At 51.4% G+C, this 139,379-nt stretch overlaps 6 protein-coding genes across 13 annotated transcripts; 1 reads left to right on the top strand and 5 right to left on the bottom strand.

Annotated features, from left to right (window-relative positions):
• Positions 1–24,109: 24,109 nt before the first annotated feature.
• Positions 24,110–52,919, bottom strand: AP1M1 (adaptor related protein complex 1 subunit mu 1). Of its 3 annotated transcripts, XM_041763278.1 has the most exons (13): positions 52,757–52,919; positions 47,102–47,258; positions 45,060–45,127; positions 43,268–43,398; positions 42,479–42,626; positions 40,617–40,652; positions 33,121–33,247; positions 31,927–32,069; positions 31,393–31,464; positions 30,831–30,989; positions 25,786–25,911; positions 25,120–25,195; positions 24,110–24,996 (listed from the first exon to the last, which is right to left on the bottom strand). In XM_041763278.1, the coding sequence occupies exons 1-13, from the start codon at positions 52,796–52,798 to the stop codon at positions 24,974–24,976; spliced, it is 1,308 nt and encodes a 435-aa protein (XP_041619212.1). In that variant the 5' UTR covers positions 52,799–52,919; the 3' UTR covers positions 24,110–24,973. The 3 variants fall into 3 exon arrangements, with proteins under 3 accessions (XP_041619212.1, XP_041619213.1, XP_041619214.1); XM_041763279.1 differs by lacking the exon at positions 40,617–40,652 and having other exon boundaries at positions 52,757–52,917; XM_041763280.1 differs by lacking the exons at positions 45,060–45,127; positions 47,102–47,258.
• A 2,117-nt stretch (positions 52,920–55,036) lies between these two features.
• FAM32A (family with sequence similarity 32 member A) lies at positions 55,037–60,594 on the bottom strand. The gene is made up of 4 exons (XM_041764441.1): positions 60,478–60,594; positions 60,217–60,358; positions 56,561–56,614; positions 55,037–56,257 (listed from the first exon to the last, which is right to left on the bottom strand). Exons 1-4 carry the CDS (start codon positions 60,549–60,551, stop codon positions 56,189–56,191), a joined length of 339 nt encoding a protein of 112 aa, XP_041620375.1. The 5' UTR covers positions 60,552–60,594; the 3' UTR covers positions 55,037–56,188.
• A 14,291-nt stretch (positions 60,595–74,885) lies between these two features.
• Positions 74,886–80,355, top strand: CIB3 (calcium and integrin binding family member 3). 2 transcript variants are annotated; one of them, XM_041764547.1, is made up of 6 exons: positions 74,886–74,936; positions 75,153–75,187; positions 76,854–76,965; positions 77,928–78,075; positions 78,934–79,129; positions 80,334–80,355. In XM_041764547.1, the coding sequence occupies exons 1-6, from the start codon at positions 74,886–74,888 to the stop codon at positions 80,353–80,355; spliced, it is 564 nt and encodes a 187-aa protein (XP_041620481.1). The 2 variants fall into 2 exon arrangements, with proteins under 2 accessions (XP_041620481.1, XP_041620482.1); XM_041764548.1 differs by lacking the exons at positions 75,153–75,187; positions 76,854–76,965.
• A 1,193-nt stretch (positions 80,356–81,548) lies between these two features.
• Positions 81,549–91,703, bottom strand: HSH2D (hematopoietic SH2 domain containing). 2 transcript variants are annotated; one of them, XM_041763579.1, is made up of 6 exons: positions 91,678–91,703; positions 88,758–88,903; positions 86,998–87,087; positions 85,809–85,974; positions 85,215–85,352; positions 81,549–82,871 (listed from the first exon to the last, which is right to left on the bottom strand). In XM_041763579.1, the coding sequence occupies exons 2-6, from the start codon at positions 88,880–88,882 to the stop codon at positions 82,305–82,307; spliced, it is 1,086 nt and encodes a 361-aa protein (XP_041619513.1). In that variant the 5' UTR covers positions 88,883–88,903; positions 91,678–91,703; the 3' UTR covers positions 81,549–82,304. The 2 variants fall into 2 exon arrangements, with proteins under 2 accessions (XP_041619513.1, XP_041619514.1); XM_041763580.1 differs by lacking the exon at positions 86,998–87,087.
• Positions 91,704–95,458: 3,755 nt separating this feature from the next.
• On the bottom strand, positions 95,459–113,768 carry RAB8A (RAB8A, member RAS oncogene family). Its single transcript, XM_041763988.1, has 8 exons — positions 113,595–113,768; positions 109,066–109,126; positions 107,159–107,219; positions 103,497–103,574; positions 101,923–102,012; positions 101,257–101,322; positions 99,886–99,936; positions 95,459–96,931 (listed from the first exon to the last, which is right to left on the bottom strand). Exons 1-8 carry the CDS (start codon positions 113,716–113,718, stop codon positions 96,839–96,841), a joined length of 624 nt encoding a protein of 207 aa, XP_041619922.1. The 5' UTR covers positions 113,719–113,768; the 3' UTR covers positions 95,459–96,838.
• A 2,894-nt stretch (positions 113,769–116,662) lies between these two features.
• Positions 116,663–138,317, bottom strand: TPM4 (tropomyosin 4). 4 transcript variants are annotated; one of them, XM_041762741.1, is made up of 9 exons: positions 138,121–138,306; positions 132,319–132,444; positions 127,854–127,987; positions 125,522–125,639; positions 124,961–125,031; positions 123,949–124,024; positions 122,299–122,361; positions 122,144–122,213; positions 116,663–118,111 (listed from the first exon to the last, which is right to left on the bottom strand). In XM_041762741.1, the coding sequence occupies exons 1-9, from the start codon at positions 138,232–138,234 to the stop codon at positions 118,029–118,031; spliced, it is 855 nt and encodes a 284-aa protein (XP_041618675.1). In that variant the 5' UTR covers positions 138,235–138,306; the 3' UTR covers positions 116,663–118,028. The 4 variants fall into 4 exon arrangements, with proteins under 4 accessions (XP_041618675.1, XP_041618677.1, XP_041618676.1 ...); XM_041762742.1 differs by lacking the exon at positions 116,663–118,111 and adding an exon at positions 120,875–121,134 and having other exon boundaries at positions 138,121–138,317; XM_041762743.1 differs by lacking the exons at positions 132,319–132,444; positions 138,121–138,306 and adding an exon at positions 131,753–132,031.
• Between the last annotated feature and the right edge of the window lie 1,062 nt (positions 138,318–139,379).

Below are 139,379 nucleotides of genomic sequence, written 5' to 3'. Positions count from 1 at the left end.
TCCAAAGGCCAGGGCAGCTGGTGGGGGCAGGGAAGAATGGAGGCTCCACCTGAGAAGGCACCCCCTGATCCTGGGAGCTGTGTGGGGTGAGGGTCCCAGCCTGTAACCATGTAGATAGTGAACTCCCACATGCGGGCATGCAAGGAGGCTCTGTTTGGGTTCCTGAGGAGGTTTGACTAGGCCTCCGGTCTGTTGGCACAGTCAACCACCAGCCTGAAACATCCCTTCCGGGTCTTGGATTAATTTTTCTGGAGAGTTGTCTGGCCACGTCTGCCCATTCTCCCAGGGTTCCACCCCATCCCTCTCTGTCTTCAAGTGTGGGGAGTTGAATTTTCATGCTGGGCAAGTTTTTTGCCTCTCTGAGCCTCAGTTTCCCTGTCTGCAAAACAGGGGCTTCCACTTCACACTCACTAGGGTGGCTGTCGTCATGGCGTGGTGAGGCAGCCTTCTGAGAAGATACCCAAGGTCGAGGGCAACCTGGCCGGAGCAGGGAAGAATGGGGGCTCCACTTGAGAAAACATCCCCTGAGCTTGGGAGCTGTCTGTGGCAGTCCATCCGCACGTCGGAATGGTACTGACTCCGACAGGGTCGAAGCCAGACCCAGCCACAGTGGGGATGAACCTCGAGAACGTGGCGCCGAGTGAGAGAAGCCAGGCGCAAAAGGCCACCTGTTGTCAGATCCCGTTTATATGAAATGTCCCGAACAGACCAATCCATCAAGTCGGGACGTGGCTGCTGCCAAGGGGCTCGGGAGGCAGTCGGAGAGAGACTGCTCTTGGGGACGGGGCTTCCTTTCTGGGGGACTGAGATGTCTAGAATTTGATAAAGGCGATGGTGATTCCTTTTTCTGTATCACGAAGGTCTTATCCGCTGTTACTTGCACCTTTCTAGGTCTCCCATCTGTCTCCCTGCTGGTAGGATCCTGTGTGTGCTGCTCACTGCTGTACACCTGCCACCCCCACAGCTGGCACCCCACAGCTGCTAGTAGAGAGCTGTGAGCAGATGTGTAAAGTCCAGCGGAGGTGGTGGGAGTGGCGGGACCTGATTTGGGTTGGGAGAGGGCAGTGGGAGGCCCCAAGGGTTCTGTCCTGGGAAAGTCGGGGCAGCTGTGCTCCAGGCGGGGTCGGGCCCTGTGGCGACTGCAAGGTGAGGGGCTGGCCGGAATCTTGGATTCTGAGAGTTTGTTTTTCTGCTCCTCTACGGATCTGGGTGTTGCTGTGCCTTCTTGTCCGGCCTACTCTTCAAATTAGTTCTTTTGGAACCACTAGCCCTCCAACCGGTCACCCAGGCAGCCCAGGGAGTCCTGGATGTGCTCCTTTCAAGTATCCCCATCGATATCAACACTGTCATGGTCCCTTGGCCAAATCGAAAGAACCCACGCCTGTGCGTTTATGTTGCTATTAACGACATGCCAGATTTTATTTGAATATCACCAGCATTTTCGTCAGACTCTTCTTCAATTTTCAGGAACCCACACCGCATTTTGTGGTTCAGCTGTTTTCAAAATGTGGATTTTACATATCAGAGACCCAACTGTGATTGCTGGGCAGTGCTTGCTTGGGTTCTGTGTGGTGCCCATGGGCCTCGGTAAGGCCACCCCGGAGCAGAAGATTCCAAAGGCCAGGGCAGCTGGTGGGGGCAGGGAAGAATGGAGGCTCCACCTGAGAAGGCACCCCCTGATCCTGGGAGCTGTGTGGGGTGAGGGTCCCAGCCTGTAACCATGTAGATAGTGAACTCCCACATGCGGGCATGCAAGGAGGCTCTGTTTGGGTTCCTGAGGAGGTTTGACTAGGCCTCCGGTCTGTTGGCACAGTCAACCACCAGCCTGAAACATCCCTTCCGGGTCTTGGATTAATTTTTCTGGAGAGTTGTCTGGCCACGTCTGCCCATTCTCCCAGGGTTCCACCCCATCCCTCTCTGTCTTCAAGTGTGGGGAGTTGAATTTTCATGCTGGGCAAGTTTTTTGCCTCTCTGAGCCTCAGTTTCCCTGTCTGCAAAACAGGGGCTTCCACTTCACACTCACTAGGGTGGTTGTCGTCACAAAGGGAAATGAGCACGTGTTGGCAAAGCTCCCAAGCTGGAGGCCTCCCACCTGGCAGGGGAGAATGTAGAATGATCCCACACTGCGGAATGGAACATACTCGTCCCTCAAAGGTCGACTACGGAGTTATCATAACCAAAGACCTCCACCCGTGGGTGTAGACCCAAGGGGTGACAACAGGCATCCACTTGAAAACCTGCACACGCACACTCATAGCAGCCCTGTTGACAATTGCCCCAAAGTGGAAATAACCGGATGTCCCCCAAAGGATGAACGGATAAACACTGTGCGTCCATCTACACGACATAAAGCTACTCAGCTCCTACAGGATCGAAGTCCTGAACCCGCGACAGAGGGGAGCAACCTCGAGAATGTGCCCAGTGGGAGAAGCCAGGTACAGAAAGCCACCTGTTGTCAGATCCCGTTTATATGAACTGTCCCGATCAGACCAATCCATAGAGTTGGGAGGTCTCTCCCAGGGTGCGGGGCAGGCAGACAGTGAGAGACTGATCATGGGGACGGGGCTTCCTTTTGGGGGACAGAGATGTTCTAGAATTTGATAAAGGTGATGGTGATTCCTTTTTCTGTATCACGAAGGTCTAACCACTGTTATTTGCACCTTTCTAGGTCTCCCGTCTGTCTCCCTGCTGGTAGGATCCTGTGTGCGCTGCTCACTGCTGTACACCTGCCACCCCCACAGCTGGCACCCCACAGCTGCTAGTAGACAGCTGTGAGCAGATGTGTAAAGTCCAGCGGAGGTATCGGGAGTGGCGGGACCTGATTTGGGTTCGGAGAGGGCAGTGGGAGGCCTCAAGGGTTCTGTCTTGGGAAAGTCGGGGCAGCTGTGCTCCAGGTGGGGTCCGGGCCGGTGGCAACTGCAAGGTGAGGGGGTGGCTGGAATCTAGGACTCTGAGAGTTTGTATTTCTGCTCTCTAGATGGGATTCTGGGTGTCGCTGTACCTTCTGGTCCGGCCTACTCTTCAAATTTATTATTTTGGAACCACTAGGACTCCCGACCGAGCACCCAGGCAGCCCCGGGATCCCTGGATGTGCTCCTTTCAAGTGTCCCCATCGATATCAACACTGTCATGGTCCCTTGGGCAATTGAAGGAACCCACGCCTGTGCGTTTACATTGCTATTAACGACATGCCAGATTTTATTTGAATATCACCAGCATTTTCGTCAGACTCTTCTTCAATTTTCAGGAACCCACACCGCATTTTGTGGTTCAGCTGTTTTCAAAATGTGGATTTTACGTATCAGAGGCCCAACTGTGATTGCTGGGCACTGCTTGCTTGGGTTCTGCGTGGTGTCCATGGGCCTCGGTAAGGCCACCCCCGAGCAGAAGATACCAAAGGTGGGGGCAGCTGGCAGGGGCAGGGAAGAATCGGGGCCCACCTCTGAAAGCACCGCCTGAACTTGGGAGCTGTCTGGGACAAGGGTCCCAGCATGCAGCCCTGTAGATAGTGAGCACCCCACATGGGGGCATGCAAGGAGGCTCTGTTTGGGTTCCTGAGGAGGTTTGACTGGGCCTCCGGTCTGTTGGGAGGGTCAACCTCCAGCCTGAAACATCCCATTCGGGGCTTGGATTCATTTTTCAGAAGAGTTGTCTGACTATGTCTGCCCATTCTCCCAGGGTTCCACCCCCATCCCTCTCTGTCTTCAAGTTGGAGAGTGGAATTTTCATGCTGGGCAAGTTTGTTTCCTCTCTGAGCCTCAGTTTCCCTGTCTGCAAAACAGGGGCTTCCACTTCACACTCACTAGGGTGGTTGTTGTCACAAAGGGAAATGAGCACGTGTTGGCAAGGTTCCCAAGCTGGAGGCCTCCCACCTCACAGGGGAGAAAGTAGAATGATCCCACACTGGGGGGAAGAACATACTGGTTCCTCAAAAGTCGTCTGTGGAGTTTTCATAACCGAGGACTTGCACCCGTGGGTGTAGACCCAAGGGGTGACAACAGGAATCCACATGAAAACCTGCACACACACGCTCATAGCAACCCCATTGACAATTGCCCCAAAGTGGAAATAACCGGATGTCCCCCAAAGGATGAACGGATAAGCACAGTGTGGTCCGTCCGCACGTCGGAATGGTACTGACTCCGACAGGGTCGAAGCCAGACCCAGCCACAGTGGGGATGAACCTCGAGAACGTGGCGCCGAGTGAGAGAAGCCAGGCGCAAAAGGCCACCTGTTGTCAGATCCCGTTTATATGAAATGTCTCTATCAGACCAATCCATCAAGTCGGGAGGTGGCTGCTGCCAAGGAGCTTGGGAGGCAGTCGGGGAGAGACTGCTCATGGGGACGGAGCGTCCTTTGAGGGGTGGGAGATGTTGTAGAATTTGATAAAGGCGATGGTGATTCCTTTTTCTGTATCACGAAGGTCTTATCCACTGTTATTTGCACCTTTCTAGGTCTCCCATCTGTCTCCCTGCTGGTAGGATCCTGTGTGTGCTGCTCACTGCTGTACACCTGCCACCCCCACAGCTGGCACCCCACAGCTTCTAGTAGACAGCTGTGAGCAGATGTGTAAAGTCCAGCGGAGGTGGTGGGAGTGGTGGGACCTGATTTGGGTTGGGAGAGGGCAGTGGGAGGCCCCAAGGGTTCTGTCCTGGGAAAGTCGGGGCAGCTGTGCTCCAGGCGGGGTCGGGCCCTGTGGTGACTGCAAGGTGAGGGGCTGGCCGGAATCTCGGATTCTGAGAGTTTGTTTTTCTGCTCCTCTACAGATCTGGGTGTTGCTGTGCCTTCTTGTCCGGCCTACTCTTCAAATTAGTTCTTTTGGAACCACTAGCCCTCCAACCGGTCACCCAGGCAGCCCAGGGAGTCCTGGATGTGCTCCTTTCAAGTGTCCCCATCGATATCAACACTGTCATGGTCCCTTGGGCAATTGAAGGAACCCACGCCTGTGCGTTTACGTTGCTATTAACGACATGCCAGATTTTATTTGAATATCACCAGCATTTTCGTCAGACTCTTCTTCAATTTTCAGGAACCCACACTGCATTTTGTGGTTCAGCTGTTTTCAAAATGTGGATTTTACATATCAGAGACCCAACTGTGATTGCTGGGCAGTGCTTGCTTGGGTTCGTGTGGTGTCCATGGGCCTCGGTGATGCCTCCTCCGAGAAGAAGATACCAAAGGTCGGGGGCAGCTGGCGGGGGCAGGGAAGAATCGGGGCCCACATCTGAAAGCACCGCCTGAACTTGGGAGCTGTCTGGGACAAGGGTCCCAGCATGCAGCCCTGTAGATAGTGAGCACCCCACATGGGGGCATGCAAGGAGGCTCTGTTTGGGTTCCTGAGGAGGTTTGACTGGGCCTCCGGTCTGTTGGGAGGGTCAACCTCAGCCTGAAACATCCCATTCGGGGCTTGGATTCATTTCTCAGGAGAATTGTCTGGCCACGTCTGCCTATTCTCCCAGGGTTCCACCACCATCCCTCTCTGTCTTCAAGTGTGGGGAGTTGAATTTTCATGCTGGGCAAGTTTTTTGCCTCTCTGAGCCTCAGTTTCCCTGTCTGCAAAACAAGAGCTTCCACTTCACACTCACTAGGGTGGTTGTCGTCACAAAGGTAAATGAGCAGGAGTTGGCAAGGTTCCCAAGCTGGAGGCCTCCCACCTCCCAGGGGAGAATGTAGAATGATCCTACACTGTGGAATGGGACATACTGGTCCCTCAAAGTCAAGTACGGAGTTTTCATAACTGAGGACTTCCACCCGTGGGTGTAGACCCAAGGGGTGACAACAGGAATCCACATGAAAAGCTCCACAGGCATGCTCATTGCAGCCCCGTTGACAATTGCCCCAAAGTGGAAATAACCGGATGTCCCCCAAAGGACGAACAGATAAGCACAGTGTGGTCCATCCGCACGACGGAAGTGTACTGAGCTCTGACAACGATCGAAGCCCTGACCCCCGACACAGTGTGGAGGATCCTCGAGATCGTCGGGCTGAGCGAGAGAAGCCAGGCGCAAAAGGCCACCTGTTGTCAGATCCCGTTTATATGAAATGTCTCTATCAGACCAATCCATAGGAGCCACAGGAGGTGGCAGCCAAGGGGCTCAGGAGGCAGACGGGGAGAGACTGGGGAGGGGGACGGGCTTTCCTTTCAGTGGGATGGAGATGTTCTAGATCTTGATAATGGTGGCGATGGTGCAACATCGTGAATGTGCTAAAAACTGCAGATTTGTGCACCTGAAATGGTTGACATGATTAATTTTTTGTTATATTATTTTATATCAATTCTTAAAAATCAAATCAAATTAAGAACATGAAATAAAATAATAAAGTAAAATAAAATAAAAATCAGAGCTGGCTCTAGGATCACCCCTAAAGGGGGTGCGGGGATGTGTGTCACACATGCTCTCCCCTCCCTCTCCCTCTTGCCCAGCCACCAGGGCAGATTTGGAGACGTGGACCCTCAGAGCAGATCAAAGCAGGTCAGAGCAGGGTGGGCTCTGGAAGCCAGCCCGGTGGAGGCCGCCTGCTGTCCTTTGGCCCTCCCACCTACCACACCCAGGTGGCTGTCACCCCAGGCTAAGGTGGTAAAGGGGGAAGTGGGGCCTTTCGAGGTCGCTGGGCCCCTGGATTTGCATTGGCCACTTTTACATAAAAATCTTTCCAAGCTGTGCCCAGTGGGCCCTGAAGCCGGCTGTGGGGTCAGGCAGTGCGTGGAGGTCAGCCTCACTGGAGGTTTCTGCAACACCCAACATGCTTGTTCCTGTTTTGGGGGAATGTTATCACCACTGGCTTCTTAGAAAGAGCCTGAGGTGGGGGAGCCTGCCAGCCCCCAGCAAGTCCTTGCAGCTGCCTCTACCCTTTGTTTTCTCTGGGGGTGCAGGGAGTGGTAGTGGACAGGGGCTCAACCCCGGGGTCAGTAGGGATTCGAGGTGGCCTCAAGGGGGAATGACAGTGACCATTTTTGGAGCACTTCCTGTGTGCTGTGGGTGATCTCCTGGGAGCTCCCCCATAAGATCATCACCCCAGACCCCTCCTTTAGCTGAGAACACTGGGACACAGAAGTCTGATGGCAGAACTGTGGGGGCCAGGCAGGGTTCTGGGCTGCTGTGTGGTGCTGGGTCAGGCTGATAAAGCCCCCCCACCCCATCGAGATAAGATGGGGAACTGACCTGTCACCATTTATTCAGCCAACAAATATTTACTGAGCACCTCCCGGTGCCAGGGTCCAGGCTGGGAGCCGGAAATTGGATGGGGAACAAGCCAAGGAGGTTTCACCCTCCTGACGACCCATGGCCGATGGCCAGGGGACGGATGAAGCCAAATGAGCAAGGTGAGTGCAGAGAGCGCAGAGGGGTGATGGGGTGACAGGGTGACAGGGTAGCGGGGTAACGGGATGGTGGGGTGACAGGATGGCTGGGTGATGGGGTGACAGGGTAGTGGGGTTACAGGGTGATGGGGTGGCCGGGTGATGGGGTGATGGGGTGGCGGGATGATGGGATGGGATGGCAGTAAGGGACCAGACTAGGGAGGCAGGGGTGGAGAGGCTTGATGGGGGATGGGCCCCGGCTCTGCACCAGGAGGGTGTCCCCTGACACTCATCTCCTCTGTCACTCTCTCTTCTCTGCTTTGGTTTTACTCCCATAGGCCTGAATTTGCATTATTAGGACATTTCTCTTTTTAAAAACTCCTGCCTTCTACTCCCCCCCGCCGCCCCGCCGTGCAGAATCTCTCTCGGTGCAGGTTGAGGGGTGCCACCACCATCACCACCACTGTGGGAAAAGGGTTTCCTCCTCAGCTGCAGGCTTCTCAGAAGAACCACCCTGAGCTCCCGGGCTCTGAGATGCCCCCAGGGCTGGCCGGACGCCCTCCGGCCCACCGGACTTGCTGCCTGTCCAGAGCCCCCTGCAGCGGGGCTGGAAATGACCTCCCTTCGCCCTCCCAGATGCCCATTTTGCAGAGGAGGAGGCTGAGGCCAGCGAGCTCAGCCTGAGACTCAAACTCAGGGTGCCTGGCTGCTCACTGGGCACGTCCCACCCTTCAGTGGCTGGAGGGTGCTGGACTGGACAGAAAGAGGCCCTGGGAGAGCCAGGCCAGGCTCTCCCTGACATGTAGCCAAGCAGCCTGGCCTCGCTGGGCCTCAGTTTCCCTGAGGGGCTGAGCACCCCTCACTTGTTCCTGTTTGTGGCTTCAGGGGCCTTTACATGTGTCTACCCCACATCGTCAGCCTCCGCATATACCTCTTGCTGGCATTGCAGTGGTCACGGGGTAGCGTCCCAGGCTGGCTGTGGCTTGTGAGGCTCCGCGTGGCCAGTCCCCACCCTCCACCTGGGCCACATGGGCCTCTGATGGATCCCTAAGCACACCAGGCTCCCTCAGGACCCCAGGCCTTTGCACCTGCTGTGCCTGTCGCCTGGAATGCTCTTCCTGCTTCCATCCATGTCCTCAAACAATCTACTTAATGCCTGCTCACCCGCCAGTTTCGGCCCAATGTCAAACTGCCTCTTCTCCTTCCTTTCTTTTTAAGCGTTTTATTCAACAATAATGTAGAGACACCAAAGTGCCTAAACCCTACATATGCAGCTTAATAAATTTTCACAAAGTTAACACACCCATGTAACCAGCACCTGGACCAAGAAATGGAACATTCTCAGCCTCACCCTCTCCTGATAAACCTTTTGAATTGATGATTAATGATTACATGAGGGGCCCTCTGCCTGTGACATAGCTGCTCAATAAACTGCTGGGCTCATGAGTTGCATTAATAGATTATAGACTCCAGAATGAGGAGGTGATTTCCTTCCTCATTCTGGGCTGGTCAGAGTAGGTAGGCAGCTGCCCCTGCTGGTTTGAAATGGGGTAGACATATGGCAGAGGGTTTGGGGAAGACCACCAACCCCCGTGGGGTGTGTGTGTTGTGTGTGTATGTGCTTCTGAGTGGTGTCCTGGGGGAAGGCACTGGAGCCTTTAGGGTGTTCAACTAGACAAGGACAGACCCAGGTTCCTGTCACCTGCTCCAGGTGGCTCAATCGCAGAGCAGGGTGGGGTGGGAGTCCACTCAGAGAGAGCCACCAACTCTCATCAGCCAGTCTGTGAGCTATAAAGCAGGCCGGTTCGAATGGCAGTGAGCAACCTGTCAGGAGAGAGATGCCAGCCCAGTGCCCCCTGGCAGCAAACCAAGCAGGAAGGTGGACAGGGAGGTACTTCGGGGACAGGTAGCCACACTGAGAACTTTCTTGGAGGAGTGGGGAGATGGGAGCCCCGAACTGGACAGCGACCTGCCCGGGTCACCTGGCCAAAACCAGCTCTCCAGGCACAGGCCTGCCCTGGAGCTCCGGCTTTGGGTGGAGTTCAGGTCAGGTTATATCTGGCATGGCCGTTCCCTCTCGCCGGCTGCAGCTGCCCGGGGTGGGGACGGCTGGGCATGCTCCGCCACTCGCACTGGCTGGTGGCCCGCAGGTGCTGGGCCGGCCATTTACATAACCACGCTTGGTCTCCCCCGCCTGGTTTGCCGTCCCACCCCCTCACCTCTCACCAGGAAAAGGCTGAGGGTCTGAGAGCAGGAGCCGACTCTGAGCCCCACTGAGCTCTTTGAGTATTTTATTTCACTTCTGCGTTTCACTTTTACTGTCCTGGGCAAAATGTGCATGTTAGCCAGCACCCCGAGGGGTAGCAACAGGGCCTGGGACGGCTCTGTCCTGGGCGGCCCAGGCGTGGGGGTGAGCAGCAGGTGGACCCGGGTTTGAATCCCAAGGCTGCCCCTGGCTGGCCTGTGACCCCTGGAGCTACCCTCTGTGTGGGGCCCGGGGTGCAGGAGGAGACCCAGGGCCAGGGCTCTGACGCAGCCTTGCTTTCGCTCTGCTGTGTGGCCTCAGGCAAATCCCTTCCCCTCTCTGGGCCTCAATTCTCTGTAAAAATGAGGATGTCTGCAGCCACATCCTCATAATGTTGTCTCTCTGATCCAGCGCTTGTGCACGGTCTGGCTGGGTGCAGGGCCAGGGGCTTTTCTGGGCTGGGGCGGGGGGGGAGGGTGAGAAGAGGCGGGTGCCACATCAGGCACGTCCGTGTGTCCTGGGACAGGACCAGGGGAAGGCTGTGAAGAGGGGTATGGGAGGCACAGAGAGGTGAAAACACTTGCTCCGGGTCGCTCAGGAGGCAAGCGGCTGCACCAGGACCGAGCAGGGGGCTCCTCGATCCAGAGCTGGGGCCCCCAGTGTGCGGCGGCATTCGGCTAGCACCTGCCCCTGCAGCTCTGGGACCCTGGGCGCCTGTTCCCAGCAGCCACACGGGTGGCAGGGGCTGCCGAGGAACGTGAAAGCTCAGGCTTCCCCCGGGGAACAGCTAGGAGCTGAGTCGGGGTTTATATAGTGGCTCCCAAAATATCTGGCCACCGATAGGCTGAGGCAGGCGAGGGTGCGGCTGACCAATGCCGTGGCTTCCTGTCCTGCCAAGATGTTTCCTGCCGATAGCTGGGCTCGGTGGCCTTATCTCTGACCCCTGGGCCACTGGGAGGACAGGTCCCCCCCATATACACACACACACAGGACAGGCTGTTCTGGCCCAAGCAGGAGCTGCAGGGACCCAGGACGAGGTCAGGGTGAGCAGCCCCCAGCAGGTGGTGGGTTATTCAGCTAACACACAAGTGTTGGGAAGGAGCACTGTTCTCGGAGTCCAACTGCTCCAGAGTTGAGTCGTGAATCTGGGGTTAAACGGCTGTGTGAGCCTGGGAAGTTGGGCCCCTCTCAAAATCACTATCGTCCACTAAGGAAGGATTCGTGGTGCCTCCAGTTTCTTGCAACACTCCCCACCCCAGGCCCCCAGTCCTCAAGGAGCCATGTCTCTGGAGGACAGAACTCGACACAGACACTCCCTAGCCTTGCAGCATCAAGGCTCGCCTGGAGGGACCCAGGTGTCCGTTCCTCTGGGAGGACATCCTGGAGGAGTCACAGCTGGGGTTTAATGGATGGAAGGACCTCCCCAGGCAGAAGTCGTGGAAGGGACAGCCACGCTGAGGGAACAGTGTGAGCGGTGCTTAGTAATCAAAGCGCCACGCTCCCCAGTTCACAGAGCAGGAAACTCAGATTCCCAGAGGAAATGATGCTGTGCTTCTGAAACCCGACTCTTCCCCCTGCACCCTCTGCCCGAGACCTGAGCTCCTGGGGAGGTGGGCAGGGGGACATGTCCCCTCTCAGTCGAGACCCCGGGACCTTGGGAATTTTTTAGATTTCAAAATCGGTTTTATTGTAGCGTGAAGTGGCCTACATGAATAACCCAGCTTGCTTAATCTGGTGCAATTGTGACACACGTCCTTGCCCTTCTGTGGCGGCTAATGCACCGCACCTATGCTGCTTTATAAACCGATTTGCTGAAATTAGGTGTTGCTCTTTTCATTCATACTCTGACTCGCCTCTGTCACATCAGCACCGCTGTGGTGGCTGGAGAGGTCCTCAAGGTCCTGGTGGCTGGGGCTGGGGGTCGGACCGGAGCCACGGGGAGGGGAGGGGCTGGGGTCAAAGTGAGTCCCCAGGTACTGGCTGCAGTCAGAAAGGGTCTCTCTGGCCCTGCCTCTGTCTTGCCCTGTGGCTTCAGGAAGGCTGTCCACACCCTCGCTGCCTTCAGAGAGGCCAAGGCCCCCCCAAGGTGCTGGCACCCCAGAGCCCCCATTTGCTCACCCCATCTTTCCCTCACTGGTTCAGGTCTGGGGCTTTCGTGCACAACACAGGAAGGGCCATTGGGGAAAGAGATGAGGGAACCTTTGGTTTGAGTCTCCTCCAATAATTTTTCAAGAGATGTAGAACAAAATGTAGAACTTTGTTCAATAAATCAGCACTGCCTCCGTGGAGCCTGAGCTACTTCCTGGTTGGGGGACATAAAAATGTGTGTCAAAGGGACTCATACAAATGCATGTACATGAATATTCACAGCAGCACGATTCACAGCAGCTGAAAAGTGGAAAAAGCCCAAGTGTCCATTGACGGGTAAATGGATAAACAAAACGTGGTCCCTCGGTATGGTGGGATAGTACTTAGCCATGAAAAGGGACAAAGCCCTGACACCTGCTACAACGTGGATGAATCCCAAAAATATCGTGCTGAGAGAAGCCAGCCACAGAAGGCCACCGAGAGCATCATCTCACGTGCATGAAGTGTCCAGAACAGGCGAATCCATGGTGAAAGAGGATTGGGGTTGTCCGAGGCTGGGGGAGGCGGAGGGGGAAGCGACTGCTGACAAGGAAGGCTTCCTTTCAGGATGATGGAAATGTTCTAGAATTAAATGTTGGTGGTAGTTGCACAATTTTGTGAATGCACAAGATGCCACTGAATTGTCCACTTCAAAATGGTTCATTTCATGCTGTATGGATTTCACCTGAATTAAAATTTCAAAAAGATTCAAAAAATGTGTGGCAGTTTCTTCAAGGGTGGTTTCTGGGTGGTTTTTAAAATTTTAGATGGTGGGGCACCTGGGTGGCTCAGCGGTTGAGCGTCTGCCTTTGATTTAGGTCGTGATCCTGGGGTCCTGGGATCGAGTCCCACGTCGGGCTCCCTGCATGGAGCCTGCTTCTCCCTCTGCCTGTGTCTCTGCCTCTCTCTATGTGTCTCTCATGAATAAATAAAATCTTTAAAAAAATTTTTGTTTTAAATGGTGAACCTTTGCACTCTCTGTTTTCTGACTCATTTTGGCTCCGGGTAGGATGGGCTCCCCCGTCACACGCAGTCAGTGCTTGATAGGAAGACCAATTGCTGGAGCTGGGCGGGGTCCCAGCCCCACTGTAATAATGGCCATGTGGACACCGAGGCCTAGGAGCCTTAGCTCTTCCAGCCCGCTGGGGCCCTTCCTGCAGCGTCCCCCAAGTCCCCTCATAGAAGCGTCCCTGAGGAGCAAGGGCCGCTGTCAGCCCATTTCCCAAATGATGGACTGAGGCTCACATGCCCAGGTCACGCTCAGGCCCTCCTGGGCCCCGCCCTTCCCGAGCAGTGGTGTGTGTGTGTGTGGGGGCTGCAGTGTGATCACAGGCCTCCACCCGCACCCCCTCACGTGGCTGGGCTCCTGCCGCCCGGGGCCTTCTGGGATGCAGTGCCAGGTGCAACCTGTTTCTCTTGGAAGGGAGCAGAGCCAGGAGTGGGATGGGAAATGCTCTCAGCGGCTGAGCGCAGGCCGCACAGGAACTGCTAAGGGGCTGGGAGTGTTCTAGGCTGTGGTGGGAAGAGGGAGCGGCCAGGCTGCGGGGCTCAGGAGCTGGGACAGGCCAGCCCCTGCTGGGTGGCGCAGGCCATGTCCTTTCTGCGCTCTGACCTCAGATCTCTTCTGTGAAGCGGGCCGTCCAGCGGTCAGTGCCTCTCAGAGATCTGAGGGATGGATGAGGCAACTGAGGGGCTCAGCAGAGGGGAACCCCCACTCTTCTTAAATAAAGATTTTATTTATTACTCATGAGAGACACAAAGAGACACAGAGACATAGGCAGAAGGAGAAGCAGGCTCCCCATGGGGAGCCTGATGCGGGACTTGATCCCAGGAACCGGGATCATGCCCTGAGCTGAAGGCCGACGCTCAACCACTGAGCCACCCAGGGGCCCTGAGAACCCCCACTTTTCAGACATAGTAGGGACGGGGAGGGCTGTTTGGGTCCTAGATGGGATGACTGAGAAACCCTGGTTTTAAAGCAAATAAGTCAACACTACAGCGGTTCCTCAAAACTTAAAAATAGAATTGCCGCAGATGAATGCGTGAACAAGATGTGGTGCCTACGTGCAGTGGGATATTACGCAGCTTTAAAAGGGACGGCACATTCTGATAATGGGCTACCTCGTGGACAAATCTGGAGGACATTGTGCTGCATGAAATAATGTCACAAAGGGACGAATGAATAGTGTAGGATCCCACTTACTGGAGGTCTCTGGAGTCGTCAGATTCACAGAGATGGTTGATGGTGGGCGCTGGGGGCTGGAGGAGGGGGTGGGGAGTTGGTGTGTAGTGGGCACAGAGTTTCAGTTTGGGAAGACGAGCACGTTCTAGAGATGGGTGGTGGTGGACACATGACAATGCATGTGTTTCACGCCACTGGATTACGTGCTTAAAGATGATGAATCGTACATTGTCTATTTTGCCACAACTGGAAAAGAAAACCCAAAAACCAAAAACCAACAAAAAAAGCAACCAGACTGATGATCCTTCCTGCTGGAGCTGCTGTGGCTCAGACTGCACTAGGGGAAGTTGCTGGGGTATCCCTCCCTTTGACTAGAGGATTCCTCAGCCCCCTGACAAGCTCCAGCTCAACGTACAAAACCCAGTACTAATGCCTGCTCCTCCAGGCAGCCCTCTCTGACCTCCTGGGTAAATTCCAGCTCTGCCACTGGGCCCCCCCAGCCCTTCATCTGGCTCATGCCTGACCCCCTGGAGCTGGAGTGTCTATCTCTGCCCAGGACTGAGACGGAGCTGGGGTGAGAGGTAGGGGAGTGGGGAGCCCTGCTCTGAGGGTAGGAGAGTAGGGCAGCAGCAAGGGCAGGGACACTTAGGGAACCAAGACCCCTCTGCTAGACTCCCCTGCCCACACCTGCCGTGTGGCCTTGGGGCGATCCCTGTGTGCAGAACAGAGCAGGATGTGCGTCGTGTGGTCAGGACCGGGCAGGGGCTGAGGGGCAGAGAGGGACATTCCATGGGCCCGAGACACTTGAGCCTGGCCTGGCCCCGCGTGGGGACTTAGGGGCCCTGCGGGGGGAAACAGGACGGGCAGAAAAGACTGTCCTTTCAAAGGCCAGATTTGAAAGGGAGCGTGTGTGTCTGTGCGTTGCATGTGTGTCTCTGTGACGTGTCTTGTTGTGTGTTTATGTGTTGCAGGCGTGTGTTGTGTGTGTACGTCTTTCTGGGTGTGTGTGGGGTGGGTGTGTGTGCACGTCTGTACGCGTCCATTGTGTAGCTGTGTTTCGTGCTGTGTTGTATGTGCATCTCTGTGCATGTTGCACATGTGTGTCCACGTGCCTATGTGGCAATTTTGAGGAACTGAATCCCCTGGTCGGATGTGTTTGTTGCCTGGAGGGTGTGGGAAGCTCCTCCACGCTGCCCTCAGCCCCGTGGTGGGGAGCCTTCTCGGCTCTCTGGCCACACCCCAAATCTGACTTCTTTCCCTCACTCTCAGTCTCCCGTCCCTAACCTCCCTCCTTCCTGAGCTCTCCTCTCTCCTGTCAGCTGCCAGGGGAAGCTGTGCACACCTAAAACCCTCTGTGGCCCCAGCCCCTGGCCCCAAGTGTCTGCCTCTGTCCCAAGCCTTGGGCTTCACCGTGAGTTGGTGCTCAGGCTGGGCCTTCCGTGCCCCCATCCAGCCCTCACATGCCAGGAGCATGGAGCTATCTGTCACCCCCACCCCTGCCAGGGCAGGGGTCTTGTCTGGTCTAGTTGCCACCCTGCATTGAGAAGAAGACCCAGTACACAGCAGGTGCTCAATAAACACTTGAAAGAATGAAGGCAAGGGAGGGGCTGGGGAGGGCAGAGGAGCCAGGCCGGGTGAGGACTCGCCTGTGGGTCTGGGCCTGGCCAGGGGACAAGTGCCGGCCAGTAGGGGAAGTGCGGTGAGCCGGGCACCTCATGGTCTAAGGAGCGTCCCTTTGGTGGCCTGGACAAAGGGGCAAATGCCAGTTGTGGGGGTGGGACCTGTCAGGAGCTGGGCTCATCCAGTGCCGTGGCTCAGGCTAGGTGAGGTGCGAGGGGAGGTGAGATTCAGGAGGTGGAAAGAGTGGGAATGTCGCTGATTGATATGCAGGGGTGGGGGGAGTGAGCCTCAGTTTCCCCTTTGTGCCTTGGAATAGCCAAGCCAGTGTTCACCGAAGCAGGAGAGGCGCCTCAGAGTGAGGAGGAGGGGGATCCAGGGGTCAGGAAAGACACCAGTTCCTCTCGGGACTGGCCCACCCTGGGCTCTTTCCTGGGGGGCCCGAGGACCTGAGGACATGTCCTCGCTTCAAGGTCAAATTGAGAAAGGATCCGTCTGAGGGATGGAGCGGTGGGGGGAAGGCGCGGGAGGAGGTGGTGGCCCAGAAGCCAAGGGCAGAGGGGCGGCTCAACGAGGGGCGTGGGGTCAGCACCCCACCGATTCACCCCACTGGGGCCGGACCGAGGGCAGGCGCTCGGGCTCGGTGTGCTTGGAACGGGCAGGAGCCCCAGACCCCCCGCAGGGCTGCCATGAGAAGGCCTGGGTGCCGGTGAGGCCGTGGGGCAAGCGGAGTGCTCACTCCCTGCGTGCTCGGAGGCAAAACGGTACAATCACCCTGGAAGACTGTCCGGCAGCGTCCGCCCAAGGCGAGCCTCGGTCTCCCCTCCCGCACCCCGGGCGTCCTACCCCTGGGCGTTTACCCACAGAGAGGAACGGGTGCAGCAGCGCAAGACGAGCTCGGGCACTTGGCCTTCGCTCTGCACGCGGCCCGGCGCCCGTCAGCAGAAGCTCTACGGGCCCACCGTGGCAGAGTGCGCAGCAGGGAAGGGGGCCAAGGACACGCATGGATCTTTTTAAAAAAGATTTATTTATTTATGAGGAGGGGGGTGGGGAGGGCAGAGAGAGAGGGAGGGAGAACCCCAAGCGGACTCCAAGCTGAGCGCAGAGCAGGGCGCGGGGCTCGATCTCGCAACCCCGACATCACGACCTGAGCCGAAACCAGGAGTCCCCGTTGCTTAACCTGCTTAACTGACTGAGCCCCCCCAGGCGCCCCAGGGCGTGGATGAATCTTAAAAGGTGCAGAGCCCAGCGAATGCAGCCAGACCCAGAACTGGACACCCTACGGGATTCTGTTTGTCTGAATTCGAGAACGGTGGAGACGTGGAGACGAAGCAATGCTGTGAGCTCATAGCACCGTGGCTCCCTCTGGGAGGCCTTGGCAGGGAGCCTGCCGGGCAGGGCGGGGTGCGGGCTGGATGGAGGGGTGTTCTGTGTTGAGGTAAACATGCATCAGGCTTCATGCAAGATCTGAGCACCGGGCACACTTCACTGCCTGTTACGTCTCAATCCAAAAGTGAATATACAGAGTCACTTAAACAAAGAAAAAATTGGGTAGACTTTAAATATGCAAACCATCAGTAGCATTAGAAGTGTGCAGGTCGGGGCACCTGGGCGGCTCAGTCGGTTGGCATCTGACTCTTGGTTTCAGCTCAGGTCATGATCCCAGGGTCCTGGGATCGAGTCCCGTGTCTGCTTGTCCCTCTCCTCTGCTTGTGCTCACGTGCTGTTTCGCTCTCTCTCTCTCAAATAAATAAATTAAATCATTTTTAAAAGGTGTGGATGTGAAGCAGTGTGTCGTCGCTGCTCTGAGATTTGGCGGGGTGGGGGTGGGGTCACCGTGAGGAGGGGCCGTGGCCAGTCAGGGCGGAGCAGGGGCTGATGGGAGAGGCAGGTGGGCGCAGAGGAGAGTGCTCATCCACAAGAACTTGCCAGAAATTTCCAGGCACGGTATTCCCAGTCTGGCCAGGCGCCATGACCTTTTAACATTATAAAAAACAGTGAAATCTCTCAAAAATTAAGCCCGAATTACCACATGATCAGCAAATCTGCTCCCAAGTATATACCCCAAAGAACCGAAGGCAAGGATGCAGACATATTTTAGACCATGTTCATGGCAGTGCTTGTCACAGGCACCAGAAGGTGGAAACGACGCAGGTGTCCCTCAGGGGATGAGCAGTCTAACAAATGTGACCGATCCACACAGCGGCCTATTACTCATCCACGAAAAGGAGTAAAGCATCGACGCACCCTACAAGTGGATGAGCCTCGGGAACATTTTGCTGAGCAAAAGAAGTGAGTCACAAAGGGCCAGATATCGTGTGATTCCATTTACATGAAGGGTCCAGAGGAGGCAAAGGCGCGGAGGCCGAAAGCAGATTGGTGGTTGCCAGGGGCGGGGAGGGACTGCTCATAGGGACAGCTTTCCTCTTGGGGTGTCAGAATGTTCTGGAATGAAAGAGAGGTGGTGGTTGCGTAATACTGTGAATGCCCTAAATGCCACAGGATTGCTCACTTTAAGATGGTTAACTCTATGTCATGTGAACTTCACCTCGCTTGAAAAACGATGACAAATTGGCACCACCGTGGTCTTTGCGCCATCTGAAAGGACCGTGGCCCCCAGAGAGGGCGACCGAGGGCTCCCACCTGGTTGACAACAACCTAGAACCTCCTTCTTCAAGAGACTCTTCTAACAAAGTGGCCTGTAGAAGGCCCAACACCGACATGGAAAGAGTCCCAGAGGGTAAAGAGTCTGCTCAAGGTCACACAGCAAGGGAAGCTGGGCTGGGGGGGGCGGGGGTCAGGTCTGGACTGGGGACCCTGGGAAAGCCTGGGTGAGGGATGGACCCAGTTCCCAGTTTGTTGAATGAGGAGCTGGAAGGAGGTGGGTGAGGGGCCCCTGGGCCCCCTTCCGCACCCAGAGGGCAGCTGGGGCAGGTGGGGCGGACAGCACCGGACCCAGGGGACAGCTCTGGCCTGTCTTTGGGCCTGTGTACAGGGGGCTGGGCGGGGACTGCTGTGAGCAGAGGTTCCCTGAGTTTGGGAGGGTCAGCCTGACCCCTGGCTGGCCCTGACTTGGTCCCTCTAGTCAGGACAGAGTGGCCGTGGGGATCACAGGTCAGGGCTCCCAGGCTCCCCGACCCCCACCTGCAGCTTTCCTAGCTTCTTCCAGCACGTCGGGCCATCTTGGCTCATTCAGAACCCATAAGCTTTCTGTGACCTTTCGGAGCCTCCCTTTGCACTTGTCCTAGTCAGCAGGGCTAGCAGGGGTGTGGGGCACCCCGTGTTCAGAGAGGGCCTGCCCCGCCCACCTCTCCCAGGGGCCCAGCCCTGGGTCCCCCGCGCTGATTTCTGACCTGCACGCGCCCCCTTGTGGCGACGACTGCCAGAACCTGTGGGCGTGTCCTCAGACCCTGTCCCAGCGCAGGATGGTGGGGGAGCCTGGGGACACAGCAGGGACAAACCAGAAGGGGGACCCTGCCCTTGGGGGCCTTCTAAGGCAGAGGGGGAACACAGGACGATGTGGAACCAAGGACAGTTGCATGTAGGGACGAGCTGGAGTGGCAGGGGGAAGGCGACATTTGAGTTGAGCTGTTGGTGTCAAGAAGGCAGCCCAGAGGAGGCTGCACCAGGCCCCCGCTGGACCGGCAGGATGAGGGGTCTTCCTCTTGAGGGGTCTTCCCTGGGGAGCCATGGTAAGATTTTGAGCAGGGGAGAGACATGATCTGAATTGCGATCTTTATGAAGAGCCGTCTTAGGCCGTCACAAAAACACCGACGATAATTTAACAAATACCCATTTATGCACCACTGATCGGAAGAAAACCTGACAGATGAGGTCGAGGCACGTGGTCTCCGGCTGACCTTCTCCTGCCCCAGAGCGTAGCGCTGTCTGGAATTGGGAGTCAGTCTTTCCTTCATGTGTTTTATACTTTATTATGTACTATGTTGGCCAGAAACAATATGATTTATGTGATTTTTTAAAGGTTTTATTTATTCATGAGAGATACAGAAAGAGAAGCAGAGACCGAGGCAGAGGGAGAAGCAGGTTCCACGCAGGGAGCCCAACGTGGGACTCGATCCCGGGTCTCCAGGATCACGTCCTGGGCCAAAGGCAGGCGCTAAAACTGCTGAGCCACCCAGGGATCCCCTGAAACTTTACATAAATAATAAGACAACATTCTCTTGCGATTGGCTCATTTCATTAATAGTTTATATTTTTAAATATTCATATTTTTATTTTTTTAAGCTTTGAGGAACTGAGGTGTGACACACACAAAACATATAAAGTACACATGTGTTAGATGTACGTCTTGGTGTGTGTTACCTATGTGCACAATAGGGGGAGCAGCACCCAGCTCAAAATATTGGCTCTTTCCATCATTCCAGAAGGTTCCCTCCAGCCCGCAGCCTCCTGCCCCCAGGAGTAGATGCCTCTGTGCATGCCCTCGCTCTGTTCTGCGGTGGTGGGGAGCAGGCCTCTGAATTTCATTGCTGTGCCCTGTGGGGTTGAGTGGGGCCACTACCCTATGTATTTCCAGTTTGGAGCTACTGTGAGTCAGACTGCTGTGAACATGCACATCCATGTCTTTTTGGGGGAACTTGTATGCCCCCTCCTCTTGGGTAGATGCCCAGGGGTGGAATTGTGGGGTCGCAGGCTGGGCGGATGTTCAGCTTTGGTGGGAACAACTGAGCGTAGCTGTGGGGTGTGGCCGTCAGCACACACGCCCTGGCGGGTCACCGAGTGAGCAGAATATTCGCCTGGATGGACACACAGCAGCCCCCCCTCCGTGCCCCGCTGCGTTGGGCTGTGTCCTGCTGTTCGTCCTCATGGGGCCTTGGGGCAACCTTATTGAGCGTTTGTGCCTGTTCCAGGGGGTGTACAGGCACCTGTGATGGGACTCGGGCCAGGGTGGCGGGGCAGCAGTGACAGTGTTACTTTCACTAGCCCCTAAGTGAGATTCAGCATCTCCCAGCTGCACCCGTGACATCACGGGGCTTCGGGGGCCCCCGTTCCAGCCCTTTCTGCTTGCTGTGAGTGTTGCTGGAGAAAGCCACCGACCCGACTCTCCTTCCCTGCTTGTCCGCTACAGCCTCCGAGAGGGCTAGTTGCGGACGTGTGCTGGGAGACGGCATCGTTCGTAGTGGGGAGGCCTCCCCCCTCTTGCTGGGCCTGTTTCCATTAGGGATGTTTGCTGTGGCAACGTTTCTTTCTCAAACTTACGGATATGGTTTGGTTTGGTGGTGGGATGAGTTACATGGATTGAGTGGCCTCCGTGGAACCCATTCGTGTTCCTGGAATCGACCCCGCTGAGTCACAGCATATGATACTCTTCACCCGCTGCTCCATCCTGGTTGCTAATATTTTGTCTAGGAGTTTTGCTTTGTTGTATTCATAAGTTCCGCCCACGGTTTCTTTTCTACCATCCTTAACTGGTTTTGGGATTCAAGTGCCAGCTGCCTAAAAGAATGAATTGGGGGCTTTCCATCTTTTTTTGATTGTCAGGAACTGTGAAATGACATTAAACTCATCTGATTTTTGAGGCATTAAACATCATTAGAACATCATTCTGTAAGACGCACAGATCATATACAGTTCAACACAATTATGAGCAAACACCCGTGTCACCACCACCACTCAAGAACTAGCAGCTAGAACCCCGGATCCCCCTGTGCCTTCCTCTCTTCCCCCCCACCCCACCAGGTAGACCCATTCTACCTCCTCTTCTTTAGATTTGCCCCTCACGATGGAAGCTTCCTGAAAGAACCCAGTTTCCCTGAAGCCTGTCCTTGAACTTCATTCTAAAGCGACCACACTGTACGTGTTACTTTGTATCTTAATAACTATTGATGGAATAAGCCTTCATGCCCAAACTGGTCATTCTCAGCCTTTTTTTTTTTTTTTTGAGAGAGAGAATGGGAGTGGGGTGAGGAGCAGAGGAGAGAGAATCTCAATCAGACTCCCACTGACCATGGAGCCCATGTAAGGCTCGATCTCACGACCTTGAGATCATGATTTGAGCCTAAATCAAGAGTCCAATGCTTAACCGACTGTGCCACCCAGGTGCCCCATTTTATTCTTCTTCAAGATACTTATTTTCAGTTCTGACCTTCCATGTAAATTTTATTTTATTTTATTTCCATGTAAATTTTAGAGTTCGCTGGTCAGGTTCCACAAAAACCTACCTGGAATTTTGAATGGGAATGCCTTTGACCTATACAGTTTTGAAGTCTATTCATTTCCTATTGCTGCCAAAACAAATTATCATGAATGTTGATACAGATTTATCTGAAATGATCTCATGGGGCTGAAGCCAAGGTGTCGGCAGGGCTGTGATCCTGTTGGGGACTCAGGTGAGAATTCATCTCATCCTTTTTCCAGCCTCTGAAGGCTGCCCACATCCTTGGTCCAAGACCCCTTCCTCCACCTTCACAGCCAGCAACCACTGGCCGGGTCCCTTCCACACCACCGCTTTCTGCTTCTCTCTCCTCTGTCCTCTTCTTCTGCTGTTAAGGACTGCTGTGATGACGTTGGACCCACCAGATGGCTTGGGGTAACCTCCCCCTTATGTTCAGTTAATTAGCAACTCTAATTCCATCTGCAGAATTAATCTCCCTTGCCATGCAACTTAACATACTCACAGGTTCCGGGGATCTCAGACATCTTTGGCGGCGCGGGGGGGGGGGGGGGGACCTTTATTCTGCCTACCACAAGGAATATTGGCATCTTTGACACAGACATCCATTTATGACCAGGGTGTACCCCCTCTCTGAACACACTCAATATAAGTTCACCTAGAGGCCTTGTGTGATTTTTAAATTTAATCCCAGGTACTTCATTTTTGGGGGTACTACTGTCAACAGCTTGCAGTTGCCCTAAGGGTAGTTTATCCCTTAAGGATATCCCTTAAGGATAAGGGTTGGCTTAAGGCATTCCCATTTGTTGATCATGAATGTTTAGTTTTACCAAAGCCTCTATCACACCCATTGAACTGATGTTTTCCCCCTTACTCTTAAGGCCTCAGATTGAATGAACACATTTTCCAGCATTAAACCAACTTTGCGTACCTAAGATTTAACCTTAGACACAAGGTTATGTCCTCTGTAGGCAGCACCACTTCCCCTCCAATTGTGTTTAGGATATTCACATCTATGCTCATCAGTGAGCTTGGTCTATAATTTTCCTGTTTCATATTGTTTTGAGGAAATGCTGGTCTCATAAAGTCAGTCAGGAAATGTTTCCTATTTTTCTACTCTTCAAGAGAGTTTCTTTTGATTGTTGGGTAGAGCTCTCCCAATAAAGCCATCTGGGCCCGGAGCTCTAACTGGCTTAGGTTCTTTAGCAGCTGTAGGACTACTCAGATTTTTACTTTCTTTTTGCGTCAGCTTTTGTCTTCTAGGAACTTATCCGCGTTAGTTGACGCTTTCAAGTGTGCTGGTACAAAGTCGCTCCCAGCGTCCTTAGCCTCCATTGGGGTCTTCAGGTGGCTGGGACAAGACCAACCCCTCCCCCAGGTGGCTGGAACTTGGGGGCAGAGGCAGCCTGAATGTCCTGCCAGGTGGTAGCTGTCCTGCCCTAACCTCTTTCGTTTTTGAAAAGCTATAGTAATGTCTTTTGATCCCATTGAGTGCTACACGTGCCTCCTTTTCATTCTGATCCAACTTCCCAGCAGCTTTTGAATTCCATTCATGTTTTAAAAGAACAAACTTGTGGTTTTTTTTATTGAATGTTTGTTTTCTATTTCTTTCGTGTCTATTATTTCCTTCTTCCTAAGCTCTTAGCCTTCGTTGTTTCTTCTGACTTCTTGAGATGGATGCTTAGCCCATCATTCTTGGTCTTTCTCTTATGCTAAATATCACATATATACATGCTAATAGCAGGAGGGGTTGCAGATAACCTTGTCCCAGGTGTTGCTGGGAACAGAGGGTTACCTCCCCACTGTGGATGACCAACAGGGGCTCTGGAGGCTGCAGCTTGGCCTCCAGGGATGGCAGTGAGGATGGAAAAGGCTGTTGGAGCCAGAGTCTCCTGGAGGGAGACCATGCTGTGGATGTGGGTGTGGGCAGTGAGGGACCAGGCATCAAGGATGCCTCTAATGGCCCTCATCTGAGCCCTGGGCCCAGGCCATGTCTCTACTCAACGAGGGTGGGAGGCCAGGCTACTACTTGGGCTGATGCTCACCAGCCCTCCAAGGGGGAGCTGGGTGATATGGGAGAGGGACAGGGGAGCACAGCCCTTGAAGGTAAGAGGGGCTGAGCCAGGCAGGGCCAGTGGCACTGGGGGGGCAAGGAATGTGAGGCAGGTGGCTGCTGGGTAAGACAGGGTGCTTCCTGCCCATGCATCCACCATGATCCCCTCTGAGGACCAGGCAGCAGTTCTCAAGCTCTAGTGCACATGTGAAATCTGTTAACTGGTCTCCTGGGCCTCGATCCCAGAGACTGTCTTGGCAGGTCAGGGTGGATCTCTGGGTGTGCATTTCTAGCAAGGTCAAAGGGGACACTCATGCGGCCACTCTGAGGGCCATACCACTCTGAGGAAGACCATCGGGTCAGGGTGAGAGTTGATATGAGCCCTGTACCTGCCCCTGGTCACTCAGAAGGAGTCTGCTGTATGCTACACCAGAGGGAAGGCAGGCACCATGTTTAAGTAATGGAATTTAATGTAATTGTGACACAAACATAGACAGGGTGGCGGCGGGATGACCAAGCACAGATGTGGATGACCTGTGCCTCCAACCCTCTAAGGCCAGCAGTCATTGCTGGACACCACTCCCTGGTGGACAAACACTGATGTGGCTGAGGGACAGCATCACATGGCACAGCTGACCCTGGGAAGGCACCTCCGTAGAAGCCTCAGGGAGGAGGCCAGGAGCCTCTGAGGAGCAGGAGCTGCTGCCACAGATGCCATGGCTGGGGTTGGCCAGATGTGGGAGGAAACCCAGCACCAGCCTTGCTGAGGAGGGTGGTGCACCCTCAGTAAGTGCTGCCCAAGAGCTTCAGGATAAGGGGCAGGAGGCGCGGACGGTGAGCTGCACGTAAACAATAATGAACAGACGAGACAGAACCGGGGAACAATCATGAACCTACAACATTCAACAGAATGGCACCCAAACAGCAGCCCTGCTGGCTGGGCCGGAGGACGAGTGCAGCCCGCAGTCTGGTGAGTACTGCCCAGTCTCTGGGTGCCTGGGAGCTAGACAGCACAGGAGGCTGCATTTGATCTTGAGAGGGAAAGATTTTGTTCCCTTCCCCTCAAACTGACTGGGGGGGCAGAGACACAAGACTTCTCCAAGATGAGCCTCTTCTGGGAGAAGTGACCTCAGAGACGAGAGTGGCAACGGCAGAGCAGATGCGCCTGGAAAAGGAGGGATCCCCAGGAGGAGCCAGGAGGGTGGCCAGCGGCCAGGGGCACCCCTCCTCCACCTAGCAGGCTTGGCAGGTGCTTCCTCCCAGTCTTCCACCAGGAGCCCCAGCGCCAGGGCTGGGGGCGCTGGCCACAGAGCCCCTCACTGGGTCCGGAGCTGGTAATCTAGAATCAGGGAGGGAGGTGCTAGTTTTCTGCTCTGTACCCGAGGGAGAGGAGCCCCACCCTGCCCCCCCACCCCGGGCCCCCCATCCCCACCCCCAGGGCTGCTCCACATGCTGCACGCACCTCCGTTCTGAGTGATGTACCGGACCCATGGGAGGGCCTGGTAGCCACTTTTCTCGATGATCTTCAGGTAGCGCACCTAGGGCAGAGGCAGAGGGCCCTGAGCATGTCCTTGCTGCCTCCTCTCAGGCCCCATCATCACCACCCCTGGGGCTGTGACAAGGAGTGGGGAAGCACAGGCAGCATGGGGGGCTGGGAGGGGCATGTGTCCACCTGCAGCATGCTGATGCCATAGGGGGAGGGGTCACTGCTAGCAGACATGGAAAAGAGCCAGGATGTGCACTTCCAGGCAAGGCCCTCCAGCAGCTTCCTGGGGCAGAGGGCCCAGAGTTCACTTCCCCTCGCAGATTTGTAGCAGACCTGGGAAACCATGGCCCCTGGTGGCAAGTATATAGACAGGAGAGGCTCAGCCTCTAGTTTTGGGAGTCAAAGGGATCTCTGAGCTTGGAGCTGAAGTACAAGGTCAGGTCTGAGTAGGTAGGTGCGGGCCCAGGCTGGCCAGGGAGAGAGCCAGAGCCAGGGCAGCACTGCGGTGTCCCAGGACAAGCTGACTAGCCCCCCTGCCTGAGCTGGTTGCAAGGATGTCTGTCATCTGCAGCTCTCAGAGCCAGATGGACCCAGGGCTGCCCAAGTCTGCTCTGGGGCCCTGGCAACCCTGGCCACACGTACCTGGATGCCAGAGGTAGTGAAGTAGGGGATCTCAAACTTGACGCTGATTGGGGGCTTGCCCTCCTTGTCCTCTGCCTCCACGCTGGGCAGGCCGAAGTGGGCCCGCATCAGGTACTCCTTGCCCCCCTGGAGGAGCAGATAAGGTAGACATGGTCAGGCCAAGGCCCCGGCCCCTCTTGGCCAACAGCTGCGTCTGTCTAGAGAGTTCCAGGTTGCCCTGGCCACTGAGCCCCTCCCTGTAAGGCTGTGGTCACCCACAGTCTCAGCTCCTCCAACACACTTACACTTACCCCAGGCCTCACAGATTGCCCCACTAGCCATGCTGGGCAGATCTGAGGCATGCTGGGGAAAACTGGTAAACTCTAAGGATCAGGAGAGTTTCATAAGCTGTCAGGGAGAGGAGACTAGTTGCTTCAAGGAAGAGGGGGCACCCAGTGTACAGACTGTGCAGGTGCGGGCCACTGCAGGACACGTGGCTCCTCTGCCCAGGCCAGAGTCCGAGTGAACACCCCAGGTGCCCAGTGTTCAAGCGGCATGTGGAAGTAAGGGGAAAAGGTCAAAGGGAGGAGTGGTGAACAGGGAGAGGTATAACAAAAGTAAAAGACCATGGTTGGGGCTGACTGAGTTAGACTCGAGTCCTGCTCCCAGTGGCTAAGTAAGGGGGCAGCTCTGGCCCTGGAAGCTGAGCAAGGACTCTAGAGATGCAGCCTGAGGTAGGGCCAGGAATGACTGGAAGCCCTGGATAAGACTAAGGCATCTCGGTCTGGCTGTCCAAGTGCCTGGTGTGTCTCATGTACAGCAGCCGGGAGGAGAGAGCAGATTTCTCGCCATACCCAGGGTATAGTACTCATCAATCCCTGGGGCTCTGGCAAGAGTGGCTGCTGACCAGGGAGGGCTGCTTCCACCCTGAGCAGAGCCGACCTTGTGCTTCTTGGGTAGAGCAGGGCAAAGTCACGGCTCCCCAGTGCCACACTTGTGCTCCCCTCCCCAGGATGGAGCCAGCTGGTGGCCAGTCTCTGCTCACCACCACCAGGGCCAGTGCGAGAGCAGGGACTCTGCCCAAGTCAGTGACATGTGCTGAATAAAGACTCTGGGACAATGAGGGGAGAATAATGTGCAGACAAAGCAGGCAGCAAAGGAATAAAATCAGCTCCATCAGCCTGTGTATGAGACAATAACCAGATCCCAAATCTGAGCCTTATAAAGACAAAAGGGAAAATGAAAGCCAAAGAACATGCAGAGGGCCAGGCCCTCCCAGCGGAGCAGTGGAAGTCTGCTCCCCTACCCCGGTGTCCATCATACCGATGTCAATGGGTTTAATTCTCCCATGAACGAGAAAGACCACAGGCTGGTCCACAGACCAAAACACAGCTCTAGGCTGCAAAGGTGGAGAAAAGCTACCACAGTAGGAAGAACAGGTGAAGGCGTGCCAGCCAAGGGCAGACAAAACAGAGCAGGGCCTGCTGTCACAGAGAATTCAGGGCAAGAATGATAGGTGCAAGGGAGGGCAGGCCACGGTCCTAGAGGCTGCAGCCCTGTGATCTACAGGGAAGGTGTCACAGGCACGGGTATCTATGAGCACCAACTAACATGGCAGCAACTTCTGATAAGCAGATGCTACATGAGATGTAAAGGGAACCAGAGGAAGGCAGAGCTGACCGGGTGGAAGCTGCCGCAGCATCACAACAGACCTTGTAGGTTCCCTACTCTGATAACAGAAGCTTATCTTCTTCTCAAGTGCATCTAAGGCACTTACAAATGCTGGCCTTCTGTTAGCACACAACAAACACTTCAAGAAATCCCAGAAGTGGAAACAATAAGAATAACACTCTCTGGCCTCAGTGCTCCAAATTGGTAGTGAGGAGAAATGAAAATCAGAAGGCCTATCCCCTAGGAAATTTAAAAAGAACCATCAGGGCAGCCTGGGTGGCTCAGCGGTTTAGCGCTGCCTTCAGCCCAGGGCATGATCCTGGAGACCCGGGATCGAGTCCCACGTGGGGCTCCCTGCATGGAGCCTGCGTCTTCCTCTGCCTGTGTCTCTGCCTTTCTCTCTACCTTTCTCTGTGTGTCTTTCATGAATAAATAAATAAATAAAATCTTTTAAAAAATAAAAATAAAAAATAAATAAAAAGAACCATCAGGGCACCTGGGTGGCTCAGTCGGCTGAGTGTCCGACTTGTAATTTCAGCTCAGGTCATGATGCTGGGGTCCTGGGATCAAGCCCCGTGTTGGGCTCCGCACTCAGCAGGGGAGTCTGCTTGAGATTCCGTCTCCCTCTGCCCCTCCCCGCCATCCTCCTGCTTTCTTTCTCTCTCTCTCTCAAATAAATAAATCTTAAAAAATAACAACCAACTATCCGATTACAGAATTTCTAGATGAGTAAGCCAAATACGGTGTCAGAATCAATGAGTTATACAGCTAAAGCAGGGCTCAGAGGAACATCTATGGCTTAAATTCTTGGATCAGTATAAATTTTAAAACAAAATCATCAAATGAAAATATGTAATCTGAATAATTAGAACAAAGAAAGGATGAAGAAATTTAAAGACTCATAAAAGAAAAATATTACAACAAAATTAAAAAGTAAATCTGGGAGAAAATAAAAGACAAGCTGCTAGACAGCCTTATCCAGGGAAACAGAAGGCCCAAATACACACAAGAAGAAAGAACAAGAGAGAAAAAAAACATCGCAAATAGAAAGGAAAAAAAAGATCACTTTCTTCAACTTTGCAGATAACTGTGAAAACTTGGTTAAGATGGATAATTTCGTTTTTTTTAAAGATTTTATTTATTTATTCATGAGAGACAGAGAGAGTCAGAGACACAGGCAGAGGGAGAAGCAGGCTCCATGCAGGGAGCCCGATGTGGGACTCGATCCCGGGACTCCAGGATCACGCCCTGGGCCAAAGGCAGACGCCCAACCACTGAGCCACCCAGGCGTCCCCAAGATGGATAATTTTGAAGGGAAATATAATCTGCCCAAATAGTCTCCAAGAGAAATGGAAACTCTGAATGGCCTGATTTCCACAGAAAAGATGGAGAAAATAGTCGAGATCCAGAAGGTCACACAGCCAAATTCTATCAACCTTCTCAGGACCAAATGATGTCCAGGCCACTTAAACATAAAACACTGTGCCAGTGTTTTGGTGAGTGGGGTCTTCTCTTCCACTATGTCTTCCAGCAGGTAGCTGGTGTTTGTGTGGTAACTTCATGCCCTGGTCCCTCCCTAGGGGCTGCACCTGAGAACTCGGACACCGAGTAGTTACAAAGTAGGTCCAGCACTAATATCCAACAAACAGTGCACCCAAAAAATCAACCTCAGTTATGATCATCAAAGTGAAAATGTTATATACAATGTTATCCATAGAATCCAACGGTGCACTGCAAAGAAAATATACCTCGACCAGGTGGAGTTTACTAAGATGTAGGGATGGTCCAGCTCTACCTGCTGACAGGTATGAAGGGGCATTTGGATAAGCCTGTTACCCATTTGTGCCCAAACCACAGTAAAGTAGGGCTTCACTGAGTCCATAGCCCAAAGCAGCATCATACTTGGAGGGGACCTGGAGTCTCTGGGAGGGGGTAAGACCAGGAGGCCACTGTCCAAGGACACGTACAGGCCCTGGAGACAGCAGCCAAAGTCGGGAGGCTCAGAGCCAACAAATGCCCAAGAAGGGAAGAGGTGAAGGGAAAACTGTATCTGGCTGGAAATGATATGAAAGAATATCATATTCCTGTTTTTAACCCACAGGAACTGAAAGAAAAACTACCCTATATTGAGCCCCCATGGGATTTCACACCACTGGGGAGATGGACCTTTTAGTAAGTGATGTTCAAAAACTGGATAACCATTTGGAAAGTAAAACTGGACCAATACCTCCCCCCATTTACCAGATCTAGCTCTGAAAGGACCTAAAATCTAAGGTGAAAATGCCACTGTACGGGTTCTAGAAGCAATATGGGTAAATTCCTTTATATATAGGAATGGTGAAGCTTTCAAAGCATGACTTACAATTCGGAGGCAATAAAAAGGAAAAAACCAAGAAATCTAACTACATTAAATAATAATGAAACAAAGAAGCAATCAAAAAAGGTCACACAACAAAACTATCAGAAACAAAGCCAAAAGAAAAACATTAAACTGAGGGAAACCATTTGCAACTTATATATCAAAAAAAAAGTGCTCATCTTACCCATATATAAAGAGCTCTTGGAAACCAAGAAAATGACCAAACCTGACAGAAAAATGAGCAAGAGACAGCTGCTACAGTTTCTAGAGAAAGAAATGCAAATGGCTCTCAGATGTAAGAAAAGGTGCTCCAGGGCACCTGGGTGGCTCAGTCGATTAAGTGTCTGCCTTCAGCTCAGGTCATGATCCCAGGATCCTAGGATTGAGCCTCACATCGGGCTTCCTGCTCAGTGAAGAACTTACTTCTCCCTCTCCCTCTCCCCCTTCCCCCTACTTGTGGTCTTTGTCTCTTGCTCCCTATCTCAAATAAATAAATAAAATCTTTCTAGAAAAGGAAAAGGAGCTCCATCTTGTTTGTAATGAGAAAACAACAGGCCATAATCAGCGCGGGAGCACACATCCACCTTCGTCTCTCTCGGCACTACTGCTGCAAACCCAGACTCAGTGCTCAAAATCCTGAACACAAGCCAGGCAGCTGTGCCAGCATGAAGTGCTCCACATTCCTGGAATTGGTGCTGGATTTCCGAAAGCCACGCTGCTCAGGCCTCAAGGCAGTTTGGTCCCCTCGAGGGAAGTTGAGCTCTGAACCAGTGTCAGAGAGAGAGAGCAGGGGTGGCAAGTGCTGCCCTGATACTGGAGACTGGCCTGTTCACACACAAGCTGCCTCTGCCAGCTCCAGCTTGCCCTCCTCGCTCTGCTAGTTCCTCAGTGCTCCATCTACTGGCCGCCCAGAACGCCCAGGTGGGGATCCTGGCCCTAGGCCCGGTTTCAAGGCTGCCATGCTGTGATGGGCACAAGGAGCAGGTGGGGTGTGGGCAGAAGTCAAGGGGGGCATCCCACTGAGAAGGGCACTCACCGGGAAGGACTTGATGGACCACACAATCTCGCTGTTCTCAGGGACCCATTTGACACTCCCCACCGTCGTCTTGAACTTGGGAGAGTCGGCATCGTTGGGCACAGGGATGTGGATCTCCACGTTGTTGGCCGTCGACCGCCGCTTGAACTGGCTCTTGGCCTGGAGACGAGGCCGGTGCAGCCAAGGTTGTGGAAAGCACAGCCCCTACCCAGCCTGCTCCCACTAGGGCCCTACTCCCTTTGGCCTGGCCTAGGGGCCCCACCCAGCTGACCCCCGGTCCTCTAGGCACAGCTTACACCCTCTCACCACTCGAGATTCTCCCTATGTTCTCCAGTTCCCTTGGCCTTCAGGGCTCCCCATCCTTCCTTCTGGCTCACAGTGAGGCAGCACAGACATCAGCCACAGGCCTTATTTCCCAGGAGAAGGGGCACAGAGCCCCATGGTGCCCCTGTCCCAGTTAGGACCCTCTGCCAAAGGCCCTGAACAAGCAGGGCCATCCACCGGCCCCCTGCTCTTACTGCCATGGCCCCAGGCTGACACTGTGTACGGGATGCCCACGCACCTTGATCATGTACTCGATGCGGCTGTGGGAATGCTTTTCAATCACAGACTCGATCCATATCAAGGGCTTGACCTGTTGGGGAGAGAAGGTGGCACTCACACATGGTGATTTTACAGAGGCCCATCCCATAGAGGGGAAACAGGCTCAGGGCAAGGGACCATCCACTCATGTGTGAGCCCAGCATGCCACTGCCCAGGCCTACTGGAGGAGTGCATAGCTGGACTGGAATGGACAGAGTCTGAGGGGCCTCTGTGGAAATGCAGAGAACATCACTGGGGCTGCCCAGAATGGGGTCTGGCCCCTCAAAAGGCTCAGAGCCCCAAGTGATTGAACATGGGCTCTGTGGAGCCTGGGCAGTCCATGGGAGCTGTTACCTGCCCTGTCACCTGGTGGATGTGAGACTCATCCTGGAGGAGACTATCACTATCCACCCACTGGGGAGGAGATAGGAGCCTGTGTGGGGCCTCCACACACTGCCCCCTGCTGCCTGAGTGGAAGCCCACCCCAGGGGCGGGTGCCTGCGGGCGCACTCACGTGGGTGTTGAGACGGTAGGACATGAGTTCAAACTCGCCATCGGGAGGGATGAAGGAGATGGTGCGGTCATTCTCAAAGCGTGAGAGTCGCACACACTGGTGGAACTTCACATCTTCCAGCTCCACAGACTTGCTTTTGCCACCTGAGGGGAGGTGGTGTAAGGGTGGGACAGACCTTAGGCCCTCTGGCTCATTGTCAGCAACACTCCCATTGCCTGGGGCTCACCCTGACAGAGCAGAGCTGCCTCAAATCTGTGGGCCATGATGCCAAGGGGCCCGGGTTCCCAGACCACCTCTCCTGTCCCTCCTCAGCTGCTTGGAAGCTTTGCTGCATCCTGAGCACAGGATGAGCAGGGCTGGGCGGCCTGGTTCACTCTGAGTCCTCAGCAGCTAACCCAGGATCTAGCCAGGGTTGCTGCTCTGGGCATGTTTGGTGAATGACTAATAGACTGGGGTGGGGAGGCAGGGCGATGGTTCAGGGCTCCCAATGTGCCCTGGCCCCATCATCATCCCTTGGGTTCTGGGTTCCCGTCTTAGTTTTCTATCTTGTAGAGGAGCTGTGCAGGGCGGGCTCAGCCAGGGAAAGGAGGTATCCTGATGGGCCAGTACTGGAGAGGCCCTCGGTCCTGCTGCTATGGACGTAGGTACGATGGTGCAGCCACTGCTCCTGAGGCTGGTGGGCCAGGAGTAGGCTGGGAGATGGGTGGTCCAGTTTGTAAACACAGAACCTCAATAAACTGGGTCAGTGGGGTCACTACGGTCCCCTCCCTACCACAGAGAGTGCTACATCCAGACCGGGTGGTGAGAGCTGCAACCACTGTGTGTGGCCTTCCAACAGTCCAGACCCAGCGCCCTGTGTGGGGGCAGGAGCCCTGCAGGAAGGGGAGAGAACAAGGCCTAACCTTGAGGCCACAGCTCCCTTCAAGGTGGTGTAGACGGGGCTGGTGGCGTAGCTGCATGAAAATCTAAGGCACTGGCCTATGGGGTGGTAAGGGGACTTGATTTTGGGAGCTTTGCTCTTCTGTATTTTCTACGTCCCGGTATCGATTTATTAGTTTCCATGGCTGTCTTACACACAACGTGAAGATGTTTCTAATGCAAGTGCTTGAGATACATGTGTTCCCTCATGCAGGTGAATATCCCCTCAGCTCCGTTTTGGCCACAGGAACGCAGTGGGGGTGGCAGGGTACTCACGGCCCGTGTTGTCGAAGAGGACCTTGTCATTGAGGCCCAGGCGCAGCTCGGGCATGCCTGACAGGAAAACCCGCATCTTGATGGAACCCACGATCTCGCTGCGCAGCACGTTGCCATTGGCACTGACCTGGGGGGTGGTGAGGCAGGCATGAGGGGAGGTCCCCATGTACCAGCTGCCCCATTCTCGATGCCCTTCTCACCATCCCCTGAGCTGGGCCAGCCTCACCTGCCTCCCATCCAGCTTCATGCTGGGGCCACAGAGACCAACACGTGGGCCCTGACTGCTTGGCCTCAGGCACAACTGGTGGCAACTCTAACCCGTGTTTGCTCACCCACCAGGCAGGCCTCTCAGAGCAGGCCATAAACTGCTTTTCTTAAAATCTCTGTTTTTCCATGTGGGGCCTGAGGAGGCCACCCAGCCTATATGCTGTACTTCCTAAAGCTGGAGCTTCTGGGGCCCTGACCCCTCCCCTGGGGGTGCCCTGAAGTCTGATACTATTGATCCAAAGTAACTGTATTTTAACAGGTACAGTCACGGTAGTAACTGACTGAGCCTTTCCTCTGTGCCAGGGGCTCTATGCACCTCAACAGGCTGCAGGGCAGGGCTAGGACCCTGGCGACCCTCTATCTCATGTGCAGACCTAGAAACATCTGAGCACGATGAGATAGGCAGAGCAGGCCAACAGCCAAGTCCTGAGACTGCTCTGAGGAAGCCAGGGTATGGAACACCTCTTCACATGCCCATTTTAGATACAAGGACACTGAGGCACAGAGCAGAGGCTGCACGGTGGCTGGCAGAGGCGCTGCGGCCACAGGTATGACCACCACCCCAACATCACCACGTCCATACCCATAGGCGAGAGCAAGGGCTGCAAACGCAGGGGCCTTGGGGCCACACAGGCCACTCCTCAGAGGTGCCAGTCACATTCACATAGTGGAGGGGGCCCAAGTTGCCTATTTCTGTAGAGAAGGAAAAGACTCTGACCAGTCTTTACCTCAAGTGTTTGGAAAGCACCTCATGCACATCCACTAGAGCCCTTCACCTCTGAGGGAGGCAGAGAACTGAGGCTCTAAGTAGATGACAGCCCCAGGAAAAGCACAACACAGGACAGAAGGCCCTGCACGGTCTGCCTTCATCACCCTTTTGCTCACTATACTCTGGCCACACTGGTCTCTCACTGGCCCCACCTGGCAGGCAGCTCCCTGACCCCACAGCACAGAGCGGCTGCTCTTCCTCCTCTGCCTCTTACCAGTTCTGTCTGCCTGTCTATCTCTGTAACCCCTCTGGTGGGGAGGCGGTGTTGGGCTGCTCACTGCTGGGTCTAGCATGAGGACAGCACCCGGGGCCAGGAGGTCCTCAGAGAGCACATGCAAACATGGGCCCTCGCTGGCTAGCCAGGCGGCTCTGGCACTCTGCCTGGCCTTACTCAGGGGGCCCTGCATGCTCCCATCTGTGACTGCTCCTAGATTTGGAGGGCTGTCTTCCCCTTGGGGAGTAGGGCCTCACAGCCCTCTATAACTGAGCACGTGAGGTTCTGGATGTTGGGAAGGCAGGCTCAGGAAGGCGAGCAGGGAAACCGTGCAGCCCACAAAGCTAATCTCAGCCCTAAAGTCAGCAACCAGGATGGTGGGCACAGAAGAGATATTTGTTGAGCTAAGTACACCCCGACGTCAAGATTACCAGAATCTGTGTGCCAATGTTGACTCAGCTGCCAGCTCTGCAACCAGACGTAGGAAGATGGTGTTCCAACACATCTGGGATGCCCACAGCTGCCATGTGCTGTCCCATGTGGGGAAGAACAGCGGTCCTTGGGGCATAGCCACATGCTGGGGTGCACTGTGGCTGGACACCCCTTGAACTCCTAGCACTTTCACAGATAGCTATTTATAAGCTGCTCTTTGGAATTTGCTTTTCTACCCCACGATACTCTAGAGCCAGAGGGACCACATTCTGGGCTCAATAAACAATTCAAACAAAGGTCTTCAGACAGGAGGGGCATGTGGTTACTGAGGCCACTGTCTTGTTCCACACCTTAGAAAGTAAGAAGGCAAACATGCTTATATTAAGTCCACTGGCAGAATCTTTTGGGGAAGTGCTCTCAACAATTCCAAGACTGGGCCCTCACCCCTCTAGGATTCCCACCCCTGTATGGGAGATGCCCCAAACACACACATGAGGATGAGGAGGCTCGCTCATTTCTGCACTGTCTGCAGCAGCTGGAAACAGCACACCCGAGTGGGCCCCACAAGCAAAGCACATGATAGGATTGGCCCAGTCATGGTAATCTCCCAGGTGAAAACAAAGCAGGCTGCAGGAGACATGGGGTCGGCCTGCCTCCTTTCCCTGCTGCGGACTACAAGGACAAACCTGGGCAGGGTGCAAAGGCAACCATGGGAGACTAAAAGGCAGAGCACGTGGATCTGGGAAGAGCCACTATAGGAGGAGTGCCCTCCCCACCTCCCCTGTCTCCCCCACTGTGGGAACGTGCAGAGGAAACCTGGAAATGGAAGTGAGCACTGGGGTGTATACTGAGCTTGCGGAAGCTTCTAGCTCTGGCTTCAGGGCCAGAAGGGGAACTCCTGCCTCTTTGAGTGAGTGCAGAAATCCCCTAAATCCCCTCTTCTGTCTGTTCTCTCACACCCAGGCCCCAGGCAATCTAGCTCCTGTTCCCAGAGGGTGGGACAAACCTGTGATGTTGTGGACTGGAGGCTACAGGCAAGCATGACAGAATGGGGATCTATAGCCCCCAGTTGGTCACATAACCAAAAGGGGGTGCCCCAGGCAGTTGGAAAGTGCCAGAAAAATAGCAGAGAATGAGGAGCTCAGGAAAACAAACCCATGCAATTGTTTATGTCTCCAGGGTTCTCTAGAACAGGGCTTGAGTAACTGTGCTCCTAATTAGTATGCCAAAGATTTTGAGAAACAAACTGCAGTCTTAGACTGACCACTGGGCGGTGCCTATTCTGGATAAGCTTAAATAGCAAACAGCAGGAAAGCTTCGAAAACTGAACTGATACTCATGGCCCATAGATTGGGGGTTGCAACTTGTGGCCCAAACCTAACTGGGATAACTGTCAGCTGAAACACAAATATTGACATTTTGGGGATAATCTAAATAAGACCCAACATCCTATAATATTCAAAAAGTCCAGGATCTAATCTATAACACTCAGCATAAGAACAATGACAATTTTAGCTCCCGTGAAAAATACAGTCAACAGGTGCCAACGCTGACAAATACCTTAAATAGCTAGGTAAAAATCACAAACTCCCTGGCAAAAAAAAAAATTAAAATAGAAAGTCTCAGCAGAGAAATAGACTACAGGAAAAAGAATCAAATGGAAATTTTAGAACTTAATAAATGCAATGACTAAAATACAAAACTTGCTGGATGGACTCAAGAGCAGAATTAGGACAAAACAGGAAAGGGTCAGTGAACCTGAAGACAGATCAAAAGGAATCATCTAATCTTAACAACAAAGAAAAAAGAAAAGATGGGATCAAATGAAAAGAGCCTCAGGGGCCCTGGAGACACTAACAAATGGTCTAACATTCATGTCCTGGAATCCAAAAACAAAGGAGTAAGAGTAAAATGATGCAAACCTATTTGAGGAAATACTGGCTGAAAACATCCCAATTTTGGTAGAAGACATAAACCTGCATATTTGAGAAGCCAAACAAATCCCAAACAGTAGAAACCCAGAGATATCCATACCCAGACACATCATAATCTATCCGCTGAAAATGAAAGACAAAGACAGAATCTGGAAGATATCCTGAGAAAAGCAATGTGTTACCTACAGGGGACATGGATTCGAGTGACTGTGGATTTCTCACCATGAAGCATGGAACCCTGAGGGAATGTGGCAGGACACTTCCAAGGTGCCAAAGGAGAGCTGTCAACCCAGAATTTGATATCCAGTCAAATATCCTTCAGAATGAAGGTGAAATGAAGACAGATGAAGGAAAACCAAGTAGATCTGTTCCAAAAGAAATGCTAAAAGCAGCTTTTTAGGTGGAAGGGACATGATCCCAGAAGGAAACCTGGAAAATCAGGAAATCAAGGGAGAGCGATGGAAGGGGTAAATGTTTGGGTTACATCAGAGACTGTTATTATTCTCCTTTTGATTGCTTTCAAGTATGTTTGAGAATTGAAAGCAAAAATCTTAATATGGTCTGATGCGGTTTCCAATGTATCTAGATGAATATATGGACAACTCTAGCATCAAGGGGTAGGAAAGTTTCTGGATTCCAACTGAAGTGGTAAAATATTAATTCTAAGTAGACAATGAAAAGGTAAGTATGCATTTTAATACAGCTACTAGAAAAACTATACAAAGAGGTATAGTAACAACCACAGTGAAGAAACAAAATGGAATGCCAAAAACATTCAAACAGACCATAAAAGGATAGGGGGAAAAAAACCCCAAAGGAATGAAAAATACAGGGAACAAAAAGAAAACAAATAATAAAACAGTAGACTTTAATCTAACAAATTAATAGTTATTATAAGTTTAAATGCTCTAAACTTATCAATTAAAAGACAGAGACTCCCAAAATGGATTTCAAAAAATGACCTAGTTTGAGCAGCAGGTAATATATGGAAGTGTTTAATCACTATACTGGACAGCTGAAACTAATACTATACTGTATGGTACCTAACTGGAATTTAAATAAAAATCTTTAAAAAATGACCCAGTTATATGCTGTCTACAAAATATATGATGCAGTCAAGTCAATAATAAAAAGATACAGTGCCTGGCTGGCTCGTCAGTAGACCATGTGACTCTGATCTGAGGGTTGTGAGTTTGAGCCCCATATTGGGGGCAGAGGTTACCAAAATATAAAATCTTTGAAAATAAAATAAAAGGATTAGAAAAAGAAGTAAAAGAACAGAAATACATATAATGTGTAAACACTGATCAAAAGAACTCTGGAGTGACAATATTAACAGCAAAATAGGTTTTGGAACAAAAAATTTACCAGGGATAAAGAAGGACATTATATAATGATAAAAGAAAGGGTTGGTTCACCAAAGAAACATAAGAACCCGAAATGTGCTTGTACCTATCAGCACAGTGCTGAAATTTGCTAAGCAAAGACATAATTTATAATTAATAGCTGAAGCTTCTAACACTGTCAGTAATAGGTAGAACCAGCAGACAGAAAATTAGCAAAAAAAAAAAGCTAGAAGAATTGAATATCACTACTCAAATAACAGGATTTAATTGGCATTTATAGAACACTTGCCCCAACAACAGCAAAATATACTTTTTTTTTCAAGTGCATATGGAACATTCACCAAGACAGATCATATTCTGGGTCACTAAAATAAACTTTAACAAACTTTAAAGAATTGACATTACAAAAAGTATATTCTTAGACAATAATGCAATTAGATTAAAAACCAGTGACAATAAGAAAACAGAAAAATCTGCAAACATTTAAAAATTAACATACTTTCGTTAAATAATGCATGTGTCAAAAGGAAGTCTCAAGGGAAATTTGAACATACGCTGAACAAAAATGAAAATTCAACATACCAATTATGGGATGCAGCTAAAGAATTACTTAGATGTTTATAGCATTAAATATTTACATTAGAAAAGAGGAAAACTTTCAAATCAGTATCTTCAGTTTCCAACTTAAATGAGAAAAAGAAGAGCAAAATAAACCCAAATCAGAGAGAAGGATACAATAGTGCTAAGATCAGAAATCAATGAAACTGAAAGACAACAGAGATAAATCAATGAAATAAAAAACCAATTTTTAGTAAAGATCAATAAAATAGGTGGCTCTCACAAGACTGACAAAGAAAAAAGACATAAATGACCAACATCAGGAATGAAAGAGAGGACAGAAGCACAGACCCTGCAGACATCAAGAAGATTCTGCAGACATTAAAGGGAATACTACAAAAAACACTATGCACATAAACTCAATGACTTTGATAAAACGGACCAGCTTCTTAAAAATAAACTACCAAAACTCAACCAAGATGAAACCAAAAACCTGAATCGTATAACCGTTAAGAGGATTGAAATTTGTAGTTAAAAATATGCTGAAAAAGGAATGTCTGGGTGTATCTGTTGGTTAAGCATCTGACTCTTGCTTTTGGCCTAGGTCATGATCTCAGGTTGTGAGATTGAGCCCCACACTGGGCGTGGAGCCTACTTAAGATTCTCTCTCCCTCTCCTTCTGCCCCTCCCCTCTCTTAAAAAAAAACCCTGAAAAAAGAAATTTCTAGACTCAGTTTCACTATCAAATAAATTAATTCTACCAAATAAAATTCTACCAAATAAAATTAAAAATATACAATTTACGATACCTTCAAAAAATGAAATACTTAGGTATAGCTCTAAAGAAAATGTATAGGTAGTAAAAACTACCAAATGTTGATGACAGAAATCAAAGATGACCTATCTAGAGAGAGAAAGACACATACAGCGTTTTTGGATTGTGAGACTTAATATACTAAAGATAACAGTTTTCTTCCATACTGATTAATACAGTTATTTAATAAAATAACAATTAAAATCCCAGTAGGATCTTTTTGTAGATAGAGACAAGTTGATTCTACAATTTTATACAAAGGAACTAAATAGCTACAACAATTTCAAAAAAGAAGAATGTTGGAAGAATCACATAATCTGATGGAGACGTAATAAAGTTACAGTTATCAAGACAGTGTGGTATTGGCAAATAAACAGATACACAGATCTGAGGCCAGATATAGACTTGCATGAATATGGTCGATTGCTTTTTGACAAAAATACAAGAGCATTTAATGGAGAATGGGATGGTTTTTTCAAAATATGATATTGGAACAACTGCAAAACACTGTTCTACATGCAAAAATAAATGCATATAAACCTCGTACCTTATGTAAAACTTAACTCAAAATGATCATGGATCTAAATGTAAAACTACAAAACTATCAGAAGAAATTCAGGAGAAAACCTGTATGACCTTAGATTTGGTGATGAGTTCTCAGACATGGCACCAAAGGCACACATCAAAAAATCGGTAACTGGACTTTCTCAAAGTTAAAAACTTTTGTCCTGTGAAAGATACTGCACCAAAAGAATGAAAAGACAAGTGACAGACTAGAAGAAGACATCTGCAAATCACATATCAGACGAGAGATTTATAATCCAGAATATATAAAGAACTTTCCAAATGCAACAATCAGAAAACAAACAACCCAATTTAAAAATACTCAAATGACATGAAAAGACACTTCTCCAAAGATGATATGTGGATGACAAAGGAAGCACATGAAGAGGTGTTTAACATCATTAGCCATTAGGGAAATTACAAATTAAAGCCATGATAAGCTAACACGACACACTGATTAGGATGGCGAAAATCAAAACACTGATCAAGGATGTGGAGCAACCAGAATGTTCATCCACTGCTGATGAAAAGGCAAAGATGGTGCAGTCACTCTGGAAAACGATTTGGCAGTTTCTTATAAAGTTAAACATACACTTACCATATGACCCAGCAATCCCACTCCTGGGTGTTTTCCCTAGAGAAATGAAAACTTCTGTCTACACACAAACCTGGATGTGAAACATTTATAGCAACTCTATTCACAACTGCCCAACACTGGAAAAAAACCCAACAGTCCTTCAATAGGTTGAATGGGTAAACAAGGTATGCTTCAGGATATAAAATAAATATAAGAAGAAACAAACTTTTGGTAAACGTAGTAACTTGGATCTATCTCAAAGGCATTATGCTAAGTGGAAGAAGCCAGGGACGCCTGGGTGGCTCAGTGGTTGAGCATCTGCCTTTGTCTCAGGGCGTGATCCTGGGATCCAGGATCAAGTCCCACATTGGGCTCCTTGCAGGGAGCCTGTTTCTCCCTTTGCCTGTGTCTCTGCCTCTCTCTCTTTCTGTCTCTCTCATGAACAAATAAATAAAATCTTTAAAAAAAAAAAAAAAAAGGGGGGGATCCCTGGGTGGCGCAGCGGTTTAGCGCCTGCCTTTGGCCCAGGGCGTGATCCTGGAGACCCGGGATCGAATCCCACGTCAGGCTCCCGGTGCATGGAGCCTGCTTCTCCCTCTGCCTCTCTCTCTCTCTGTGACTATCATAAATAAAAAAAAATTTAAAAAAAAAGAGTAAAGACTTTAAAAATAAATAAATAAATAAATAAAAATATCTTAAAAAAAAAAAAAACGGAAGAAGCCAGACTCAAAAGGCCACATACTGTATGATGCAATTCATAGGACAATCTCAAAAAGACAACATTCTAGAGTTGTCCTCCTTATCTGCAGGAAATATGCTCCAAGACCCCCAGGGGATGCCTGAAACTGCAGACAGTACCAAATCCTATATATACTATGTTTTTTTCCTATATAGATCTCTAATAAATTTTAATTTATAAAATTTAATTTATAAATCAGGCACGGTAAGAGATTCACAATGAATTAATTGTGACATGGGACAATTAGAACAATATACTATAATGGGACAATTAGAAAAATATACTATAATAAAAGATAAGTGGATGTGGTTTCTCTCTCAGAACACCTGATTGCACTGTTACCCACCGTTCTTGTGATGATGTCAGAGGACAAAGCACCTACATGACGACGTAAAGTGAGGTGAATGACGTAAGCCTTGTGATGTAGTGTGAGGCGGCTACGACCTTCTGACAATAGTCAGGAGGAGGACATTCTGACTGAGGACCATGGCTGACTGGGGAAGAGAAACTGTGCAGTGCCAGGGACTGGAGTGGTGGCTGCCAGCAGTGGGGGGAGAGGCGGAAGGGTCAGACTGCTGCGGGCGGCAGTAGGGAGGGCTTAGAGGGGATGTAGCTCCTGATTATGGTACTGGGGTACAAAAATCTGTACATGTGCAGAAATTAACAGAAAAGAAGGTCGATTTTATTAGTGAAAATTTAAAAAATAAAAGGAAAAAGCAAACATACACAGTCAAACAACAATAATCAAACAAGTTGCAGAACCACATCCTACGCTCTCGGCTTCATGGAAAGAACAGTGCATGTTTGTGAATTTACAGAATGAGGTCCAAAAGGATGCTAATAAATCTTAAATGAGGTGGTCTTTCTGAAAATGGAACACTCTGCTTTCTAACTCTCCACACTGCTTTAAAGAGTGACAGCCACGATGTGTCTGCACTGATTCTAAACAGGAACACAAGCTAGTGGAGAGAAAAGAGGCTCCCCAGCAGCCATGAGTGGCCTAAGCTGAACCCTGCTGATCTGCTGTCATAAAGAAAGTAAATGTCTCTCAGCGCCTTGCTAGTTTTAAAAGTCCCAGTGCTTTTATTTCAACCATGGAAAAGACAAAATTTTTCTGAAAGAAAAGGAAGGAAAGGAAGCCTACCAAGAGGTTGACAGACTCGATGACATCCAAGAACACCTCGTTCTTCCGGTACTTGATGCCCTCGGACCGCCAGGACACTGCATTGGTGACAGTGGCTGGGGGCCTCGGGGCCCCTGTCTCCAGCTTGTGGCCTTCCTGAGTGATGTACCTGTGGGACCGTGCCAAGAGTTAAGGAGTTCAGGCACTGACATTTTGAAAACATTCCCTCCCTAGAGCAGGTTCCAGAAAAGGCAGGCTCTGGTTTCACCTGAGCTGTTTAATACAAGAATATCTTACAATGTGTCCATAAAGCCCCCACAAACTTGAGTTACAATGAGCAGAGAGTGTTCATTTTTCACTTGAGGGATGGTGCAAGGAGGGGACCTGAATTTGCTCTTCTGCTCAATGTGCAGAGGGGACTGACCCTTGGGGGAGAAGCTGGTGACCCCAATCCCACTTGGGGAACCACAGGTGTGAGATGTGGGCCAGTTATGTGCCCTTCTGTGCCATGTGAAACAGGGAGCAGCACTCCAGACTCTGAAAAGAGTAAAGGGGAAGTGCTCGCAAGGGAAGTCCTTAATTCACCTGCCCCCAAGTGTGAAGCACACAACTGCAAAGAAGAATGCGCTTTTCTCTCATGTAGGACGGTGGAAACAAAGGTAGGTGACTCCCTAGGGACAAAGCATTTAGTGCACTGCCTAGCACCAGGGGGGACACTGAGCTGCCGAGAGCCTACAAACATCCCAAGGGATGGGTCGGGGTGGCAGCCTGTGCTGTCGCCAGGCCTGGGTCCTTGCCCTGCCCACTCACTCCTGCAGGATCTTGCTGTCGGTGGTCTGGGGGTAGCCGAAGTCCATGAGCTCGTCCAATAGCTCGTAGATGATGACAAAGTTGTCTCGGATGCTCTCCTCCTCCAGCTCCTTGAAGTACTCTGAAAACACCTGCGGTGCAGACGGCAGGAGCGGCAGATGGGTGAGCCGGGGTGGAGGATGGGGAGCGCCTGCACAAAGCCACCTGTCCTTTGTGCCCCAGATCCCACAGCCCTCTTGCCCACAAGCTGCATCTGCCCATGTGCCAGGCCTGGCGACATGCCACAGATTAGGCCCTGGGCTCAGGGATCACAGGCAGGACGACAGCACTGGCTGACTGAGAGGCAGGAAGCAGGCTGTAGGCGGTGCAGGCGTCCTCAGGGGGCCTGGGCAGAAGCCCTGTATCTCCACCTCTGAGGACCTCTCCTCTCCTCCCTGACAGCCCCTCTACCCCTGCCCCTGCTCTAGGGCCCCATCTGAGCTTCTCTTTAATCTCTGTTCTAACTGTCACCCTTTGCCTCTGAGTCACAAGTGACTCAGGTGAGGGCCAAGAGCCACTGGGGACAGAAGGAGCAGTTCTTCCAGACTCTTCCAACTCCCCTGAGCTGCGGACACATTTCCTCTGGTTCAACAGAAGATGAAGAGGGTCAGAGAAGGGAAGGGAGAGAAGTTTCATTGGCACGAACGCTGAAGGAAAATCACTGAGGCAAAAAGGAAATGCCAAACGCAGCAGAGAGGACCTTCCCTCCTCCCCTGCCCCCTTGTGGTCCAATGGTGCCCCTCTGCACTCCAGGACCAGCTGCTGGACCTCTACTCAAAGTCACTCCTATAATGGCCTGCTCTGGCACAAATGCCTACACCCTAGCCCACACTTAGGGCTCCCTGGGGGGATGCATGCCCTCCTGCCCCCATGTCCTCATCATCCAGACTGGCTCCCATTCCCCTGTATTTAGGGCAAGTGGCTCCTGACTAGCTGCACATGGCACCACCTGAGGGACAACAGCTCTCTTTGGCCCATGCCAGGCTTCCTGGGTCCCATCCTCCACTTTCTTCAACCCCACAGCCCCTGCTCCAGCTAGGCCCTTCCATTTCTCCTCTGGAAGCCTATGGCAACGTCCTCACTGGCCTCCCTGCCGCCCTCACGTTCCTCCTCCACTTCTCAGCCAGCCAGACAACCTCAACCCTAATCAGGTCTCGTCAGTCTCCTGCTTCAAGTCCCCCACCATCTCTCATCAGGCTGGAAACGAAATCTGAATTCCTCACTGGGCCCTGTGTGCCTCCGACCCCCTAGTCCAGCCCCGCCTACCTGGTTGACCTCAGCCCAGTATGCCGGGCACACTGGGCAGCCTGAGGTCCCCCAACCCCACCATACCACATGCACTCCTGCCCCAGGGCTTTTGCACCTGCTGCTCTCACCACTTCTCCATCTCGGAGCAGAATTTGGTCTGCCCTCCTGGCTAGCCTACCTCCCTAAGCTCTGACTCTCAGGTGGTCATGTTCCACCCTTCCACAGCCAGTTGCAGGGCACAGCTGTCCCTCTAGGGTCAGGGTGCATTGACCTGTCATGAGCTCCACCTCTTGCTCACTTTCCTCTCCTCACCAGCGTACAGGAACAACTAAGGCCATAAAATCCCACACACGGGGCAGGTGGAGCTCCCCTTTCCCATTTGCTGGGGCTCTAGCCCTAGAACTCCCTAGGGAGGCTGTAGCCCTCAGGTGGCCAGTGTGGGTGGAGGCCTGCAGCAGAGCCAGGCCTATGGACACCCCTCCAAGGCCCCTGTGGCTCAACTCACCTGTACCACCTTATAAAGGAAGGAGAACACCAGCGACACACATGCATTCTTCTTGGACGTGGCAACCACTGCATGGCGGCCACAGTTAAGGAGTGTTCAGAGGCATGAACAGGCCTAGCAGACCCCGAGGCGCTGCACAATCTTGGAAAGACCCCCACCTGCACCCCAGGCTCAGAGCCTCCCTCGCCCCAAGCCCCAGCCATTCACTTGGCCTTCAGCAGGTTACGGAGCTTATGGTCTGAGACAGGCCTGGGACACAGTAGTTAGCAGATGTGGTCTCAGCTCCAGGGGAGTCCTCAATGACAAAGAGGCAGCAGGGGGCTGGGGATGAGGGGCTGTCCCGAGGAGGGGGTATCTGGGCTGAGAGCCAAAGTCCGGGGTGCCAGTGGGGGTGCACCTCAGGTGGGGTGAACAGCCCAGGGTGGGGAGGCAGTGTGGCTCATTCTGGGAGCAGAAGGCAGGACCACAATTGGTCCTTCCCCCAAAGCCAATAAGCTTATGTGACTCTCCTAAGGTCTAGGGCTCCCAAGCTAGGCTCCAGTGGAGGCAGCCAGGGCCAACGCTGGCTCTCGCCCTTCCTGCAAGCCTTGGCTCCTAAAGCAAACCTTTTAAATAGAAGCTTCATTTTCTTGCTTATTTGATGGAGGCCCAACAATGGATTCACTGAGGTGATGTGTGTAAAGAGTGTGGCACAGACTCTCCCTCCCACACAGGGGAGGGTCCCTGACTCAGGGGGTCAGTATGTGCTGGACACTTCCTGTTCCTTTCCTTATAGGGCCTCAAGCCACCTGGGGAGTCTGGTTCCTCCACTGCAGGCCCGTGTGCTATGCCCTGGATGTGCCCGGTCATGACACGCCTTGTGGCCCTAGTGCTATGATATGAGAGCCAGGTGAAAGGGATGGCAGGGGCCAGTCCACCACACTTCCTGCAGAGAGTGGAGACTCAGAAAATGGATGCTGGGCTAGTTGAAGCAGTGCTGGCTTCCTCCCTCCAGCCTGGGACCACATGCCCGTCAGGCACTTTCTAAGGAGGGGTAGTGGGCACCTTCAGCTCTCATGACTGTGCCCTGCTGGAAACTATTACCCAACAGCGGAACTAGGGAGCAGGAAGGGGGTGCCATGCAGCAGCACCCCAAGGGATTGAGCCATTGCCATCTCCTCCCTGGCTGCCCAGGCATGAAACTGGGACCCAATTGGAAACTGGTCAGACGGCTCCTACTGAGCTCACACCACCACCACCTGCACACCTGGGCAGCCACCGCCCAGACCCAGGGTGGCTTCACAGCCAGCCAACTCCCAGGTTACAGGCTGCCAGCAGTACTCTGTAGAGCTGCCCCTCACAGGCCCTCTGGAGAGAGGGGAAGGAGAAACAGAGGCTGGACCTTAGGCGGCCAGACGAGGGTCGCAGGCCAGGACCTCCCTCACTGTAATGTGCACGCAAGGCTCGAGGGATGACCCCAGCTTCCTCGTCCCCTCCCCACATTAACTCCTGTGCCCTACAGTCTGGCTTCTGCTCAGCAGCCAGGAACCTTCAGAAAACGCAAATCTGATTTTATGTCACCCCATCTGCCTGAAACCCTCCAAAGGCTTCCTGTCAAAAGTGACGGCCTATGAGACCCCTTGGTATTGCTGACCACTTGGGCCTCATTCCCACCATACCCCACTTCCCTGCCCTTCTCCCTCCCCCGATGCTCTAGCCACCCCTACTGTGGCTTCCAGAATAAGCCTCACTTCCCCTTTGCAGAGCCTTTTCCCAGGCCTATGGCTCCTGGTGTCTGCCCACTGCTCTGGATAGTGGATACATGGTCTTCCTGCAGGTCTCCTCCAGGTGTCCCTTCTCAGAGAAGCCCTCCTGGATCCCCAGACTACCTGAGGTCCCCTGCCATACCCTCTCCTCTCCCAGCACCCATCACACTTGTTACTGTCTGTTCCCTGCTCATCTCCTCAGGCCGCGGGGAGCTCCAGGAGGGTGTGCCTGAACCAGCCCTGGGCCTGCACATGCCCAAACGGAAGGCCCCTGGGGGCTCCCCCGCAAAGGGATACGATACAGATTGTTGTGCTTGATCCACATGAAGCGGACGCCCCCGTGGGCCAGGATGGGCGACAGCATCCCTTCCTCCTCCTTCTCCATCAGGATAGGCATGAAGTGCTCCACCTCCGACATGTCCACGTCGCCGCGGTAATTCCGGCAGATGAGCACCTGGGCGGAGGTGGGGGAGGAACACTGCTTTCATTGCGAGTCCCCCAGCCAGGTGCCTGGGGTAGGGGGTGAGAGCGCCAGCCTCCCTCGTCACAGGAACCCTATTCACATCCCTGAACATCAGAGACTCCGGGCCTGATCTCTATCCCCCAGGGAATTCCTCAAGGACAGCAGTTCCCAAAGTGAACATCACAGGGGCCAACCGGGTGCTCTGCAGGAGAGGGGAATGCAGGGCAACGGTCCAGGACTGAGTCAAGAGGGAGATGCCAGGTGAAGACGACCTGTAGGCTCTCGCTGCAGCCTTCCCAGAGCCTTTCCCATGCTGATGCACCCTGCTCTTCTGCCTGAGGCAGGGTGCCCACTCACACTCAGGGAATGCTGCTGAGTGCTGGCGTCCACCAGAACTCCTTTGTGGCTTGAGGAGAAGCCCCTCATAGGGCTGCTGTTTCTTCTTTCTCGCTCTTTCATAACCCGTGGCTTAGGACACGCAGCATCTGGAACCTTTGTCCACTACTCCTGGGCCTTAACATGGGATAAGCACTTTGGTAAAGTCTGGCAGGCTCTCACACCGGTAAACCTAGCTTCAGACCCAGCTGCTCCTCTCTTAGGTATTTACCCGAGAGAAACGAAACCGTACGTCCTTGTGAAGACAAGTAGGCACATGTCCACTGCAGCTTTATTGTAAATAGATCCAGGCTGGAGAGAGGGCCAATGTCCTTCAACAGGTGAACGGGAACAAGAGCTGCGTCCATCTACAGCCCGGAGGCGCCTCAGCCATGAGAATGACTATTGACGCGGTGGCAGCACGGGGGTGCTCTCAGGTGAGGGGCCAGACAACAGACGGCGTATCCCGTCCCACGGGATCCCACTTACTTTAAACCCTCGCAGGCGGTGAGAGAAAACACGTAATGGCTGCCTGGGGACGGGCTGGACACGAGGGGCGTGAGGAAGCCCCAGGGGGTGATGGAGTTTCCCGGGTTTGCACGGTGACTGAACTCATCAAAGAAAGGTAGTCTGGTCCACCTGCGCTACCCCTCCGTGAGGGGACGAGGGGGGCCCCAGGCTGCGCCAGGCTCTGTCTGGAGCCGCTGCCTAGAGCCCCTGGGACGACGATGACAGGGCTGCAGGACAGCGCCGTGCTGACAGGGGCCCTGCTGAGCAGGCCGCGCTGGGCAGCACCGGCCTTAGAGCCCAGAGTTCCACGAAATACACCACCTCTGTTGTGTAAGCCAGGACAGAGAGAGAATCAGAGAGTCCAGACGAGAATCTCTTTCCTGGTTTCTCTTTCGTTGTCTGTGCCCTCTTCCTGCTGAGGTCCAGAAGGCCTCTTAGGGACCCAGCACCCAGTGGGTGTGAGCTCATGCGCACGTGGACCAGGCCCGGGCTGAGGGACTCCCGTGCACCCTCTCATACGCTCCTTGCCGGGGATATATACCACGAAGCGGAACGTGGTACACGTTCTCTCTCTTTGACAGAGATACACAGTGACGCCCAGAAACCTGGCACCACCTGCTTGAGGTCACACAGCCAGCAGAGGCGAGCCTGGATTCTAACCAGTTCTTACCCCCTACATGGTCCCTTCTGCTCACTAAATGTTGCTTTCCTGGGCTTCGCAAGGCCCATCTTCTTCCCCAGGTACACAATCCGGGGGGGGGGGGGGCAGCTGTTGGCAGGGAGCCCCAAGGTCCACAGAGTGCTCAAAGGAACGAATAATTTATTTTGCTCGCCTTCATCACCAGGGCTGCAGAGAGGCCCGCGCATCCAAAGAGCAGGCACTGTGCCCCTCTACCATACGCCATGCTGGGCCTGGGGACACAGGTGGCCCAACAGGGTGCCTGCACTGTGACACTTGCTTAGGAGGAACTGAGAGCCTCCCAAGGGTGTGACCTTCCAACTGAGGCCAGAGGGGGAGGAAAGATAGAGGCAGAGGGACCAGGGTGGCTGAAGCCACAGGGTAGTGAGAGGCACAGCCCATGGGGGGACCTGGGGGTACTGGTTAGGTAGAGTGAGGACAGCCTTAGAGCTTGGGCTGCAGGTCCCAGATGAGAAGACAAAGGCAGGGGACAGGACAGATTGAAGGAAGGCAGGCAATGCGGCGGTGACAAACCGCTGCCCCTTCGGTTGCTCTCGATCCCCACAGTTCCTTCTCCACAAAAAGCAAGAGGGGTCTCCTTCAACAGAAGGTTCTCCCTGCTGAAAGTGTTTGAAAACAAACTACAAGTTGAACCCCAGGACAAACTGGTTCTTCATGGCCCTGCCAACGTCTCTCCATTCATCTCACCCACCCCTCCCCCCTCCCACTGTTCCACCCCCAGGTCATTCCATTTCAGCCATCCTGGTCCCCTAGCCACTCTCTGAGCCATCCACACCTACTCCTGCCTCCAGGCCTTTGTACTTGCAGTTCCCTCTGCCCAGAATGCCTTGGCCTCCTCTAACTTCTCATGCCTCACCTCAGATGGCACCTCCTCCAAAAAGTCTTCCTTGCTTGCCCTGCCAGAGAGATCATACCCCAACTCCCACTTGTCCTTCACTGCCCACAACACTGCTTCACTATAATTTCTATCCTCTTTTATGGTCTGTCCCCCCTACCAGAGTCAAACACTCAAAGAACAGGGACCACTTCCAACTTGTTGAGGACTATGTCCCAGCACCCACAACAGAGCCTGACTCCAGGGGGTGCTCAGGGAATGTCTGTGGAGTGAACATGGTGGTGAGGAGAAAAAGGCCAGGATAAAACCCAGGTCTCCAATGAGGGCAGGCGCGTGGACAGTGGCGTCATTCACTGAGATGAGGAGAGCAGGCCTGGGGCGGCAGCGAGTTCATTTTGGGAAATGCCAGATTTGTGGCAGCTGTGGGACCTCCGAGATGTCCCAGAGAACAATGGATCTCCAGGTGAGTACTGTGGACTATGGTACAAACTTGAGTTCCCTGCACACTGACTTGAATCAAAACCCACCCAAGGAGAGGGACAGTGACGGTGGGACCCATAGGCCTAAGCCAGAGGAGCCAACATCCCAGGCGAGGGGCCAGGAGACAGTGACAGAAAGGGGCAAAACAAGAGAGAGCAGTGCCTCGGGAGGCCAATGGAAGCCCACTGAGGAGTGTGGCAGTGGTGTCAGAAGCTGCAGAGAAACAAGAAAGATGAGGGCAAAGTGTCGGTGGAGGGCTTTCTAGCAGCTAAACATGGCCACTGGTTTCCTTGGTGATCCGAGGCACTGGCTGGCTTGTGGTCATGAATTTCTTACTGTGCTACCACCTTACCTTTTATTAAATATAGTCTGCACAAAAGGTCCTTTCAAAACCTGAGGTCCATGGGGAATGGAGTAATAAATAGCATGATGGTTGCTGGGGATGAGAGGCAAGCCCATGGCTGCCCTGGGAGCTTCCCAAAAGGCAGGTCTGCTCATGCTCCTCCCAGGCTACAATCTCCTCCTTTCCAGGATCACACTGGTCCTCTCTGTTTCTCATACCCATGGGGACATTCTCAACCACCCATGGCCCTCCTGGTGTCACCCTCTAGGCTCCAGCATTACCCAGGTTTTCACCTGCCAGCCCCAGCAGGCTGCTCTGATCCCTCGGGCCAACTGCGATGCCTCCTGGCCCACCTAATACCTGGTCTGCTCCCAGCTCTGGCACCTCCCTCCTCCAGGAAGCCTTCTGTAACTGCTTTTCATCTGCAGCCAAAACTGAGGCTGGCAACTGTATTACCTGGAGCTGTGTCCATGCCCCTGCAATCTACCTAGATCTGATCATTTGGATCTATCAGCTTCCATGTGTCTCCCCTAACTAGACCTTGAGGCCCTCAATGGGGTTAACAAGGACTGTGGGCCACGCGAGGTGCTAGCCTGTCTCAAACGTCTGCTCAGAGTTTGTCCAATAACACCATAACCAGCCTGTGCGAGCAGTGAGGAAAACAAGGCTCAGAGAGGAGAAGGTACTTGCCTGAGGTCAGACAACTTAGCAGCAGAGATGGGTTTTGAACTCAGCCCTAACTGCACAGTCACAGTGAGGTAGATGTGGCCTACCCTAGCCAACCCCTAGCACTGGGCTTGGTGCATGCAAGGTGCTCATGAAATGTTTGCTCAAGGAATGAGATTTTGAGATAAGGCGGCCTTTGGGAACTCTGCGGACACGGTGGCCAGGGTGGAAGGAAGAACAGGAGCTACAGGCACTCTGGAATGCTGCACACACTCAGCTCCTGGGGTGCCCTGTGTCTTCCCTTGCCTGAGGGCTGGGAAAGGGAGCCCAGCACTGGGCCTCACTAGCTGTTGACTTTGGGTGGCATCCAGAGCAGGCGACCCACTCAAGGAACTCTCGGAAAGTGCTAGGGTGGAGTACCCTGGGAGTGGGGGCAGGAACTGGAGTGCCTGCCAGTTCACGTCTTCACTCCCCACTGCTTCTGAGCTAACTCCTGCCTGCCCCGCGAGGCCCAACGTCCACCTCTCTCCCAGGGATCTGTGCAGGACTTGTTAGCGTTGTTGCTACCGTTCCTGTGACTCCCAGACCAAGAGGCCAATACTCACTTGCCTTCTAGCCAGGACGGACTCGGGGAAAGGCAGCAGCCCACTTGGAAAGGCTCTGAGACCCCCTCCTTTAAGAAGTTTTCCCAGAGTCCCCTGGGAAAGGCACCTGGGTCCTAGTCGTGTGCAACTCTTCCTTCAGGTCTCCGCCAGATCTGTCACTGCCTCCCGGAAGCCCTCCCTGACCCCTGGTCCAGGCATAGTCTCCTATTACAACCTCACTGCTCTAATAGGGCAACTGACATTGATTTGTGCTTTCTGAGATCAGTGTCCCTTTCTCTCACCCGGCTGCCAGCTCCACGACGACTCCAATTTTGCTCACCAAAGGTAGCCCAAGACTAAGCACCCCGTGCAGCACTTAGTAGGTGCTCCCCAAATATCAGCTGACTCCTAGACCTGCCATTCTATGGCTGGGGTGACCTTGGGCAGGTTGCCTGCCTGTGCCTCAGCTTCTCCCTCTGTAAAATGGCCCTCCCACCACCCACTTCACTTAACCCTGTAACTCAGTGTCACACCAAACGTTAAGAAATTCTTGCCGGGACTGCCAAGATGAAATCGCCCGGTAAAGAGGGCGGGGCTGGCCCGAGGGCACGCTGTCCCCGACACGCCTCGCCACCTCCGGCCAAGGGTCGCACAGGCCCTGAGCGCCAGTCCTGGCTTCCCGGACGGCTGCGGCCCGCCCTTGCGGCCGCCTCGGCTTCCCGATGCCCCTACGAAGCGGGAGCACCCGGCACACAGCGGAGGGGGGAGGGGGGCCATGCAGCTGTGTTACCTGGCGACAGGGCGCGGCTCGCGGATCGAAGCCCCCGCCTTGTTACTTAGCAACAGGGTGGGGCCCTCAGGTGAGGCCGAGCAGCCTCTTTGCCTAAGACTAGGGTGGGTCCCATTGGCCAGTTACCTAGCAACAGGGTGGGTCCCCCCAGGGGGCGAGGCCCCACCGGTTGCCTGGCAACGGGAAGGGTGGGGAGCCACATGTACCTTGCCCTTTAGGTCCAGCACGTAGACGGCGCTGGCGGACATGACGGCTGCGGGAAGCCTCGGCAGCTGCCGAGGGCGGCGGCGACGGCGGGGACTGCCGGGCGTTGAGCAAGGCCGGGCGCGCCCCGCGACAGTTCGCCTCCACTTCCGGTCCGGGGAGCCGCGCGCGGACCGTTATGTCCGGTCGGGGAGGGGCCGCCGGAAAGGCGCAGGCGCGAGGCGGAGTGCGCGCAGGCGCAATACGCCCGATGTGACCTTATTTCCCGCTCCGGCGTCAAGCGTCCCGGAAGTAGGGCCCAGAGGGGCGGGGCCGAGCTTGGCCGAGCGGAGCCGGGCGGGGCCGACTGAAGCCGCGCACTCGCTGGCTGCCAGGCCCGCTGGAAACCCTGCCCCGCCTCCGGGGTCCCGGTGAGGTGACGCACCGGTTGTGGAACTCACCTTGGGCCCAGCCCCATGACACTCAGTCCGGTGGGGGAGTCTAGGAACAAATATAGTTACCAGTTGTGACAACGCTTTACGGGGGAGGGGGAAGGTGGCGGCCACTCGGAAAGAAGCCCACTGAATGGCAGTCGGGCCTTATCGACAGTCACTACCTGTTACCTGTCAGTGTCACCCCTCGTCAGTGCCTGTTGATTGCCTGCAATGACCTGAAAACCACGCCCCACCGAATCCCAGCGGAAAGCCCTTCTTTCTGTAGTGACTGCAGTGGGTGATGCCAACTGTGTCCCCTGCTGAAGCAGCGGAGTATCTCATTGCTTTTATGAATACTCGGGCTGTGAGAAATGCCTCCACGTTGTCCCAGGGAACCAGCACAATGCTCTGGGGACCCCAACCCTGCAGCACCAGTCCCATTTACTCAGGCTGCCTGCCTCTGACTTTTAACCTTCCCCTCCTACCTCCTTTGGGGTTTTGAAAGATGGCTTTGATTATATATACACTCTGCTTTGGATAGAGATGAAGTGCAAGAAAATCCAGAGGAGAAAACTGGAATATTTTAAGACTACTGGGCTCCACGAAAACATCTGGGAGAGTTTTGACAATGTCCTGTACTACACTCTCTTATGCCTAGCCTCATGGTTTGCCCAAATTATTTCAATGTTGTAGGAAAACGATGTCTTTTGAAAATTACAAAATTATACACCTCACTGAAAACTAAGGAAATGCCAAAAAGCCTAAGACAAAAAGAAAAACCACCCTGGAGAGGTGACCCCTCTCATTATGGAGCATTTCCTTTCAGGCTTGCTCTAGGCAATCTTTAGATGTTTAAAATCAGTATTGAGGGGGGCAGGGCTAGAAGTACAAATTGGACAAAAGTCTTTCGGAGGGAGGAAGACTCCCAAGCGCCAAAAGCGCCACCGCGGCAAACCCTGTTTACACAAAATGACTCGTATCCTCCTTTTTCCATGTGGGTGTGTGGGGAATTCAAATTACATCTGAATGTCATCCTTGGCGTTTACACTTAATGTGTAAGCCAGATTCGACCTCCGCAGCATCTCAGAAAAGACCAGACCTGCTGTGGTAGACCAGGGTTTCTCAAGCTTTGCTGCCTATTGGGGTCCTCTGAGGAGCTTTTAAAAAGCTCAGTGACTGAACCCCACCCCAGGCAGCATCAGTTCATTCTTAATGCTCCCAGGAGGGTCTAACATCCACAAGAGTCTGAGAAACACTGTGGTAGACTAAGTGATGGCCTCCATTCAACCACGTCTCCTGGTGTTCTTGCCCGTGGAGTTCTCTCCCTGACGGGGTTTGGCAATGTGACTTGTGTTGGCCAAGGGGATAGGCTACACAGAGATTCTGAAGGAGGACCTTCTGGCCCCAGGCAAGTCAACACACAAGTGAACTACTCCACATGGCCTAGAACCATCCAGCCTAGCAGTTAACCCACAGAAGAGAAATAATGCTGTTTTAAGTCATTCAGCTTTAGACTGGGTAGGCAGGGAGGTGGAAGATCTATCTTCCAGCATATGGACAATGGCTTTTCACAGCATCCCATCAAGCTCACAAACCCGGCTGCTGGCTCATGGATGGAAAAGGCCACCAAGTGTCTAGCCTTTCTGCTAGACAGTGGGGGAACCTGCCTAAAGAACCACCATTAATGAGAGTACATTACCTCTCGGATGGGCTGCAAGCCATAGGTGGAAAAACAGGTCACCTAATTCTTTCCAAGTTGAGGGTGAACAGTCACTTTGCAGTATGCACATTCTACATGTGCAATAATCCCCAAAAGCAGCATTTCTACTGGTAATCAAATAGCATATAATTAAGACACTCAGACTTCTATTTAATAATTATTTTTTGCTTTATTCTGTGCATACATGACAGCCCCAAACCCAACACTTGGTTTTTCTCTTTTGACTTTACTGCTCTGCCACTACCTAGGTCAACAGTCTTCCTCCCAGTAGTATATATGGTTTGATCCTCATCACGCGGGTATAACACAGGTCCTCAGAGATCAGGGCTCTCCAGCACCAGGACCTCCGTCATCCCCTTTGACTGTACTCTTGGTGCTGGGGCTCTGCCCAGGTCCTGTCACCCCTGAGGTGTCCTTAGGCCAGAAACACCAAGCAGGCTACATGTTCTCTGCCAACTCTGAATAAACGTGGGGACTGCTTAGAGCCTAGGGTGGAGGGTAGTGAGGCAGGCTGTCTGGGTCCATTACAAAGGGATGCTGTGCTTGACTAATGAAGTCTGCCACAGCGATACCCTCTAGACATGTCTGGAATGGGGACTCTAGGGAGAGAGACTGCGTGCCGGGCACAGGCTGCTCAGACAGGGACAAGGTATGTACTATATCCTTGCATTTGGCGATTCTTCTGCTTCCCAGGCTGCATTGTCTCACATACCAGGTGGCTGAGGAGGCATTCTGAAGGCCATGAAGGTTTAAGTGGCTTTCCTAGGCTCTGGAAGGAAGAGAATAAGCCCCAAGCTAAAGGGTGCTTGGGAGGACAGCTCACGCAGGCCCCGCAGGCCCCGTGGGGGGGTCTGTAAGCTCAGGCTGTGCTGGCATTAGCTCCTTATCCTCTGGAGTCCATGCTGGCATTAACTCCTTATCCTCTGGAGTCCGTTTCATCCCGGTAAAGACAGCTAGCTGGATGACTGTCAGAATGAGATGCAACTTGGGGGTAAAGACGCTTTTCTGTATGTGACACAGAAATAACCTTAATGTCTAAATAAACCTGTACAAAATTTCCAGTCCAAATTAAAAAAGTTTACCTTCTATGCTACCAACAAACTGAAATGGAGTAAAAGAACAGTCTTACTTTAATCAAGTTCCAGCAAGAGGGCACACTGCTTTGGAAAGCATCTGTCTCAGCAGAAAACACAAGGGTGTGTGTAAAAGAATGTTTCTAGAAAATACCAAAGGCACCAAACAGAACCTTAACTTTGCCTTCCAATTCCCCTCGATGCCACTGCATACCCTGGGTGGGGAGGCTACTTCGTCCAGCTGACTTTGGGAATGTCATAATGCTCCGTAAGGGTGTCCAAGTGTCTGTTGAAGTCCTGGAGAAGCCAAGAAAAACCGTATCAGCACTGCCTCAGACAGGGCACAAGGGTTGTGTGGTGTTGCCCACCCCCACTTTTCCACTATCCTGCCTCTCCTCAATGAGCCCCCTCCTCCCAAAGCCACCCACCTTTGAACCCTGGGCTCATCCTTAAATGATTCAGAGGGGAGGCGCTGCTTCTATTGAGTACCCCCATCCCCCTGACCCCAACACTCCAATGGCTCCCTCTGCCAGGCTCCTAGCCTCTGGGCCCAACTCGGACCCTACATAGCCTGGTCTTCTGCATGGGCATGTGACTTACCTCCACTCTCTGCTTGTGGGTTTTAGATGCTTTCTTTAGGATCCTTTCCATTTGCTGAAGACAGGAGAGAAATGGAGGTGAGTTCACACACTTGATCCAGCCCAGGCAATATGGGGTGGAAGATGGATGCCCCCACCAACTTAGCTCTCACACCTAGAACGGCTGGAGGTCTCAGGGTATATATCTTTCCCCTCCCTTAATTCTACTCAGACTGGTCTGACAGGGACACTCAACCACAACATATCCCACCAGGAATCCAGGTCGGCTGCCTTTCGGTCAGAGTGGCAAGAAATGTACTAGCGCTGACTTGAGTCGACTCTGCTGGGAGCTTTGTGTGTGCTTTCTACACCCCTGGGCAACTGACTGCATTCCCATTTTGCAGAAAATAAAGTTTCAGATGGGGTTTGAAGAAGGATGAAAAATGAGGAAGGTGAAGGGCTGAACAGATGGTAGGAGCTCAAGGGAGTAGGTGCTGGTGACACGTGACATGAGGGCTACAAGATCCAGATCACTTTGGTAAGTATGATTGTAGAGTATGTATCCTGCACCACCACGACCTGCCTTACTCCTCATGCCCAACACCTGATGGTAGCTAGTGAGAGTTAAGAGCATGGGACGCAGAGCCAGACAAACCTGGGGCTACACCTGGCTCTACATTTACTGACGAGGTGACTATGGCTGACTTTGGTGGTCCCCCCATGACCCATGCTGCCTGGTATGCGTGCCCTAGTGCAGTTCTCTTCCATAATGACTCCGGGCTGGCCCCGTGACTCAGCTTACTTAACAGAATGCAGTGCCTGTGCTGGGCTGAAGCCCTAAGACCCAGCAGCCTTTGGCTTCGTGTTCTTGGGAAGCCAGCCACCATGGAGGAAGTCTGATGACCATACCAGAAAAGAAAGGACCTGGAGGGTGAGATGACACATGGGGGGAGAGGCCACGGGAGGAACGACAAGGCATCTAGACATGTGATGGTGAAGCTATCTTATATGTTCCAGCCCAGTTGGTCGTCCAACCTGAGCTGCCACCTGACTGCAGAGATTCCAAGTGAGGGAAGCAAAAGAACTATCCAGCTGAGCCAAGTCAATCTACAGAAGCATGAGATGACCCTGTCAGCCACCACCTAGCTGTTCCTCCCTGTCCCTCATCTCATTTGCTGCCTCATCTTCCTCTGCGTCCAGCCGGCTCCCATCCCTGCCTCTCTTCCTGCTGCTGTGAGCCCGAGACCTGTGCCTCCTTACAAGAGGCCACACTGACTTGACTAGCTGCCACCAATGCCAGGCCCTCGGTAAGGCTCTGCCTTCCCTCTCCGCCTTCTATGCATCAAGTTCGCAGGGTGTCTTGGGTGCTGTTGCCACCCCTCCTTCACAGAGAGAAAATAAGGACCACTGTGCACAGTGGGTGATGCGGTTGGAGATGCCAAGCCTTAACCCTTCAGGCTGGGGCCCTGCCCCATGGACCCTTCTTCTAAGAGCTGTCCAGCCTTAGCACTCACTGTGCTCAAACATCCTTCCACAAGGGAATCCGAATTTCCCAATCCCGCCTACCTTTGCCCATACTTTCTGGCATCTCTCTCCTGGTTCAAACAAAACCCACAGCACTACTTCCAGTTCTCAATGCCAGCTACAGGTTCATTTGTCTATTCCTCTTGGTAGATCTCCCAGGAGTTCTTTTTTTTTTTTTTTAAGATTATTTATTTATTTATTCATGAGAGACAGAGAGAGGCAGAGGGAGAAGGAGAAGCAGGCTCCATGCAGACAGCCTGATATGGGACTCGATCTCAGGTCTCCAGGATCACACCCTGGGCCAAAGGCGGCACTAAACCACTAAGCCACCAGGGCTGCCCCCAAGACAGCCCTGCATCAGCCCTGCATCTTTCTGCATCTTGTCTCTACTTCTGCCTTTCCCCACCTTCCCTTGGATCCCCTCTAATCAGCCTCTCTTCCTCCTCATTCCAAATGCCAATTAAGAGCTCTTGGGGCTCATAAGACCTCTTGATAGCATGACACTGGTCATCACTTCCTCCTTAAAACACTTTCTCCACTCGGCTCCTAAGGACACACACTTGGTTTTTCTCCTTCCCATGAACCTTTGCAATTTCAGATCCTAGACCTCATCTCTGTCACTGCCTCCCCAGAGGATCTCATCCAGTCCCACAGCAATTCTGGGATATTTGCAAGAGAGGCCAGACCCCTCCTCCAAATTGCAGATTCAGGTATCAAGGTGTCCACAAGAATTCTCCATTTGAATTTCTAACAGCCATTCGAACATTCAAGTGTTCTCTAAAACCAAGGTCTTGATGCCCTGCTTTAGAAACCTGCTTTACCTGCTGTCCTTCCTATTGCAGTAAACAGCACCTTCATTTACCCGTCACTTGCCACCAAAAATCTTGGTCATTCCTCATTTCCTGGCCCACACCCAATCCATCAACAAATCCTGCTGTTCTTGCTGCAAAATCAATCCCAAACCTGGTATCTTTCATTGCTTCCACTGTTACTGTCCTATTCTGAGCTGCTGTTATGCTGCTACACCTGATGGTTACTCTCCCCCACTCCCTCTCTAGGAGTAACATCCCAGCCCAGCCAGGGACTATAACCTCAGGGAAGGAACTTAAGTGCATTCACTTGTTAGATCCTCACCACAAACCTGTTAGGTAAGGACTTCAGCCCCACTTTACAGTCAAAGAAAATGAGATGTGGGAGGTTAACCAACCTGCCCGTTACACCACCACCAAGAAACGGTAGAGACAGAATAGAACCCTCTGTCTTGTCAAAGCCAGTGAGTCTCACCTTTTTCTTTTCTTTTTAATGACTCAATTAAGCCTGAGAGTGATGAGTTAACCCTTCCTGATGTTACTGGACCAAATCACCCAGATGAGGGTTAGGGTTTTTCAGCCTGGACACCTGACATTTTGGGCCAGATCATTTTTGCTATGGGTGTGTGTGTGTGTGTGGGGGGGGTGCTGTCTTCATTACTGTAGGATGCTAAGCAGCATCCCTGGCCCTATCCCACTAGATACCAGTAGCACTACCCCCAACCAACACACCCTGAAGTTTTAATAAACAGCAATGTCTTCAAACACTGCCAAAAATCTTCTCGGGAGTAGATGTAAGGTACAAATACAACCTATATGAGCCTGCCAAAGTCATCATGGAAACAGACTTTGTGAAAACTTATAGCCGGAAGCATGACCATTTAGTATCAACAGCTAACATCAACTGAGCACTGATTTTATGCCAGACTGAGTGCCAAATGCTTTATCTGCATGACTTCATCTGAAGTTCCCATCCCTTTTAGGAGAAAGCACTCTCCGGACCCCTACAGATAGGTAAGTTGAGGCAGAAAGAAGATGAGTCATTAGCCCTGTGTCACCGGGCAAATGAGAAACTGCGCTGGAATCCAAAACCGGTCCCCGGGTCTGGCCTTTCAACGCCAGTTCTAGCTTTCTCCTCTGCCATCCACTCTGGCGGGGGCGCTTCCTGTCCTCGGAGCTCCGCCAACCGCGGACTCAGAGTTAAGGTCTCACTGACCGCTCACTACCGCTCCGAGAGGCCCGGGTCTGACGCCAAGTTCCGAGTCCACCGGCTCTGCCTCTCCATCCACCTCCGGAGACCCAGACCTGCTGCGCGGGGCATCCCCAGCTTCTCCACCCGCCTTACCCGCTTCTCCTGCATCTTCTCGAAGGCCGCCTGGGCCGGGGTTCGCTTGTCCAGGCCTCGCCGCTTCTCCTCCTCGTTCTTTTTGCTCGTTCCCATCGCTTCCAGGAGTTTCGCCTTGTCTTTGTCCTTCTTTTTCTTCTTCCTGGGATGGGAGAAGCGGGGAGAGGAGGTAAGGTGGATCAGGGGGGCAAGAGCTCGAGGACTCTAGATGAGGCTTAAGGGGGCAGAAGACAAGGTTTTGCAGTACTCTCGGGGACTCACCGCTTGGTCACACCGAGCTCTGCGACGCCTTTTAGTTTCAGGGGCCCCTTCTGAACCTGCTCGTAAGCCGCCATGATGCTTGCTTTTCCGTAGGTAAACGGCCACACTTCCGGTTTGAGTGCCCTATTTGCATCCGAATGCCCGCCTCACTTCGTCTTGATTGGTTGAGCTAGGGGTTGCGCCTGCGCTCTTGGCATCTGGCTCCACACTTTCCGGTTGTGGAGTCTGACTGGACCTCATCCTTTGCATCCGGTCTCCTGCCACACTTCCGGCTTTGACGTACACTTCCGGTTTCTCTGTGCTTGGGCCGCCTGGATCTGCAAAGCTGTTTTGGAAGTTCTACAATTTCTTTCTTTCTTCTTCTTCTTTTTTAAAGATGTATTTATTTATTTGAAAGAGGGAGTGCACTCTAGTAGCGAAAGGGGGAGAGGGAAAGGCAGAATCTCAAGGGCACTCCTCGCTTTGCGTGCAGCCCACTTTGGGCCTCCATCCCAGGACCTGAGCTGAAATCCGGAGTCCCATATGCAATGGAAATCCCCATTTCCTAAAACACAGTGTTCTCTTGCGTATTTTGTGTGCACTTGGATGTTCTGTTCTATTTTACTGCTGTATTTTGAGAGTTGGGTTTTTTGTTTGTTTCAGTTTTTTTTGTTGTTGTTTTTTTGTTTTTTTGTAATCTCTACACCCATTGTGGGGCTTGAACTCACAATCCCAAGATCAAGAGCGTGTTCTACTGACTGAGCCAACTAGGCCTGCTGGAGAGTTTAATAGATAACCTAATTTTGTAAACCTCATCAGTACTTACTAGGTTTTTTTTTTTTTTTTTTTCCAATTTTGATGAATGATAGTATTATTCTGTGAAATGGATGTCAATTGCGTTTGAAAGAAATTTTTTTTTTTCCGGGATTGTTTTTTTTATTTTTTATTTTTTATTTTTTATTTTTTATTTTTTTTATGATAGTCACAGAGAGACAGAGAGAGAGGCAGAGACATAGGCAGAGGGAGAAACAGGCTCCATGCACTGGGAGCCTGACGTGGGATTCGATCCCGGGTCTCCAGGATCGCGCCCTGGGCCAAAGGCAAGCGCCAAACCACTGCGCCACCCAGGGATCCCTGAAAGAAATTTTTAAAAATACATTCTATGGAGTATAATTTATAAGCAGTAAAATGCATTCGTTTTAATTGTATCCTTTGATGAATATCATCATGTTTACACACCCATGTATTCATCTCCACAATCAATATCTAGAACATTCCACCACCACAAAGTCCCTTGTTACTCTTCCCACTTAACCCCCTAAGCCCATCATTCTCCCCAGGCAACTCCAAATCTATTTTCTCTCACTATAGATTAGATTTGTCTCCTGTAAAATTTTCACATACATGGCTTTATAAATGTTCTTTTGAGCTAGAGTTCTTTTTTTAAAAAAAAAAGATGTTACCTATTTATTCATGAGAGATACAGAGACATAGGCAGAGGGAGAAGCAGGTTCCCTGCAGGGAGCCCAGTGTGGGACTCCATTGTATAAATATATTAGATTTTTAAAAAAATCCACTCACCTGTGGTTGGACACCTGAGTTGTTTCCAGTTTGGATCCCTAATGAATGGAGATGCTGTGAACATCAGTATATAAGTCTTTGAATAAACACAGGTTTCGTTCTCTTGGGCTTACTCCTGATGCCTGCATTACTTGAAGTAGAATAGTAGCAAGGTTTGGTTTTTCTCATTATAAAATGTTGAGTCTCAGTCACTCTATTTTGAAGGTTTGATAAGAGAAAATAGTTGCATAGGATGTACTGAAACAGAGGGAGAAGCTGACTGGAAGCCCACTGAGTGGGAAGCCCAACATGGGGCTCAATTCCAAGACCGACCGTGAGATCATGACCTGAGCCAAAGGCAGATGCTTAACCAACTGAGCCACCCAAATGCCCCAAAACATTTCTATTTTTTGTTTCCTTCTATCATTTTAAGCATTTTATTTCCTTTTTTTTTTTTAAGCATTATAGTTCTCAGTGTGGGTCATCTTCCTCAGGGTCTGGGTGAAAATGCTGTCAGGCCCTATAGCTTTTCTCTCATTTTTTATGTGATATATAGTACTATTGTCACTTTATGTAGTACATGGGTCTCAATTCAATATATGGAAGGTCTGGACCTTGATTTGGTAGGAATAGTCTCGACTTTTCCTTAGCTGGGATATACACATTAAAAAAAAAATGAGGCAACAGGCCTAAAATGCCTTATACTAATCCCCACGTTACCGAACAGAGACTTAACTTCATTACAGTTTTGGCTCTTCAGAAATGAAATCTTAAACCAGTCATCCAGGAATTCTCTGATCAGCACTGGGTAGGTTCTCTGCTGGACAGATCCCTGCTATCCCATAAAGGAAAGTAACCTTGCAATAAACAAAAGGGTAAAATACACAAAACATAAAATTTACCATTGTAACCACTTTAAAGTGTGCAACTCATTGGCAATAAATACATTCACAATGTTGTGCGTCTATTTATTTTTATCTAATTACAAAAGATATACAAACATTAATTTTTTCCATTTGTTTTTTTGTTTTTTTATAATAAATTTATTTTTTATTGGTGTTCAATTTGCCAACTTACAGAATAACACCCAGTGCTCATCCCGTCAAGTGCCCCCCTCAGTGCCCGTCACCCATTCACCCCCACCCCCCGCCCTCCTCCCCTTCCACCACCCCTAGTTCGTTTCCCAGAGTTAGGAGTCTTTATGTTCTGTCTCCCTTTCTGATATTTCCCACACATTTCTTCTCCCTTCCCTTATATTCCCTTTCACTATTATTTATATTCCCCAAATGAATGAGAACATATAATGTTTGTCCTTCTCCGATTGACTTACTTCACTCAGCATAATACCCTCCAGTTCCAACCACGTTGAAGCAAATGGTGGGTATTTGTCGTTTCTAATTGCTGAGTAATATTCCATTGTATACATAAACCACATCTTCTTTATCCATTCATCTTTCGATGGACACCGAGGCTCCTTCCACAGTTTGGCTATTGTGGACATTGCTGCTATAAACATCGGGATGCAGGTGTCCTGGCGCTTCATTGCATCTGTATCTTTGGGGTAAAACCCCAACAGTGCAATTTCTGGGTCATAAGGCAGGTGTCTATTTTTATTTTATTTTATTTTATTTTTTTTAGGTTTATTTTTTAACTCTTTGAGGAACCTCCACACAGTTTTCCAGAGTGGCTGCACCATTTCACATTCCCACCAACAGTGCAGGAGGGTTCCCTTTTCTCCGCATCCTCTCCAACATTTGTGGTTTCCTGCCTTGTTAATTTTCCCCATTCTCACTGGTGTGAGGTGGTATCTCATTGTGGTTTTGATTTCTATTTCCCTGATGGCAAGTGATGCAGAGCATTTTCTCATGTGCATGTTGGCCATGTCTATGTCTTCCTCTGTGAGATTTCTCTTCATGTCTTTTGCCCATTTCATTATTGGATTGTTTGTTTCTTTGGTGTTGAGTTTAATAAGCTCTTTATAGATCTTGGAAACTAGCCCTTTATCTGATATGTCATTTGCAAATATCTTCTCCCATTCTGTAGGTTGTCTTTTAGTTTTGTTGACTGTATCCTTTGCTGTGCAAAAGCTTCTTATCTTGATGAAGTCCCAATAGTTCATTTTTGCTTTTGTTTCTTTTGCCTTCGTGGATGTATCTTGCAAGAAGTTACTGTGGCCGAGTTCAAAAAGGATGTTGCCTGTGTTCTCCTCTAGGATTTTGATGGAATATTGTCTCACATTTAGATCTTTCATCCATTTTGAGTTTATCTTTGTGTATGGTGCAAGAGAGTGGTCTAGTTTCATTCTTCTGCATGTGGATGTCCAATTTTCCCAGCACCATTCATTGAAGAGACTGTCTTTCTTCCAGTGGATAGTCTTTCCTCCTTTATCGAATATTAGTTGACCATAAAGTTCAGGGTCCACTTCTGGGTTCTCTATTCTGTTCCATTGATCTATGTGTGTGTTTTTGTGCCAGCACCACACTGTCTTGATGACCACAGCTTTGTAGTACAGCCTGAAATCTGGCATGGTGATGCCCCCAGCTATGGTTTTCTTTTTTAAAATTCCCCTGGCTATTCGGGGTCTTTTCTGATGCCACACAAATCTTAAAATAATTTGTTCTAACTCTCTGAAGAAAGTCCATGGTATTTTGATAGGGATTGCATTAAACGTGTAAATTGCCCTGGGTAACATTGACATTTTTACAATATTAATTCTGCCAGTCCATGAGCATGGAATATTTTTCCATCTCTTTGTGTCTTCCTCAATTTCTTTCAGAAGTGTTCTCTAGTTTTTAGGGTATAGATGCTTTACCTCTTTGGTTAGGTTTATTCCTAGGTATCTTATGCTTTTGGGTGCAATTGTAAATGGGATTGACTCCTTAATTTCTCTTTCTTCAGTCTCATTGTTAGTGTATAGAAATGCCACTGATTTCTGGGCATTGATTTTGTATCCTGCCACGCTGCCAAATTGCTGTATGAGTTCTAGGAATCTTGGGGTGGAGGCTTTTGGGTTTTCTATGTAGAGTATTATGTCATTGGCGAAGAGGGAGAGTTTGACTTCTTCTTTGCCAACTTGAATGCCTTTAATGTCTTTTTGTTGTCTGATTGCTGAGGCGAGGACTTCCAGTACTATGTTGAATAGCAGTGGTGAGAGTGGACATCCCTGTCTTGTTCCTGATCTTAGGGGAAAGGCTCCCAGTGCTTCCCCATTGAGAATGATATTTGCTGTGGGCTCTTCGTAGATGGCTTTTAAGATGTTGAGGAATGTTCCCTCTATCCCAACACTCTGAAGGGTTTTGATCAGGAATGGATGCTGTATTTTGTCAAATGCTTTCTCTGCATCTAATGAGAGGATCATATGGTTCTTGGTTTTTCTCTTGTTGATATGATGAATCACATTGATTGTTTTATGGGTGTTGAACCAGCCTTGTGTCCCAGGGATAAATCCTACTTGGTCATGGTGAATAATTTTCTTAATGTACTGTTGGATCCTATTGGCTAGTATCTTGTTGAGAATTGCAAACATTAATTGCAGAATGTGTCATTGGAAAAGTACTGAGAAGCCCAAAGCAAACAGTAATCACTCCCACCCAGAAATAATATATTGTAGTTTTGATTTGGGATCTGATTCTCTATTTCTAATTGATTTCTATTACTATCTGTAATTTTAAAAATAAAATGAGATTTGGGACAACTGGATGGCTCAGTCCATTAGGCATCCGACTCCTAATTTCGGCTCTGGTTATGATCTCAAGGCATGGGATGGAGCCTTGAATTGGGCTCCCTGCTGAGCATGGTCTGCTTGGGATTCTCTCTCTCCCTCTCCCTCTGTCCCTCCTCTCTTGCTCTCAAATAAATAAATAAATAAATAAATAAATAAATAAATTTTAAGAATGGGATTTTATTCTATACTTGCTTTATTACTGAACTTCTCCCCATCCGAATATGCTTTTGTATGTTGAGTTAATGCTGAGAGAAACAGAAAAGAACCTCCAAATTTCCATAATCCATTGCTAACATTAAATATATGTATATACATACGCGCAGGCCTGTGTGAGAAAACCGCACAGTACAAAAAAAGTTAAAAGAAAACAAAAAAGTAGAAACTTCCCTTCTCACCTCTTTTCAGAATGATTAACAATTTCATTTGTGTATTTTTCAGCACGAAAGTGTGTATGCTAACATTTGTACATCTGCGCAATGTTCTTTTATTTCTGTCCTCAGTTTTCATTTAGCAAAATGTCTTTTTTTCAGATTTTTATTTATTTATTTGAGAGACAGATAGTGAGAGTGAGCATGAGTGGGGCTGGAGGGCCAGAGGGAGAGGGAGAAGCAGACTCCCCGCTGAGCAGGGAGCCTGACATGGGACTCAATCCCAAGACTCTGGGATCAGGACCCAAGCCAAGGGCAGACACTTAACTGACTGAGCCACCCAGAAGTTCCAGCAAAATGTCTTTTTTTTTTTTTTAAGATTTAAAAAATTTATTTTGGAGAGAGAGAAAGTGCACGCTCAAGTGGGGGGAGGGACAGAGGAGAGAGAGAACTCTCCAGCAGACTCCGCGCTAAACCGGGAGCTTGACGTGGGCTCTGTCATTATCAAAACGTCTTGAAGCTCTTCACAAGGCCCCGGTTGCCTCCACTCACCTTCCTCAAACGCTGGATGTCCTGTGGCTGAGTGAGGCACTCCCTAACCAAAGCCCATCTACATGCCCACAAATCTCAGGTCACTTCTGCAAGTGGCCTGAATCTGTAGTAGTGCAATTTCTGGGCTCAAGATTATATACATTTGTGCATTTTAATTTAGACTGCTAATGCCCAAATTGTGCCAAAGACTTGAAGGATTGTAGAAGCTCTAGAGAAGCAAGCATCTCCCTGACTCAGGCCAGAGGGCTGGGTGCCTGACATTTCCACTTCTGCCTGAAGGGGGCAGCAAGCGACTGCTCAATTCTCCAGCTCGCCGGCTCAACCCTTAGCGTCCAGAGAGAATGGGTTTCCTGGTGCTACCGGTCAGGGCAGGGTTGCTGATGGGGTGATCCTTGACAGAATCAGCTCCTCAGGGATGAATAGGACAGACTCAGCGGGGGAAAGCTCTTCTTCTCCAGCCCACCTAGCAGGTTTGAAGCTCCTCTCTGGCACTTCCAGGGCTGTGTGCCCTGCAAGAAGTAGCTTGACCTCTCTGACCTTCTCTTTCCACCTTTATAAAGTGCTGCTGCTGCTAACAACAGCTAATGCTTTATATGGACTTACATGGGTCATTTATTCGCACAGCCACCCTGTCACACGAACCATCCTGATTTTACAGGTAGGGAAACTGAGGCACAAACTGTAATCCGACCTATGCCAAGTGTTCCATCCTTGCTTATGTCACATGACCTGAGGCCATCCATTGTATCACTATTTTATAAACCTCTATGACAGCATTTTTCAACTTTTTTTTCATTATCATCTCTTAAAGAGAACAGCCCCTTAAGAGAACTTAATTAAATTTAAGGAGAAAGGTTAAATCTCAATTAATAAATTTGTGTCAAGAAGGATGAGCTTTGGAGGGCCACAAACCATTGAAATATCTAAGGTTTTTTCATCTTCTCCCCACCCACCCCTGAACCATTTTTCACCACCTTAGGAGCAATACTGCCCGCATTGATAATTTATGTTCTAAGGGAGGAATTGTGCCAAATTCCTGTGCTTTTGCTTACTTAAGTTTTTAACTTTATATCCACTTAAAGACTCTTGAGCTTTAAATAGACAGAGATTTTTATTGTATACTACTCTTTGGTATACATACAAAGAAAATACAATAACTCAGTAGGGTTTTCTAAACATCTTCATACACAGAGAATACACATACTCATAGAAATCACTTTCCAACTATAAGTGTTGATAACATCCCTCTCTGTGCCATAGAGGACCCTGATAAGGAGCATTTCTTTAAGACAATTTGCATTATTTCCAAAGAATAGAGTATGGAAAGGGAAAACAGTTACCAGAGGGTGGAAATACAGGGCAAACACTGCCTTACTCAAGAGTTCAAGGTCAACATTGTTGGTGACTTCAGGTAGCTATCAAGTAACCGCAGGTATGATGCGATGAGGACTTCTGAGGTCTTCCCCCCTCCCTCAAAAAACCCAAAACTCCATTTCAGTCATGAGAAAACACCAGACATATCAAGTTGAGGGACATTCTACAAAGTACCTAGCTGGCACTCTTCAGGACTATCAAGGTTATGGAAAAAAAAAAAAGAAGACCAAAAAATCAAAATCAAATAAAACAAAACAGACTTAAGATCAGGAGTCTAAGATCCTAAATGCAATGTGGGGTCCTGACAGAAAAAGGGACATTACTGCATGTATACACCTATGCTCATAGCAGCGTTGTTCGTAATACCCAAAAGGTGGAAAGACACCGAATGTCCATTGATGGATGAATGAATGAACAAAGTGTGATCTATCCATATAACGGAATATTAATCTTAAAAAGGAAAGAAATTCTGACACACGCTACAAAGTGGATGAATCGGAAAGATGCTGAGTGAAAGAAGCCAGACACAAAAGGACAAACAAATGCTGTATGATTCCAATTACATGTGGTTTCCAAATTCACAGAAACAGAAAGTAGGATGATGAGTTCCAGGAACTGGCGGGGAGGGGAGGATGGGGAGTTGCTTAATGGGGACAGAGTTCCAGTTCTACAAGATGAAAAGAGTTCTGGGGACAGATGGTGGTGACAGCTGCGCAACACTGTGAATGTATTTCATAGCACTGAGCTGTACACTTAAAAATGGCCAGAATGGTAAATATTATGGTAAAAATTTTACCACAATAGAAAATTTAAAAACAACAGGGAAATGATAGAGATCCCGTGTGCCCTTTTGCCAGTTTCCCTCAATTGTAACATCTTCCAAACTCTAGTGCAATGTCACAACTAGGATATTGGCATAGCTACAGGCAATACACAGATCAGTCAGTCCGTTATCTCCAAGATCCCTCTTGATGCACTTGATCCACACTCATCCCCCAACCCCATCCCCACACACTGGCAGCCAGCAAGCTGTTCTCATTCCTATAATTTAGTCATTTTAAGAACACTGTAAATGGAATCACACAGTTTGTAACATTTTAGCATTGGCTTTTCCCCCTTCCACTGAGCATAATACCCCAGAGATTCATCCAGGTTGTCAGATGTCAGAACCTTTTATTGCTGCGTAGTGTTGCGCGGTATGGATGGACCAGTTTGTTTAACCATTCATCTGTTGAAAGATAGATGGGTTGTTTCCTGTTTGGGGGCTATTATGAATAAAACATCCATTATAGGTTTTTGTGTGAGCATAAGTTTTCATTTCTCTGGGATTGCCCAAGAGCGCAAGTGCTGGGTCTTATGGTGGTTATGTTTTTGGGTTTTTTTATTGTATTTTATTGTAAGAGCACTCAACATGAGATATAACCTCTTCACAGATTTTTAAGTGTACAATGCATTATTGTTGGCTACGGACATAATGTCCAGTGGATCTCTAGAGCTTATTCATCTTGCTTGACGAATCTTGCTTCATGCCTGCTGACTAGGAAACCCTATTCCCACTTCCTCCCAGCCTCTGCAAACCACCATTCCACTTTCTCCTCATAGAAGTGGAATCCTACAGTATTTGTCTTTCTGTGACTGGTTTATTTCACTGAGCAAATGCGCCCAGAGGTCATTCACGTTGTGACATATTGCAGAATTTCTTTCTTTTTAAAGGTTCAGTAATATTCCTTGTGCATGTAAGCCATATTTTCTTCATCCTTTCATCCATCCATGGACATTCAGGTCGTTTCCATAGCTTGGCGATTGTGAATAATGCTGCGATGAGCATAAGAGTGTTAATATCTCTTTTGAGATCCTGATTTCAATTCATTTGGATGTATACTGGACCCTATGGGAGATCTATTTTTAATTTTTCTAGGCACTTCCATGCTGGTTTCCATAGTGGGTGCACCATTTTGCCTTCCCACTCACAGTGCACAGGGTTGCCATTTCTCTACATCCTCACCAACACCTGATGGCTTTTGTTTTTTTAATAGCCATCCTGATAGTGATATCTCATTGTTGTTTTGATTTGTTTTCCCCTGATGATTATTAAAATTCTGTATTGTCATTATGATTCTGAGTTCTATGTCCTATATTACAAGGGGATATGGTTGCTTATTATTTATCATAGTAAAGTTGGAATTTATCCATACAAAGATAAAATTAATTTACTTATACCATGAAAAAATGATTTCTTGAAAATGCAAAAAGGAAAAAAAATCCCATTGTTGGAGTTAGGTGTTGGAAAGGCAGCTCCGGTGGCTGACCAACATGAGCAGCAGCTTACTAGTTGACATTATTGCTTGTTGAGCTCCAACACAGCACCAGCTGCCTTGCCCTCTTCCAATGGTGTCAAACTTACCCCAGCCTCAGGGCCTTTGCACTTGCTCTTCCCCCTGCCAGGACTCTCTTCCCACTCACTACTCCCTCACTTCCCTCCAGTCACTACTCAAATATCACTTCTTCAGGGGAACTTTCCCTTCCCAATCTATTTAACCCAACTTCTTCTCTCTATCCCTACCCTGTTTTATTTTTCTTCCTGGAACTTAGCACTTCTGATTAATGTATTTACCTGGTTGCTTGCCCACCGGAATGTGGGCTCATTGAGAGCAATGCTTTTGTATTATCAGGACGTAAGGCAGTGCCTGGCACACACTAGGTGCTCAATAACTAATCGTTGATGGGCACAGGTTGGGGGCACATAAGCAAATCACAGGGTGTCTGATGGGGTCAGGCATAGCAATCAGGACTTCAACCAGGAGGCACTAGGGGGTAAGATGTTTGCTAATTAGTTTTCTTAATTGTCTTCATTTTGCAAAAATGCATTTACATGCAAAAAACTCACCCTTTTTGGTGTTTAGTTCTATGAGTTTTGACAAATGAATACAGCTATGTAACCAACGCTACAATCAAATTATAAGACAGTTTCATCACCCCTAAGATTCCCTTGCTCCCCATCTGCAGCCCCTGGCAACCATTGATCTGTTTACTGTCCCTACAGTTTTGTCCTCTTGAGTATGTCATATAAATGGAATCATCCAGTAGGTAGTCTCTTGAGTCTGGCTTCTTTCAGTTAGCATGATGCATTTGGGGTTCAGTCCTTTTATGTATATCAGTAGTTCATTCTGTTTTATGGCTGAGTAGTAAGTAGTCTATTGTATGGATGGAACTCGGTTTGTTTAACCATTCCCCAGGTGAAGAACATTTGTGTTGTTTCCAGTTTTTAGTAATTATGCATAAAGCTGCAGTCATTCTTTATGGACAAATATTTTTAAAAACTGAGATATGGGGCCCCTGGGTAGCTCAGCAGTTAAGTGTCTGGATCAGGTCGTGATCCCGGGATCCCGGGATTGAGTCCTGCATCGGGCTCCCCACAGAGAGCCTGCTTCTTTCTCTGTCTGTGTCTCTGCCTCTCTCTCTGTGTCTCTCATGAACAAATAAAAAATCTTTAAAAAAATAAATAAATAAAACTGAGATATAATTCACAAATCAAGAAAGTCACCCTTTAGAATGCACAGCTCAGCGAGACTTATCACCTTCACAGAGTTTTGTAACCATCACCACTATCTAGTTCCAGAACATTTTTATCACCCCAGAAGGAAACCCCCATCCCCATGAGCAGTCACTCTCTGTCCCCATCCCCCGGCCCCTAGCAACTACTCATCTGCTCACTGTCTCTATGGATTTGTCTATTCTGTAAGTTTCATATACATGGAACCACACACTGCATGGCCTTTTGTGTCTGACTTCTTTCATTCTGCATGATGTTTTCAATTCTCATCCACATTGTGGCATGTATCAGGAGTTCATTCCTTTCTCTTTTTTTTTGAGATTTTATTTTATTTATTTATGAGAAACACACAGAGAGAGGCAGAGACATAGGCAGAGGGAGAAGGAGGCTGCCTGCAGAGAGCCCAATACGGGACTCGATCCCAGGACCCTGGGATCATGACCTGAGCCAAAAGCAAGAAGCTCAAACACTGAGCCACTCAGGTGCCCTGACTTCATTCCTCTTTATGACTGAATAATATTCCATTGTATGAATGGACCACAATCATTTGGGTAGTTTCTACTTTGGAGGCTATTATGAATAATGTTGCTATGAACATTCACATACAAGTCTTTATGTGGACATATATTTGCAGTTATGTTCAGCTTGGAGTGAAATTGCTGGTCATATGGTAACTCTATGCTTAATCTTAAAAAAAAAAAAAAAAAAAGATTTTGGGCACCTGAGTGGCTCAGTGGTTTAGCGCCGCCTTCAGCCCAGGGCCTGATCCTGGAGACCCGGGATCAAGTCCCACATTGGGCTCCCTGCATGAAGCCTGCTTCTCCCTCTGCCTGTGTCTCTGCCTCTGTCTCTCTCTCTCTGTGTATTCTCATGAATAAATAAATAAAATCTTTTAAATATATTTTATTTATTTAATTATGAGAGACACACAGAGAGAAGCAGAGACATAGGCAGGGGGAGAAGCAGGCTCCTCGCAGGAAGCCTGATGCAAGATTTGATCCCGGAACCCCAAGATTATGCTCTGAGCTGAAGGCAGACACTCAACAGCTGAGCCACCTAGGTGTCCCTATGTTTAACCTTTTAAAGAACTGCCAAACTGCTTTCCAAAGCAGCTGCACCATCTTAACATTCCCACAAGTGGTGTATGAGGGTTCCAGTATCTCCACATCCTGGCCAACACTTGCTATTGTCTGTCTTTTTGTTGTTGTTGTTGTTGTTGTTATAGGCATCCTGGTGGGTGTGAAGTAATATCTCATTGTAGTTTTGATTTGCATTTCCCTAATGACTAATGATGTTAAGCATCTTTTCAGATACTTATTTGCCATTTGTATATTTTCTTTGGAGACATGTCTACTCAAATCCCTTACCTGTTCTGTTTTGTTTTAATAGACTTTATTTTTAGAGCAATTTTAGTTCACAACAAAATGGAGCAGAAGGTACAGAGATTTCCCATGTGCTTTCTGTCCCCCCCCATACACACCCACAGCCTCCCCCATTACCAACATCCCCCACAAGACTAGTGCATTTGTTACATGGGATGAATTTACATTGATGCATCATATCATCTAAAGTTTACATTAAGGTTCACTATTGGTATTCTGTCTTCCATGGTTTTGGACAAATGTATAATGCATGTATCCACCATTACAGTATCATACAGAGTAGATTCACTGCCAAAGGGACATCTGGGTGGCTCAGTTGGTTAAGCATCTGACTCTTGATCTCACCTTAGGCCTTGATCTCAGGATCATGAGTTCAACCCTCGCATTGGGCTCCATGCTGGGTGTGGAGCTTATTTAAAAAAAAAAATCACTGCCATAAAAATCCTGTGTTCCATCTATTCATCCCCCCTCCCAAATCTTTGCCCATTTTTAAAAATTTGTGCGATTTGTCTTTTTATTGTAGTCTCATTAGAGTTCATTATATATTCTACAGATCAGTCCCTTATCAGATATATGATTTGCAAGTGTTTTCTTCATGCTGTGGGCATGTACATGTTTTTGTGTGCCCATAGATTTTTTCATTTTCCTTGGGTAACTACTCGGGAGTGGGATGGCTGAGTCATGTGGTAAGTATATGTTTAACTATAGAAAAGTTCTGATCCATTTTCCAGAGTGGCTAAACTATTTTGCATCACCATCAGCAATTAATGAAAGTTCTAGTTGCCCCACATCCTCTCCAACACTTGATATTGTCAGTTTTTTTTAAAGAAATCATCCTAAAGGGGTGTTTGAAGCTTGATCATAGTTACATTCTACAAGATGACTTCACAGACTGGGGCTGAGGAGGGTTGATGAGAATGGGAGGAACTGTGATTGTCCAGACCAGAAAGAGTGGGGATGAGGGAAGGGGAAGATCCAAGAGCAGTTTAGGGGGCTTGGAGTGTGGCACTGGAAAAGGCTGAGCAGGAGAACAAAGTGGAGAGACAGGAGAGATCCAGAACAAGACAAGCATAGAGCACTAGGTTAAAGGATTTTTGACCTTTAGGTGTTCTGCCCAAAAGGATTCTGGGTCTTAATAAAGTTGGCAGCTACTACATTGTACCTACCCATTGAGGATGCATGGTGAACATCAGTATGCTAAAGGCTCTGACAGGTCCTGCAATAAAGAATTCTGTTTGGTATTATTTAACTGATTGTTTCTCAAACTTATACCTTGGATCACTTTTCTTAAGCCATATCATCATCATCATCATCATCATCATCATCATCATCATCATCTCCAATGCACACCTGGGGACCTCATTTATCTCTTTCACCCAGTTATTAAGCTCCCAGTGCCTAAAACTGGCTCATACCCAATATAAAAAAAGTGGGGGTTTTTTGGTTGCATTAATGATCTTGTTTGGTCCTAGGGCAACTTGATGAGTTGGGTACTAATATAACTTCCATCTTACAAACGAGGCTTAGAGAGACCAGGTGACTTGTCTAAGGCACAAGGCTACTGGGTGGAGAACTGGTATTTGAGTTGCGATATGCTTGCAGTCTCTTCATCACCCTGCCTGGCTCTGGAAGGTGCCCCATGCCTCCAGCCTCACCCAGTCGTGGCAGACATGGTCGGCTGTTCTGTGACTTCCGACAGTCCTTCTTGTCCTGGTGGCCATGGACATACTCAGGCTGTTGCCCAGAGAGCTCAGCTGTAACTTGATCTCACCCAGGCTGGGGGTGACAGGGCAGGTGGGCAGGTGACAGCCAGGGCAGGGATATTTGCCCAGACGCTGATGTGCAGCAGCCTGGCAACCCGTGTGGCTCTGAGAAGACTGGGGGCTTGTTCCAGAGTCCCGGCAGTGGTCTTTCCCATGGGCAACAAGCAGACAGTCTTCACTCATGAGCAGCTGGAAGCATATCAGGTAGGGGTGATGGGCTAGGCCCTCAATAGGCTTAGCAGCCTTGGTTTCCCCGGCCTGCGAAGTGAGGACAGCATCATTTGTCCTGGCTGTGCAGTCAGCAAGGGTTTCTGGTGCAGCTCTGCATGCAGCATCAGGCAGAGATGGGCATGCAGGGAGAGGGAGAGGAAGGAAGCCCCTGAGGCAGGCTCTGGGCCAAGTCAACATCTCTCTCTGCAGGACTGCACCTTCTTCACGAGAAAGGAAATCATGAGGTCGGTCTGGGGAGAAAGAGAGGAAGACCTAGGACCAATTTCTATCCATTGCTGGAGGATGTTTGCAACTGGACAGGACTGAGTGCCTCATGGTGGTTAAAATGCAAAGGGAGGGGGATTGCAGGCATGGTCAGCGGATGGAGGCAGAGATGGGGACGATGAGAAGCCACATCCTGTCATATTGTCACAGTCTCTAGGTTGATTAGCTTGGGCTTTCTCCCATGGGTTGTGCGGAGCCATGGAGAATATGTGAGCGGGGTTGGAGAGTTGGGGGAAGACGTATCAGAGTGTTAGAAAGATCCCCTGAGCCCAGTGTGAAGAGGCTGGGACTGGAGGCTGGGAACCTGGGGGTAGAGTCTAGAGTCAGCTCTGGGCTGTGGGGGTGGCACCAAGGTAAGGGTGTGGGTAGGCAGCCTGATGCTTCTGCAGGTCGCTTGTGTGAGCGAGAGAGGCATAAATGAGTATCCCACATTACTGCTCAGCCCATGGGGCCATTGTCCAAAGGCCCCGACCGATGAACTTGGAGCTGTGAAACCCAAGCTGGCTGGGGTTCAGATACAGAGTGATAGGGGCCAAGGCCCCAATTATGTGGGCATGGGATATCCATTATTGATGGGCACACCTTTCACCAGTGAGCCCCATTGTCTGGGTGAGGACAGCTCGTAGGGTCATCCTGGCCATGACGATCAGATTACTTATGGGGAAACTGAGGTTTGGACAGGGGAGCTGGCCCCAGCTCTGCAAATGGGCAGAGCTCCAAGGAGCTTGAGGGCTGGTGCTTTGTCCATCCTGAGCTTCTTGTTTGGCAGCATAATAACGAAGCTCAGAGGGGAAGAAGGACATGCTCAAGGCCATACAGAAGCCCAAACCCAGGCTGTTCCATGAGGCAGCCTGGGCAGAGAACTGGGTGGTCAGGGTTTAAATTCCAGATACCCCATCCTTGAGTTCCTAGCCATCATATGACCCAAGGGCTCCTCATTTCCCTCAGAAACAACCCCTAGCAGCTTGGGGACCTCTGACTCACCAAGCATGGTCTCTACAAGGCTGTCTAGCCTCATGCCTCTGGTGAAAATAGAGCATCAGCAGGGAGGACATTGGAGTGGAGAGCTGGCCTCACAATCTAGGTAGTGGGGGTGGCACTTGGTGTTTTGCAAAATGCCTTGCATGCATTAAAAAAAAAAAAATCCTGAATATTGGCCTTTGTCTCTGCTCTCCCCATTTAGAGAACGCTCACATTCTGGGATGAGAGGAAAATGTGAGAATAGGTGGTCTTTAGAGGCAGAGTCTTGCCAACATTGTGATAATATCCAGGATTCATAGATTCACTCAGATTCTCTGAATGTTTGACGTGCAATGATCTTGCCTTAAGCACTCTCCCTTTTGCTGTCCCCACCTGCCTGGTCAGCTCCTATTTATTCTTCAAAGCCCAGTACCAGTGTCCTCACTTGAGTCTCCCCTAGCTCTGGGGTCCTTTATCCACTTTCACCCTGTCCCCAGGGGGTACATGTGTCTGTGTTCGGCTCTGTGTGCTTGAGGACTGGGCCTAGAGCTGATGACTCTCGGGCACCCATGATGGGTAGCGAGTAGCTGCAAGAATGAGAGAAAAGGGAAAAGCCCTCCCCACCCCATCTCCCAGCCCTTCCTGGTGTTTCCCTCCCCACACCAGGCTCTTCTATCGCTACCAGGACCTGGCTCCCCAGCTTGTCCCCCTCGACTATACCAGCTGTCCAGATGTGAAGGTGCCCTACGAGCTCATCAGCAGCATGCCCGAGCTGAAGGTGTGCGTGGGCCATGGGGTAGGGAGGGGGAAAAATAGAGATGCTCCCTGCTGCGTTCCTATGAAGCGGATACATTTTGCAGATGAAAGAAGTGAGTGAAGTTCAGAGAGGTTAAGACATTTGGTCATGGTCACACAGCTAGGATGTGACAGAGACAGGATTCAAACCTGGGGTTGTCCGAACGATGAGATGAGATAGTGCAGGTAAAGGACTTGGCACAGGGCCTATTGCTTGGCAAGTGCTCAGGGAATGGGAGTTCTGCTTTTCATGGCAGGAGCCACTAAAAAAGCAGGTTCTTTTCTGCTGGATGTTTGTCATGTAGTTTGTGTTGCCAAAAGGTGACTTGTGGGGTGAGTGACTGAGTAGAGATGATTTTATCACAAGGGACAGAAACCTCATTTGAGAGGGACGAAATATAATGGAACACAGGAGAAAAAACTCTAGGGGCAGAGCTAGTGCCAGGTACAGCTGGAACCAGGGTCTCTGAGGTCGTGCTCTGGAGTCTCCCTCCACCTCCCAGTTCCTTCCAGGAGGGGGCTTCAGTCTCAGGCAGCCTGTCTGCTTGAGGTAGTGAAGGGAAGCCCCAACAGCCCCAGATTCCTCTGGTCAACTCTGCAACCAGCAGAAAGCAGATCCCTCCACCTCCATCTTTCGGGAACCATCCCAGGGCAGCCTCTGGCCAAGTTGAGCTCCCCCTGCCTCCCCCAGAGCCAATCACGGTTGTCAATGGATAGTGACCTCTGATCGACCTCAACCAGTCAGGTGGCTGCATCCGGAACCAGAAGTGGGGTCAAGGCCACCAAGACCACAGGGGCAGAGGCAGGAGTTGCCTGAAGTCCTCTCCTGGGACCGCGGGAGGGAGGAAGTTTTCAGATGGGGGGTACTCGAAGGTTTCAGGAAGGTGGGTGCTGAGAGTGATCCCATATGGTGCCCTGAGTCCCCTCCCTGCTTCTTGTCCCCAGGACAACCCGTTCCGCCAGAGGATTGCCCAGGTGTTCTCTGAGGACGGGGATGGCCACATGACCTTGGACAACTTCCTGGACATGTTTTCCGTAATGAGCGAAATGGCTCCCCGCGACCTCAAAGCCTACTATGCTTTTAAAATCTATGGTGTGTGCAGACTTGGGGATAGGGGAGCATGGGGGCGAGGTGGGGGTGGGAACAAGACCAGGTATGGGGCTAGGAGCTGCCCTGCAGTTACAGATGTCTCCCCGGGGGGCTTTGAGGCCCCGCATGGACTTGTCCTGTGCCCCATCTTGCTACTTGCTGACCTCATCCCCTTACTCCTTTCCAGCCACACTGGCCTCTCTCTTCCTCCAGCTCCCCAAACTCTTCCTCCCTCTAGGACTTTGCATCTGCTGTTCCCTCTGTCTGGAACAGCTCTGCCTTGACTCCTGCTTACCTTGAAGTCTAGGTCAAAAGCAGCTTCCACCCTCAACCACTCTACACCCCACATCCTATTTCCTCTCCCAGCATGGAGCAGTGCTGCTTCATTCCTCTTCATACTGATTTCTCTCTGATGAAACCCAAGGGCAGCAAGAGTATCTATTTTTGTCCCCATCTGTCTTCCGTGCCTGGGAAAAAGTAGGTATTCAATATTGTGTGACTAACTGACGGAAAATTTCTCACAGCGCCTAGCGTTCAGTAGGTGCTCACTAAAAGCTTGTCAAATGAACAAAACTTTATCACGGTGCCTAGAACATCGTAGGCACTCACTAAATACTTGTAGATTAAAAACAGTCACATATGCCTGGCACCTAGTAGGTCCTCAATAAGTACTTATGGGGGGAATGAATGACCTCCCAGCAGGACTCTGCCCAATGCTAAAGCAAGATCCAGCTATTACCCCAGGGTCTTGGGCAACCTCCAGTGCCTCAGTTTCCTCCTCTGCAACAAGGGGACAAGAGGCCCGGCCTGTCTACCCCCAGCTGTGCCCCCACTCCACATCCCCTCTATCCCACTGCACAGACTTTAACAATGACGGCTACATCTGTGCATGGGACCTGGAGCAGACAGTGACCAAGCTGACACGAGGGGAGCTGAGCGCTGAGGAGGTGAGCCTGGTGTGCGAGAAGGTGCTAGATGAGGCCGATGGGGACCACGATGGGCGGCTCTCCCTGGAAGACTTCCAGAACATGATCCTGCGGGCACCCGACTTCCTCAGGTGTGACACTCCTCGCCACTTTGCACAATCCATTTCCATGTCTGAGAGGGGCTCCTACAGAACTAGTGTGCGGACTCCACTTGTGAAAGCTCCTCCATTCATTCATTTGTGACTATAGAGAACTTTCCCAGCTTCCCTGGCCTCAGTCCCTGCATCTTTAAAGTGGGGATAATTGGGGGCCTCATGAGCACCCCCTGTGGGTGGACACAGCTCTTTAGGCAAATGGAACATGGCTGGTCTTCAGCCCTCTCTTGCCTAAACATTTTGCAGTGAACAGAGTGGGCAACTGGGTTTGGCAGTCCTGGGAAGAATCAGAGCCCCCACCGGAGGGCTGATAGCAAGTTAATGGGGGTGGCCAGCCACCTACTTTTGTACCTTACGGGAGCTAAGAATGACTTTTACATTTTATAAATGGTGGGGGAAAGGTTAGAGACTAATAGTACTCCAGGACACATGAAATGGATATGAAATTCACATTTCCATGTCCATCAACAGTCTCACTGGGACACAGCCATGCCTGCTTATGTATGTACTGGCCACGGCTGCTTTTGAGCTACAAGGCACAACTGAGTCATTGCACAAAGCTGGAAATATCAACCATTTGGCTCTTTGCAGGAACAGCTGGCTGACCCCCGAGTTAGTACATGGGAAGACTTTAGGGCAGTGCCTGGCACACAGTAGGTGCTCAGTATCTGTGTGCTGGGGTTGCTGTCGTGGCTGTAATTATGGGTGGTGTCCTTATGTGCACGAAGGTGCCCCCATCCTCTACCTGGAGGAGCCCGCTGGTCTCTTAGCTGACAGAGACAGGAATAATGACAATTGAATGAGCCCTATCGCTGATAGCAGCTCTGTGCGACAGCACCCTGTGCCGTTGTCCCTTTCGCCCTCATTACAGCCCTATGTAGGAGGGACAGCTATTATCCTTCGTTTACAGAGGAGTAGACAAGCCCAGGGTGGGGTAGCCTCTCACTTAGAGTCCCACAGCAAGTCTGGGGCGGAGCCGGAAGGTCAGCTCCCATTCAAAGAGGTGTGCTTTCCACCCCTGTGGGAGTCAGGGGAGCCACCGCCTGGGGTTCTTAAGGGGACCCATCTCCCCTTAGTAGCTCCTTGCCTGTGTCAGGGACTCCCCTTGGGAGAGTTCAGGGGGAGGACGAGCAGGGCCAAGCTCCGCCTCATAACGGACTCTATTTCTCTTTGCGCACAGCACCTTCCACATCCGCATCTGAGAGCACCGTGGGCGAGAAGCCGGGTCAGAGGAGGACGGGGTGACCCCTCACTCCACTGTGGAATCCGGTCTCTGTGGGTTCTGGGAATAAACGCACGTCACTGAGTCACATCTGCTTGGAAGGCATGTTTTTCACCTTAAACCTGCCGGATGAGAGAGAGGATGCCTGGGATCTCACCTCTGCCCTCACTGTGTGACCCTGGGTGTGGCTGCGCCCTCTGTGAGCCATGATCTGCCCAATTATACAAGGAAGTGGCTGATTTCTAGATCTTTGTCCACCGTGAGGCCTGGAAGTGCCCCGGTAGCTGTTAGTTTAGGTGGGCAGAGACCAGATGTAGAGATCTGGCCTAAGAGATCTCACCCCAGGGCCTCCCAAGGCTGAGCCCTACCCCCAACCTCCTGAGTTCCCTCTCCCCCCAACAATCCTTGAGTTCCTCAAGGGGACCAAAGCTTTAACTCCTTACTCATTCATTAGAACTGTCAGAGGAGGCCTCTGAGGGGGTGACAGTAATGTCATTCACTGAGGCTGGCACCATACTTTACAGTTTACAAAGCACCCGTCTCTCTGCCATTGCATTGGCTGCCTATGGCATCCCAGCAGGGATGACTGAGAAGCAATCACCCTTCATTTAGAGCAAACAGAGTGATTTGCCCAAGGTCACACCTCAAGTCGTCTGCAAAGGCAGCCTTGGACGCTGGAACCTCTTTCCAGATCCCAGGCATCTACACCTTGCAGATGTGAGAAGCCCCACACCCACTCCACCTGTGGTCTTCCTGGGGCCCATCTATAGCCCAGGCAGTCCAGAGAGTGGTCATTCCTGCGATCGAGACTAGCCACCAGGCACCTTCCCGGACACTTGCACTGTGCATCATGTACAGAGCACCCACTCCCACCCTAACCTCCACTTACTAAGCACCTACTGTGCGCCAAAGCCTCAGCTTTATGTGCATCCTACTGCTTCATCCTGAGGAAGAGGGACTGCTCTTCTCCTCATTTTCCAAATGAGGAAACAGGCCCAGAGATGTCTAGTGCTCATCAGGGGTCTCACAGCCCTGTGACCTGGGATTTCCTCCAGGGCCCACTGCTAACAGCGACCCTGGGTCATCTCTCTCCTTTATTTAAAAAAAATTAAAAATATTTTTCATATATATTTTTAAATATTTTATGTATTTATTCATGAGAGACACAGAGACATAGGAAGAGGGAGAAGCAGGGAGTCCGATACGGTCCTCGATCCCAGGACCCTAGAATCAGGCCCTGAGCTGAAGGCAGATGCTCAACCACCGAGCCACCCAGGCATCCCATCTCTCCTTTAAAGAAAGGAGCTCATATGCCTCTCCTAAAGCTGACCGTGGTGTCAGGAATGTGTACTGTGTGCCAAGGTGTCACCTCCTCCACCTGCATGAGAACTACAGGTGTCACCTCCTCCTTCTGCATGAGAACTACAGGTGTCACCTCCTCCACCTGCATGAGAACTATAGGAGGAAGGTGTGAACAGCTCCGTTTACAGGCGAGGATGTACTTGGAGTTGAGCCAGGTGCAAAGGATGTGGGGAAAGGGCTCCAACGGACTGGGTTTCAAATCCTGACACTGACGCCCTGTGGCTGGGTGACCCTGGCCATGTCTCTCCTGCTCTCTGACCCTTAGCCTCTTCTTCAAGATATACAGGATGAGCCTACCTACTGGGCCTGCTCAGAGGCGTAACAGAAATGATGAACTTAGAGGCTTTGGCATGGGGTCTGGCACCCAGTAGGTGCCTCAGACCCTTGCTGTAACCGATTGTTATTATTATGCAAGTAACCAGGCCACCCCATTGGCAACTGCAGGACCAGACCCAAGTAATGTCTGTATTACATTTCTCAGGTTCCTGAGGACTGGCGGATAGACCAGGGGTCCAGTGTGAGCAGCCCCTGGCAGCGAGGGTCCCAGAGCCAGGGCAAACCTCCTCTCTAACAGTACCCAGGGGCAAAGGGCGGCGGTGGGCGGTACTCCTCAGGGAGCCAGTCCTTCTGGGGTTCTATCAAGTCCTTTGTCTCTGATTTGGACACTTTTGAGGACAGGGCCCTCACGACCACTTGGTGCCAACTCCTGGTACTCGGGGTCGCCTCGCTCCAGCTGGCCAATCTTGAGGCCCTCCTGGAGGGGTCACCTCTGTTTCTCAGATCCTGGGGCTCTGAGGGGCTTGCAATGGACGTGGCCACAAAGCAGTCTGTGTTGACATTATCTTCACAGTGTGTGTCACCTGGCCTGGCCGCCGAACTGTGTGTCACCACCGGGGGCCCAGAACTCCAGAGTGACGACAAGTTCATAGATGTCTGGTGGGATGTCAGCTGCTGCTGGACCCTCTTGCCCATCTGGGGCAGCATCTTGAGGTTCTTCCAGAGTTTCCGGCGGGTCTCCGCAAGAGGAGCTTTCGGTGGGGAGGGGGAAGTGGCTTCCTCCGTGGAAGCTCTGTCCATCTCTGCTGCTGGCTTCCTTCCCTTCGGCCAGTGGAGGAGGGCAGGCCTCGTTGAGGTCTGAAACCAAGAGTGGGTGAGACCTGGGACCATCTCGCTCCCCAAAACTCTGAATCTGCCTTGGAGGTTGGGACATGGGTTCCACTCAGACATCCAGGGGCTGAAGCCCCAAACCTGATCCCATGCCCTATCCTTCCTATCCCCACAAACAGCTCCACTACCTCCCCCAGGGATGGAAAACTCTTCATAAAGGACCAGAGAGCAAATATTTTCAGGTTTGTTGGTCATACGGTCTCTCAGTCCTCAGCCCAGCTGCTATAGGGCAAAAGCAGCCAGAGATAGTACACCAATGAGTGAGTGCACCTGCATTCCAACAAAACTTTATGGACGCGGAAATTTGACTTTCCTCTGATTTTCACGGGTCATGAAATATTACCGTTATTTTTATTTTTCTCAACCATTCAAAAACATAAAAGCCACGCTTAGCTCGTGGGCCATATGGAGACAGGTCAAATGTGGTGCTCAGGCCCTGATCTACTTGGTTGTTCAAGTGACATTAGTGGCAGATGCCGACAATGCCCCATCCATATCCCTTTGTCCTGGGCACCCAGGGCCCCCGGCTCCACTCCCAAATGCCAGCAGTGGAGACTACCTGGGGTCCTTCTTTGACCCTGTGGCAGATCAGAAGTGTCAGAGAATTAAAATCTCCCAGGAACAGCACTTGGCCAGGGACTAATGGAAGATAGAGGATCAGTATCCCAGCTCCTCACCCCTAAGCTGGGATAACTGAAGTGCATGCCCCATGCAGATCCCCAGCCTTCCAAGGGGTAGTGAGCCCTAGATAGCCACAGGGAACCTGCTCACTAACACACCCTTCATGGGGCTGCTTTCTCCCATCCCACTTCCCCGCTCCCTTAGTGGCACATCCTTGCCTCCCAAATGATGGAGGGCCCAGGGACTCAAACCATGACAAGGTCCTGCTTCCCCTCACCCTCCACCTCCAAGCCACCAGCAGGCTCCCTTCTAAAATGGCCCAAATATCCTCTTCTTGCTCCATCCCCAGAGATCCTTCTCTTGCCCCTCCCACTGGACAGTCCCTGCCTCCTTCCTGCCACCTCCACCACTGCTGCCAGACAGCCCCTTTTGCAGCTGGCAGCTATAGGCTCTCTGGTGGCAGCTCCTCCGCACACCTGGAATAGGACGCCAGCTCCTCATCCTGGCCCCAAGGCCCTGCATGATTTGGCTCCTGCTGATCCTGGCACCTCGGCTCCCAACAACCACCCTTTCACTCACCCCACTCCATCCACACACTGGCTTTTGTTCTTCAAATACACTGAGTCTCAGGACCTTTGCATGTGCTCTTTTCTGAGCCGGAAACACCCTCCCTGCATCTCTGTGTGTGACTGACTCTTCCTTACCCTACGTGTCCCAGTTCTATGCCACCTCCTCCAGGAGGTCTTCCCTGACTGTTCTCTTTACCCTTTATCCCACCTCCCCGCCCCCCTACTGATATTCATCCTATCACCCTGTTTCATGTCTACTATCATCAGAGCTTCCCTGCCATGTGGGAGGCATGGAGGACACTTAGCCTAGGGGCTCCTGAAGGTCCAGTCAGCCCTGAGAAGGTGGGATTTGTTACTTTATTCATTCATCTACTCTACAGATTCACTAGTTGCTCACTTTCTCTGTGCCTGGTCTTCTCTGAGGGGAGGAGAGGCAGATAGATGAACAAGATAGGATGAACAAGCCGGATAGATTCCCAGGCCTCCCAGAGCTCACAGTCTGATGGGGGAGGCAGCCAGGAAATGTGAAAACTCACACATTAGTTTTTAACTCAAAAAGACCTTTTAAAGTGTGAGGTGTTCTCTGCAGTAAATAAACAGGGTGATGTGATGGGGAATGCAGAGGGGACTACTTTCAGTCTGGAGTCTGGGGAGGGAGACTCTTGAAGAAAGAAGCCAGGCATAGGAAATCTGGAGGCAGAGCACACGCAGCACGTGCAAAGTCCCTGAGGTGGGTGGCACCAACATGCACAAAGGCCCTGAGGTGAGACCAGGACATGCAAATGTCCTGAGGTTAGCTTGATGTATCTGAACAGCAGAAGAGATAGCAGAGGGGCGGGAGCTGGACTGGTGATGAGCACAAAGAGTAGTGAGGTCACAGTCGGGATCTTAATGGCAGTGTCTTGAAAAATCACTAGGTTTCATGCTTGGAGCTATAGGACCCAATTTTCACTCTAAAAAGTCTCTGGCAGGGATCCCTGGGTGGCGCAGCGGTTTGGCGCCTGTCTTTGGCCCAGGGCGCGATCCTGGAGACCCGGGATTGAATCCCACGCTATCTGCTTTGCCACTTCTGCTCCTGCCCCTCCCCTGTGTTGGAAGTGCCAGCTTTTCTGTCACATACCTCCTCAGGTGCAGCAGCCCTGGGATCGGAGGAAGGACTCTGAAGTTCCCTGGGGCCATGTGCGGGGCTGGTGACTTCCTCAGTCAATGCATTGGAGTAAAGGAAGAGATCCTCATAATCCACATTCACTGGATCCTCCTGTGGGGCAGAGGAAACCTGCAGCTCAGCCCCAAGGAGGGGGGTGGGCTGGTCCCACGGTCCCAGACAAACTCTGGAAGGTGGTGCTCAGGAGCTGCATTGCCCACAAGCCTTGTATGGAAGCATGCCCCTCCCACAGGAGCTTCTGAGGGCTAGGACCCCCCCGCACCCCCTCCTCAGCCCCTGACATGAGTCTTATAAGGAGATACACTATTCCTAGAGATCAGCCAAGGTTATACCCCCACCACAAATGAACCCTTGTAAAAAAAATTAGCCTGGGGGGCTGGGGTGAGGCAGGGAACATGGACCCAGGAAGGGTGAGGCCATGGGCGGGGGAACACAGGGACCATGAGAGTGACAGATCACCAGAGGCTGAATGGGGTGTGTGGGAACAAAATGAGTCTGGGGCTTGGCCCCTGGCAGGGCGGCTATGGCTCACCACGGTCCCAACCTCACCTGCCCACAGGGCTGTGTCAGCAGGTCTCCATGTGGCCGCACGGGCTGCTGTTGGTGAAAAGTGACCAGGGCATCCAGCGAGGCATGGGTCATCTCCTCCCCAGGGATCCTGAAGCTCCCATCATCCAAGAGCTTCACCATGAAGTGGCGGCAGCAGTTTTGTGCTCTGTGGCGGCGACAGAGCTAAGGCTGGGAAATCCCATTCCTCCTCATCCCGTCCCCATCTCCCCACTGAGCTGGCAGCAACGAGGCTGCAGTCCGACTGTTCAGGTTCCCATCAGCATTCTGCACCTTTCAGCCATGAGACACTTGGTGGGTGACTGAACATATTCTGCCTCAGTTTCCCCATCTGTAATGTGGAGCTAATGAGGCTGACCTCAGGAGTTCTCATGAAAATGGAATAAGCTACTGCAGATGAAAGCTTAGCTCGGTGCCTGGCCAGGCTCAAATGATCAATAGAAGTGATGATAATGAAAATGGGAGCCGGTCCCAGGCTAAGTCTAGGTGCCTGGCACGTGGCAGGTCCTCAGTAAAAGCCCTGTTAATGAATGGATGCATTTATTAATGGTGCATTATGTGCTTACTTAATTTTCACAAGACTCTGAATTAATTTTAGCATTCCTGTATTAGAGGTGAGGATTTTGAGGGAGGCACAGGTAGGTTGAGTAGCTTGTCCAAGGTCACACAGTATATAAGTGGCAGAGCCAAGCCTTTGATTGTGTGACTCAAAGCCTAAGCTTTTCCCACTGTCGGTAACTCTGTAGTGGAGCCATTGGGTTTTTTATTCCTTTGGCCTAGAATCCTTTTGAAAAGTAGTTTGTATTGCTGAACTGGATCAGGTTTTGAGGCCTTAAGGAGCTGGACTGCCCTGAGTTTCCCTAACACGTCTCTTCCAGGTGGAGTCAGAGGGTTGCCAAATAGGTGGTTGAAGGGAGAGGGATGGTTAGGGGAGGGCAGTAGTCACTCCTGGGCTCCCAGCAGCCCCTGTTCTCAGACACACAGGCTGTTGCCACCAAGACCCCCATCTGCTGGTTACAGCTGGACCTGCAGCTGCTCACTTGAGCCAGATTTGGACAGAACTTTATACCAGTTGTTCTCTAAGAAGTTGTGGTATGAAGCGCCCCTTGCCCCCTCCAAGAAATCCCTGGAGCCCTCGTGCCCCTTCCCTGGCCCCTCACCCAGTCCTTACTTGTAGGACAGTGTGTAGCCCACGTGGCTGTGACTCACTCTAATGAGAAAGGATCCCAGTGGCTGTAACTCCAGCAAATTCTCGGCGTCCCTGGAAGGACACATACAGGAGGGAGATGGCTGCAGTTCAGCTGCCCACCATACTAGCCAGACTCCTGGTGCACCCGTCATCCCAGGCCTGAACAAACCTGAAACCCTTTGTGGTTGTTGTTTCAGACCTTGGGCTAATCAGGGACAGGTGTGTTCCCATCAGTGGCAGAAGGCCTCTGATGACCTTGACCCCAGGACAGTCTTCCTCCTATCCCCCACAGCCTTCACAGCGCCTGCCTGCTTCCCCAATGCCTGAAATATCCCCATTAAGGCATCTTTGAGTGGATCAGGGTGTCAGAGGTAACCAGGCAGGAGCTGTTTTCAGGCGCACTTGAGCTCAAACCACAGCTTCTCTGTTCATTAGCTGTGTGGCACCTGGCAAAGGTCAGGCCCTTTCTGACCTTCAGTTTCCTCAAGGGGAAAGAAAACCCTCACTCCCAGGGCTGATGCAAAAGCAGATCAAATGAATGGAACACGAGTGTGGGAACTGATACTGGGTAACTGCTCACCAGATGCTCACTATGATTATTACTATTATTCACTATCATTATTACTACTATTATCTGGGATTCACAGAGAGGAACGTGACCTTCTAGGAGACAAAATGGGGAGACCCCAGCTGTCTGCTCCAGAGGCCACTGACCACGTGTGGCACTGAGCACTTACAGTGTGGCCAATCCCAGTCAAGATGTGCTTTTGGCACAGGATACCAGATTCTGAAGACTTAGCACAAAATAAAGGAACATATACTATCTCATGAATGAGCTTTTAGTGCTCATGTTAAAGTGATAATATCTTGGATATAGAGGGTTGAATAAAAGATAGGTTTAAAATTAATTCTACCTAAGGGCACTTGGGTGGCTCAGTGGTTGAGCATCTGCCTTTGACTCAGGTCTTGATTCCAAGGCCCTGGGACCGAGACCCACATGGGGCTCCCCGCAGGGAGCCTGCTTCTCCTTCTGTTTATGTCTCTGCCTCTCTCTGTGTGTGTCTCTCATGAATAAATAAAATCTTAAAAAATATATAAATAAAATAAAATTAATTCTGCCTATTTCTTTTTACTTCTTTTAATCTAGCTGCTAAAAACTCCAACATTGCAACGTGTGGCTCACAGTATGTTCTTACTGGCGCACCCCAGGACTCGGAGACAATGGCCAATTCATCCTCCCTGTGGCTTTCACAATGTTCTCTTGATTTCTCTACATGCTAATGGTGGCCATAAATGTTCTTCACTTTGTTTATTTAGAACCAAGGGGGTGACTAATGAGGTGGGTTTGTTCATGTCCCCAGAACTCAGTCCAATGTAAAAAGTGCATGTTGGTCATATCCCTGACGGATTGAGAGCAGCTGTTTGGGACACTGTGTTAAGGAGGATTCGGAGGCTGCATCCTGCTATCAGTGGCCAATGCCTGGCCTTGGGGGAGGGGTCTCTGGCAGTGCTGGTCTGGTGGCCACTTGTATAGAGAAAGCCAAGGTCTGGAGATGGGAAGTAACTGGCCCTGGTCACACAATCAGTCCACAGAAAAGGCAGGACTCAAGCCCAAGACTTAAGAGTTCTTTTCACCAAGCCAAGCTGAGCCCAGAATTCTGCAGAAAATCTGCCCAGCGTGGGTGGGGGCAGACAAGGAAAGACGGTAAAGGGCAGGGTAGAAGATATGCGTGTGTCCTTACTCTCTCGAGATGGCACCGTGGAACCATGCAGGAACCCCTCCTTGGGCCAGCTGGCCCACCTGCGTCTGCACGAACCAGTCCAGCCGTGGGGGCAACGGCGGGGGCAGCTTTCTGGCCTCCGTCATGGCTTCCTGGGGGGCGGTTACCTGACAGTAAGAGGGAGAAGAGAGAGTCAAGCCTCATCCACTGCCTGTATTTTTTCTCTATTCTTACAGCTAGCTCATGGTGCCTCCTCCTTTGAGAAGTCCTCCAGGCTGGGCGGAGCAATGGGCTTGCAACTGCCTTGTGTTTCTTGAGCACCTACTATGCGTGGGCACTTGATGTACATTCATTCATTGGTTCCTTCCAAAAATCCTCCAAGAATTTGTCCTTGTCCTTTCTTATTATGCCATTACTAAAAGCGTTAGAAAGTTCCCTTTATAAATATATGCATTTAAGCTTAAAAGCAGGCTTTATTTAGGGGTGCCTGGGTGGCATAGTTGGTTAAGCACCTGACTCTTGGTTTCTGCTCAGGTCACGATTTCAGGGTCCTGAGATGGAGCTCTGCATTGGGTGCTGCGCTCAGCTTGGAGTCTACTTGAGACTTCTCTCCCTCCGCCTCTGCCCTTCCTGCTTGTGTCCTCTCTCAAATAAATAAATACTATTTTTTTTAAAAAAAGAACTGACTTTATTTAAATAAATATCAACATCCCAGGAGGGATGTGGACATGGCAAAATGGTAGTGAAGAAACACTAGAGAACAGTAGTCCCAAGTAACTCCCTTTGTTCCCAACATCGTCATGTCTGGTGGCCACTGAAGGCACACCTGTAATGTGTCAGGTACATCATTAATTCACATGAGTTTCGACAGTTTGAAGCTCAAGGTAACACTGGGCTTTGGGAGCCAATGACAAGGAGCTGAAGACAATTAACAGCACTGCTTTATAAAAGAGTATCAGATCAATGCAAAACCAGGTCATGCCCTGCTGGGTGGTCCACTCATGACCCTTCATGGTCACCCTTAATTCTGTCCCTAACCTAGCCCACCCCCTACGCTGGCCCTATCTAATGTTTCAATATTGCAGAAGGTTCATTGTTACTGGGTTGTTTCCAGAGGGTGGGGACATAGTAAGTAACCCGGTCAATATTGACTTTCTTCTGCCAGGAGACAGACAGATGCTGAGCACACCCTCCTGGGAGAGACCCAAAGGCATTCTGGGACAAGTAAAATTAAAGAGATAAATTAAGAAATATTTATAAAGTAGGGTGATAAAGCAATTAAGAGCCTGGAATCAGAGCCAGATAGCCTGGGTTCAAGCCCCAGCTCCCCCACTTAGCTGCTGTGGGACCTTGGGTAAGTCACTTAGTATCTCCGTGCCATTATTTTCATCTGTAGTTTGGGGATTTGATATTTACCTGGGAAAGTATGGTTGGTTGGTTCAGAACCAAACACTCCATGTATATAATAAGTATTCAAGATCCAGTAGTGTCCTAGCCTGGGGTAATGTATACAGGTTTGTTCTTTTTTCTCCCTGGGAGAACTCCTATTTATCCTTCAAGACCCAGCAAAAATATCCCCTTTTCCAGGCAGCTTTCCTGTCTATTTTCCTGGACAAAGCCTTGGCACCCTGCTTTGTCTCCCATCTTCTCCTCTGTTCCTGCCCACGTTTTTGCCTAGCCTTTCCTTGTGGAGCTCAAGTGTCTGTGTGTAGTGTGAGCCCTGACACTTGGCTTTTACAAACATTTCTTTCTGTAATGCAAGTGCCTGACTTAAGCTTTGAGTGCCAAGTCATCTGCTTTAACTCAATGAACTCTATCTCGAATAAACACATTGCCAGGCCTACGGCTAGATAAAGAGCCAGCATGCTCTCCCTGGACCCCCCTCCCCACTTCCTTACCAAGAGGCTCCTTTGTTTTAGGGATCCTGGTTGATTTAGATAACTGGCCATTTAGGTCACTACCCCCCACTTCTTTTTTTCTTTTTCTCTTAGCACGCTTTAAATTCGTGCTTTTATGTTTTATACCTACCAACAAGGAGGCCCCCCAAACCCTAGCCCCCCACCCTCAACCCCAGTAAAAGCAGAACCCTAGGGCCATGTGCACTGGCTTTGCCTCTATCAGCAACCCGTTGTGTGCCCCCCTGGCGTGCCTTGTACACATCAGGGCTGGTAAGTAAGATTTTGTTTTCTTCAAAGTTTCCAGATGGTCATTGCTGATGGGCAGCTTGCAGTCATAAGAACCACAAGGATCAGTCCTGCCTAACTTTGGTTTGGCAAGGGGAGGTGTTTGTGGGAAACTCTCGGGCCTAGGTGAGTGTCCCCAGGCATTTACTATTAATAAGCTGAGCACCTACTATGCGTGGGCACTTGATGTACGCTTGATGTACATTCATTCATCGGTTCCATGCACAAAGCACTGCATCTGGCTCTGACTCCCCCATCTGGCTCACAGAGACCAGGCCCAGGGCTAGGTCTCTAGGTCCCTTGCACTACCTGACACTGGGCAGGCACAGGGGTGTCTGCTGATGAATAACTATCCAGGGATGAATGAATTCACACTAACTTTCAACTGCCTGACTCTGACATCAGGGCCTCCCCATCTCCTCATCCCCCACATTCCAGCCCTAAGGCCACTCTTGCTCTGTCCCGAACTGACCAAGCTCCGTTTCCCTCCACACCTTCGCCCATGCTGTTCCCCTTGCTAGGAACACCCAGCCCCCAGCCCCAGCTCCATTTTTCAATGGTCAGCTCCCACTGAAAATTCCTCCTGATTTTCTGGTCTCTTACACTCTGTCCCTCCTCTGGCCTAGTCTAGCTCCCATGCTCTGTCTTCTAGAAATCTGGGCTGGAGCTGAGGCTCTTGGGGCCCCGGCCTCACCCAGCATGGGGCAGGCACAGAGGTGGGCCTGTGGCTGGCTGAGGGATTCGGGCCCGGCACATACCTGGGAGACTCTTGAGCAGCCGAGGCTCTCACTCTTGCTGGGCTCAGAGCCTGTGGGAGCCTTGGTTTCGATTCAGGGTCTGCACGTCAGCGGGGTGGGGCTGTTGCCCCTGGCCTGTTCCTGTTTCCTTAAGCAGGTGAGCCCCAGGGGCGGGACCAGGACAACCCTGGTTGCCCTCAGTCTGCAGTCCAAAAAAGCTGCTGAGTTGCAGGTGGAGGGACACCAATTGCTTCACCCACAACAAGCTGTTATTGAGCACCTACTGTGTGCCAGATCCTCAGGGGGCAGAGAGGGGACCCCAAGAGGTGTGAGCCCCACTCCCTTGGCATCTATGATCTGGCAAGCAATGAAGAAGAGTAAGAAATTATTAATGCTGCAAAGCAGACAGCCTGTCAGGAAGGAGTGGCATCTGTTGCAAGAATCCCCAATAGGGTCTTAACTGATCTGGAGGAAGAAGGACTTGAGTGGGGGCAGGTAGTTGTTAACTTGATTGTGGGGTGCGAAAAGGGAGGGCAACAGGTGGGGGATGAGCATGGGCAGAGGCCCTGAGGCAGGGTCAAGCCTGGACTCTCTTGGGCCTCATGATGCACATAGAGCCACGTTATGACTTCCTCTGTAACAAAACGAAACACAACAGAAAACCACCTTTAAAGAACGCCTGGGTGGCTCAGCAGTTGGGTGTCTGCCTTTGGCCCAGGGCATGATCCTGGGGTCCTGGGATCGAGCCCCATATCAGGCTCCCTGCGTGGAGCCTGCTTCTCCCTCTGCCTGTGTCTCTGCCTCTCTCTCTCTCTCTCTCTCTCTCTCATGAATAAATAAAATCTTAAAAAGAAAGAAAACCACATTTAAAATGATATTTTATGACTGTGATGGTTCCTAGACTGATATAGTCTGGGCTGGATTATTATATATTAATTATTATTGCATTCATTTTTAATTCTGATAAAAAACAAAACAAAACAAAACAAAAACATTCTAGGGAGCCCTACACACATTGTAGGCCCTGAGTGTAGGAACTTGTGTCTAACGGACCAGGCAGCCCGGATGTGTGTTAGCTACGCCTCCTTCCCCAGTACTGGACAAAACCACTTCCTTCTCCCCTTTTAGGCAGCAGTGGCCCAGATGGTCGTGGCTGAGCTGGGGGCCTCCCCTGGGGCCTATCACCTCATTGCAGGCTCCAGGTCAGTGACCTCACCGCCCCCTGCTCCGGGGGTGGGGAATGGCCTTGTCTGGAGTCTTCAGGTCAACAAGGCCCAAGCAGGAGACATGTGGAATGGGGCTTCCTACTCACCCCACTGTGAAGCCTTGGGTGGCTTGCTCAACCTCTCTGGGCCTCAGTTTCCTTAACTATGAAGTGGGCTTAACAGTCCTCCTTAATCACATGATGATGACAGGGGCGACAGCCATCAAGCATGCAGCGTGGGGTTCATGTTAAGAGTAAAACCAGGACTCTTCACTGTGACTTAATCTGATGCCTTTGTGCCTGGCTGGGGTGCAAGCTCAGGCTCCAGATTTCACAGGCTGGGCCACCTTGGGCCACTCATGTCACCCCCATGATCTCTGTAGCCCAGTAGGTCAGCTACCAGCCTCCATGATAAGGAGCGACACTGTTGGGGAGGGGCTTGTGCCTGCCTCAGAGACCCTCATCCCTTAGAAAGCCTGGCCTCATTAGCATGAAGTTCAGTTTCCAGAAACGTGGGGGTGTTTCAGGCCACTTCTGGCCCGCCCCCAAAGCCCCACCTCTCTGACCCACTTGGGAGATGTGGTCTTACACATATCACAACAGAATCATCCCCCACTCCGTGGTGACCACATTCCTCAAAAGTGTGAAGGGACAGGTGGCCCCCAGAGGAAGTCGCGGAAGAGGACTGGCAGGGGGGATATGGGGCTGTGACTCCATGGTCCCTCCTGCTTTGGTGTTAGGTCTGGACTTTTCACTGGAGACCTCAGTCAGTGAGCAGGACTTTCATGGCCCTGTGGGGGTGGCTCTCCCAGGAGGGACCACAGTGCCTTCTCAGCCCTGGGGACATGCAGGGGTGGGGCAGCCAGGCTCTGCCAATGCTGAGCTTTATGTGTTTTCAACCATTCTATGGTCCTACAATGCTTTCATTCTACTCACTAACTCATTGGCTCCACAAACATTGGCTGAAAGCCCCAACTGCGGGCATCGAGCACTGTGCTAGATGCTGGGGATGGAGCAGAAGACAAGACAGGCACTATCCCTGCCCTGCTGGAGCCCACAGCCCCATGCCCTTCGTTACCCCTCAAGTTTGCACGCAGCAAAGGCTTTCACAAGACAGAACAGCAAGGTAAAGGCTTGGAGTAGGAATAAACCTGGCACCCCTGAGGAATAGCCAGCCAACGCGTCCAAAGGGTGGAAATAACCCAATGTCCACCAGTGGATGAACAGATTTTTAAAAGTCTGTCCACACGATGGAATATTATTCAGCCATAAAAAAAGAATGCAGCCCTCACATGTGCTACAACACGATGGATCTAGAAAACCACACTGAGCCAAAGAGGCCAGATAACAAAAGGAAAACCACAGTGTATGATTTCATTTACATGAAATGTGCAGAACAGGCCAATCCAGAAACAGAAAGAAGACTAATGGTTGCCAGGGGCTGGGCAGGGCAGGTGGGATGGGGAGTGACTGCTCATGGGGATGGGGTGATGAAAATGTTCAAAACAGACTGTGGGGACAGCCACACAACTCTGTGAATATACCAAGGATCGCTTCATTGCACTTTGGTGGCTGGATTGTTTGGCATGTGAATTACATCTCAATAGAGAGGTTACAAAAAAAAGTCGAGGTGTCACCTCTCCCTCCCTACAGGGGGACAACAGCCGAGAAGCCACTTCCCTGCCACCACAGCGAAGTCCTAGCGACTCTCGGAGGCTGAGTTCAAGCACCCCAGCCTGACCTGGTTGGGGGCCATGGGTGCAAAGTTGGGACAGCACGGTGCAGATACTTCCAGCTCAGAGCTGTGAGCTATGTATGTGACTTGTGCCCTGTTAAGAGATAAGATGTGAAGAGAAGGGAGTTTTTCTCTTGGGGCACAAGACAAATAGCGATGCTAATAATAACGATGACAACTGTGATGTTGGTGGCAGCTCATCTCTGAGGGCTTAGTAGACATCAATCCCAGCCTGAGATGCGCCATCTCACTGGCTCGTGCCTGCTTTACAGATGAGGGGATCTAATGAGGCTCAGCCCAAAGCTGTGCTGGGGCTCAGATAGGGGTTCGGAACCCAGCACTTGACTTGGCAAACATGGGTGCCGCAGGGATCCAGATGAGAACCATGGGGACGAGATGGGGTCTAATGTTGACCAAGAAGGTTCAACAGGGAACGTGGCGTCCCAGGTGGTACTGTAGGTGTGGACACCTCTCTGTTTTCCTACAAAGTCGGGGTGGAGCTGGGGGTCGGGAAGCTTCTTCTCCTAAGTCACAGTATCATCTCAGAGCTTGGAGTAACTGACCACCTCTGCTTTGATCCTGTCTAGATCTGGGGTAGCAATGAACCTGGCACACCTCAGGTGCAGACAAGAGCCAAGCATGCAAAAGGTACCGGGTCTGGAGGCCCCACCAGGCGGGCCTGTGTTAAATTACAGGCCTCCTGAGGACCCTCAATCCAATACCCAGCCATATCCATGTAACTACAGGGGACATGGGACAAAAAAAAAAAAATCCCATTAACTTTAACCTAGTCCAATCTCTAATTTTACAGATGAAATTAAAACCAAGAAATACGCTATATATATATATTAAAAAAAAATCTGTTAACTTTAAAATGAGCTTTAATTTGTTTTCCTTAAGTGCATTTATCGATGTAAACAGAGCATGTTAAGAGATTTCAGGGGAGAGCAGACTATTGCTGGTATGTTGGTTTTAATTGACAAAAGAAAAAACTACAACGCCAATGGCTTGGACTGACAGTAGCTTTGGGCGGGGTACGAGGGGCTGGTAGGAAAAGAGAAAGAAAGGCTCCCAGGTGACCCCCCTCTGACCTGGTTACCTGGTCCCAGTTGTACAGTCTCTACAGGAGGGCAGAGCTATCACAATAGAACCGGGCGACGGCAGTTAGAAACCAACTCAGACTGCTCCGTGGTCAGTCTGGTGCCCCTGTGCCCCAGCCTGTGCCAGGCGCTGCCCCACGCCTCCAGCCTATCCAGCCAGAGGTGTGCGTGAGTTCCCAATCACCTGGGTCTACCGCTGGAAATCAGAGACGGAATCACTTCATGACACTACAGATCTGAAAAAATAAAAATCTCAGCTAGAAAGGATGTCCGATTTGGAGACAGCGGGAGGGAAGAGGAGCGGTGGGGGGTCGGGGGTACTGCTCAAGGGCCAAGAGGCAGGTGCCCTAAGCACAGGCGGACCATGCGTGGTGGCATGTTTGGGGTCACCTGTGGCACATGTGGCATCCCCTCGGTGCTCAGGCGGGACTACCATGAGGCCCACTGACCACGCCCGAGGCCTTGCTGGACTACAGACCAGCACCTGGCTGTGAACAGGAAGGTGCTTCTTTCCTCAGGATTTCCGTAATTTGTGCTTCCCTTTGGTTTGGTTTGACAGTTGAGAAGGAGAGAGAAGGGGGGCGGGGAAAGAACGGTTTTTGTCACTTGTCCAAAACTGACAGAAGAGGAGAAAGTGGGCGTCAGATGTACTAGGTGGACGCTTCGTGGACCCGGCGTGCATCGCCTCACTCAGAGTGTGGAGCCTGGCACTCCTGGCACCCTTGCTGGCCTCTGGGGGCCTGGCTTCTGTGGTGGGGATGTGGACGGGCTTTTCGGCAGGGCTTCCGTTGTGTTGCAGGGTGATGAGGATTAAAGGCCTGGAGATGGAGGCCTGCCATGTTGGCTGATGCTGATAGCCATGCCTCACCTCCATCTTTCTCTCTGGTGACACGACGAGAGGGCCCGTTCAGCAGACATCGTGGGAAAGATACCAAATTCTTAACTTACTCCATCTCCAAAGTTGAAAAAGATCAGACAGTTACTAAAATAAACGATTTCTTAATTGTGTCTGGTGGCCATGGGCCCAGTGGCTGGCACGGCAGGGAGTATTGGAGGGGGAGGGCCCCGGCTGAGTGAGGAGGGCTCACTCAGGACAGGCACAGTCAGCTCAGCTGAGCGAGGCTCAGAGTAAGGCAGTGTTCCTCACAGAAGAACACATCGGAAAAAGCTGCTCCTCTTCTGCTGGTCTGGTGTGATTTTGACTCCCTGGTTGCTCCCTTGGGGACTGTTGCCTTCCTGAAATGGCAAAAGATTTTCTGAGGTCATGGCTGAGCATCAGCACAATGTCTCTTAACCAATCAGTCAACCCAACCAATGAACCAACCAACCATCCATCTGCCAGTCTATTTACCTATCCATTCTCCCCCGTCTGTCAAACCTCTGTGACCTTCTAACCAGCCAACCAGCCAATTGTCCCTTCCAACTGACAACCCACTTTTCACAAACCCACACATCTGCTACCTGCCTCCCCTTTTCAACCATCCCATACTTGCCTGCCCATAACCCCCTATTCATCCCTTCAACATCTTTCCCATAATTTGCTCATCCCACCCATCTCAGCCTCCTCTCCCTAATTCCTTTTCTCCATTCATCTACCCATCTGTGCTGAGCCCCTCCCAGTGAGGCAGCCCAGGGGCAGCAGAAAGACTGTTCCCTAGGATTGTGCTCAAGGTCACAATGCCACCCACACGTGGCTGGTCTTCACATCCCCGTACCAAGGCTCTAGCTTACTGCCTCCTGCCTTGTCCATCTTCTGCCCCACAGCTGGTGATGTGAGCCCTAAACTCTAATTTTGTCCACTCACTCCATAATGAAACCCACCCATACTCCCCCATTTTCAGTGGAATGCCCTAAATCTGTCAACTAGCATTTGAAGCCTCTCCCTGTGATCTGGCCCCTGCCTACATTGGGAACTCTTGATTCTATTTTCTCCCATTTCACCCTGGTTGCACGATCTGGTCCCCTTTTCTTTGACTAATTCCTACTCATCCTTTTGCTCTTAGGTAAAACCTGAATTTATTTAAGTAACCATCAAATGCTTATGCTGTGCTAGGTACTTTTGTGGGCACTGGGCATGTGGTGGTGCACAAAAGATCCTGCCTTTGGGAGCTCACACCGTATGGGGCAGATAGATCGCACAGGTAAACAAATAAGCAGTGATTCCCCATAGCAGCAAGTAATGAGAGACAAAATAGGCAAAGGGTGAGAAGTGTTTTTGCTGAAGTGAGGCCACGGAAAGTCCAGGGGTTGTGGTCAGAAGAATAACTGCCTCAGGATGTTCATGCCCTAGTCCCTAGAACCTGTGCGGATGGAAATCTGATGTGGCAGGAGGGGCTTTGCACATGTGATTGAGTTGAGATGGGGAGACTGGCCTGGATCATCCAGGCGGGCCCAATCTAACCATGCAATTCCTTAAAACAGCAGAGCAACTTTTCCAGCTGTGGTCAAGAAAGAGCAGGAAGAAGGAAGCAGGGTTGGAGAGATGCTGGGTGGCTGGCTCGGAGGATGGAGGAAGGGCTTGTAAGGTGAGGCATGTGGCAGCCTCTAGAAGCTGGACAAGGCAAGGAAGCAGGTTCTCCCCTAGGGCCCCCAGAGATGTGGGCACCTCTGCTGATACTGTGATCTTGGTCTGGTGAGACCCATTTCAGACTTGTGACTTCCAGAACTTTTATATGTGTGTACTGTTCAACCTGTTAAGACCATTGGGGGAATCTGTGGTGGCAGCCCCAGGACACTAATGCAGGAGGGGAGCACATCAGGTGGAGGGGAAAGTCCAAAGGAACATGGGGGGTGCGGTTCAAAGCCGGTGTGGCTGGAGCGGACGACAGGGAAGCAGCAGGGTGACAAGGTGGGGAGGGTGGCCTAGGCAGTGAGCAGGGCTGGGTGGAGGAGAGCGGGAGAACGCCAGGGATCTGGGAGTAGGGTGGACACTGGCAGAGCCTGGATTTCTAGGACACTCTCAAAAGAGAAGTCAGGGGTGGGCAGAGCCAGCCGCATCAGCGATGTAAGAGACAGGAACTTGCAACTAGTAGATGAGTAGGTTCTGGAGATCTGATGCACAGCATAGTGATTACAGCCGACAAAGTTGCTAAGAGACACGATCTTAATTGTTCTCAACACAAAGAAGGAATGATAGCTAAGGGAGGTAATAAAGGTGTTAGCTAACGCTACTGTAGTAATCAGATTTCAAAATACAAACGTATTAAAAACAACATACTGTACACCTCGAACATGCATAATGTTACATGCCAATTATATTTCAATTAAGAAGACAAGACCGAGATGAAGTGGTATGGTGCATGAATATAAACAAAGGTGCCGGGAAATGAGTAGGAATTTAACTGTCAGTAATGTATGATTCAGTTCAGAAAAAGAGGACTCGCAAGGACTGTGGCTGCACCTTAGGGCTTCAGGCTCTGCCGTGGACGATACAGTGCTTCTGGAGGCAATCTACAGGCTGATGCCAAAAGCACAGGCTGAGGAAAGCAGGGTGTCATCATGACTGCTTCACATAACTGTCAGTGGGCAAGTGTCAGAAGGACCATCCAGAATCACAATTTTACTGTCATACTGACGAGAAAAGAAATGATAGAAAAACGACATGCTGTTTCTGGTCAGTGTGTTTACGTGGGCTGCTCCCTGTTTTGGTTAAAAGGCTGCTACGAAATCGATTATATCCCTTATGACTCCATTTGCAGCACCTCAGAATGATGAAGGCGTGTATTAAATCAGAGGTGAACTATTTGAGTGGCGTTTTGTGTTATACAGACACTCCTGTATGACCAGACATAACCTGAGCAGCAAATAGATGGCTTTATGCTGTATCAGACGACAAGGGGAGGGAGAGGGCTGGACTAGCTTTGAGAGGGCGTTCTCTCCTCACGCATGCTGTCTCCCCGATGAGACAGAAAGGGCCGTGTGTTCCCTGCTAGCCCACTGGCTAAGCAGACAGCACCTGGCATAGGGCAGCTCCGAGCCATGGAGGAAGGATGGAGCAGACCAGTGCACCTGGGTGTGGACGGCCAAACGTCTCCTGCTAAAACACTTGCCCCTTTCCCAGAGATGCCCTACTGGGTCTGGCTGGGCCCAGATGAGTAGGATCGGGCTGGGGATGCATCACAGAGCTGAGGCCAAGTACAGCTGGCTCCATCAGGGACCCATGCAAGGATTCAAAGAGGACATACACTCACCAATTTTTTGTCCATTTTTGCTTTGATGTCTCTGGCAAGAGTGAAAAATGCCTGTGGAACAAGCATGTCATTAGTGCCCCTGGAGCAGGGAGCAGATAGGGGCTTGTTAGTTCCGGGCTGCCCCTGTGTAGGAGACATGGTGGGGCTGGGGGTAGAGGTGGCCAGCGTTAGGGTAGCTCCCTGGGTATGGGTGTCACCTGTCCAGCCCCATCTCCTGCCACTATGGGGTACTGCTGCCAACCTGGATAGCCACCTCCCCTGAACCAATGACCTGGGATGTGGGGACTCTGTCCTTAACTGGACAGAGAGGAAACTTTGGTTCAAAGCAGTCGGTGACTTGTCTGAAGGCAGTCAGTGTCTAACTGTCAGAGCTGGAAGGATCCAGTAGGAGGACCTAGCTCCCCATCCCTGACTCCTGGGCTCTGTCCACTTCAGCCCCTGCTTCTGATGGTCAGGAACGGAGCAGAAACAAAGACAAGCCGTTCTTAGCCAAACAAGCTTCATTTGGGGCCCCTGCTGGCAGGGAGGCCTAGAAGGGCCGGTACCAGGTGAAAAGTTATCTCCTCATGCTTGACGAAGGCTCGCCCAGGCCCCTCTTGGGGCCACGTGATGTGGAAAGTTCTGCTGTGGCAGGTGACTTGGGGGTGCTAGGGAAGCCCAAAGCAGGGGGGCATATGGGTCTAGGAGACAGGAGACACTTTCCTGGGGAGGGCCCACCTGGGCTGGCTCCCAAGGGTAAAGGGGGTACGAGAAAGGTGCTTCACAGGCAGCCTGGGATGGAGAGCGGTGGGCAAGGCCCAAGCAAGCTGTGGGTGGCACACACTGGCTGGGGCTGGTAAGGAAGGGCCTTCTCTGCCAGGCTTATTGGGTTGAGTTTGGGAGCAACATGGAAGATCCATTTTAGAAAGATTACTGGGGCAGTGGGATGGAGGCTTGCAGGTTAACTGCAAGGCTGGCATCCCCATGCCAAGGCTCAGCCAGGGTTCCTGACTCCATCTAGGCATGCGCCTGGGGCCTGTCTGTAAGGGTGGTGTGTCCAGAACAAACTTAGAGCCAGACCTGGGCACCAGTCAGCTGGGCCTGTCTGAGCCTCAGTTTCTCTACCTACAAAACTGTGCCTGCTCCCCAGCATTGCCCAAAAGCCACTGAGCTAATACTAATACCCTAGGTGGCCAGCCAGGGCCCGCACCTGCTGATGTTACAACATGGCAGCGAGCGATTCCCCTGGGGGGCCTGGCATGTGGCACTGCCCAGAAAGTGTCTCCTGGCCAGCTGGCTGATAAGGCAGCCCGGAGCCTGAGGCAGACCCTCCCCAGGGGGTACAGCCTGTCCCTCAGCCCAGAGGGTCTGTGCTGCAGGCCCAGGACTCACGTTCTCCACATTGATGTTGGCCTTCGCACTGGTCTCCATGAACTTGATTCCATAGTCCAGGGCCAGCTGTGAGGAAGGGAGACACACACATGCACACCGGCCACCAGGCACTCAACCCCAAGCCCAACAAATCACCCTGAGTGGGTAGAAATGAAATGTGTGTGTGGGGTGGGGGTGTCTCAAGCTGTGGATCTGACCTCCTGGGATGCTCCCACAAGTCCCCAATGGAGAGCAGGTAGTGGATGTCCCTGGCAGGAGGATGGAGGGGGCCTGGCTCAAACCACGGCTGTGTCATCTGCTCCCAGTGGTCTCAACACATTCCCACCAGACACTGTACAGGAGCAGGAAAAGGACACCCTGGAAGCCCCTGTGCTTGCAGTCTTTAGACTGAAGCCCAGCTGGGTGAGTGCTTTCCACTCTCCCTTCCTAAGGAAAGCACCAGAATGGTGCAACCAATGTACCCTGGTTTGCTTGGCAAAGTCCTGAGTCTCAGACCCCTGCAGTCTTGTACAAGCCAGGATGGCGGGTCACTGTATGCTCATAAAGACTGTGAAGGGGTCTCCCCCAAAGCCCACTTCACCAGCAGCAATCGGGAACCCTCCATGCAGAGAACCCTAAGGTCCCTTTGCCATGCGGCACCAGGTCCAAACCAGTTGCCACACTCACCTTTTCTCCCCGTTCCTTGGAAACTTGTCTTTTGTCGTTCACGTCACACTTGTTTCCGAGTATCATCTTTTCGACATCTGCAGAAGCATGCTGACAGGGAGAGGGGACGGGAGGTGAGGGACTACAGGCCAACATGCAGTTTGTCCTGAAATCAGTGTGGTGGGTGAAGACCGCTAGCATACCCTTGTACAGGTGACAAGCTGAGGCTCAGAGGGGCTGAGTGGCCTGTCCCACATCACACAGCCAACACAAGAGCAGGGTCTAGATTCTAATACTCTGAGCAACCACATGCCTTCTGGCTGCTGACGACAGCTTCTCTATTGGCTGTGTCACCCAGGCTCCAAGGTCATCCCTGGACTCCTGGCAGGGACTAGCCTATGGGAGGCAAGCAGGGCTGGGCTATTTAGCCCTGTTCACCTCCCTCCCTTTGTGGCTCTTCTGCCGGAGGACCCTCTGCCCCGCCAAGCTCGCTCTGTTTGGGCTCTAGAAGTGGGCCATGCTTGTCTGGGGTGCCCCCCTCTACCCCCCTACTGCAGCCAGTCCTGGGTGCTTCCCTATCCCCTGGCACTCCCACCACTGTCCCCGGAGCCTGAACAGGGCTCCTCCTCCAACCCTTTCCCCAGAGGAGGGGCCTGTGCTTCCTGAAGGACCGGAGTGTGAGAAAAGGACCTTCCTTGTGTAGCTTAGATCTGGTCTTAGTGAAATACCCTGTACTGCTCCCAGCCTAACTTCCTATTATCTGCAAGACTTCCTTCTTCCACAAAGATCCAACATGAGCGGTCCTGTCCTCAGCCAGGGCCCAGCCTCTTAACCAGCAAATACGGGGGTGTCAGGAGGTGGCCTGATGCCACTGCTCACAGATGCCAGCAGTGATGTGACCTTTGGCCACGGCTTTATGGATGGGTGAAGTCCTCTGGCTGCATCTCAGACCTGAAGCCCCACCTGATGAGTCATTAAGAGCCTCAAGTGCCATTGTCCAAGAAGGCTTTGCAGGTGACAGCAAGCTCTATGCAGAGGTGAAGGGCAAGGGCACTGGTTGTGGGATGGGAAGGTAGGGATAGCTGCCTTCTTTTCCCTCCTTGGTTCCAGGTCTTCTTTCCCAGCCAGGTGTAGCTGTAGAGCTGCTGCCCAAACATGGTTAGCTCAAACCAGCTCATGCCCTGCTCTGTTGAAACTCAGTACAATCTGAAATGCCATCCCACAATATCCACCAAATGTAAGGGTCATGCCTATTCTAGAACCTTCCCTTTCTAGAAAGCACCAAATGCTGATGGCGATCAAGAGCTCAGATATCCCCTCTTTCCTGAGACACTGCCCAAACCCAATAGCCTGCTGGAGAAATGGGCACTCAGGGCCACCCTATAAGGCCAGGCCCTTGTATGGACTCCAGGGTCAGCCGCCTGGGTTCCAGTCTCCATTCTGGTTATGTTCTTAGCTATAGGGCTCTTGGCAAGTGACTTCTAGTGGTCTCTGTGCCTCAGTGATCTCATCTGTGAACCAGGCAGCTCTGGGGTGGGGACTGAGGAGAGGGCATGTATGAAGCTCCTGGGCATGTGAGGAGCAGCAGGCCTTACCTCCTCAATGTTCCGAATCCAGTTCCGGATATTGTCAAAGGATTTCTCGTTGGTGATGTCATAGACCAGCATGATGCCCTAAGGGAGAGAGACATGCACGCCGGACAAGCTGTGAGCTGAGGGGGAGGCCCCCAGCAAGGTGGGATGGCCGGGACCAGCCCCAACAGAACACCCCTCCCACTACCTCCCTCCACTCCACCCCTGGGGCCCTTCCTTCTGCTGGACTGCAGCACCGGCTCCTCCCCCATCCCCCAGGCTCTAGTCCTGCCTACTTAGCCACTAAGGTCCTTCACCTTACAGACCAGATCCCACCATATTCATGCTTACAGATGAGCCCTATAGGCTCCTCAGTGCCAGCAGGATAAGACTGGCCCAAGCCCTGGCAGCCCTCAAGGTCCTGCCGACCTCCTAGCCTCATGTCCCACAGCTCCCTGCCCTGCATGCTGTGTTCCATGGCCCCAGCACCCACTGGGATCCCCCTTACACCCACCCTCTACTGTGCTCAGCCTCCTCCACACCCTCCCTCACCCCGCCATGCCGGAGTTTCGTCTGGGCACTCCAGCATGACCTCTCATCTGGCACCTACTATGGGCCAGGTACTGCAGTAGGGTCTCACTGAAGCTACATAGGTGCTGGTCAGATGGGTGCCAAGGTCCCCACTCTGCAGATGGAGACCCTGAAGTGGAGGGATGGCTAGGCCCACTTGTCCCATGGGAGAGCCAAGGGCACAAATGGGGGCTGAAACTTTGATGGCCTGATCTTGACACCTTTGTGCATTCTAGTGACTCCATTTAAGTGGGGGCCAGCTTGGAGCACGGGGCTGGGCAGCACTGAGGTCCCTGAGGTTCCACAGCTAATGCATGAACACCCAGGAGATAGTCCAGGGGTCTCGAGAAAGAGCGGCAGAATGAACCCACCTCCACCTGGGCCCGTGATCTTACCACCATCAAGAAGGGCCAACATCCTGTTCGATACAAGGGAAGCTGAGGCACACAGAAGTGGCCTTTAAGATTGAAGCCCGGACAAGACTAACTCTGAAGAAGTTGATCACACCAGCTTCAGTTAGGAACCTCTCTGGGTCCTCATCAGGACCAAGCAATGCTGAGGGCCACCTTTGAGGCGCATGGCCCCAGCTATCCTGCCCTAGCCTGGTTTACTGCATTCCCTCATGCCACCCCCTCCAAGGGCCCAGCCATGCACCCATGACCTCTGGTGCTGGCTAAGATGTGTCTGAGGTTGCCTGAGTCTGCAGAGTAAGAACACAGGCTGTGGGTGCCAGGAGAGCAGGGTGCGTGATGATCATGATGAGGAAGGATGTGTGACAAAACCTCAAAGACAGGGCAAGAGAACCACCAGCTCCCGGATCTCAGCCAGGAACCTGAGGAGACACATCGCAGCCTCACAGCTTGCCACAACCACGGCCATAGCCAGGACCCATCAAAATGCTATCTGAGGGTCCTTTACCAGGGCTCTCTTGGGGAGACTGAAGAGAGGCCACTTGCAGGATAACTCAAAGGAGCTTTCAGCAGCCACACTGTCTACCATGCCCTAGCCAAGGCCAGCTTGAGTAGGAGACCCTGGCATGCAGACTCCGTTAATCAAGCATCATGGAGGCCTCTGCCCAGTAGCTGCCCTCTGGCCATGAGGGGCAAGAAATGCCACAGGGTCCTGAGGCCTTTCCATTCCATTCATTTACCCAGGGACTGGCCCTCTGGTGGCGCAGGACTCTGGCTACCACCAGCAAGTTGATACTCCATGCCCAAGATTCCAAGGTCCCAGATATTCACCAACCAAGGGGTATAGGCAGTAGGTAAAGCTCTACCAGGAAAGAAAGTATCTAGAAAACACAGGATCACCCTATTCTAGGTCCTCCTGGAAACTCCTTGGAGCCCCAATGGACCATTCTCCCAGACTGTATTGCACACAGCACCCTCATTGGGTTGTAAACTCACGATGGGACAAGAGACATCAAATGTTGCCCAAGTTTGGGACCCAAGAGTCTAGTACTGTGCAGGGAGAAAACAATGGCTCCCAGGGTGACACTGTTCTCTGAGCTGTCCTGTGAGGTTACCACTGGCCACGCGTGGCTCTGGGGTAGCTAAAATGCAACTAGTGCTACTGAGGAGTTGGACTTCTCTTTTAATCAATTTAAATTCAAAGAGCCACATGTGGTTGCTGGGTTATATATGGGTTAGCAGAGATCTAGGACTGTAAGCCACAAACTCCTACGGCTGGACAGGGCCGTACAGATGGCTCAGCCCGGGGTCACCAGGGGCTGGCTGAGGATGTGGGCAATGGAGGCAGCCAATCAGTAGTGGCCCAGCCTTCTACCCTCTGCGTGAATTTAAGCAGGGCACAGAAATCAGCTGAGCCTCAGGTTCCCCATCTATAAAATGGGGATAACCATGGCACCTATGCTCAGGGATTAATGGCCAAGACCTGGGCCCCAGCAGCTGGCCCAGGAAGGGGCTCAGTGAATGGAGCAATAGGTGGCTATTTCAGGCCAGACAGGGATGCGGCCCACCTGAGGCCACAAAGCAGAATCTCCCCTAGGACCCCAGATCCCCGAGGCCCCTGCCCCACCAAAGCATGGCAAGGTGAGAGGAAAATTGGTAAATAAATTTTAATGAGGAGGGCTAAGGTTGCAACCCATGTGACTGAGTTTCTATTATGTTTCAGAAGCTGTGTAGGATACACTAAATACTTAATGCCTCCATTCATTTCTGCTGTCCACCAGTATTTCCTGAATACCCACCACATACCCAGCATGGTCCCAGGCACAGGGCATGAGGCCGTGACCAACCCATGGCCCTGCCCTCACAGAGTTTATGGGCTAGTGGGGGAACTAGGCCATCTAGGTAGTTACAGGATGGGGTATACGCTGGGAAGGGCAGCGTACAATGGGAGCTGCCCATCCATCCTCAAGCTGCCCAGAACATAGTCCTGTTCTGTGTTCTACTTTCCAAGTGAGGAAGTAGAGCTCAGAGGGTGACCCAGGGTGCTGAGCCTGGTCGTAGGGGTTGGCCTTCCTCACTCTCTGGCCCGAGTGCTCAGTTCTGTACACATCATACACATGCATACACATGTGCATGACCTGCTCGAAGCCCTTGAGGGCAGGAACTCGGCCTACCTCAGGTCCTCCTCTACATGTAGCTCAGGCCTGGCCTAGAGAAGGTGCTCGGTAAAAGTACTTGAGGGGTGAGGAACAAGTCTTCCTATCATGTCACCCTGCCTCTGGCCCAGGTGACAAATGTTAATGGCCAATAGCCCAGAGCAAGTGAGCTCCTGGATGATCTTCAAGTTTTCAGCAGCAAATTCCATAGAGACTACGTGGGCCACGTGAACGCTCCTAAGTGTTGGGGCATGCCATCTCCAATTTCACTGACCTCACCTGGAAGAACCGGCTTCCTGGGTCTTCCCTCATTTCCAAAGAATTAGGTTTCCTTAAACCCTGCAGAAGGGGATGTATGCAGGGGTGGGGGCAGGGCACACAGTCTTTTCCTGAAACTAACCTGGGACCAAGGACCGCTAGGAAGCCTGAGCATGGGCTCTCTAGAAGCTTTGGTATCCAGGCTTTGGTATCTGAGACAGTGATGTTCATTTTGAGTTAAAAAAAAAAAAAAAAAAGGAAAAAGAAACAAAAACCAAAAACCAATCCATACCATTGCGCCCCTGTAATAGGCTGTTGTGATCGTCCGAAACCGTTCCTGACCAGCTGTGTCCCTAAAGGAGAAGAAGGGATACTAGTAACAGCAAATAGGAATCACCATCACAGTGGGAACAATAGGCATTTACCCAGGATCGCTTTCTCACAGGTCATCTCCTGATTCACTGTCCTGCTGTGGGGCAGCAGCCTCATTCTCTGTTCTTACAGAGAAACAAACTGTGACTTGGAAGTGTTAAGGATCTGTCCTATTGGGCATAAAGTCATGTCCCCCCATGATTCCTCTGTTTCCTGGGGATTCTCCCTAGAGTTTCTAGGTCACCAAAGATCCAAGGTCAGATATCTGAAAATCCAGGGCCACATGGGTATAGGAAGGGCTGGTTACATAGCTGGAGGGCTGAGCTGGGCAATCTCACAAGGGCCCCAGAAGTACTTTTGCACTTGTTGTTGGGGTTGAGACCAGGGAGAAAGTCCCTCATCGGTGCCGAGGTAATACCTTGGTAAGACACACCATGCCCATCCCAGCTCCTGGCAAGGAGGGTAGTCAGTGTTTGGGGTAAAGGGGACTTTACTGATTGGTGGCAGAGCCAGGTAAAGACCCAAAGCTTTTGTCTCTGGACCCAGGGTTCCTTTCACGACCCTGCACCCCCATCCTGCCCTGGGAAGGACTGCATGTCTGGACTGCACAGAAGTGTCTCCCTTGGGGCTCTGCTGACTTTTTGATGCCAACGGCAAGTGACATTAGTGGTTATGAATAGCCATTTTATTCTCAACCATGGCTCTAGTCTAAAAAAGCATTATGAAAGTCACTAACCCCATCAAGATTGCTGAGAGCACAAGAAGGAAGGGAGGAGGAGAAGAAAGTGAAACTTCTGCCTGCTGCTACAGTGTCACTTTGGACTTCAGGCACCCAAGGCTGCTGGGAGCCACGTGTTGCAGGCAGAGGTACTTCTAGGGCTTACAACTTAACTGACAAGCCTTTAGGCCTCATTCAGATTTTGACTCTTGAGTCTGATCCAGAGGTGAACACCATGAAAGCCAAGGAGGTGCACTCAGCAAGCAGGGTGATGCTTGCGCTCTCTGAGGCTGCGGTGAGGGAGACAGGCTGCAAGGAAGGTGGCTCTGTGGCCCATCTCACCCCCCTACCCCGCCCCCCGCCAATAGGTGCTTGCTCAGACTGGGAGACTACACCATCCTCTCAAATAGGACTTCTCTTTAACTTTGCTCAGGGCACATACTTCCCTGTAAGTGACGTGGCTACAGGGTAGGACACCCCTCCATCTGACCAGCTTAGCTCAGCTTCCCTGGCACCGTGGGCTATCAACCACGGTCAGCCTCAGTGACAGGGACTTACAATGCTCTAATTTTATGTGTCACAAGAAGTCAGCCCCAGGTAAGCAGATTAGAAATGGGTCTCACCAGTGGGCCTGGCCGTGGTTTATTTTTGGTTCTGGGGTTTCAGCTCTGTTAGAGAAGTAAGGCCTGGGCTTCCCCAGGACAGAAAAGAGGAAGTGACATCTGGCCTTCTTTAGCGGGCTGATAGACTCAAGAGGAAACGCTGGGCTGGGGAATCTTACTGTTCCACAGCCTTCACCACTGCCTGGGCAGAGGGAGTGCTGCAAGTTCAAGGGAAGCAGGCCTCCCGGAAGACTAGATCCAGCTGTGCCCACATCAGCATGTTGAGCTAACCAGGACCAGTGGCTCTGTTCCCAGAAGGTGCTAACGCAGACTCCAGGCCCCAGTAACCAGCAGGACACATGTTCTGGGGTTTCTGAAGAAAGCCTGACGTGTACAGCTGGGCACCAAGAGATAAGAGGCCATGGTCACAGAGAAGGGGAAGAGGCACCAGAGCTGCTGGTTCAAAGCGCTCATGGTTAAGGGGGTGATGGTGGCAATGACTCTTACCATATCTGTAGCTTAATTCTCTTGCCATCGAGCTCTATGGTCCTAATTTTAAAGTCAATTCCTGGAAGAAAAAAAAGGAAAAAAAAAAGACACATCACTGTCAGCCTGTTTCCCACGCTGCATCTGAGGTGGGCACTGCCAGCATGTACAGGTAATAGCATCCACGGCTTATGGGGCACCTGGCCTGGCACCAGGCATGTGGGCTCTCCGAATCTCCCACAACAAATCTGGAGGCACCTGGAGAGCTTTTCCCTCTTGCGGCAGGGGAAGCTGAGGTTCAGAGGGCAGAGAGAGGTGTCCAGAGTGAAGCCACAGGTGGCACAGCTAGCAGGCAAACCCGGGTAGGTCAGGTGCCAAAGCCTTGTTCTAGCCCCTCTCTCCACCCAGCCACCTCTCAGGAGTAGGCCTCCACAGAATGCTTTGCAAGCCAGAACCCCACACTTTCCGGCACCCAACACCAGGCCCTGCAGGCACACAGGGCATGGAGGCCCCAGGACACCCCACAATGTCGCCCCCTCAGCCTCCGGCTTTCTTTCTCTGTGGGTGGTCCCCGCCCCATCCACCTGTCAGCCCGACAAACTCTCTCCTTTAAGACTTCCTGGAAAATCACCTTCCAAGCTTTCCTGACTCTGCTTCCCCAAGTCCCCTTTCCCCATGACCAGGGTGACCTGGTCTTCAATTGCTCTCCAGGCTTCCATCCTCTCAATCCCCTCCCCAGCTTTCCAAACCACATTCAACCCTGTCACAAAGCCAACCTCTGCTCCAAACCTTCCAGTGTGTCTGCCAATGGGTGGATGGATGACCCAAATGTGGTCCATCCACACTACTAGTCAGCCATGACCAGGAAAGAAGCCCTGACACACACTGCCACATTGACGAACCTTGAGAACGTCACGCTGAGTGAGAGAAGCCATATGAAAGGTCACATAGTGTATGACTTCATTCTTATGAATTCTCCAGAACAGGCAAATCCAAACAGAAATGAGATTATCCGTCGCCAGGGGTTGCAGGGGGACTGAGGATTCAGGGGGTTGACTAAGGGGCTTGGGGTTCCTTTTTGTTGTAATGAAAATGTTCCAGAATTGCCTGTGATGATGTTATTCAAACATACGAATATATCAAAAGCCACTGACTTGTATGCTTTAAATGGGTGAACTGCATGGTTCACAAACTGTCTCTCAATACTGCTAAACAAATAAACAAAACAAAACAAAACTTCCACTGGCTTCCTACCAGCCCACTGGCCCCAAAATAAAATGAGAACAGTTGTGTGTGTGCTCTAAGGTCCTGCCACCTCTCCGCACTCAGGGCTTATGTGACTTTTCCCAAAATCCCAAGCACAACCTGGCCTCAGGGATCTCATGCTTGGTCTTCCCATTCTTGGGATGTTGTTTCCTTCACCTCCTCCAGGGAGCCTTCCTGACCATACTTACTCTCTCCTCTCGCTTTTTTTCTTCTTCATGGGCTTATCCCTGACAGCGTACATTTGTTTATTTGTTCCATGGATCTGGGAATAAAACTTGCCCATCTGAATGGCCTGTATGGAGGGCAAATAGCCCAAATCTCTGCCTGTGAAGCCTTGAGGCTGAAGCCTGGCTTGATCCCTCAGAACTGATGATGGGGATGCTAATTCCATCCCTGCCCCACCGCAGGGACTGTCCAGGCGACCACAGGGAATATCAGCCTGCACTTGAAATGTGTCCACTGGAACATAAGCTCCACGAGGGCAGGGACTCAGATGTCTAACTCATGGCTGTGTCTCCAATAACTTAGCATGGCAGAGGCCAACAACATATTTGCTAGAAGCTGATCACCCAGTCCTTGCACACACACCTTGACTACAGGCCTTGTTACATTTGTTTCCCTGATTCATCCAAGTTATGCAGATGCAGCCCGGCTGGCATGCAGTCATTCAGATGTGGAGCCCTGCTGGCAGCCAGCAGGCATTGGGGAAAGATGGCAGGACAACAGAACTAAGAGGAACGGGGTCTACATGGTGCTGCGTGGTTTACGAAACACTTTGACGCTGTGCCATCTGTCTCCCTGAAGGAATGAGTGAATGGGACCCTGAGGAGACGTTGGAAGCTGAGCCAGGCTGTGAAGAAGCAATTCCAGGAGCCACAGGGCCAAGTTTACACCACAAATGATCGATGGAGCTTAGGAGAATAGGCTTTGGCAAAACGAAACGTGGGCAGGAAACGAACAGCCACTTAATCCCTGATCTATAAAGCAAGCCCAGAGGTACACTCAGCACCAACAGAGAATCACCTTTATCCAGTCAGTTGTATCTCAGGACTCAGGGGCCCAGTGCTATTCCTTCCTAAAACACTCCCCACCTCCTGTCACAAATGCACAGGGCCATATAAAATCAAGAAGCACCGTTCTATTGGCAAGGTTCCACAGCATCACTCTGTCCTCTCCTCTTCCTGCATTTCATGAACACACCAAATATAATTAGGAAGTGTAAACTTTACAAGGCTAAGAATTATGAGGCCATTACTTCAAGGCCAGGATGAATTAAATTTTCTTAGAAGACAGAGACCTGCAGGAAAACTATAAATGTAATGAAAATGCCAAGGTGGGAGGAGGGAGGGATTCCGGGCTCAAGTGCGACCTGTGTCCCCAGGTGACCTGGCCCAAGTCATATCTTTGTCTGGAAGTGGAGGCCAGCCTTCTCAGAGCCCTAAAGTGCTAGACTGGGTTTTCTGGTTGAGAATTAGAAACCGAACAAAAAAGCCCAATCTCTGAATTGATCTCACTAGTGCCTGTATTGAACAGCAAGTTCCTGAGGCTGGGAAACTGAGGTCTGGGTTGAGGACGAGCCACAGCCTGCCAGGAGTTAACATCTCTTCCTGACCGGTGGGGATGGGATGCAAGGGTTGTCCCAAAGTTTGACCTTGGGGTGGTGGAAGGGGAGGAATCAGAAGCATCTGTGTCTAGGGAGGGGATGGTGTCACTGCAGGGGACATTCTGCTTCCTCCAGGAAGCCTCTGGCCATGATGACCACCTCTTATTCACTATATAGTTCTGATCCTCAACCATCCAGGGCACTGGTCAAGGCAGAAAGCATTACTCCTAAACTGAAAGAATAGGACTCAGAGAGGCTAAGTGCTGGTTCAAGGGCAAACAACAGCTGGCAAGCAGGCATGATGATTTCCAGTCCGATTCTCTCCACTCTGCACCAGGAACATAACTGTAACGTGCAGCTCCTGGAGGAGGGCAAGGATGGAATGAGCAGCTCATCACGGGGTTCAGAGAGATACGGTAATTGGATTCAAGTTACACGGGGGTAAAGCAAAGCCTGGTGCCCAGGTTTTCCCCATTCAGAATCAACTCCTGAGCTTGGTGACCACTCTGCAGCAAGGCTGTGGAGCTCACAGGCCACTCGATTTGATCGGCGTTACTTCCAGGTCAAATGTTTTCACATGAGCAATGGCTGTTCTTGTAGCGTCGGGAGAAGTCAGCTCCACTTTTGTGGATATCAGAACTGAGAAGCAACATGCCAATTCTGTTCAACCACAATGTGGGCTGGCTCTGTGGGAAAGGCTGTTCTGCAAAGTGACAACTGGTGTTCTGGGCCTCAAGATAGGGAAGTCAGGGCTGTCTGTGGCAGCGGCTGATTTTGGTTTGTCACTCAGGTTTTTATCTGGCATCTCCTTGGGGGTGACAGGTCCTAGGGCAGGCAGTGGTCACTCACCCTTGACACCCTCAAGTGATGGAAGTTTGGGCGGAGAAAGACTCCAGACTCCTTCTCACCATTCCTTCTAGGAGAAATTCACCCATAGGGGACACAGGGTCAGGGAGCCGGGCTTAACCCCTGAACATTCCAGAGGAAAGAGCAGGAGAGAGTTGGTTTAGTTCTGGTTCTCAGACGGACCAGCTGTGCTTGCCCTGGGGGGCAGCGCTCACATCCCTCTGGCAGGATCCTGCCTTGAGCTTTCGTGTTAGACCCACATGGATTCAAATTCCACCTCTGCCACCTGCAGACGTGACCTTGGGGGAGTCCCCTGTTTCCCTGAGCCTCAAATTCCTCCTGTGAGACGGGCTCATTTAGGGCACCTAACACAGAGGACTGGGAAGTGTGCTAATGCCCATAAAGCGGCTAGCACACAGTAAATGCTTAACAAGGTTCAGATGTCACAGGCCTCTTCCGATGGCCTCCTCCCCAAGCCTGTTTCACTTCTGTAAGGCGGGGACCCCAAAAGAACAGCTTCGAAGGCTGCCGTGTGAACGGAACGAGGCGACCGGCGCCGGGACCCCAGCCCAAGACACATACTTCCTGACAAGCAGTCTGAGGGTTGGGGCCTCAGTCCCCCTATCTGCAAAATGGGCACTTGGTTCGCCGCCTCCCCCCGCGGCCCGGTAACCCCCGAAAGGCGGCGGAGGCGGCTGCTCTCCTCCCCTCCGGCCCCCTCGACCCTCTCAGATCCCTGGATCCGTCCGGCCCAGCCGCTCCCTCAACCCCAGCCCTTCAGGGGCGCGCCCGGCCCGGGCCTCCGGCGTCCTCCGCCGCTCCCCGGCCCCGCTACCTATGGTGGAGATGAAAGTTGAGTTGAAGGCGTCCTCGGAGAAGCGGAACAGGACACAGGTCTTCCCCACCCCCGAGTCCCCGATCAGCAGCAGCTTGAACAGGTAATCGTAGGTCTTCGCCATATTACACTCTCTCCCCGACGGGAAGTGCGGCCAGCGCCTCGCCACTGGCCGCTGGCCCCGTCCATCAGCGCCGAGCCCGCCCCCTATTGGCTCCCAGCCCGCCGCGCGTCACCGCGGCCGGCGCCCGCTCCCGCGCCCCGCCCGTCGCGGGGAGAGCTGGGGAAGGGGCGAGCGAGGCGCGGTGCCGGAAGCGGCCCGAGCGCGCCGCTCATTGGCCGGCGCTCGGGACAGGGCGGGCTCCAATTGGCCAGCCCTGAAGAGTCGGGGGCTTCAAATGCAGCCCAGCGGGGGCGTGGCCTCCCGGGTCCCCGCCTTCTTTCCCTCTTCCCCCCTCCCACCACTCCCGGCTCCGGGGCGGCCCCGCCCCCCCGGCGGGAGGGGAGGGCGGGGAACGTCGCCAACGGCTCCGCGCGCCCGCAGCTCGGGGGCGGGGCTTGGGACGCGTGCGTACGGGGCCGGGGGGATCGTTAGGCGCCAGCAGAGGGCGCGCGCGCGGCGGGCCCGGGCTCTCCCGCCCTCACGCCTGCGCAGCCTCAGTGGGCGCTGGGAAGAACGCGGGAAGGGGCCGCGCGGGTGGCCGTGTTGCGTGGCCGCCGCGGCGTCGGGCCCGGGGGCGCGAAGAGGAAGGGAGAGCCGGGGTCGAAGCGAGGTCGCCTGGAGACGTCCTCCGGGGCCTCGGCGCTGGCCAGGGGACTGCTTGGGGCTGCCGGGCCTCCCCGCCCCACCGCCTCGCCGCGACCCGCGAGGCCCTCGGACCCAGCCAGAGGTTGTCCAGACCCGGAGCGCCGGCCGCCGCGGATGGAGCCCCGTGAGGATCCGGGGAGTCGTTCCGAGCCTTGGTGCTTGCCTGCCCGTGTGGTCCGCACTGGGAAAAAAACACGAGGTGTCCCCCCTCCGACCCACCGGCTTGCTGCTGGGCTTCCCGCCCTTGATGGGTCAGGAAACCGAGCTTCAGTGGTTTCCCCAGGCTCCGAGTGGGGAACCGGGTCCGAGCTCAGACGCGCGGCTTGGGAAGCCCGAGATGACCTGCGGGTCAGAGGTGGGCCACGCCGTCGGGGGGGGGGCGTCTACACTCGCGGAGGGTCCAGAACCCTGCGAGGATCTGGCTCCGGGCGCGGCGGGGCGGGGGGGTGGGACCGGAGGGCAGCTTCCAGCTGAGCCGCCCCCCCCGCGGGTGTCTCCGTCGCCCTCGCCGAGCCTTCTCTGGGTGCTGCTCCTCGGATTGTGTCGCGGCCTCTGGGCTCCCCGCGTGTGCTTTAGGAGGTGCCGGTGGTCCCAGGTCTGCTGGCACCCTGGGGCAGCTCGTGCACTCCGTACAGGTGATTCTTTGAGAAAATCCATCCCCAGCCATCCCCCAGCCGCTTTCTTGGATTTGGCCCAGGGACTTCGACATGTCTGGCAACTGAACATGGCAACTTCCACTCCCACTGGCCTGGCCCGAATTGCCTGATGAGTGAAGCCGAAGTCATCCTTGACCCTGCTCTTTCATCGCCTCCCATCTTGGTTCTCAGTAGTTGTTGAACCTTGCTCCGCTCTCCACCCGCCTCCCTGATGATTCTGTTCTCTGATCCAGATTTCACCCCGCAGTGTACTCCTCCTAAGGCACCTGTCAGTGCCCCACTCAGGGTCTGTCAGGATCAGGGCTTCACACTCTGCTCCTAAGCTCTCCCTGCGTTCCACAATACACTTCACGGGATCTGGAACTCCGGGAGATCCGAGATCGGTTTAACAAACCCAGAACACTCCTTTATGTAGTGAGGCACGAGATTGACTGGAACAGTATCCTGAGATTAGATTGCAGCCCAAGGCGATGGGCAAGACGGGGGAGAAGGCATTTCTGTTTAGTAATGGTAGGGCCCTTAGAGAAGGCAATTCTACTTTAGTCATGGACATTCTCCACATCTACCATCTAAACAAGGTCACAGGGACGCCTGGGTGGCTCAGTGGTTGAGCTGCTGCCTTTGGCTCAGGGTGTGATCCCGGAGTCCCAGGATCGAGTCCTGCATTGGGCTCTCCCTCTGCCTGTGTCTCTGCTTCTCTCTCTCTCTCTCTCTCTCAGGTCTCTCATGAATAAATAAATAAAATATTAAAAAAAAAATAAGCTCACACCAGCAGCTAAATGTTAATACTCAACATCAAGCAGATGTTTTTAATTGTACTTGGTGGCAAAAAAACATGGTTTGCATACCACATTAGTTTTTTAAAGGCTTTCATTTCTCTTTTTGATTCCCTACCCCACGTCCCCAAGATCAGATCTTGAGGCAGATAGCAGAACGATTCAGGTAGTGAAACTGCAGTCATCTTTTGACACTTTTCTTCTTTAGGTCACCTGCCAGCTGGTCAGCTGTCTTAAGATTACTTCCCCCAGATCACTTCTTCCTTTTCATTCCACGGCAAGCACCATCTGGGGTTAATGGAGACATCTCCCTAACTGGCCTTACTGCCCACTGGTCTGCTCCCACTCTTGTCCTCCTTGAAAATAGACTAAGTGAATTTTCCTAATGTGTTTCTTTGTTGATTAGTCTTTAACAGCTCTCCTCCTGACCAAAGTTTTAAGTTCAGGCTCTCTACTGTATGGACCCAGCTTACCTTCCAGCTTACCTACTTCTTTCCTTTATATATGCAGTCAGGCCTTGTGCTTTTCTGACTCAACAGGGACCATTTTCCCTGCTCCTGTCTCATCTAGTAAAATCCTAGTTATTCTTCACAGCCTGGCTCAGGCATGACTGGGTCTAACAAAGGATAGGGGCTTTTGAATTACTGAGGCAAAGTGCTCTCCTGAATATAGAGATCATATGAAGCTCCTCATATGAAGTCATTGTATAAAGCAAGGAACGTTTGTTAATAATCTTGGCACAGTTATCTTTCCCTCCCATCCCATTAACACTCATTGAACCAGAGTACCTTCCGCGTCCCCCCAAACACATTCTAAAGTTCACACAAATTATAGTTTATGTAAAAATTTATTTGACCAAAATGTAGAAAAAGTGATACTATTACATATGATACAGTTGCAAGAATCTAAATGAAAAGTGGGTTTTATTCAATTGCACAATTTGCTAGTGTACCTTTGGGTAGTGTGATGCTTAATAAATAGGAGTGAGGGGCAGAGGATTTGGATAAGCTAGAAGCAGGGTAATTTTGTCAGCATTGTAAACTTGAGTTGGCCCCCACACTGCTGGGGAATGTGGAATGTTTCAGCTCTGAGATGTTAATCAAGAAAGCAGAAATTACAACAAAGCCAAAATGTGCAGCCCTGCCTACAAAATACTCCATATCCAGTTTAATCAGGAGTTTCTTCTTGGTCTTTTATTAACTTGGTCCTGAAGAAGGAATTAAAGTCCTACATAAGTAAATCTTCAGTTTGCCATTCCTGAAGTTTAAAGGAGATGAAACTAGGCCAATTACTTTATCTCTACTTTGCTGTCAGAAAGGCCCCCTTCTGCCCAATATTTGTTAACAACTACTCAGTTATTGATGGCTAGTGGTCTTCCTGATAGGACTTCTCGAAATAAGACTGACTTCTACCACACTTATTCCTGCTGAATAGACGGTCTCAGATCAGAGCAGACAAGCATGGGTCATTATTGGAATAAGCTATCTGCTCCTCAGAGACCAACTTTAGAATGAGAGGAACATGTAGAAGAGCGTAACATCAAGGATCTATCCAGAAAACATCTGGGTAATTATTATGATTATTTCCCAAGTATTCTCATGCTGACTGCTCAGAGAATGTTTGTTCTGCATGGTGGAGTGTGGGAAAGAGCCAAGATGATTAGGTTAATCTTTCTATGGTTTATGAATTCCCACAAAGCCAGCCCCCTCCCCCTGGCTTTTCACCCCCACCCCCCATGGAAAATCCCTACCCATATTTTAATGTGATGGTCCCTGGATACCTGTCGTGTGACACAGTGGCCCAGAAGATTATATATTCCTTGGCCTTTAAATTGACCCTTGACTAGATACTGGAGTTGTTTTTGAAAGTGTAGGGTTGTCTATTCTCCCAGGAACCAAATGCCCTCAGTCTTAAGAGAGTATGCTCAATATGAAATACCCTGCCTACCTTATGAATAAATGCAACTTAAGGATAAAAATAGAGCTGAAAAAGCTGGTGCCGTTTGAAAAAAGGAAGGAATTTGATTTAACTGGTGCTCAAAGCTTCTCTGATACAAAATATTTGGTCATGTATTCGTAATTTGCTTGACATTTCCAGCAAAGCGAAGATTCAATAGCAAAAGAAACTTCTTACAAGAGAAGAGAAAGACACGGAGCTCTGGAGTTTCTGTTGGAACAAGACTCTTCTGTTTTGGTTATATACAGTTAAGTTCGTTTAGTGTCTGATCCAGTGTCTGATGTAAGCCCACATTCTCTTCCTTGGCCTGGGCAAGTTTTTCTGGTAAAGATTAAGAGTGGGGGGAAAATAAATTAATAAGCATCTTTGTTAAGGTAAAAAAAAGTTTCTAAACTCCACAAACTGTCAAAGTCAGAGCAGAGAAAGTACTTTACATTTTACTTACAGTAGTATACCATGGAATAATAGAGATCAAGCTTCAAAAATATGGGAGTCAGAGTTGTAAGATAAAATACACAGTCTTCAATTAAATTTGAATTTCAAGTAAACAAATAATTTGTTAGTACCAGTATATCCCAAATGTTGCGTGAAATATACTTATGCTAAAAAACTATTCATTGCCTATCTGAAATTCAAATTTAACTGGGTATCCTATGTTTCCATTTGTTAAATCTGGCAATCTAGAGTTAGAACACGTGCACTTAAACTCCAGCTGTGCTACTGGAATGCGCCATTTAACCTTGCTAAGTCTCAGTTTTCCCATCTGTCAAGGATAACAATAGCAATACAGGGCATGGGGATTAGCATAAGGAAAAACAATGAGCACTTCAGAACTGAAGAAGGGTTACACAAACATAAGACTTTAGTCCTAGATATGGGAAACTACATTCCCCCCCCCCTAGTGCCAGTTAGTTAGCCTTTGGTAGGAAATTATAATCCTGAACCTGATTTTCCTTTGGAGGTTTTGGGAGCGGCCATTTAAATTCCAGGCAAAACTGTGCTACTCTTATCTGTGTCCATAGCAATATATATAGTCAAGCCCTAGATAAATGCAGCATGCCTCAAAATCTAAGACTATAGGTGAGTTACTACGTGACTGAGCTGACAAATTTTTAAACACTGAAAAAGTAAGGTGCCCTGTAGAGCTATGCATGACAGTGATCATGACAGAACTGGTTTGCAATGAGTGATGGCTGATAACAGACTAGGCCAAGAATCATTAAAATACTGGAGGAAAGCAAAATGCCTCATAAACCGTGATAGGATCAGCTTGGAAATTTTCAGAAAGGAAAAATAAAATGACTGCAACGATGGCGGTCTTTCAACTAGAACTGCTGAACCTTTCATCTGATGCAGTTAAAAACATCACGTTGCTATGATTGGGGCGAATTCTGTCAGAGAAACATACAGCGAGTGCCGTGGGCCTGACTAACATGGATGGACAGTGCCCACTCCCTATGAGCCAGTTTCTCCACAATCTCACCTAACCCTCAGTAACTGAGCTACCGCTTTTGCAGAAAAGCTAAGCAGCTTGTTGAAGACCCTCAAATGGCAGGGCTGAGTTCAAACCCAGGTCTCCCCACTACAAATCCTGACCTCCCTTCACCTTGCCACTTGGCATTCCCTGGCAGCCACTCTGTATTAGGTATGAGATAAAAATGACTTTCTCTTAAAGTATCAATTGCCCTTGAGAAGTGTGACAGGCTCGTAGACTGTCAACGGGTAGTGGCTGATCTCCACAGCCCAAATCTCTGTAAATGAAGTTCCACTTAGGCACTTAGTTAAGCAGAATGACTGGATAAGCAGGGCTGCAGTTATTTCAAAGGGTGGAGGCTACATACATTTGGAAAAATCCCAGGAACAAATAAATAGAGTGAACAAACAACACCCACCCCTACATAGTCTAACCTTTCCACGAGCGTAAGGATGGCAGTGTGTGAGGGGAGTGGCTTATGGAAAAGCTCAGGGTGGATAACAGGAAACCAGGGAGCGGCTGGGGGTGAAAGGCTATACAGTTTAAGGGGAGATGGATTTTGGAGGGATGATTATGAAGAATTGGGACAGAGGTTCCCACCTGGATAAGAAATTCTAGGATGAGGGATAAGCTATAGTGACCAAAAAAACTGATGATCTAATTGGAGATGTTCATTCTACTCCCAGGTTCAAGGGGGAGTCTAGAAGACAAGCTGGGACATCAAGATGGCAGTGTTTCTGAGATAATTTATGGTGGTGTGGATGGTGTGGAAGTGGACAAAATATTTAAAATTTGGATTTTTGTGGAAAAATCTATGAGCTTTCGGTTACTATATGCATGGTCTCTTCGTGCCTATAGGCTAACTTTATGAGTTCTCACCAAACCAAAGCAAGGTTCCTGCTTCGAGTTAAATTAAGGATGAGAAGATAGATGTTAGCATCTGAGGCAACTTTGTTTGGAACTCGGGAATGAATCATCGCTTTCTGTCTGGCTTTCCAGCAGCTTCCACCCCCTTTCCCTGCTAATGGGATACACTTTCATTCCTTGGGTAGTTGTTTTCTAAGGGCAAGGGACAGAGGTGAGGCTCACTGGTGAACTTCCTGGCAGGACAGAGGGCTGGGTAGATGTTCCATGCACAGTGAAGACACAGGGAAACCTGGACACCACTCTCAAGAGTGTAACACAGAGAAAACAAATGCGAAAAGGAAGAAATAAGGAGACCAGAATGCCGCTGCCGCTTTATGAATCCGTAGGTCAAACCCCATTCAAGAGTAGCTTCTTTTTAGACGCGAGCCTGCCAGTTTTTGCAAGTTCTGCTGACTCTACCCAGCTGCTTAAGAGGCTGGATGAGTCTCCATTCAAAAACAATTTCTATTTAAGGAAAAACTGCCATTGGCATGCAGATATAGTTAGCTAGTGCATATTTGAGAGCTCATGCCAAATTGGCTCTTGTTTCCATACAGGCAGAAAAGAATCATGTGGGCACCATTTTCCTTTTGAAATGAGCTCTTCATTTGAACCACCCACTTTCTGTTGTAGCCATCGTCAAGGGCCTCACAGCTACGGTTCAAAAGCGGCAAGTGAAGAAAATGAAAATGAGGGCCTGGGCATGAGGAACGCCTGTCTTTATTTCAGTCACACAGTCACAGACACAGCAGAGGAAAGCTTGAAAGACCAAACCAGGAGGCAGGAAACAGGCTTCTAGAAGCCCACGGGAAGCGTAGGCATCACAGTGAGAAGGCCAACTTCGGTATTGCTAGGACAGAGGGTGGCACCCCAGCTCCCTCTTAGAGAGAGGTCATGTCGTTGAGAGCATGGTCCAGTTCCTCGCTGATAGCTTTGTACTTGAGCTTCTGAGCGTATAGCTCGTCTAGAGGGTGGAGGTCCCCAGGGAGAGAGTTCGGAAGAAGAGGTACAGGGAACAGAACGCGAGGGTCGGAATGGAGTGCCATAGATGAACAATGAGAGGAAGGAAAAAAAAAGTGAGAAAACAAAGCATGAACTAGAAGAAAGTCTCGTCCTATGTAAAACAAATGAAGCAGCCAAAGATCAATGGAGTGGTTTCTAAGTGGTTTGAGGCTCTGTGGGGGACTAGCCATAATGAGCCTTTAACAGAATGGGGCTCAAAATGGACACAGCTTCTACACCCCAGGTTATTTCTGACTTTCAGTGACGTCAGCCAGACCAAAGGTTATACTTTGGGGGGTATTTTCACTTAGACGGAAGCCTCACTTCCCAAACCAAACACTGGGACACGTGGTCTGAGGAAGAAGTTTGGCACCCTTTCTGGGTGGGACAGATAGTTTTAGGATGTTCTGTCTGAATCCCAAGATGCTAGAATTTCCCAGTTATTTTATGAAAAACACAGGACAGAATTCTCTCTCTCTCTTTTTTTTTAGTTGGAACTCTTCAAGAGATTCTGGGATATGTGGGCACCAGACTTGCAGACTGGAGTCTTTTTTTTCAGTCTACATTCTCTGTATTTCCATTTTCTCATATTGTGATAAGCTCTGAGCTCTCTGGGAGAGAGCTTCTGTAAAAATGTAAGGCATTTAAAAAATGCAAGGCGTCTTTCAGGAATGAGCAAATTGAAGGAAATTCTGAAGACTTTTAAAACAAAATCAGCCATATTTGGGTCTCTGTATTCACATGTGGCACCAATTAAGCAAAGAGATTTTTTTACTCATTGAAAAATGGAAACCCAGGTCTGAATTTGACTTGCGCTGTCCTGTTCCAGTGCTCCAGATTTCCAGAATGTGCTGTCACTCCGCACTTCACTTTCCCAGGATGAACAAAGCCCAGCTCAACCCCTCCCACCTATCAGCAGACTGTCACAAAGTGGGAGGCAGAACAAACATAATTAGGTAGTAGCTTCATACCTTCCAGGTCATCAATTGTCTTTTCCAGTTTTGCAACCGTTCTCTCTGCAAATTCAGCACGGGTCTCAGCCTAGAAGGAAGGAAAGGAGTCACTATGATTGCTTCAGGACTAGCCGCGAGACGAACTTGAACTAGCTGAGTATGATCATGCTCACCTCTTTCAGTTTGTCGGACAAAAGTTTGATTTCTTCTTCATATTTATCCTCCTTTTCAGAATACTGTGGGAGAAACCAAAACAGTACTTTAAAAAAAAAAAAAGTACCAAAAAAAAAAAAAAGTATAGAAGAATATAGGTTCTCTATTCCTTGGAGAAAAGCATGTGCTTGAAGCACTATGGACATGCCCAAGAAGCAAAGTGGAGGCAGCATCTTTTCAGGTAGAAAAAAAATGTGTACAAAACTCAAAAGAAAAAAAAAAAAAAAACTCAAGCGAATTTGTCGAGGAGCCCTCTGGGATGGGACTGAGCTGAAGGCCTGGGCTGGATAACTTGAGATGACATTGTGATGAAGTTGGAGCAGATGGCTGAATGGAAATACAAGCCACAGAGAGCCCTCCACAGCTGGCCTAATTGATGTTTCCAACCCCACTCCCCACCAGCTTTCCCAAACACGTTCTGTGCACTCTCCAGGCTCCCAGCCTTGGGCCCCCCAAGCCCCCAAGCATAGGATGTTCCTTTCCCTGTGACTACCTGTCAGAAATTATTATTGTCTTACAAGGTTCAATTCGGATTTAGTATCAGCTAATCTTTATAGCTGCTCACTATGTTGTTAGATATACTCGATCCCATTTTACAGATGAGTAAAGAGTCACAGGTTAAGTAGTGTTTGTTTAGGGTCACATGGCTATGAGGTGACCATACCACGACTGGAACCTGACTCTGGAATTTGAGCTCCTGGTCTTCATCATGCTTTATAGCTGTTTAAATGTCACCTCCTCATGACACATACCCCAACTTCCCAAGGTCCCTTTATTACTGGGGTCAGAGTCTACTCAACTACATTCTGAGGCCTTGAAGAGTAGAAGCTATATTACTACTGTAACATCTACCACCATGCCCAGGATAGCATTTAGCATGCACACATGAGCTACAACTGCTCATCAACTCTCCTGGTATCCCTGTTAATACTAATGACACAACTCTAAAACAAGACAGACATAGTCCCTGTCCCTAAGACTTACAACCTAGCAAAGAAGGCATGTAATTAATTATGACAAATGTGATCAACCATCATGATAGGAAAAGAAGTATGTGGGGCTATACAGCCGAGAAACCCCTAACCTAGATGTTCAGTGCAACTGAAGGGCAGTAGGAGGGCAGGAGACTGAGGAAGTGAGGACAGCGAATTCATAGGGCAGGCCATGGAAGAGTACGTACAGTGTTCCTCATATGGTTCTATCCTGTAATGACTGCTTTGGGTACGATTTCAACCTAAAGAGCCCAATTCCACCTCTCATATCTGCTGCTCAATCTTTTAGAGTGTATTTCTGAGGATCCAAGGGATTCATGAGAGTGAAGCTCTGTATACAATCCTGCTCAGATCTCCCTAAAAGAAGCCTGACCAGGTACGAATCCCATAGTCCATCTCCACCCTCACAGAAGGTGGAGATAAAAGATGGTGCAAAGACCCCACTGAAGGAAATCTAACCACCGGACAGTTCTTTCTATGGGGGAAAAACCTTGTTTCTGGGCACCAAAGCTACTGTTAGGAAATACAGGTTAGACCCCTGATACCCTGGCATACTCCCAAGCATCATGGGAGAAGAAAAAAGTCCAATGAATCACCAATGCCAAGCCAACCACCAACCTTTTCAGAGGCAGCCTCGAGTGACTTCAGATTGTTAGTGACATTCTTGAGTTCTTCTTCTAGGTCACCACATTTACTGTGCAAAGACAAAGAAGTTTTATGTCCCATCCTCCCTTGCAAGGCAATTCCCCTGAAAGCTTTCAAAAAGAGGAATCCACGCTGCCTAGGGCCCCCAGAAGGAATGCGGGGGGAAAAATGTTAATGGCTTTTTTCAGAGCTATAGTGCTGTGCACTTATCAAAACCCTATCATGCCTGGCAAAGGCGCAGCAGGCCGAGGAATATTTGGAAGGTTTGTAAAGCACTCCTGGGCTCTCGCCAAGGGTGAGGCAACAGGGACTTGTGAAATCTATGATTGATGAGGCTGACTCCGGAAGGTGTAAGAATGAAATGGAGTGCAGGAGGCTGAGAGACAGCAATCAGTTTGCACCCAACACTCCAGGAGGGAAGCTCTGAATGGATTTGCGAAACTAGATCCTCTCTCTCAGCACTGCAGGATGCTCCACTGGGCTGGATTCCTCACAGAAAGCCAAGGGGAGAGGCTTTTTGTTTGTTCAGAGCTTGCAGGACCCTGGTCAGCTTCTCACCTCCACACCCCCCAACCCCAGGAATGTGTCACAGGCAAACAATGACATCAAGAACAAGGCAGTGAAACGCTGACAAAGCGGCCTTCCATAGGTTAGTGTTCTCTTAAGAAGGCACAGCCTCCTGAGCTATTCTTTCTGGGAAAATGGGACTTCCAGGTTTCTCTGCTACTGCCTTTCTCACTTCTATTTCCCAATACCTTTGTGGGAAGAGTCAACACATAGGCAGCACTTCCCAGGGCAGCAAGAACAAAAAGACACTCTCTGTTAGCCAGGGAGGCCCGGAGGAGGGGCCGAGCTACGACTCCCAGCTGCCCATCCATGTGAGCAGAGGCCTTACAGAGTCAGTCAATATCCTACCTGACAAACTCCCTCCCACTGTGCCCTAGGAGCCCAGCTGGGTCCCTCTCTGTCCCGCTCTACCACTCACAGTTCAGACACCTCGGCACGCTCCTCCGCCCTCTCCAGCTCGCCTTCCAGGATGACCAATTTACGAGCCACCTGCAGACAGAAAGGATCAACTGAGACCCCCAACAGCCATGTCCACTAGGGTGCCCCCTGCCACCGCCCTCATAGACAGCAAGGCTTCATCCAGATCATCTGCGAAGATGTGGGCCCCAGAAGTGAGGCAGACGTGGGGGAAGCCGACTACCGAGGCCGGCAGGAAAGCCAACTGAGCTTCCGTGGTCTGAAGATCTCTGATTCCCAATTTGAGCCAAACCGTACTAAAACACCCGGTTGCGAGACAAAAAGTGATCTGATCAATTGGTTTCCCTACTAAGGAAGACAAGTGTCACACAATTCCCCGGGCCTTTCTGGCATTTGTGGAAGATAGTTTCCTAGCCAAGTGGCTATCTCTGGAAGAACAGATGTGGACACAGAAGGACAGCTGAACTGACCAAAAGCTTCCTTTGGCGGCCCCAGGGCTCTCCCTATCGCAGATCCATTTCCTCCCCACTTCCTGCTGCTGCCATCTGCCAGCCCCACTCACCTCCTCATACTTGCGGTCGGCCTCCTCAGCGATGTGCTTGGCCTCTTTGAGCTGCATCTCCTGAATCTCCATCTTCTCCTCATCTTTCATGGCCCGGTTTTCTATCACCTTCATTCCTCTGCAAGGAGCAAGCTTGTCATTACCTTCACACACAGGTTACCGTTTATCATACAGCTGCATACATCTGCTCATCCAAATACCCCCCTGACCAAGAACCATGCTCTAAAGAGTAAATTGAAAAGCAGTTCTCATTCACTTCCCCTTTGCCCTCAACTTCATGAATGCCCTATGAGGGGACACCATCCCCACTTTACGGAGGAAGAAACTGAGGCATAGGCCAAGTAAGTTGCTCAAGGTTGTGTAGCTAGTAAGTGGCAGAGCTGGGATTCCAACTCCAGTGATCTGGCTCCAGGGTCCATACTCCCATCCTATACAGCCTCTCACTGACTAGTAACAAGAGGTACTTATGTGCCAACAGTTACCACAATGTGATGAGAGGTCTGGGACAGCCTTGCTGTGGGAATGAGGATGAGTTCCACCGCACTGGGGGCAGAGGTGTGTTATGTGTCATGGAAGGCTTTCCAGAAGAGAATACAGGGAAGCAGAGGATGGTTTCAAAAACAAGAATGAATGGAAACCAGAAAGATGAAGGGAGTACAGTGGGAAGACCAGGTCAGAGGCAGATGCCCACAAAGGGAAGGGTGAGAAGGACCTGAACTGAAGTGGATACATCCAGTCTGGAAAGGACAGTGTCCTGGGGACAGCTGGGAATGTACCGCACAGCTTGGTGACTATGAACTGAGCTCACTGGCCTGCACTGCTTGGAGTGTTCTACTTAAGATCAGATACCTCCAAAGAGGCCAACCCAGGATAATGTTCTGACGTGTGTCACGTCCGCCCTGAGCGGAGGACCATACAGGTCTTGCTGTTCAATAAAGACTTCCATTTGGGCTGTCACTAGTGTTCCTAACTCACTGTCAGGACATCTTCACATCTGTGCTAAGCCTTAACCTCAGCATCCGAGCAAGCTTGGGAAACCTTTGCAGCACTGGAGAGATCAAAGTGACTTGCCCAATATGAAGTAAACAGCAGTGGAAAAGACCTGAATCTCAATCCTCTGGTTCCCAAGTATAGAATTCTTTCTACCATAACCAGCAGCCTCCTAACAAGGCTGTCACCAAAGGTCTCTGGTGATAGGAAACAGATAAGTGAGGGGCCCTCCCAGGCTCTCTGGGTTTGGTGAGGTCCTGGAAGTGAGACACCTGGCCAGCCTGGTCTGCCTATGAACATGGGCAGCAGCTAACCCAGGCCCCAGGCACAGCCATGAGCAACCTGTGACCAGATCCTTCATACTTTTTGGTGGCTGAAGCAGAGCCTCCACTGGGGTGTATGCCCTCCCTTGGCACAGGCCACTCCACTGCCTGGGAAGAAATTTCCTGCATGGGCAACTGGCAGAGTCAATCTCCAAGACTCCCCAGTTGGTTCTGAGTCTCCAGTTTATGGTTACAACAGCATAATCAAAAATTAATCCTTTGGAGGGGTTTATACCAGGAAGCCACAGTGGATGGGTGAAATGAGAATCCTGGTGTGATCGTGTGGTAGATACACAATGACCAGTGGCCCAGCCCACACCATCACCACACAAGGAACCCATTTACCACCACACAGAGACGGCTGCTTCTGTGAATTACACAATCTGCCCTCAGTCCTCCAGAGCCTGCACCAAGGAACGCAGAATTATCCTGCTCTGGAGGACGGAGTAACCTTTTGGAGGCCCAGATGTAGAGGGCATGCCACAGAGGTGAGGGACACTGTCAGTTCCAAGTACGTTAATGGTGCTGGTTTGCATGTGTTCTTGCCACACAGTTGTCACTGCCCAGCAATCTAAAGCCTGCCTGATGGGAGGGTGTTAACAATCCATCCATCCATATGGCCCATTTCAAGTTTTCACCTCCCTTCCCCCTCTCCCATTCCCCGGGGAACAACTTGGTATCCTGAGAACACCAGTGAGATGCACTGGCTCTCAGAAAACACACGAAATATCCCTCTGCAAACTGGTGGCCAGTGACAGTCATACTTGTAGGCTTACATCTACCCATTTTTAAATCTTCTCTGCCGGTTTTGAGTTTTCTTCATAATCACCCCAATGACAAACACTTCTACATGGCATGGCAGCCTACAAGGCACTGTCGTGCCTTCCTATGTATGTGCACACGAGCATGTCCATGTTGTCTCCTTCAGTTGCACCCCAGCTCTGGGAGGTGAGCCACACAGCACAACCCCCACTTCTGAGAAGCAAACGCTGATGCCGCCAGGTCTAAAGCGTCCTTACCTCTCGCTCTCATCTGCAGCCTTTTCTGCCTCTTCCAGCTTCTGCAGGGCTGTGGCCAGTCGCTCCTGAGCCCTGTCCAGCTCTTCCTCCACAAGCTGGATGCGTCGATTGAGAGCTGCTACATCCCCTTCGGCCTGGGGAGGTCAGAGGTGCAGCCGGGTTAAGAAGGAAAAGGCCAGCCCGGCAGCAGGGAGTCCCCAGCTCACATGGCACTCTTCCCTTGGTTAACAGGCTCCCTCCTACCCCCAAAGCCCACCCGGGAATGCAGGCAGTAAGGAATTCACACTCTCCTATGGAGAATGTGAATTTTCCATTATGATCTCCCCCCGAAAACATCCGGGAACATCCACCACTCAAGGACAAAGATGTGTATCTCAGTATAGGACAGGCAGTCAAGTCAACGCAGAAGAGTGACAAGTGTACCCCATGCTGTGAGAAGACAGCCCTGGCTGGCCTCTCTGGGATTCCCAGAGACTAAGGCCACCAGTGCCCCCTGGCTCACCCCGTCATATAAGGAGCTCCTCCACTCCCTGTCACCTCCATGATAAGAGGCATGCAAGAGCATGGAAGCCTCAGTTCAACATTGGCCATGCCACATGGGAGAGGCGGGTGACACCATCAGAACACCACCCTGAACTAGGTCTGGCCCAGAGATAAAGGGACAAAAAGATCTAAGTAAGGAAAGAGAACTCGGTTACAGGCACAGAAGGGATGTCGGAACAGTGCTACCGGCTTTTCAAGGTATTTTCACCTACGAGGAAGGTAATATGGCAGCATACATAAAAATAGGAACTCCAGACTCAAAGAGCCCTGGGTCAGAATCCCTTGTTTGGCCAATTTGTAGCCATGTGGCATTGGGCAGGTTGCTTCACTGCTCTGAGCCTCCCCGTCCCAACACCACAAATACCTGTCACTGAGGGTGTGGCACCGCACCTGGTGTGTGGGAAGTCCTATGATTTCACCTCATTTAATCCTCCAGTGTTTTACAACGGGGAAAGTGAGAGGTCCAACTACGTGCAGTCAGAACTGGTGAGAAACGGCCTCAGGAACCCCAGCCCACGGCTCTTCCCTGGCTGAACGTGTTTATACCCTGCGGAGTCCCGTGGGGGCTTCGAGGGCAGCCACCCGCAGCAAGAAATATTGAAGAGTTGGTGAAATTTGACTCAACCAAGAGGAAATGTGGGAAGCTACACTGGCTGCTTCATATCAAGGCAATCTCTGAAGTGGGGAAGGCCATAAAAATTAGTAGGAAACTGCTCCCTCCCCTAACCCCTTAAATTTATAAGCCAAAAAAAAAAAAAAAAGTGAAAGAATGAGGCCAGAGATGCTGAAAAACACAGAGAATCAGGAAACTTTCCTCAGCTCCAGATTCTTAGCAGCAGATGGAGGGCATACTCCCACAGGTGTTTCTGATTGCAACTTCCTATGAAACACCAATTTGGAGAATACATTAAAACCACCAATGAACTATTTTAAGAAATTCACCCACTCCTTCCAAGGAGTGGGTGCCTTTTATTCTTTTTAATAACCTGAATCTTAATTCCTCCAGCAATGGGGGCGGGTATTAATCTTTTTTCCCTCAATAGTTGTTAGTACTCCAAACACCAACACCACAACCTAATTCCAGAACATGTTCATCAACCCCTCCCCCCCAAAGAACCACCATCCCCATTAGCAAAATATTGATTTTTAAAATCATACAAACGTGCTTTATTCATGAGTTGTCTCTTAAAAATTAAAGTGAGACTTTCCTGATGTGGGGAGCTCTGAATCCTGAAAATCATGCATTTGGCACATTTTCAACTGTCCGGGCTTCAAAGAATGCTGATCCACACAACTATATATACATGCAGACATATATATGTATTTTTGAAAAACTGCTAGTCACTGCTAGTCATTTTGGGCTCCACCCCTTCCTGCAATCAAAGCTTCCACACTCTACAAAGGATTTCCCTTATAAGGTAAAAGAGGCTTGCTAGATACATGTGGCAAGGGAACAGGAAGATGTCGGTTAATCACACAAAAATCTAAACGAAACCAGCTGTTGGGAGGCAGACCCAGAAGTCTGCCACACGCCGGCTCTTGGCTTTCTCCGCAAGAGACTGAGAAACCTTTTATTTTTTGCCCTCCCCTCTGGGCTCAGTTCCTTTGCCCAAGAACTTTCTTCAGACTTCCCCGTCCTGATCAAGAGGAGCATGCTTTGAAAAGCAAACTTTTGAAGAAATCCACAACTTTCCAAAAACATCTTTCCTCCCAACTGGACGGTCCTACTCCTCAATCTTGGCTCGAGGCTGAGGGCCATTTTTAAGCAGAAGTAATTGTCCTCCAGCGAGATGACTTGGGATGAGATCAGAGGGAGGGTTCTGCTGGTTACTTGTGTGAAAGAGGCCAAACCAGCTACTGTTTGAGGTTTGCACCAGGTTTCTGAGGCCTCCTCACGCCAGAGCTACCCTGACGGGACGAAAGGCTTTCACTCAGGCCAACACTCAGGCCGTGTGGGGCTCTCCTCCAGACCTGTCAATACCGGGGGCACCTTTTCCACTTCTGGGGTCCGCACCTTTGAACCTTGAAACTCCAGCTTTCGGGGGCCCTGGGCTTCCACCCTCTCCCCCAACTTTCTTGCACACCTAGGTCTCCTTTTCCCAGCAAACTCTTATGCTATAATCATAAATGCTCAACTTCCATTTTGGAGCCTACCCCACGGGGTGATTCCTTCCCCGTCCTGCTCGCACAACGAAACCCCTCTGCAATGCTACCAGCCAGCCTGGTTTGTACCGATCACGCCCATTAGACTGAGCTCTTCCGAGGTGACAGGGAGGGCTGGAAAGACTGCCCAGGAACTGAACACCTACGATGTGCCCTTCCTCCCGGACCCCCCAGCCATCCTAGGGGGGCAGCATTAGGGTCACCGCTGCTTTACGGAAGGGGAGGCACGCTCCCAGGGGTTAAGGACAAGTGGTAGGAGGCGGATGGCGTTAGAATCCGGACGCCTCCCCAGCCTCGGGAGTTGCCACCATCGGTCCAGCCCCGAGGGGCAGTCGAGGAAGGAGGGAGGCGGAGAGAGCCCCATGATCTGTCAGGCCCCAGAGCGAGGATCTGGGGCACACCAAACCGTGTTGGGTCGAGGGCCCCCGAGCTAACATCCCTAAGATCTGCTGGAGAAAGGCGGGGTCCCGCGGCCGGTCGCTCGGCTGCCGGGACCAGGCGGGGAGGGAAAGGCCGGCGGCTCCGGGCTGAACTTCCGCCCCCCGCGGGGAGCAGACACGTCGCCGCCGCGCCCCGGGAACAGCTGGGAAAGTTCAGCTGGAGCCGGGAAGCCGCGTAAGGGGGAGAAAGTGCGACGCCCCCACCCCCACCCCAGTCCGGGCCGGCTCGTCCACCCCAGACAATGGAAGCTCAATGTTTCCACTCTCACTTCCCGCTCCAAGGTCCAGCCGCCGGTCGCCTCCACCCCCCGCCCGGACCCCGGCGCCAGCCCGGAGTCAGACGGCAGCGCGGCGCCCCCCACCCCTCCCCACTCCGGGATCCTGCGTCCTCCTCGGCCCCATCCCCCCATTACCCGCTCGGCCGGCCACGCCCGATCCGGATGCGGCGCCCCCTCCCCCGTGCCAGGCTCGGGAAGGAGGATGACTGCGGAGGAAGGGGGGTCTCAGCGGCCGGCCCGGGGAAGGGGGTGCAGGTCGGCGATCCGGGAGCTGCCAGGCCGGAGCGCTGATGGAGGGCGGGGGGGGCACCGGGTAGTGGCGGCCGAGCGCAGGGGGGAGCGCGGGAAGCGAGCGGCGCAGGGAGAAGGGGGGAAGCGCGCGCTGGGCCGGGGGTGCCGGGGCGCCGGGGTGCGGGGGGCGCCGGGGTGCGGGGGGCGCCGGGGGCGCCGGGGGTGCCCGGGCGCGGGCTCTCACTTTCTCGCGCCGCTCGCGCTCGCCGTCCAGCTCCCGCTGCAGGCCCTGCGCGCGGTCCTCCGCCTCGTCCGCCTGCTGCTGCAGGGCCTGGATCTTGCGTTTCACCGCCTCCAGGGAGTTGAGGCCGGCCATGGCGCGGAGGCGCGGAGGCGCGGAGGCGCGGAGGCGCACGCAGCGGGCGGCGGGCAGCGGCGGGCGCTCGGCTCGGCTCGGCTCGGCTCCGGCGAAAGCTGCACCAGCCGCGCCCCGGCCCCCGAGCCTTTGCCTGCGCGGGGGCCGCCCCCGCCCCTCCCCGCCCCCGGCCCGGCCGCCGTCGGGGCGATGAGGTCACCCGGCCCGGCCGCCGACGTCAGCACCGCTGGGGGAGGGCCTGACGTCGGCACCGCTGGCCACAGCTGCTGGAAAGTGCCCCTTTTCGGGACTTATTTGGAGAAAGCGCCGGGAGGCACCGCCTTCTCCTCCTCCTCCTCCTCTTCCTCCGGCGCTGCCCGCCCGCCCGCCTGCCCGGCCCGGCCCCGGGCTCCCGCCTGGCCCAGCCGCCGGTGCCCCCACTACTGCGCACGTACGTCGGAGGCCTTCTTCTCCGTCAGCTCCAGCTTCTCCTGCGCGTCCTTCAGGTTCTCGGAGTATTTGTCCAGCTCATCCTCCGTCCCCTTCAGCTTCTTCTGGAGGTGCGTCAGCTCCTCTTCCACCTGGGGACAGACGGGGGGACGTGTCAGCCCGGGGGCCACGCGCCCGAGGCGCAGGGCCGTCTCCCACGGTCACCAGGGCCCTCTGTCCGGGCCTCAGTTGCCTCAGCTGCAAAACGGGGATAGGGATACAGTGCCCCACTCCAGTGCTACCTGTTAGTATGGTTTTCGCCTCCTCCCCATCTCTTGGGACCAGCTGTGCTTATCTTTTCGGGAGTCCTGGATGCTCTTTCAGAATCGCTTACAGATTTTGCGAAATGAGTACCGGAAACACACTTCCCAGAACCACACATCGGATTTTGCATCCCAGTTTCAGGGATGCGGACTGCTGGTGGTCCTGAGGTAGGCAGCAGTAGGAGTCTCCTACGCTGGGCCTAGACCATCCTCCGAACCCCAGCCTGCCCCCCTCTAGTTCGGCCTCCTACATTGGCAGCCAGAGGAAATTTCTAATTGTATGTTTGCCCTCCCCCTGCCTACAACTGCCATGGCTCCCCGTTGTCCAGGAGAGGAATTCTCAGACTTTCTCACAAAATACCCTGAAGGGTTGGGACCCCTGGAGGGCTCAGTAAGTTAAGCCTCAGGTTCTTGATTTTGGCTCAGGTCATGCTCTCAGGATTGTGAACTCGGGGAGGTGAGATGGAGCCGCTAGTCCAGTTGGCACTGGGCATGGAGCCTGCTTAAGATTCTCCTTCTCCCTGTTCCTCTGCCCCTTGCCTTCACCCCCACCCGGTGATTTCTCTCCCTCCCTCTCTCTCTCTCTCTCTCTCTCTCTCTCTCTCTGTCTCTCAAGAAAAAACCAAAATACTCTGAAAGATTGAAGGACTCAGGCCCACCCCACTCCTGTACTTGGGGGCTTGGCTAGAAGAGGGATGCTCCTCAAAGACCACTTTCTTCCAAGGCTAAGGTTAAATCTTTAAAATTATTGCACATCTGGCTTGTGTTCATTTAATGCAAATGTCCCCCACATTCCTCAAAGTTTTGGTTCTTTGTTTATCCTGGGAGCCTTGTCCCTTTCTTGGCACCCCAGTTTGAAAAGTTCACGTCTATGGGATACAAACCACAGACCCTCCATCTCCATCACCCTCCACCACGCCAGTCACGAGTCCGCTCCAGAAGCCTTCTGTGTCACCTCTAGGCTGCACCTCCCTCCCTAACTCTGGTCCATGGTGGTCAGTCCAGCTCATAATTTGATCTGACTTATGTTTGACCCCCTCGTCCAGTCCATGCTCCCAGGGTGGGCCAGCAGCCGTCTCTGGGCCCTGCTTCATCGTCCTGCTTCCTCTTCCCAGCAGGAAGCCCAGAGAGGTGGAGTGACTCTCTAGGTCACACAGCACAGAATTTGAACCCACTTCTGGACAGGCCTTTATGCCAGGCCTGATTTCCTGCATCTCTTTCTGACTTCTTTTCTCTAACTTCCCGAAGAAAGTATGTTATAAAAGCTGATTTGGCTTCTAGGTCAAGCTCTGAATCTGATCTGGGTTACACACTCACCCCTGAGATGATATGTGAAATGTGCCAGATGCTTTATGTGTGTGTGCCCATGCAAATTCTCTCTCTCTCTCTCTCTCTTTTTTTTTTAAGATTTATTTTAGAGAGAGAGAGAGAGAGCACAAGTGAGAGGGGTAAAAGGAGAAGGAGAGAGAATCTCAAGCAGATTCCATGCTGAGAGTAGAGCCCAATGAGCTTGATCTCACAACTCTGAGAACACAACCTGAGCCAAAACCAAGAGTCAGACGCTTAACCAGCTGTGCCACCCAGGTGCCCCCGTGCAAATTCTCAAAAGGCCCCTGTCCCATCTTCAAGGCCACCAAATGTCCTACTGCTGAGTTAGGAAATGGGGAGGGGAGTGGAGGCTCAGAAGAGGAGGGTGACAGCAACTTAGGCCTATGTCAGTCTCCGCAGGGTCTGATCTTGACCTTCAGGCAATAAGCCCAGAAACCTGGCTCCAAATCCTAGCTGTATGACCTCTGTCCCCTTTTCTGGCCTCAGTCTTCTCATCTGCAAAATGGAAGCCTTGACATGGTGGTCTCTGAGAGCTTAGCACTGCTGTAAAACTTCTGGCTTGACTGAGAAAATGAGCCAGCATGACCCAGCATTCACCTGACTTCCTCCTGGAAGGATCTGTGGGGTGCAGCATTTACTAGGTGCCAGCTATGTGCCCAGCATAGCACTCTCTTAATGTGACAGAGTGAGAGCAAGTTCTGCAGCTTTGGGCTCATCCAGGTGGAAAGATGGTTGGGTTTTTCATGACATTTTTGAGCCGGGTTTGGATAACAAGGAGTGGGGACCGCGATAACGTGGGTAGGGGGCTATGAAGTGTTTAGAAAGTACCAGGCCCACTACATGTACTGTCTCACTGAAGCTGCATGTCACAGAAAGGTAAACTGAGTCCTAGCATGAGGAAGGGACTTGCCCTGGGCCATACAGATAGGGAACTTGAACTCTTGGCGGACTGATTCCAAAGCTGGTTCACTTGACTTCTAGGTGACGCATGCCTACTGCCCAGCACACCCTCTTCCACTCCCAGCGCCAATGTCTCCTCCCCTGGGAGGCCTGCCCTGCCGCCCTGGGCAGAGCCTCACCACCCCATTGGACCATCCCAGTCCCTGTCCTGCCCTCTGGTCCAGCCCTGACTGCTGAGGCAAGGGGCGTCCCTCCACATTTGGCTCCATCTCTCCCAGCTTGGGCCCCTCCAGAGTTGGGCAGAGCTCAGGTCACGCTGAGCCCCTGAGCCGAGCCCCAGCATCACTCAGCGTGGGGCTGGGCCGAGTGCTCACCAAGGCAGTCCAGAGGAAGTTTGCAGGATGAATCAATGACACACCCCAAACCCTTCAGTGGTTGGAGCCAGGTAGAAAAAAGTCAGTGAGACTGACACAAATCAGGTTCCTCTCCCTTGTCCGATTTCTAAGCACGAAGCGTGTGCTGGTGTATGGCACCTTGCGGGGAGGGTAGCCTTGCCCTGGCTCTGGAAGGTCTCTGACAAGTCACTTCCTTCTGTGGGCCTCAGTTTCCCTGCCGGTAAAATGGTTAAGAAGGTCACAGAATTCACACCTTAGTCCTTGTAAATGGAGCCCTAGGACAGGGCTGAGGCAGGATGTGGGGTCAAAGGCCAGTTGTGGCGGATGTCACTGCCCTGGGAGGGGAGCGAGCAGGAAACGGGGAGGGCTGGGCCTCCTGGTCCTGTTCCCACACTGGACAAACAGGACCTAGAATGGAGATTTTGCTGCGGGGTCCTCAAGGGGCAGGCTGACCCCAGGACCCACACCCCGCCCCCCTGAAGTATAAAGAACTCTAGGTAAATCAAGTCCGTCATTGCCTCCTGCCTCTTCCCAGGCAGGACAGGCCATCAGGCCCCTTAGGAATATGGCCTCTGCTTTGGGCTTCTGGAATCTTGGGTTCCACGCCTGGCCATCAGAAAGTAGCCTGTGCCCCCATTTCACAGATAAGAACACTGAAGGTTCAGAGAGGGGCAGCAATGTGTCCCGAGTCACAGTTAGAAGACCCAGCCTGGATGCGAGCACAAGTCCACCCCAGTGGGTGGCTTTGTGGAAAAACAAGAACAGAATGAAAACCCGGCTGGAGGCCACAGAACCTGTCCCTGCCTTTTGGCCATGCAGCTGGCTGAAGGCATTGAGAAACCTTCCATTTTGAATTTGTGTCTGCCTTGGGAGCTTATGCTGTGTCGGTCACTCACACCTTAGTGCACACTAGAGCCAGAAACTTGCTTTTCTCTGGAGCCCTAGCTAAACCTCTCATGGCAAGGGCTAAATGACCCATGGAAGCAAGCAGCTCAGGACTGGTGCGAGAAGGGTGTCTGTCAGGGAGGGGAACCAGGAGGGAGGAAGGGAGTACGGCAGGGAGTGCTGGGGTGGGGCTGGCCCTTGTGAATGTGTCACAGGCTCTTAGGGAAGCCCGGGATCACTGGGGGATGGGGGAGGCCCAAAGGGGAAGTAGGGCAGGGCAGGAAATAATCCTGCATTTACTGAGTGCTTACTCTGTGCCAGGCACCAGGACAAGTGCTCCACCTGCAGTCACCTCTAATCCTTCCGTGGCCCTAAGGGAAGCTCCATTGTCACTTTCCTGTCTCAAACGTGGGGCCACTGAGGCACAGACCAGCGAAGGCCTTTTGCTCCACGGTGCCCAGTGACCTAGTTGAACAGAGCCAGGCTGAGCTCAGAGCCTGCCCTTTTAACCTGCCAAGCTGGCCTGGCGTCTGGACTGGGCAGGGCTAGGCACATAGTGTCACTGTCCTGGGTGGCTCCTGGGACTTATCTGAGACCTTGATGCTCCTGAGGGCTGGGTAGTTGATGGTGGGGGAGTGGATGAGCCCTGTGGGGGGCAGGGTGCCCCGGAGAGAGCAGCACTCCCTGTCTCCTCTTACTGGCTGATCCACCACCCAGCCCCCGGCAGCTGACATCTGCTCTGCTCCAGGCCGTGGCCTTGGGACTGCCCAGCCCAGGCCTCTGTCCACTCGCTGCATTGGCTCCCTGGTGTACCCTATGGCCAGAGTCTTCTGGAAAGCTCGTCTCCAGAGCTCTAGGTCCACGGCCTCCGCCTGCCACTGGCACCCTCACCTTTCCCGTCTGGGCTCCCAGCAGGGACAGCACGGGCACCTGAGATGCACAGAGATGCATCGAGATCCTCAGGTTCACCCCTAAATCTCCAACCATCCCAGGCCCCAGATTCTCTCTCAGTTGCCCCAGCAGCTAGACACAGCTGGCCCCACCACACACCCACACTTGGCCGCCCTTCCTACACAGGCACACCTGGGACTGTCCTGACATGGGGACAAGGTGACGCACACTCACACATAGCTCCCCACTGCCCTCTTCACCACTGCACATGCCCATGCACGCGCACACACACACACACACACTCTGACAGCAATCACCCCAACAAGCACACACATGCCAATTCAAATACAGTCACCTCGACACACACATACTCCCTGATACACACACATTCCATTACCGTCATGTCAACTTTGGCACAGGCACACACACAGCCAGCCTCTGCCCGCTGTGTCAACTTTGGCGCACACACACGCACACACAAACCCATGGCGATACCACCACCAACGCCCTCACAGACTCACGAACACATCCAGACTCTTCTCATACCCACCTTCCAACAACCACACGCTCATGCGTCTTTCTGCACGTACTGATTGTCACAGATGCTTTTACTCCTCCACACTCTCTCCAGCCAAAACACACACACTCACACCCCACTTGTGCACACCCCACCTGTGCACACACGGAAGTGCCCAAACGCACAAATACACTCTCACACATGACATCAATCAACCACCCCTTCTAGTACACACCCCCACACACACACTCACACTCTTATCCCAACACACCTACATGCACACTCCAGCTTGCATACTCCTCCAGCATGCACAAACCCCCCTCCCTTGCTCGTGTGTGCATTCACTCTCACTTTGCTTGCCCCGGCCCTGCTGGGGTATCATCACCTCTCTCTCCCAGTTCAGGGACCCTGGGAAGACAATGGTCCCCTCACTCTTGGCCAGAGCATCACCGCCTGTCCCTGCCCTGACTCCAGGCACTGAGGATTCTGAGACTCCCACTTGGGGTCCCAGAGCCTGGCCTCTGGGACCAGGAGCAGCCCAGAGAGGGCACGGGGTAGCCAGACCCGGCCCAGCAGATGGCACCTCACCTGCTTGCACTTTTCCTCCGCAGCTTTCTTATCCGACTCCGCCTGCTCGGCCCGGTCGATGGCATTCTCCTTGTCCAGCTTCAGCATCTGCATCTTCTTCTTGATGGCCTCCATGGCTGGGCGGTGGGGCGCGGGCACAGAGGACTCTGCGGAGGGGGCTGCGCTGCGGGCCGGGGCGAGTGAGCAGCCGGGCGGGGGTGAGGCCCTTATAGGCTCCCGGGCGCACCGCCCCGCTGCCGGGCGAGTCCTGGAGGAGGCCCAAGCCCAGGCCGCCGGGCCAGCCGCCACTCGCTTGCTCAGGAGGACTTGGCCAGCTCACCCGCCGCCCCGCAGCCCTCGCCTTATTTGGGCCTAGGATTTTCTCAAAGGAAAAAAAAAAAGAAAAGAAAAAGCCCGACCCGTTTCCATTTTTAACCTGGTGACACAGGTCCCTTGTGGGCGTGCGGGCACAGCGCTGGCTCAGGAGGACCCTGGCAACCTATCGCCCGGCCTCAATTTGCCCACCTGTGCTGGGGAGCACAGAAGAGGGCTTGCATGTGGGTGCAGGGTAGGGGCGAGGTAGGGTGGGGAGGCACCTGTCCCCCCTTCTCTGCTCTGGTCCTGCCTCCAGGTGTTGGGAGTCAGAACTCCATTCCATCTCCCACTGCCCTGGGGGCTCCCTGGGTTATCCCCTTCTTTTTGGCAAGCCACTGACTCATCATCTTCTCCCCCGGTCTCCTTTCCAATGAGCGTCTCTGTGTTTCTCTCTGTCTCTGTGTCTCTCCACCCCATGTTTGTTCATTTCCCCGTCTCCCCATCTCTCATGGTCTTGTTCTCTCGGATTCTCTCTGTATCTCTTTGTCTTTGTCTCTCTATCCTTTCAGATTCTTCCCTTGTCCTTCTGTCTTCTTCTGTGTCTGTCTCTCTGTCATCAACCCTGCCCCTGTGGGCCAGCATCACCAGCGTGAGATTGACCTGCATCATGCCTTGGAAATTCTTGGAGGCCAAGGCCAGCCCAGACCAGGCCCTGATGCCCTCCTTAGATGGCACCACTCTCGCTTCCCCGCTCAGTGTCTGTCTGTGGCTCCCCAGCACCACTGGAACAGGAGGTGGCCTTAGCTCATCTTGTCACCCAGACTCCTACCCACTGCTCCCTCCCCATTACTGCTTCCCAAGCGGGGTTGTGGTTTCCCCACCTCCAGGCCTTTGTAGGTAGGAGTACCCTCCCACACCTCATTGCGCTTTTCCTCTGTCCTCCAACAATCTGCCTTCAGAAAGGC

The sequence above is a fragment of the Vulpes lagopus genome, chromosome 7, assembly GCF_018345385.1.
Source record: "Vulpes lagopus strain Blue_001 chromosome 7, ASM1834538v1, whole genome shotgun sequence".
Lineage (NCBI taxonomy): Eukaryota > Metazoa > Chordata > Mammalia > Carnivora > Canidae > Vulpes > Vulpes lagopus.
The sequence above is the reverse complement of the archived record's forward strand: the minus strand, read 5'-3'. Positions and strand labels throughout refer to the sequence as shown.

Bases quoted from the DNA above. Each gene is read 5' to 3' on its own strand.
- AP1M1 (XM_041763278.1), bottom strand. From the start codon at position 52,798: ATGTCCGCCAGCGCCGTCTACGTGCTGGACCTAAAGGGCAAG. The intron at 43,399-45,059 runs GTGAGTTGAGCC...TCTGCACCGCAG, and splicing joins TCCTTTATAAGGTGGTACAG to GTGTTTTCAGAGTACTTCAA. The intron at 25,912-30,830 runs GTGAGTGCCCTT...CTGCTCCTCCAG, and splicing joins GGTCCATCAAGTCCTTCCCG to GGGGGCAAGGAGTACCTGAT.
- FAM32A (XM_041764441.1), bottom strand. From the start codon at position 60,551: ATGGCGGCTTACGAGCAGGTTCAGAAGGGGCCCCTGAAACTAAAAGGC. The intron at 56,615-60,216 runs GTAAGGCGGGTG...TCCTGTCTTCAG, and splicing joins AGAAGATGCAGGAGAAGCGG to CAAATGGAAAGGATCCTAAA. The intron at 56,258-56,560 runs GTAAGTCACATG...TGGCTTCTCCAG, and splicing joins CCCACAAGCAGAGAGTGGAG to GACTTCAACAGACACTTGGA.
- CIB3 (XM_041764547.1), top strand. From the start codon at position 74,886: ATGGGCAACAAGCAGACAGTCTTCACTCATGAGCAGCTGGAAGCATAT. The intron at 74,937-75,152 runs GTAGGGGTGATG...CTCTCTCTGCAG, and splicing joins AGCAGCTGGAAGCATATCAG to GACTGCACCTTCTTCACGAG. The intron at 76,966-77,927 runs GTGTGCGTGGGC...TCTTGTCCCCAG, and splicing joins GCAGCATGCCCGAGCTGAAG to GACAACCCGTTCCGCCAGAG.
- HSH2D (XM_041763579.1), bottom strand. From the start codon at position 88,882: ATGACGGAGGCCAGAAAGCTGCCCCCGCCGTTGCCCCCACGGCTGGAC. The intron at 87,088-88,757 runs GTAAGGACACAC...GTGTCCTTCCAG, and splicing joins CACGGTGCCATCTCGAGAGA to GGACGCCGAGAATTTGCTGG. The intron at 82,872-85,214 runs GTATGTGACAGA...TCTTGGTTTCAG, and splicing joins GGGCTGCTGCACCTGAGGAG to ACCTCAACGAGGCCTGCCCT.
- RAB8A (XM_041763988.1), bottom strand. From the start codon at position 113,718: ATGGCGAAGACCTACGATTACCTGTTCAAGCTGCTGCTGATCGGGGAC. The intron at 103,575-107,158 runs GTATGGATTGGT...TCTCTCCCTTAG, and splicing joins CCTATTACAGGGGCGCAATG to GGCATCATGCTGGTCTATGA. The intron at 96,932-99,885 runs GTGAGTGTATGT...TTGCCATTTCAG, and splicing joins CAAAAATGGACAAAAAATTG to GAAGGCAACAGTCCCCAAGG.
- TPM4 (XM_041762742.1), bottom strand. From the start codon at position 138,234: ATGGAGGCCATCAAGAAGAAGATGCAGATGCTGAAGCTGGACAAGGAG. The intron at 127,988-132,318 runs GTACGTGCGCAG...TGACCTCCCCAG, and splicing joins CGGAGAAGAAGGCCTCCGAC to GCCGAAGGGGATGTAGCAGC. The intron at 122,214-122,298 runs GTGAGCATGATC...CCTTCCTTCTAG, and splicing joins TGTCCGACAAACTGAAAGAG to GCTGAGACCCGTGCTGAATT.